We start from the raw sequence: 144,179 nt of genomic DNA on the forward strand, positions 1-144,179 counted from the left end.
GGGGAAAGAGAGAGACTGGGGATGGGGGGGGAAGAGAGAGACTGGGGATGGCGGGGGGAAGAGAGAGACTGGGGAGGGGGAAGAGAGAGACTGGGGAGGGGGGGATGAGAGAGACTGGGGAGGGGGGATGAGAGAGACTGGGGAGGGGGGATGAGAGAGACTGGGAAGTGGGGATGAGAGAGACTGGGGAGGGGGGATGAGAGAGACTGGGGAGGGGGGATGAGAGAGACTGGGGAGGGGGGATGAGAGAGACTGGGGAGGGGGGATGAGAGAGACTGGGGAGGGGGGATGAGAGAGACTGGGGAGGGGGGATGAGAGAGACTGGGGAGGGGGGAAGAGAGACTGGGGAGAGAGTGAGAGAGACGGAAGGGCGGGGCAGAGAGAGAGACGGTGGGGCAGGGCAGAGAGAGAGACTGGGGGGGCGGGAAGAGAGAGACTGGGGGGGCGGGAAGTGAGAGACTGGGGGGGCGGGAAGAGAGAAACTGGAGGAGGAGAGAGAGATTGGGGGATGAGAGAGAGAGAGAGAGACTGCGGGATGAGAGAGAGAGACTGGGGGATGCGAGAGAGAGAGACTGGGGTGTGAGAGAGAGAGAGAGATTGGGACGTGTGAGAGAGAGAGATTGGGACGTGAGAGAGAGAGATTGGGACGTGTGAGCGAGACTGGGACGTGAGAGAGAGACTGGGGTGTGAAAGAGAGAGAAAGACTGTGGTGAGAGAGAGAGGAGAGAGAGAGACTGGGGTGAGAGAGAGAGAGGGAGAGAGAGAGAGAGACTGGGGTGAGAGAGAGAAAGAGAGAGACTGGGGTGAGAGAGACAGAGACTAGGGTGTGAGAGATAGATACTGTGGAGAGAGAGCGCGAGCGAGCGAGACTGGGGAGAGCGAGCGAGCGAGACTGGAGAGAGAGAGCGCGAGCGAGCGAGACTGGGGAGAGCGAGCGAGCGAGCGAGACTGGGGAGAGCGAGCGAGCGAGCGAGACTGGGGAGAGCGAGCGAGCGAGCGAGACTGGGGAGAGCGAGCGAGCGAGACTGGGGAGAGCGAGCGAGACTGGGGAGAGCGAGCGAGACTGGGGAGAGCGAGCGAGCGAGCGAGACTGGGGAGAGCGAGCGAGACTGGGGAGAGAGCGAGCGAGACTGGGGAGAGAGCGAGCGAGACTGGGGAGAGAGCGAGCGAGACTGGGGAGAGAGCGAGCGAGACTGGGGAGAGACCGAGCGAGACTGGGGAGAGACCGAGCGAGACTGGGGAGACCGAGCGAGCGAGCGAGCGAGACTGGGGAGAGCGAGCGAGCGAGACTAGGGAGGGGGAGGGGGAGGGGGAGCACGAGCGAGGCTGGGGAGAGATTGAGAGCGAGCGAGTGAAACTGGGGAGGGGGATCGCGAGCGCGAGCATGACAGGGGAGAAAGAGCGAGAGAGGGAGAGACTGAGTGGAGAGAGAGAGACTGAGGAGAGAGAGAGAGAGAGAGACTGAGTGGGGAGAGGAGGAGGAGAGAGAGAGAGAGAGAGAGAGAGAGAGACTGAGGGAGTGGGGAAGAGAGAGACTGGGGAGGGGGGAAGAGAGGGACTGGGGAGGGGGCGAAGAGAGAGACTGGGGAGGGGGGAAGAGAGAGACTGGGGAGGGCGGAAGAGAGAGACTGGGGAGGGCGGAAGAGAGAGACTGGGGAGGGCGGAAGAGAGAGACTGGGGAGGGGGGAAGAGAGAGACTGGCGAGGGGGGAAGAGAGAGACTGGGGAGGGGGGAAGAGAGAGACTGGAGAGGGGGGAAGAGAGAGACTGGGGAGGGGGGGAAGAGAGAGACTGGGGAGGGGAGGAAGAGAGAGACTGGGGAGGGGGGGGGAAGAGAGAGACTGGGGAGGGGGGGGAAGAGAGAGACTGGGGAGGGGGGAAGAGAGAGACTGGGGAGGGGGGAAGAGAGAGACTGGGGAGGGGGGAAGAGAGAGACATGGAGGGGGGGAAGAGAGAGACTGGGGAGGGGGTAAGAGAGAGACTGGGGAGGGGGGAAGAGAGAGACTGGGGAGGGTGGAAGAGAGAGACTGGGGAGGGTGGAAGAGAGAGACTGGGGAGGGTGGAAGAGAGAGACTGGGGAGGGGGGATGAGAGAGACTGGGGAGGGGGGATGAGAGAGACTGGGGAGGGGGGATGAGAGAGACTGGGGAGGGGGGAAGAGAGAGACTGGCGAGGGGGGAAGAGAGAGACTGGCGAGGGGGGAAGAGAGAGAATGGGGAGGGGGAAGAGAGAGACTGGGGAGGGGGAAGAGAGAGACTGGGGAGGGGGGAAGAGAGGGACTGGGGAGGGGGGGAAGAGAGAGACTGAGGGGAGAGAGAGCGCGAGCGTGACTGAGGAGCGAGAGAGCGAGAGACTGAGGGGAGAGAGAGAGGGGGAGATAGAGATAGAGAGAGAGACTGAGTGGGGAGAGGGGCAGAGAGAGAGAGACTGAGGGAGTGGGGAAGAGAGAGACTAGGGAGGGGGGAAGAGAGCGACTGGGGAGGGGGGAAGAGAGCGACTGGGGAGGGGGGAAGAGAGCAACTAGGGAGGTGGGGGAAGAGAGCGACTGGGGAGGGGGGAAGAGAGCGACTGGAGAGGGGGGAAGAGAGCGACTGGAGAGGGGGAAGAGAGCGACTGGGGAGGGGGGAGGAGAGCGACTGGGGAGGGGGGAGGAGAGCGACTGGGGAGGAGGGAAGAGAGCGACTGGGGAGGAGGGAAGAGAGCGACTGGGGAGGGGGGAAGAGAGCGACTGGGGAGGGGGGAGGAGAGCGACTGGGGAGGGGGGAGGAGAGCGACTGGGGAGGAGGGAAGAGAGCGACTGGGGAGGAGGGAAGAGAGCGACTGGGGAGGGGGGAGGAGAGCGACTGGGGAGGGGGGAGGAGAGCGACTGGGGAGGGGGGAGGAGAGCGACTGGGGAGGAGGGAAGAGAGCGACTGGGGAGGGGGGAAGAGAGCGACTGGGGAGGAGGGAAGAGAGCGACTGGGGAGGGGGGAAGAGAGCGACTGGGGAGGGGGGAAGAGAGCGACTGGGGAGGGGGGAAGAGAGCGACTGGGGAGGGGGGAAGAGAGCGACTGGGGAGGGGGGAAGAGAGCGACTGGGGAGGGGGGAAGAGAGCGACTGGGGAGGGGGGAAGAGAGCGACTGGGGAGGGGGGAAGAGAGCGACTGGGGAGGGGGGAAGAGAGCGACTGGGGAGGGGGAAGAGAGCGACTGGGGAGGGGGGAAGAGAGCGACTGGGGAGGGGGGAAGAGAGCGACTGGGGAGGGGGGAAGAGAGCGACTGGGGAGGGGGGAAAAGAGCGACTGGGGAGGGGGGAAGAGAGCGACTGGGGAGGGGGGAAGAGAGAGACTGGGGAGGGGGGGAAAGAGAGAGACTGGGGAGGGGGGGAAAGAGAGAGACTGGGGAGGGGGGGAAAGAGAGAGACTGGGGAGGGGGGGAAAGAGAGAGACTGGGGAGGGGGGGAAAGAGAGAGACTGGGGAGGGGGGGAAAGAGAGAGACTGGGGAGGGGGGAAAGAGAGAGACTGGGGAGGGGGGGAAAGAGAGAGACTGGGGAGGGGGGGGACAGAGAGAGACTGGGGAGGGGGGGGGACAGAGAGAGACTGGGAAGGGGGAGAAAGAGAGAGACTGGGAAGGGGGGGAAAGAGAGAGACTGGGGAGGGGGGGAAAGAGAGAAACTGGGAAGTGGGGGGGGAAGAGAGAGACTGGGGAGGGGGGGAAGAGAGAGACTGTGGAGGGGGGGGAAAGAGAGAGACTGTGGAGGGGGGGGAAGAGAGAGATTCGGGAGGGGGGTAAGAGAGAGACTGGGGAGAGGGGGGGGGAAGAGAGAGACTGGGGAGGGGGGAGAGAGAGACTGGGGGGGGAGCGAGAGAGACTGGGGATGGGGGGGGAAAGAGAGAGACTGGGGAGGGGGGGAAGAAGAGAGAGACTGGGGAGGGGGGGATGAGAGAGACTGGGGAGGGGGGGATGAGAGAGTCTGGGGAGGGGGGTATGAGAGAGACTGGGGAGGGGGAAGAGAGACTGGGGAGAGAGTGAGAGAGACGGAAGGGCGGGGCAGAGAGAGAGACGGAGGGGCAGGGCAGAGAGAGAGACTGGGGGGGCGGGAAGAGAGTGACTGGGGGGGCGGGAAGAGAGAAACTGGAGGAGGAGAGAGAGACTGGGGGATGAGAGAGAGAGAGAGACTGGGGGATGAGAGAGAGAGAGAGAGAGAGAGAGACTGGGGTGTGAGAGAGAGAGAGACTGGGGTGTGAGAGAGAGAGAGACTGGGGTGTGAGAGAGAGAGAGACTGGGGTGTGAGAGAGAGAGAGAGATTGGGACGTGTGAGAGAGACTGGGGTGTGAGAGAGAGAGAGGGGGTGTGAGAGAGAGAAAGACTGTGGTGAGAGAGAGAGAGAGAGAGAGAGAGACTGGGGTGAGAGAGAGAGACTAGGGTGAGAGAGAGAGAGAGAGAGAGAGAGAGAGGGGGATTGGGGTGAGAGAGAGAGAGGGAGAGAGAGAGAGAGACTGGGGTGAGAGAGAGAAAGAGAGAGACTGGGGTGAGAGAGACAGAGACTGGGGTGTGAGAGAGAGAGACTGGAGAGAGACTGTGGTAAGAGAGAGAGACTGGGGTGAGAGAGAGAGAGAGAGAGAGACTGGGGTGAGAGAGAGAGAGAGAGAGAGAGACTGGGGTGAGAGAGAGAGAGACTGGGGTGAGAGAGAGAGAGACTGGGGAGAGAGAGAGAGAGATAGAGAGACAGGGGAGAGAGAGAGAGAGAGAGACTGGGGTGAGAGAGAGAGAGAGAGAGAGACGGGGGGTGAGAGAGAGACTGGGGGGTGAGAGAGAGAGAGAGAGACTGGGGAGAGAGAGAGAGAGAGACTGGGGTGTGAGGGTGAGAGAGACTGGAGGGAGAGAGAGAGACTGGAGGGAGGGAGAGAGAGAGACTGCGGGGGGGAGAGACAGAGGGAACTCAGAGAAGCCGGATCATGTTCTTCCAACCCCACCCGATTTCTGAAAAGGCTCGGTGCGTGTGTGACAAGAGACATCGGAGTGGACGAAATCCAGAAGTCATGACACTGTCCCGATTCACTTCATACCCAATAAACCTGTTAACACTCTGTGACCTGCTCACACTGCTACACTGCCCCATCTTTGGCTGGGGGAGGGTGGGGGAAGGTAGTAAGATCAGGAACTTGGGCTGGGATGAGGCAGAAACTTGGGCGGAGTGGGGGTCTTTATCTGTGAGAGTGAGCTCTCTCCTGTCTGGAGTTGGCAGTCAGAATGGCTCGATTTACACTTTGCAAAGTCACTGATTGCGTTGGCAGGGCGGTTCTAATTACACATTCCAGAGAAACTGCTGGATGTGTCTGATCCTCCAAGGTGACCAATTATCAATCAGATCATGTTATCAAGGGGACTCAATCAGAGCATTTTCTGTTGCAAATAAGCGTGTCCTTAAATCATAGCAACTTATAATGGGAAAAAGTTGACACAAACAGTATAACAAAAATGTGGCAACATAAAATCAAGTTCTGCAGATGTAAGATGTTTGGTAAGATATAAATATAGATGATAGCTGTTTAGATCAAATAGTCACAAGCAATGGTGAGCAACCCACAATTGAATTTTTTTCCCGCTCTGTTATCTGCCATGTAATGTGCAATACATTATCATGGACATTGCTTTATGGGGATTGGTTCCCAAGTTGAACTTCTAATATCTTCTCAATTACAAAAGACTAACTAATTCCATCTCTGTTACATCACTTGCTTCTCATCCACCTCAGCTCATCTACGTCTGAACTCTTATCCGTGCTTTATCACCTCTAGACTTGACTATTCCAATGCTCCCCTGGCTTGCTTCCCTTCCTCCATAAGCGTCAGCTCATTCCAAACTCTGCTGCCTGTATCCTATCTTGTACCAAGTTCTGCTCAACCAGCATTTGTATCGTCGCTGATCTAATTGGAAAATCAAAGATTGGGCTTCTCTGGAGAAATTAATGAAATACAAGAATATCCGAGAGGTCAGCCAGTAGGAACAGGGAGAAGCGGCATCGACAACCAGCTTTTCTCTCTGGTTACCATCAGGCTATTAAGGGACAATGATAGTAAGTAGCCGGGCCGCAACATCAAGGAAGGTGGGCATATGAGTGACAGAGCCACAGTACTAAGAGCAGCAAGGTAGGCAAGGAGGTCGACAATCAAGCAAGGTCAGCAAGGCAGACAGCAGCAGCATGCAGAATGGCCCAGCAACTTTTTCTAAAACATTGGGGGAAGAGAGGTGCAGCAACAGCGGCAATACTGCCATTAAACAGAAAAGGGAAGACAAGCAGAGCAGGCCACAAGCACTAAACCTATGCTACCTGGTAGTAGGAGTGGAGGGACCGAGATGATAAGATGTCCATCATTCTGGGAAATGCCCTGCCACTGCGCCGCTCTGTGGCAAATATCAAGTACCGCATGCATAATTAACAAAGGCTTGAGTTCAGTTGATTGATAGTCACACAAGGTTAGGTGCCATGACATTACGCTCATAGAATCATCGACAGGTCAAATATTTCACATTAAAAATCTGAACATGGGGATATTTGTAAATGGAAGTACTTCTTGGCATAATGATATAATTTCACAAACCTATGAGAACCTTTTATTTTAACTGTTAAAAATTACTTTTTTTGGTCTGAATTTTACAGCACTAATGTAAGTAATCATGACATTTTTTTGCAACAAAGGCATTAAAGTCTATTTAATCTGAATGATTTAAAAGGGTCCTGTGTTTGGGACAAGAGGTGAACTACAATTGGCATATTCTTTGTTTAAAACATTACGAGGAGGGAAAAAACATCATAATTTACTTCATGAACAAATTCTAACTATTTTTCAATAGTCAGCATGGCAACATCATCCAGGCTGCAATGTCAAACATGCAGTTGCATTAACAAACCCAAGAAATCATACTCTATCACCTGTTGTGGCACTGAGCAAACACAATAGGAAAACATTTTGTCACTCCAGCCGTGCAGCATTTTGGAAAATTGTGCACACACATACCCCACAATTTTCTGCTCATCAGCAGGAAAGCATTGGGAACCATACCCACCATTGCCCAATAGGTGTTCCTGGTCAGCAAGGCTATGCACTCAAAATGCACATTCCTAAAACCTTCTTGAAAGTATTCATTTGCCTAATAAACATCTTGGCAAATCAATTTTCCAACGACAGTGTCCACATAACAAGAAGGATATTTGAGAACTTTAAATGAGTCTATCAAATCCCAAAGAGTCATCAGACTATGCATTATAGTTTAAATTTCACTTGTATTGTAGTCACAGAATTGTATTCCACCACAATCTGTAAACTCATGGCCTAGCATATCCATCACTCGATCAATTAAATAACCTCACATTGCAGTACAGCTGAATCAGTTTAATATCTTCAAAACATTTTCCATGAAGAAATTGTTTAGTGTATCTGAACACATTTGCAATAAAGCTTTGGATTTAGCAAGCCCTCAACCCAGCACTGCAACAACATGTGGTGACAGAAGGGTTGCTATAAAGGTATAAAGTAGTTGCTATGGATCATAGTTGCAACCAAATCATGGGACAGTATTTATTGGGAAGCTTGTTTTACTTTGTTCCAGAAGCTGGAAAACAGATGACTGTTATGTTCATTAAATTTGTTTCTCAGCTATAATTTTTATTTGGCTTGGCTCTCATTCATGAATATATAAAATATATTTCAAATTAAATCAAGTTTGAGGAGGGGGGATTCTTACCCACTTCTGAGCACAGCCTTAAAACTCTTACATGTCTTCACACCGAGGTCATCCATCGTCATGTTTTGTGACATTACCATCGCGGTAAATGGGATGGATTAAGAACAAATCGAGCAGCTCAAAACTAGGCATCCATGAGGCGCTGTGGGTCATCAGCAACTGCAGAATTGTATTCCACCACAATCTGTAAACTCATGACCTCGCATATCCATCACTCGATCATTACCGTCAAGTCAGGTAACCAACCCTGGTTCAATGAGGAGTGAAGATGAGAATGCCTGGAGCAGCTGAAAATGAGATGCCAACCTGTTAAGCTGCAACACAGAACTACATGCACGCTAAACAGCGGAAGCATCATGTTATAGACCAACAATCAGTGATCCCACAATCAACGGATCAGATCCAAGTTCTGTAGTCCTGCTACATCCAGTTGTGAATGGTAGTGAAGAATTAAACACCTAACTGGAGCAGGAGACCCCATGATCATCCCCATCCAAAATGATGGCGGAGTCCAGCACGCGAGTGCAAAAGACAAGGCTGAAGCTTTCGCAACCATCTTCAGCCAGAATTGCCGAATCGATGATTCATATCGACTTCCTCCTGAGGTCGCAATTATCACAGATGCCAGTCTTCAGTCAATTCAATTCACACCACTTGATATCAAGAAATGGCTGAGCACACTGGATACAACAAAGGCTGTGAGCTACAGGAACTGCAACATCCCAGCTGTTATGCTGAAGAGCTGTATTCCAGAACTAGCTGCACTTCTAGCCAAGCTGTTATACTACAGCTACAATATTGACATCTGCTTGACAAAGGAGAAAATTGCCCAGGTACATCCTGTCCACAAAAAGCAGGACAAATCCAATTTGGCCAAATACCTCCCCATCAGTCTACTGTCAATCACTCGCAAAGTGATTAGAGGTGGCGTCAACAGTGCTATCAAACGGCACTTACTCACTAATAACTTGCTCTCCGATGCTCAGTTTGGGTTCCGCCAGGACCACTCAGTTCCAGGCCTCATTAAAGCCTTGGTCCAAAAATGGACAAAAGAGCGGAATCCCAGAGGTGAGCTGAGAGTGAATGCCCTTGACATCCAGGCAGCATTCGGGTGTGACACCAAGGAGCCCGAGTAAAATGGGGATCAGGAGGAAAATTCTCCACTGGCTAGAGTCATACTTAGTACTAAGGAAGATGGTTGTGGTTGTTGGAGACCAATCCCATCAGCCCCAGGACATCGCCAAAGGAATCCTCAGGGCAGTGTCCATCTTCAATTGCTTCATCAATGATCTTTCCTACATCAAAAGGTCAGAAATGGGGATGTTCACTGATGATTGCAGTTCAGTTCCAATTGCAACTCCAGAAAATGAAGCAGTCCATGCCCGCATGTAGTAAGGCCTGGACGACATTCAGGCTTGGGCTGATAAGAACATAAGAAATAGGAGGAGTAGGCCACCTGACCCCTCGAGCCTGCTCCACCATTTAATAAGATCATGGCTGATCTGATCATGGACTCAGCTCCACTTCCCAGCCCATTCCCCATAACCATTTATTCCCTTATCGCTCAAAAATCTGTATATCTCTGTCTTAAATATATTCAATGATCCAGCCTCCTCAGCTCTCTAAAGCAGAGAATTCCACAGATTTACAACCCTCAGAGAAGAAATTCCTCCTCATCTCAGTTTTAAATGGGCGGTCCCATACTCTGAAACTATCTCCCCTAGTTTTAGTTTCCCCTATGAGTGGAAATATCCTCTCTGCATCCACCTTGGCGAGTCCCCTCATGATCTTATGTGTTTCGATTAGATTACCTCTCATTCTTCTGAATTCCAATAAGTATAGGCCTAACCAAAACAACCTATCTTCATAAGTCAACCCCCTCATCTCCGGAAACAACCTAGTGAACCTTCTCTGAACAGCCTCCAATGTGAGTATATCCTTCCTTAAATACGGAGACCAAAACAGTACACAGTACTCTAGGTGTGGCCTTACTAATAGCCTATATAGTTGTAGCAAGACTTCTCTGCTTTTATACTCCATCCCCTTTGCAATAAAGGCCAACATTCCATTTGCCTTCCTGATTACTTGCTGTACCTGCATACTCACTTTTTGTGTTTCATGCACAAGGACCCACAGGACCCACAGGTCCCTCTGTACTGCAGCACGTTGCAATTTTTCTCCATTTAAATTATAATTTGCTTTTCTATTTTTTCTGCCAAAGTGAATAACCTCACATTTTCCCACATTATACTCCATCTGCCAAATTTTTGCCCATTCAATTAGCCTGTCTATATACCTTTGCAGATATTTGGTGTGTCCTCCTCACAATTTGCTTTCCCACCCATCTTTGTATCATCAGCAAACTTGGCTACATTACACCCGGTCCCTTCATCCAAGACATTGATATAGATTGTAAATAGTTGAGGTCCCAGCACCGATCCCTGTGGCACCCCACTAGTTACTATTGCCAACCGGAAAATTACCCATTTATCCCAACTCTCTGTTTCTATTAGTTAGCCAATTCTCTATCCATACTAACATATTACCTCTAACCCCGTGAACTTTTATCCTGTGCAGTGAACTTTTATGTGGCACCTTATCAAATGCCTTCTGGAAATCCAAATACACCACATCCACTGGTTTCCCCTTATCCACGCTGCTTGTTATATCCTCAAAGAACTCCAGCAAATTTGTCAAACATGATTTTCCTTTCATAAAACCATGCTAGCTCTGCTTGATTGAATTATGCTTTTCAAAATACCCCGCAACTGCTTCCTTAATAATGATGGACTCCAGCATTTTCCCAACGACAGATGTTAGGCTAATTGGTCTATCGTGTCCTGCTTTTTGTCTGCCTCCTTTTTTAAATAGGGGTGTTACATTTGCGGTTTCCCAATCCTTTGGGACCAACCCGGAATCCAGAAAATTTTGGTAGATTACAACCAATGCATCCACTATCTCTGCAGCCATTTCTTTTAACACCCCAGCATGTAAGCCATCAGCTCCCGGGGACTTGTCCACCTTTAGTCCCATTATTTTATTGAGTACTACTTCTTTAGTGATAGTGATTGTATTAAGTCCCTCCCTCCCTATAGTCCCTTGATTATCCACTATTGGGATGTTTTTAGTGTCTTCTACCGTGAAGACCGATACAAAATATTTGTTCAATGTCTCTGCCATTTCCCTGTTCTCCATTATTAATTCCCCAGTCTCATCCTCTAAGGGACCAACATTTACTTTAGTCACTCTTTTCCTTTTTATGTACCTGTAGAAACTCTTACTATCTTTTTTTATATTTTGTGCTTTCATAATCTATCTTCCCTCTCTATCATTTTTGTAGTCGTTCTGTGCTGGCTTTTAAAAGTTTCCCAATCCTCTGGCCTCCCACTAGTCTTGGCCACATTGTGTGCCCTTGTTTTCAATTTGATACCATCCCTTATTTCCTTAGTTAGATATGGATGGCTATCCCTTCTCTTACAGTCTTTCCTTCTCATTGGGATATATTTTTATTGCGAGATATGAAATATCTCCTTAAATGTCTGCCACCGTTCATCAACCATCTGATACTTTAATCTATTTTCCCCGTCCACTTTAGCCAAATCTGCCTTCATACCTTTATAGTCTCCTTTATTTAAGCTTAGGATACTAGTTTGAGATCCAACCTTCTCGCCCTCCAACTGAATTTGAAATTCAACCATGTTATGGTCACTCATTCCGAGAGGATCCTTTACTACGAGATCATTTATTAATCCTGTCTCATTACACAGTGCCAGATCTAAGATAGCCTGCTCCCTGGTTGGTTCTCAATGTACTGTTCAAGGAAACTATCCTGGATACACTTCATGAACTCTTCCTCAAGACGACCCTGGCCAATTTGCTTTTCCAATCAATATGAAGGTTAAAATCGCCCATGATTATTGCCGTTCCTTTATTACAAGCCCCAATTATTTCTTGATTTATACTCTGTCCAACAGTGTAGCTACTGTTAGGGGGCCGAGACACTACACCCACTAGCAACTTTTTCCACTTATTATTCCTTATCTCCACCCAAACTGATGCAACATCTTGATCTTCTGAGCCAATATCATTTCTCACTAACGCACTGATCTCATCCTTTATTAACAGAGCTACACCACCTCCTTTTCCTTTCTGTCTGTCCTTCCGAATTGTCAAGTACCCCAGAATATTTAGTTCCTAGTCCAGGTCACCGTGCAACCACGTCTCTGCAATGCCTATCAGATCATACCCATTTGTATCAACTTGTGCTGTCAACTCATCTATTTTTGTTACGAATGCTGTGTGCATTCAGATAAAGAGCTTTTAAATGTGTTTTTTTTTACAATTTTTTCCTGCTTTGACCACACTTTCTGATTATGTTTATACATCTGTTCCTTCATGGCACGCTCTGGTTTTCATTTCCCCCAGTGCTACCCTGTTCTATTGCCTTCTCATTATTTGACTTTTTTAATGTTTGCTCACCCGAGTCCTCCCCCACCGCCCCGCTAATTAGTTTAAAGCCCTCTCTACAGCCATAGTTATTTGATTCACCAGGACCCTAGTCCTAGCATGGTCTAAGTGGTAAGTAATATTTGTGCCACACAAGTGCCAGGCAATGACCATCTCCAACAAGAGTCCAACCACCTCCCCATGACATCATTAAAAACCCCACCTTCAGCAACCTGGGGGTCAGCATTGATCTGAAACTTAACTGGACCAGCCACATAAATACTGTAGCTACAAGAGCAGGTCAGAGGCTGGGTAATCTGTGGTGAGTGTCTCATCTCCAGACTCTCCAAAAGCCTTTCCACCACTTACAAGTTAGGAGTGTGATGGAATACGTGCCACTTGCCTAGATGAGTGCAGGTCCAACAACATTCAAAAAACTCATCATCATCCAGCACACAGCAATCCACTTGATTGGCACTCTATCCACCATCTTAAACAGTCACTTCATCCACCACTGACTCACTGTGGCTGCAGCGTGTACCATCCACAACTCGCCATGGCTTCTTCAACAGCACCTCCCAAATCCATGACCTCTACCACCTACAAGGACAAGCAGGTGCATGGGGGCAGCAGGTGCATGGGAATACCACGAGCTCCAAGTCACACAGCATCCTGACTTGGACATATATCATCGTTCCTTCATCATCGCTAGGTCAAAATCTAATAGCACTGTGGGCGTACCTTCACCACACAGACTGCAGCGATTCAAGGTGGTGGCTCACAACCAACTTCTCAAGGGCAAGTAGGGATTGGCAATAAATACTGGCCTTGCCGGCGATGCTCACAATTCATGAATGAATACATTTTTAAAACTCAGCCTCAATCACATTGACCAGATTGTACTAGAAACTTGGAGCACCATAGTGCATCTACAATCTTGCTTTTTCACATAAATGTCACATACGTGTGCCTGTAAATCCATGGCCATTCTGAGACCATGAGTGTCCAGTGTGGTTAGACACACATTGTACTATATTACTTTGAGTGTAATATGTTATTTATGCATGGAAACTAACAAATATCTTTAGAATAAAAGAATACAAAACTTAACATACGCTGGAATTCATTTCTTAAAATAAATTTGCACATTCAGAGCTTACCTACAACATTTTATGCTCATACACTAACTAAGAGAACGGCACTCAATTCTCTTGCTCGCATCATTGCTGAAGTGCATGCAGAACATCCTGCTAATAACTTTACTGATAACTATAATAGCTACAGCGAAAACAGAAAATGTTATTACATAAAAAATCTATTTGCCCAACAACCTTGACGGATTTCAACCCCACCTAACCATCATATCTTCCAATCCCTTTTACTGGAAGTCCAATCAGCTGTCTCTTTGCCTTGTTGTCAATCTTCAATATCTGTCACAAGCCACTGAACATTCATACACGGCACTTTGCCTTTACCTCAATCAACATGCCTACTCATGACTGTTCAGTTACTCTGCTATTAAACACTTGGGGCCGGATTTTTGACTATCATGGTTTTTCGGCGAAAATGGTAGCAATACGTGAAACTTACCGTTTTCACTGTGCTACCGTTTTTAGGCCGAACTTTCGGGTTTTACCGCATCGATAATTCACAGTAATGCACAAAAATTCACGGCACATAAAGGCAAGTTTCGCCAAATTTAGTCTGGGGTCGGAAGCGCTGTGAGAGAGGTCTTAGGAGGGGGAAAAAAACATTCCGAAAACATTTACGAGACATATCTATCGAATCACTGAAAAAAAAATTAATAAAAACTCTAACTTACCTTTTTTGCAGGTTTTCATACTTACCGCTGCTGGCAGGGCTGCACCGACAGGTTTGACCTGCCGGTATTCTGGACGTGGTTTACGGGTCAGGAGAGAGCCAAAAGTCCGACGGTAATGCAATCCGCGGTGTTGCACGTTGGCGCTCCTCTCCCCAGCGGTACATTGCATTGCCGCCGCAAACAATGAGCCAAGGATCATGCCGGGCTTTGCGACCAGATTTTCACCGTGGAGGGTCAAATCATGGCGAAACCCCAGTCGCAAACTTTTCGAAAATCTGGCCCTTGGTGCGGTATAATCAAGGTAACAAGACAATATACAGAAACGAACACAACATAGAAACACTGGAATAGCTCATTACTTACCATCAGCATCTTGTCCACAAGAATTCAGTTGGATGATAAGTTAAACCAAGGCCCGGCCTATCTGAATAGATGATCCCACAGCTCTATTCAGAGAAGAATAAGGAGCTCTCTCAGTGTCCTGGACAAATTCATCTGTCATCCAACATCGCTGAAAACAAACTAACTGGTCATTTATCTCATTTACTGTCTATGGGATCTTTTTGTCTGAAAATGGACTGTTGTGTTTGACAACAGGACAACAATGACTACAATTCAAAAGTAACTATGAAACACTTTGGATTCTGTAACCTGCTGGACAGAACTGTTCACGTCTTGTTTTTCCATTATATCCTCCTACTTCATTTTGATGAATCATTCTGCTGCGCACTTTTATTAAAGTACAATTTCTTCTGTGCTCTGGTGTGAACAGTTCAAGTCCTTTTGCTTTCACTTTATGAGCGCACTCATGTAGCAAGAAAATTTATTTTGCCTTTTGTTATTCATTAAAAGAAATGTGTTCAATTTTGTAAAATAAAAAAAATGCAAAGTTTACTGACCATCATTTGCCTTCCTATAATGATGTATATTTTCCAGCTGTGACCAAAAAAATGTGGTTAGAAGATCCTGGCACCACAATTAAACAAATACTTTGTGGAATGCTCACTTCAATCAGCTTCAACAAATGCTTCAACAAATGTATAAGAACCTCTGATGCTGAATTTCATAAGGCTTTCCTTGATAGATTGACATCATCAGCAACTATTTATAGCGCTCATCTAACATACAAAACATCCTATGGCACTTTACATAATAGTGTAAGAGAGGAATGGAATGATAAGCCAGGGGAGTGAGTTTAAAAGAAGGATGATTGAAGGTTCAGGAAGGGCTGGGCTTTGAGAAGGTTTTTAAAAGGAGAGAAAGAAGGTGTGTTCAGAGAGGGATTTCCAGAGTACAGGGAAAAGGTGGCTGAAAACTCTGCCATTAAACTTGGGATGAAAAAACAGAGGATGCATGGGAGGCCAGAGTTGGAAGACAAAAGGGAAGAAAATGAAGTCTGGAGAAGGTTGCAAAGATAAGAGTGGAGTGAGGCTATGAAGGGATTTGAAAACAAGGATAAAGATTTTAAATTGAATGTGCCAGGGGACAGAGCATTATATTATACATATTTTAAAGTCCTTGGAGAAATGCAATGTTCTTCGGTCACTTTAATGTGTTTACTCCACATTTAACCGTCTGAAATATAGCCCTAGCAACCCTTTGAAAATACAAATCTAGTCACTTGGAAAGCAAGTCCCTTCTGTAAATCTCAAGACACTGCTTACTTTGTTTTTATGTTGGTTAAAGTAAAAATGTCTGAAATCAGATGTGAATGAATTTTGATTCTAGCATCAATTACCAGGTGGCAAGTTAAAAATAACAAGGTGCTATAATATTTTGTCAACCATCGATTAAACTGGACTCAAGTAAACTTGAGTAGACTCTCAAACTCATAAATGGAAGTTAGGATCACAAAATGCAAATATTTGGGGTTAAAATTTTCATTTCAGATTTCAAATGGATTCCCAGATAATCTTTTTTTCAGAAAATAATATTTTGGAGAACAGCATATGAATAATTTGAAACATTACATGTGATAGATATAGCATGCTCGGGAGGGAAAAGGTGACTTTGGACCAATGGTTGCCAAAGCTCTCCACCACTGGAGCTTTCTGAGTGTCTTTGTGGGTCTGTTGTAGTCTAAATGAGAGAGATTGATTGCTCTGATTAGTCAAAAACTCCATCATCATTGTATCATGTGACTACCAGAATAGTAGAAGGCGAACTAGATGGACCTTGCTCTTTTTTTGTCTAGCAATTCCCATGTTCTTATCTGGATTTATGAAAACATTAAAACTTCACGGTTCTTATTGTTACTCAAAGAAAAATAATGCATTTCTACAGCTTTATTTGCTGACTCGTTTTTTTTGATGATACCAGTTTTACTTTCTTGCAGATTAGAATATTTTTAGATCCAAGTGTTGGAGGTCTGACTATTCTTGATTTAAAATGGGAGCTCAAGCATTATTGTGCAAAAATGCAGCAAGGTGCTACTGACTCAATTTATAATACTATATACCTTCTAACTATCAGTTTAAAAGGGAAAAATGAACCAGAACTGCAAAATATATTTAATATAAGGAAGTACATGTCTATCATCAAACAAAAGTGAATAGGAAAGATGATTAAACATTGTGTCAGAAGACAGGAACAAATTGGAAATCAAATTGGAAGCCAACTTGGTCGAATCAGAAAAAACCCAAGTCTGGTCCCATTTGCATCATTTCAGTATATCTAGCTGGAAAAAGTAGGTGTCTATATTCCTGGGTAATGAAATGTTAAGAATGCAACGGATCCCTTAACAAGAATGCAATGAATCCTCTACAATCCAGTGTAAAATTTTATCCATGCAAATATTTGAATTTTTAGCCTGCCAAGTCTGAAAAATAATCTATAGCCATTCCTAGCTGGAGGCGAAATGTATTCTTACACTATTCTCAATTGGCAGGAAAGTATTGTTCACCATTGCTGTTCAATCTCACATGAACATATTCTAAATTTCTGTCCAAATTTGAGCATGTTTTAACTTCATCAAATATTGGGTGTTTTTGATCTTCTCCATTTCTGCACTAGATCATAAAACTGTAAACACATTTTCAATCAAGCAGTCCTCAACTGAAATGCAAGGTTAAACTTCAGCTAAAAAGCACAAATCAAATGAGATGCTTTTGAATCAATAATCTGCAATAGTAGTGACAAGAGATTTCACTACTGGATTAAAATACAAAATCTATGCTATTGGCCTTCAATAAAGCAACTTATCCTTACACTCGCACAATACATGCATGTGTGTATTATAGCTTCGTTTTTATCAATTTTTATTAACACACAAGGAAAACACTTCAATATGTACAATCCATATAACTGCAGAAAAAAAAACTGAAAACAACACAATTACACTTTCTTCCAGAGAACATCTTATTTTGAATCAGAGAATATTTCAACTATTCAGCTAATTTCATCATTGGTTTATTAAAACAGTCATCCCTTGCATAGTATTTTAGAAAGTAGAATGCAGGACTGTGCACATGAGATGGGATTTATTTGACAACATCTTCATATGACAATTAGTTTTGTGCAGACAGTTAACAACCAAGCAGAAGATATATTTTGATAAGCATGACTGAAATTCTTATGAAGGATATCCAGGTTCACATTAAAATAACTAGGTACCTTGACATGATGGGCATCGGTTTGAACAAAAAATATTTCTAGACAGATGAAAGTAAATTTGCAACGTATACTTTCCACTTATTCAATCGCCATAAATCAGTGACCCAAATATAATGCAAACTACATAGCATAAAACAACCCATCACCAAACTTACCATGGAAGATCCTTAGATGGATAAACGGGAGAGAGAGAGCGCGCGCGCGAGAGAGAGAGAAAGTGTGAGTGAGGGAAAGAGTGAGTAAAGGAACAAGTGAGAGAGGGAACGAGTGAGAGAGGGAACGAGTGAGAGAAAGAGAGAGAAAAAAGTATGAGAGAGAGAAAGAGAGAAAAAGAGAGAAAGTGAGAGAGAGAGAGAAAGAGTGAGAGTGAGGGAGAGAGTAAGAGTGAGAGAAAGTGAAAGAATGAGAAAGAGTAAGGGAAAGAAAGAGTGAGAAGAGTGAGAATGAGTGAGTGATTCGCACGAACAGATCTCCCGAGGTGTTGCTCACGATGAGTTCAAGGATGTGCTGTTTTATAACAATAAAGGTGTCTTGCAAGTAATGCATAAAGTATTATCAAAGTCATTAATGGTGAATGAATATGGCAAATTCTGCTTTCGAGTAGAGTATTCTGTGATCTCTATCAGTGTATTGGAAATTTAATTCCATGCACACTATTTTTCCTGTGAAAACTGCACATCAGTGACCTTAATTATTCTTATATTCACAAATAACTGGAGAGGGGCAATCCTCTGACTGACAGCACTGGTTTCAGTAGATCTTGACAAACACGAAATTCATCATTTTGTGATGACTTTTCTTTAGATAAATATATATCACAGCTGCATAAATATACAGATTTATTCACCTTGATAAGATCAGCCTTGAACCTTCTAAACTCAATGGAATACAAACTAAGTTCATGCAGCCTGTCCTTGTAACTTAACCCTTTAAAATCTATATAAAATATATGTCAATCTGCACTGCACCACTCCAAGGCTAATATATCCTTCCCGAGGTTTCGTGCTAAACTAAACACAATACTCCAGATGTGTATCAAGGCTCCGGACAACTAAAGCATCATTACATCGCTTTTGTATTCCGCTTGAGTTAAAGGCCAACATTTCATAAGCGTTTTTAATTAGTTTTTGTACCTTTTACTGAGTTGTGTACTGGTACATCCACATCGCATTGCTTCTCCCGAGCTCTTAACCTCTCACCATGAAGAAAATATTCCAATTTGTCTTTCTCGGCTCGAAAGTGGATGATCTCACACTTCCCCATATTGAACTCCATCTGCAGTGTTTTTCCCAGTCACTTAGTCTACGCCCCTTTGTAACTTCCTGTTGCCATCTACACAACTTACTGTGCTTCCTAACCGAGTACCACCTTTAAAGGTTTGATATAAAACTCTCGAAGAGGGCTGGATTTACGGTCTTCTGCTGCCCCTATTAGCGCCCCGGAGGAGTGGCAATGGCGATGGTAAGCACTTCTAGGCAGGCGGCCAGCTTCCGCTGCCCACCTTTGGCTCGTTTACCATGAAGGAGCTCCGCGTAAGGTACGTTGCACGAGGTCGGCAAAGCCATAAAACAGCTCAAGAATAACATGGCTATTGGTGCGGATGGAATCCCTGCTGAGGCGCTAAAGTATGGCGGAGAGGCGCTGTTGGTGCGCATACATGACCTAATTTCTCTCATTTGGAGGGAGGAGAGCATGCCGGGAGATCTCAGAGATGCAGTGATTGTGACCATTTTTTTTTTAAAAGGGGACAAGTCCGACTGCGGCAACTACAGGGGGATCTCCCTGCTATCAGCCACTGGGAAAGTTGTCGCTCGAGTTCTCCTCAATCGTCTTCTCCCTGTGGCCGAGGAGCTCCTCCCGGAATCACAGTGCGGATTTCATCCCCTATGGGGCACAACGGACATGATCTTTGCAGCGCGACAGCTGCAGGAAAAATGCAGGGAGCAGCGCCAGCCCTTATACATGGCCTTTTTCGATCTTACAAAGACCTTTGACACTGTCAACCGTGAGGGCCTATGGAGCGTCCTCCTCCATTTCGGATACCCCCAAAAGTTTGTCAACATCCTTCACCTGCTTCACGACGACATGCAGGCCGTGATCCTTACCAACGGATCCATTACATATGCCTTCTATAGACACTCCTCTATTCATCATCTGTAAAAGGCCCATCTTTCTCTCAATCATAACCACTTCTAAAAAATTAACTCAAACTATTCTTTTTATTTTGAAAGCCGATCCCCTAAAGTCAGCATCTCCGTCCTCCTCAGCAGGACTTGGGAGTTGAACTGGCCTTCTATCAAACCATTGCCTGGGCTGTCCATTTCACTACTCCCTGTTCCTGCTTACTCGTCTTGGGTTCTTCATCAAGTACAGTGCCCTCTAACTCACTTTCCAACTCACCCAGGTCAATCTTTGCACTAGTAGCTTCGGAGGGATGGAGTCTGTGATGAGGCATCTTCCAAATCCACTTCAGCAGGAACCATGTGTCACTGTATCATCCCCTAATCTTTTTCTCTTCCCTGCCCCAATCTCTATTTTGTCCCCCAATTTTTTGCCTCTTCCTGCAGGAGGGCACGGGACCACGTTTCTTTTAATGCTTCTTATAGCTGGGACACAGAAGAGGAGAGAAAAAGGGCAAACATTATGTTGAATGGGTATACTTAACATTCAAACTTCAGAATAATTTGGGATAGTGGATTCCCCTCCAAAAATCCTGAAAGAGATAGTAGATCAACAAATATTTTGTTTACTGTAAACTAAAGCACATCTTTCTTTGCGAGGGATCGCCTTTCAATTGGCTGTACAAAATTAATTAGTGCAGAAAGCAATCTTCCTCTTACAGAAAAAAAATCATTTCAAACACTCAAATATTTTATGCAGTGCTTTAGAAACATCACTACATTCACATGTTCTTCAAGTTAATAAAATTCTGCTGGAAATGCAGCTACAAGCATCTTAGAAATGCCACAGACTAATAAAACACTCCCAAACTACCCTCTGCAATCTAATATATTTCACAAGAAAAAGAGAGTAAAGTAATGAAGTGAAATGACCTTTTCTAGAAATGTCTGTATGCATATTAAATGGCAATCATGTATCTTCACAGCCAAGAGCAACTGGATTTGTGCTCAAAATGTCTATGGTTGATACATAAATGACTTACCTTTGACATCAACAGAACTTTTACATTTACAGAATTGAAATGGTACTTTCAGTTTCCTCTTAATTATGTATATTGCATTGTACACAGATTTAACTGCATTAAATCACAAAAACTTCAAGAAAATAGGAGCTTGCATACAATTTGATTTTATGCAGAATATCAAAATCCATAAAGCAACAGTTAACTTCAACAATGCAGTCTGATGTATTTGGTAAACTTATACAAATCCCTCAAAGAAAGCAATTCAAAAATCTTAAACTGGTACGACACATTTTGAAAACGGAAAGCATGCTTCTGGTTACAAAGTGGTCACACGGTTAGAACAGGGGACCTTGAGCAGACTAATACACTCAACTATTGCCTTGTGATTTAAGCAGCTTGCAACACGACCAAACCTGCACACTCACACTGTACAAATGTAATAATAAGTCAGCAACTGACAGTCCATTTGTGCTCCGTGTGACTCAGAATAGATTGTGACAAGTAATAAATATAACGTACTGCCACAAACATGTGGATTTTACTTTATTTTTAGAGCGCAGATTCTGAGTATTGCTGAAAAGATCAAAAACAGTCCTTTAACATTAATTATGTACCGTGCAATACGAACAGATTTTTCACTAAATCACAAAAGCCTGGGGATAATTGAAACATTACAAGGTTTCTCATTGCAATTTTATGTTAGATTGTATTTTATGGCATTATACTGTACTTCAGTGCTTCATATTCCAATAGTATGTAATTGTAAATATGTTAGTTGTTTTAGCCTAGTAAATTAGATTAGAATTTCATGTCTGTCATTCTGAAGTGAATACCATGATTTGTGTGAAACTATGGGCTCAAGTTTCGGACGCCCGCTATAACGGCGCACATCGGAGAGGCCCGCCTAATTTATAGAACAAAAATTGCACCGAATACTTACCTCACAATTCTCCGATAGCTGTAGGCCCATTTCCACCTCGGCGCGGCGCAGCAGGAGCTGCTGGGGGCAGAGCTACAGCCCTGTGCCAAAAACAGTGCCGGCAGCTGCGCGTGTGAGCAGTGGAGGCTGCGCGTGTGTGCGCAGTAGCTCCCGGCCCTCCCAGCGCGTCCTGTCTCCGGGGCAACGACCCTATCCTAGGCCGAAGGGACGTCGCCCCTAACCCGGGCCGAGTGGCCTGACACATCTTACCTGGCGGCGGGGCCCACCCGCCCGGCCTCTTGCTGGGGGCAGCCCCACCCGAAGACCTCCTGGGAGCCCGGCGTCGGCAGCGGCGGAGCTCGCGGCCTCTCACTGGGGGGGGGGGGCGGGCCCCACCCGAAGAGTCGGCGGCGGTGGCGGCCTGGCATCTGCTACCTGCGGGCCCCGCCCGAAGTCCTCGGCGGGGCCTGGCTTCGTCATCTTCTTCTCCCCCCCATATCTTCTTCTCCTCCCCCCCCCCCACCCCATCTTCTTCTCCACCCGGTGCTGCAGTAGGTGAGTAGAAATAATTTATTTATTTATTGAGTGATTTTTTAAAATTTATTTATTTACTTATTATTTTTTTTACTTTTTTTGGATTGATTTATTGGTTTATTTATTGATTTATTTATCATTTATTATTGATAATGGCTCCTTATTTGTAAAAGTGAAGTGCTTAATGTTGGGAAGACTAAAGCCATTGTCTTCAGCCCCCAACATGAACTCCGTGTCCCAGAAACCGATTCCATCCCACTCCCCAGCCACTGTCGCAGGCTGAATCGTATTGTTCACAAACTCAATATTTCATTTGACCTCTAGCTTTCTTTCCGATCACGTATCCTCTACATCATAAAGACTTCTCTACCCCAATAATGTCACCGGCCTCTACCCTGCCTCAGCTTGTCTGCTGCTGAAACCCTCATTCATGCTTTCCAAACTCGACCATCTCAATCCTCTCTTAGCCAGTCTCCCATCATCTACGTTCTGTAAAGTTCAGCTCATCCAAACTCTGCTGATCATATCCTATCCCACACAAAGTCCTTGCTAACCCACCATCACCCCCAGTCTTCCAAAGCATCAACTTTTAAATTCTCATCCTTGGGCTGGATTTCCCACTGCATCTCCGTCTGGTTTCTCGGCGGTATTGGTCGGTTTGGGCGGAAAACCACCCGGCGGAAATTTCCAGAGAGTTCCGCCGGGGGTTTCGAAATACCGCTGGGGAGTGGACCGCCAGCGTGCTCCGTCCAAAACCCGCTACCGCCCAAGTTTGGGCTCAGCGGTGACCCGTAGGGTTTGTAGAAAAAAAAACGCCCGCGAAAAGCAGCTGGAACTGGGCAGTAGGCAAGTACCCCAGCTAAAAAAGGTAAATTAAAGGGTTTTTAATTATTTTAAAATTATTTAACAGTGATTAAGTTGAAAAGGGTCCTGAGAATGTTTTCTGATTTTTTTATTTTATGTTTTTTGAAAAAAATATTTTTTGTATTTTCCCCCTTCCCAGGCCCAACCCGCAGCTTTGGACTAAATTTTAGTAATTACTGTCCATTTTGATTAATAACCGCCCAATCGACCCAAGATCGTGTTTACCGCCGAGAATCGGGGTGTATAGTCCATTTTTTTCACCTGCCGGAATTTTTTCCTTTATTTGTGGAATTTTTCGCCTGCGGTAATTTAAAAATCTTCGTGGTATTTTGGGTGTCAATCCGGCGCTGGTGGATTTTTTTGAAATTCTAACCCATAGTGTTTAAATCACTTCAAGATCTTGCTCAACACAATCTCTGTAACCTCTTCCAGCGCAACAACCCCATCTCCTCGAACTCTCTATTCCTTTCACTGTGGCCTCACGTACATCCTTTTGCCCCATCATTGGCAGTTGTGCCTTGAGCCGCCTGGACCCAGGTTCTGGAATAACCTCTCTAAACCCAATCACTTTGAGGTCAGCCAATTTTCTATGTCAGGATTAGGCCAAAACTGACTGCAAATAATTTACTCACTTCATTTTCAAATTCCCAATTGAAATGGCTTTGCAGTTTCGATTCTGGCGCAAACAATTGCACAGCATTGGAGGACATCATTGTGGCTATGCTGTACCATGTCGGCCAAATCTGGACTTCAATCCATCCCCGCGTCCGCATCCCCTTCCCCTCCACCCCACCCCCACCCCCCCTCACTGTGACCTGAGCTCCATCTGTGCCGAAACCTTCTTCCTCCCCACCTCCCTCTCCTCCTTTAATGCTCTCCTTAAAACCCATCTCTTTGACCATGCCCTAAACTCTGGAATTCTCTCCTTAAACCTATCTGCCTCTCACTCCTCCTTGAACATACTCTTTAAAACTCACCTCCAACTGTCCCAATATCTTGTTACGAGGCTAGGAGTCAAATTTTGCTTCATAATGCTCCTGTGAAGCACCTTGGGCCACACCTAAGAGTACTGCGTACAGTTTTGGTCTCCATATTTAAGGCAGGATATACTTGCATTGGAGGCTGCTCAGAGAAGGTTCACTAGGTTTATTCCGTAGATGAGGGGGTTGACTTATGAAAATAGATTGAGTAGATTAGGCCTATACACATTGGAGTTCAGAAGAATGAGAGGTGATCTTATCGAAATATATAAGATAATGAGGGGGCTCGACAAGGTGGATGCAGAAAGGATATTTCCATTCATAGGGGAAACTAAAACTAGGGGGCATAGGGCTCAATTTTGGCCATGACTTGCATAAAATTTTTTGGAGTAAGTTGTTTTTTCTGGCGTAAGTTAAAAAATGCAATTTTCCCCCCAAAATTTGCTCCAGAGTAAGTCAGTTAGGTACGATTTTTTTTAGTTCAGTTTTTTTTTTCCCAAAAGGGGGCGTTCCCAGACACTTATGCCAGTTTTGGCCATTTATGCCACTTTGGCCAGCTAAAACTTACTCCAAATCGATTTAGGTCAGCGTATGTGGCCAGCTCTGGAAAACATTGCGGACAGTTAAGAATTCGGCACAGGTTAGTACATTTAAAGCACCAAGACTTACAAAGCACTAAACAAAGCACAATAATAAGCATTCAATAACAAATAAAAAATACAAGGAAGCTGAGGACCTGCACCAAGACTGACAAAGCACTAAACAAACCACAAAAAGTAATAAGCAATCAATCGATAACAAATAAAAAATAGAAGTCCTACTTTTATGCCAGAATCAAGTTTTTTTTTAAATGTTCCCCTCCCTCCCCCCAGCCCCCGCCACCCCCATCAAAACACTCCTTACTAAACAAAGCACAACCATCAATAAATAAAAAATAAAACTGAAGTCCTACCTTGGCCCGACCGGCCGATGCGGGAGGCCGCTTGCCAGGGATAGGGTGCGGCGAACATCGGGGTGTCCCTTCAGCTGGGGATAGGGGCTGCGAACATCGGGTCCTGTTCACAGCCCGCAAGACACGCTGGGAGGGCGAGGAGCATGTGCAAAGACTTCATTGCGCATGCGCACAGCTGCCGGCAGTGTTTTCTTGCACTGGCTTGTTGCTCCGCCCCCCCACTTCACTATCTACGCCACGCTGGGGACACCGGAGACGTGGCAGAGTGGGCAGGATGAGGCCACTTTTTTTCGGCGACGTTTCCAGTGTGCAAATTCGCCGCATTTAAGGTAAGTGCGCCAAAAAAAGGGGTTGGGGAAAATTGGGCCCATAGTCTCAGAATAAGGGGCCGTCCATTTAAAACTGAGATGAGGAGGAATTTCTTCTCTCAGAGAGTTGTAAATCTATGGAATTCTCTGCCCCAGAGAGATGTGGAGGCTGGGTCATTGAATATATTTAAGGTGGAGATAGACAGATTTTTGAGAGATAAGGGAATAAAGGGTTAGGGGGAGCGGGCAGGGAAGTGGAGCTGAGTCCATAATCAGATCAGCCATGATCTTATTGCATGGCAGAGAAGGCTCGAGGGGCCAAATGGCCCAATCCTGCTTCTATTTCTGATGTTATGTTCTTATTTTAATACATTAAAGGCACTTTCAACAGTACTTCATTGGTTGTAAAGTGCTTTGGGACATCCTGAACTCATGAAAGGCACTATATAAATACAAGTCTTTCTTTTATTCATTTTTTTCTTTATGCTCCTGTTAAGTACCTGGGACTTTTTTAATCCCAATGTTAAAGGTGCCATATAAATATAAGTTACTGATGTTGTTATAGCGGTATTGAATAAAATTGTTACTAATCAATGTTTTCATCAATTTGCATCAATTTACTCCACAAAGATACCTTGCGTACTACTCCCTCAGTCCCTGGAGCTACCACATACATATCTGGAAATATTTGGGGTCAATTTCATTGAGGCTTCTCCTGCTCTGCTGCCACATAAAACGGGGTACACCTGAACCTCCGCCTAAGTGACGTCGGGGGAACTGGCGAAACCACAGAGAAATTCATGGCACTTTTGTTCTTAAAATCTGTCACAGAAGTACATTGCAGAAATATTGACTAGAAAATGGGGGCTTTTAAAAAATGTTCTGAGTTACACAAAGTTTACACACATTGTTGAATTGTTGTACAGAAATATAATAATTATTAACCGATTGAAGTTCTCAGTTATGAATGTTTAAATCATCTCTGCATTGATAAAACAGGGTTTGTTCCTTGGCAAGTGGCTTGGGAGTAAATGGGGTCTTTAATGGAAAGACTGACAAAGGCAGAACTGACGCAGAACATGCATTGCCTTCCCCAATCCTCATATAATGAGGTAATTAGTAAAGCAAGCTGCTAAAAGCATATTCATAGCATTGTACTCCCACTGAAATAGAGAGCCTGAAATATACACCTACTGCAGTAGAACTTTTGCTTTTCCTTTCAGCAAGTGTAAGGATATTCTCTACTTAAGCAATCTCTCAAATGAGATCACCCAACTCTGCATATCATTTTTACCCAAGGGTTAATTGAAAGCAGGTTCACTCAAGACTTTGCCAATGCTTCTCTTGAATTATCTGATGTTATTGAGGGGACTTCCATGTGGGGACATGCCTTACCCCCTCTCCTCTTGGCACTCCTAACAGTGAAGTAGCTAAGGCTGACTACTCTGTGAATGCACTGTCAATGATGGGACTCCATGTCTCATCACATTATATCATCTTGCACTGGTGTTCCAATGCACTGAACCATTGTGCTAGCCCAGTGTTAGAAATTCTTAAAATATACTGTTTCTGGATTATTCTTATTCTCAGTGTATGACTACAATCCTTCAATCTAATGTCATGGAGAATATTACACCACTTTTGCTATCAGAGCCTGCCCCACTATTCAATTAGATCATGCCTGATCTGTACCTCAACTCCATTGACCCACCTTTGGTCCATTATCCCATGACACCCTTACCCAACAAAAATCCATTGATTTCAATCTTGAAAATTTAATTTGACCCAGCATCCACAGCCTTCAATCCTAAGTGGCCTAGCTCTAAATTTGAGATTAAGCCCCTCGTTCTGGATTCCCCATTAGAGGCAATAGTTTCTCTGTATCTACCCTAAATAATTCCTTTATCAGTCTAAACCTCTTGTCATTATATACTAAGTGCCACTTAAACCTCCTCAAAAATATGTCTTGCGACATAAATTAACATTCAGCAAAGCTATTCCATATACAGCTTCATTACTTGGTTTTCCCCCCCTGCTCAAGTAAAGTCACTCATGCATCAATTTCCATTAAGTACCTTCCATATATCCCTTCCAACACCTAATGTATAAAGTAATGGGTTTGAAACCATGGTAATAGTTGGCTTCACATTCTGACAATGCTGTCAACATTAACGTGCAAAAACATTGAACAACATATAAGGAATAAATGACCGCAGATTGTTTCTGAAGTCTAAATGCATTTAGTTGGAGGGAAAATTATCCCATATTTGTTCCATCTGTGAAGAGTGGTAATTATCTCTCAAATAATAAAGAATTGTAATATAGTATTAAGATTTATAAATTGTCAACTCTACTCATGTTTTTTTGCATTGCATGGTAAGTTTGTATTATAGAAACAAAAGAAAATAAGTTGGCATCGTTGTACATTACTCTGCTGTGACAGAGTGTTTTATGATACTTGTGAAGTCATGATAGGTTGGATAACCATATTAAAATAATCTAAACCAGATATTGAGATACTGCAGCATTGTGCTTAACCTACCAAAATGATTGCTTTGTTCACTAAATATAGTGCCTGAGATAACACATTTTATTGTCGAAGTAGAGCGTATGATAAGAATTTTACTGTTGGAATTGCAAATGTATTTGAGCCTATCTAAATCTCATGGACTTCTTATATAAATGATCCAACAATTGGGAATTACAGAGTTACCATTAAAAAAAACACATTTAGACAGTGTAACAGTTTTACAAGTTATGCCTTAAGCCTATTACTACTTGTTTGGAAAAAAAATCATTGGAAAAAGCTACTAATTGAAAGTATAATGGAGATTCAAAGCTATACCATAATAGTTTGCCTGTGGAAAACACATATACAGTATTTGAATTACTGCAGAAAATATTTTACAGCAACTGTATGTGCAAATTAGATGTATTAATTCTTTCATAGATCGTCCCAGTGCCATAGCAACTGGCATACCAAATGACATTAAAATCAATACCAGCTTGAATTATACATTCACCAAAGTCTGAATTAACATAGGCACTTGGGCTTCACCTGGTGATCAGTCTATTGATCAGTTTAAAACCGGTGCAACTAATGCTGAATGGTGCAACAAACAGCCTTTCAGTGAAACCTCTGTGCATAAATTCTTAAAAGCACATGTGCTGAGCCCTCCTCATCACACCAGTAATTTTATTCTTTATTTGTTTATTTTTAAGAGCAAGGAGCTCATTAAAATCAAGACCATCCATTCAGCTGCCTCTGCCCCAATCCTCTCTTCCCCTTGCCCATCAAGCCAAGTTTTCCCCGAGGTTCCTCCATGCCCTAGACCGGCACCCACATCTTTTGATAGTTTTCCCCCCCTATCTCCCTTCATTCCTACTGCAAGCTCACCTTGTCTGTGCTCCACCCCCTGCTCTCTCGACTCTATTCCCACTAAACGGCTGGCTAACCAACTTCCTTTCCTGGCCCCCATGCCAGCTGACAATATAAATGGTTCCCTCTACTCAAGTACTGTCCCGTTCCTGATCACATCTGCTGTCATCACCTCCTTCCTCAAAAAAACCACCCATGAGCTTCCTCTGTCCCTGAAAACTACCGCCCCTTCTCCAAAATCCTTGAATGTGTCGTCACCTCGCAAATCAGTGCTCACCTTTCCTGCAACTCCATGTTTCAACCTCTCTAATCAGTTTTCTGCATCTGCCACAGCACTGAAACAGCCCTGATCAAAGTTACAAATGGCATCTTATGTGACTGTGACCAAGGTGCACTATCCCTCTTCATCCTTCTCAACCCCTCTGCAGCCTTTGACACGGCTGACCATGCCATCTTCATACAACACCTCTCCTCTGCTGTCCAGCAGAGTGGGACTGCCCTCACCAGATTCCACTCTTACTTATCCACTCGTAGCCAAAGAATCACCTGCCATAGCTTCTTTTCTCGCCACGTACCATCATCGCTGGAACCTTCCAAGGATACATCCTTGTCCCCCTCCTATTTCTTATCTACATGTTGGGCCTTGGCGACATCATTCGAAGACATGACATAAGCTCTACCTTACCACCATCGCTCACAATCACTCCACTACCTCTGTATTGTCAACCTGCTTATCGATATCCAGTCCTGGATTTGTCTCAATTTCCTCTAATTAGACATTGGGAAGACCGAAGCCAATGTCTACTGTCCCTGCCATAATCTCTGGTCCCTCGCCACCAATTACCTTCCCCAGCCACGGTCTCAGACTGCACTAGACTGTTCACAACCGTGGCATTCTATTTGTCCCTGAGCTGTACTGAGCCTTCAGCTCCATATCCTCTCCATCACAAAAACCGCCTACTTCCACCTCCATAACATCTCATGTCAGCACCCCGCCTCAGTCAATCTGCTGCTGAAACCTTCATCCTGTCGGGCGTCCTGCTTTCAACTCTCCATAAACTTAATCTCATCCAAAATTCTGCTGCTTGTATCCCAACCCGCACCAAGTCTTGCTTACCCCATCACCGTGTCCACCAATTCCTCAAATTTAAAGGTGCACACCCTCGTGTTCAAATCGCTCCATGGCCTCGCCCTTCCCAATCTCTGTAACCTCCTCCAGCCCAACTGTCCCGAGATCTCTGTGTTCCTGAAAATCTGGCCTTTTAATCATCGTCATTATCTTCGCCCCACCATTGGCAGCTGTCTCAGCCCCAACTCTGGATTTCCCTCCCTAACCCTCTCCAACTTGATCTCCCCCTGTAAGACCCTCCTTAGAACCCACCTCTTTACTCAAGCTTTCAGTCACTCCTTAAATCATCTCCTTTGGCTCGGTGTCAAAGTGTGACTGATTACAGTCTTGTGAAGCACCTTTACATTAACGGTACTATATCATTGAACAAAAGCTGCAAATGCTGGAAATCGGAAATAAAAACAGAAAATGCTGGAAATACTCAGCAGGTCAGGCAGCATCTGTGGAGAGAGAAACAGAGTTAACGTTTCAGGTCGATGACCCTTCGTCAGAACTGGAAAAAGTTAGAAATGTAACAGATTTTTAAGCAAGTGTAGGGCTTGGGAAAGGGGGGGCGGAGGGACAAAAGGGAAGGTCTATGATAGGGTAGAAGGCAGGAGAGATTAAAAGACAAAAGGGATGATGGTGCAAGACAAAACAAGATGGTAATGGGACAAGTTAAGAAACAAAAGATGACTCCAGATGAGGTATAAATGGGAATGGCAGAATCATCAACAGCTGCCATGGTGAGAGAGAAAGAAAATAAGGGCAGAGGTTATGGCCTGAAATTGTTGAACTCAATGTCGAGTCCAGAATGCTGTAGAGTGTCTAATCGAAAGATGAGGTGCTGTTCCTCGAGTTTACGTTGAGCTACGTTGGAACAGTGTAAGAGGTCGAGGACAGAGAGATCAGAGCGGCGTGACAGGCAACCGGAAGCTCGGGGCCACGCTTACGGAATGAATGGTCCCCAATGTAGAGACCACCGCATTGTGAGCAGCAAATACAGTACAATAAATTGCAAGAAGTACAAGTAAATCACTATTTCACCTACATAATTGAAAGTTGTTGTCATTAAGATAAATGACAAGCAGACTCTTCTGTCCACTCTTTAACATTAAAAATGTTAAAAGGAAATCACAAAAAGAAAAAGAAAACTTTTATCTTTTACTGCCGACTTCTTAGTTTTCAAAATTACAAATGGAACACTGATGAGAACGAGATTTGTCTGCATCTTGACAATGTCTATTTCAGTCTTCCACAGCCAGTCCTGAAGCTCATAAATCCATGTAACTGCTGTACAACATGCTCATCAATGTCAGTCTTTTCTTACATTGTACAAAGGTTTTACTTTCTTCAACGATAAAAAATTTAAGCTGTTTCTTTGCAGCAGTCTCCAATTTCAATTCTCACAATCACAAAAGCGGGTGTCACTTTTCAGGATTTAAAAAAATAATTTTTCCAAGAAGGATTTGAAAATAAGAGTTGCATTTAATGTTGTTTGAAGCAAAGTGTAATCAAACCAGTTTTTAAGAAAAGGTACCTAAAAAAAAGGTAGTTAATATACTGAATGGAAGTTGTGTTTCCCCAGAAATGAAACAGTAAGCAATTTGTAGCTTGTCCAGCTGCTTGAAATAAAAAGCTAGCATCAGTAATCGTGACCATGAACCACCAGATTGTTGTTTCACTAGTGTCCTTTAGCGAAGAAAATCTGTTGTCCTTACCCAGTCTGGCCTATATATGACTCCAGACCCTGGGCAATGTAGTTGATTCTTAAGAGCCCTCTGAAAGGGCCTAGCAAGCCACTAAGTTGGATCAAAACCACTACAAACAACTGTAATAAAAATAAAACCAGATGGATCACATGGCATCGACCTAGGCACTGGATTCAGATAAGATAATGACACAACCAGCCCAGTCGACCCTGCAAAGCCCTCTTCACTACAGACTAGTCAAGCAACAGCCTGACATAGTTATACTCACAGCATTCACTCCCTCCACCACCGGCGCAACGTGGTTGCAGTGTGTACCATCTATAAGATGCACTGCAGCAATTTGCCAAAGTTTCTTCGACAGCATCACTCAAACCCGCGACCTCTACCACCTACCAGGACAAGGGCAGCAAGCACACAGGAACACCACCACCTCCAAGTTCCCCTCCAATTCACACACTGCTCAGACTTGGAAATATATCACCGTTCCTGCATCGTCACTCGGTCAAAATCCTGGAACTCCCTCCCTAACAGCACTATGGGAGTACCTTCACCACAAGGTTCAAGGGGGCGGCTCACCACCAGCATCTCATGGGCAATAAATGCTGGCCTTGCCAGTGATGGCCACATCTGTGAATGAAACAAAAACCTCACACACTCGGTATTGGAAAGTCCTTTGATCCCTGTCTGTCAAGAGAGATATAAGTAGAGAGAGAGTCTTTTTGAAACAAGCCTGACAGTCGGGCTTTTAAACAGAGAGCTACAAAAACTTTAGGCAGGCTCACAAAATCAGAAATGCAGGAGGAGGAGAGTTGGAAACCATCTTATCTAATTCGAGCAAGGTGACCTACCGATGTGGAGCAGTGTGGCGTTCATTGGTTTTTGTAGTATTATAGAAAGAGTAGATGTGCCAGTTGAATAAAGTGAATCTGATCATAACTGTTGCTCTGCCTGTCCAGCCACTTTGAAATAAAGCAGCTTAATGATTCTGACCAAGTGTCTCCTAATCTGAGGAAGGACGTTCTTGCTATTGAGGGGGTGCAGCGAAGGCTCACCAGACTGATTCTCGGGATGGCTGGACTGACATATGAGGAGAGACTGGATCTACTGGGCCTGTACTCACTGGAGTTTAGAAGGATGAGGGGATCTCATAGAAACATATAAAATTCTGATGGGACTGGACAGGTTAGATGCAGGAAGAATGTTCCCGATGTTGGGGAAGTCCAGAACCAGGGCACATAGTCTAAGGATTAGGGGTAAGCCATGAGATGAGGAGAAACTTCTTCCCTCAGAGAGTTGTTAACCTGTGGAATTCCCTATCGCAGAGAGTTGTTGATGCCAGTTCATTGGATATATTCAAGAGGGAGTTAGATATAGCCCTGATGGCTAAAGGGATCAAGGGGTATGGAGAGAAAACAGGAAAGGGGTACTGAGATGATCAGCCATGATCTTATTGAATGGTGGTGCAGGCTCGAAGGGCCGAATGGCCTACTCCTGCACCTATTTTCTATGTTTCTATATCACATCATCAGGTGTTTGCTTGGTACACTTTCAAAGATATTGAAAAAGTACATGTGCGCAGTTCACAAGAGGGTATCTTTGGTACAGCCCTGGGTCACACCAAGTAGATATAGGGTAGTCTGAGTCCACTCCCATAAAAATAAGATGCTCAGACCACTTATGGGAGTGACTGTAGCCTCTGAACTTGAGAACTTTTGAACTCTGAACTTTTGGGTAAACAAGATGGCTGCCGGGGTGGCAGCTCTCTAGAGAGCTCCTCTACCAAAACAACTTTACCTTTGTCATCTCCTGCCATCCAACAATTTTTCACCCTCAACCTCCCCCCTCCCACTGTCTAAACTTCCCCTAGCCCTAGTAGACTCTAATAGGAGGTCCATTTTCTTAATACTTCACTTTAAACCCTAACTCTACAAATCCCACAAATTCGGACCTACCTCAGACGCGAACCTCCCCTCCAAACATCCACGCCTCTCACTGGCGACGATGACGACCTGCGACTGAGCCTCCTGCAACGGCGACCTGAACCTGGACCTCTTTCTTCATCGTCCTTAATTCCCAAAATCGACGACAACGACCGGATCACCAACAACGGCGACCGAGCCTCCTATTGCAGCAGTGAACTGACCTGGGCCTCTTCCCTCCTTCAGCAACCTAGTCTTTCGACGTTGACTCAGCTGCCCCACCCGATCCTCGACGATGCCCTGCGAGCCAGATGAGCCTCCAACGACGACCGGACCTCCCTGGCGACGACCGGACCTCCTCCCCCTCCAGCGGCATCCGGTGCTTCCTCTATCGACAAGGACTGGGCCTCTCCTTCTCCCTCAATGACGACTGGACCTCAACGGCAATCGGGGCCTCTCCTCTCCAACGACGACTGGGCCTCTCCTTCCTCACCGATAAGCTGGCCTCCCCTCCCCCAGCACGTGGTGAGTACCATGGCTGTGATCACCCTGACCTCCCACATTGAACTTCAGAGGACCGCTGACCCCCTCAATGCCTGCCCCCAACCACCTACCATCAAGTGCGCTACTCAGCGCCGAGCTTGCGGCCAACATCTCGCCGTAAGCAACTAGGCTCATACAGCAGTGCCTGGTCTCCAGTCGTCTTGGACCCCCGTGCCACTGGACCAAGACCTTGCTCAGCTAAGCCCGTGTGGTGATCAGTGTGCAACGACCACCCCACGTTAAAAGAACTCACGAACAGGCATCTTCCACTCATTTAATATGTTCTGGACCTGGAACGTCAGGTCCCGAAGGACAACTCCAACAGTGACAGGCCAGAGCGCCGCACTGCCATAGTTGTCCGGGAGCTTAGACTCTTTGACATTGCCGCCCTAAGCGCGATCCGGCAGGCAGGGGAAGGCCAGCTTAAAGAACATGGTGGAGGTTATACCTTTTTCTGGAAAGGAAAACCAGAGGAAGAACGCTGCCTTCATGGAGTCGGCTTCGCCGTCAAAAATGAACTGGTCGTCCGCCTCAAAGACTCCCCTCGCGGGATTAACGAATGCCTGATGACCCTTCACCTTACTCTATCCCGGAACCAATGCGCTACAGACATCAGTGCGTACGCCCCAACACTCGATGAAACAGACGAGGCTAAAGAGGGTTTCTATTCCAACCTCGAGACATCCCTGTCATGCGTCTCCAAGGACGACAAACTGATCCTCCTAGGAGACTTTAATGCCAGGGTCGGCAAAGACACAGCCCTCTGGGGAGGCGTGATTGGCAGAGAGGGGATAGGGAAATTCAACTCCAATGGCACCCTACTCCTGACAAAATGTCTCGAACACAAACTCCTCATCACCAACACCCTGTTCCGCCAGAGAGACAAATAGAAAACATCGTGGCAACATCCTCGCTCCAAACACTGGCACCTGTTGGACTATGTCATCGTCCGAGCCAAGGATCACAAGGATGTGCGCATCACCCGTGCCATGATGGGAGCTGATGACTGCTGGACGGACCACTGCCTAATCCGATCCATCATCAATATTAACATAGCCTCAAAGCAGAGGGGACAGCAGAAGCAGTGCCGCAAAAAAATTAATGCCGGGGCACTTAAAGACCCAGCTAAGAGAGCCCTATACAGCCAGCGCCTCACAGCCAATCTGGCGTGCCTTGATGGCCCTGAGAGGCTCAATGCCCACAGCACTTGGTCTACCTTCCAGGCCTCCATAACCAGTGTCTGTGAAAAGAGACTTGGTTACTCAACCAGAAAACACCAGGACTTTTTTTTGAACTCGAAAAGGTATCAACAGCAGACTTGAATTTGTAACAGTGTGAATCAAAATAAATGACAAAATGGAGACCCATTCACAATCTAAATTCACAAGTGTTATGTCCTTGGATGCTCTGATAATAACTCCACGAGGCAATGTGTTGTACTTGAACTGTAGTGACCTTAGTCCTTTATTAATAACTCTAGAGTGAGGATCACACCTGGTAGCCTGTATTTTATACCAGGCCAGGCACACCTGTACAGGTAACCTACAAGTCTCCCACTGCTGTGCCCTCTGGTGGCACACCTTGTGATATTACAAACAGTAGCCATGTAGGATACATGACATCACTCTCCCCCAAGCCTTTAGTGCAAATCGCCTCTGCATTGACTGTGCTTAGCTCTATCTGGTTGACTCTTGGCGGGTCGTTTCAATCTTGGGTGAGTGGTTGATGTTTCGTTGGCAGTAGAGTGCTGGTGGTTGCTGTTTGTGTGTGTCCCTGACCACTCCATTCTCCGGCCCCCCACCCCCCACATATAGATTATGCCGGAGGCTCATTGCATTCATATGCATTCAAGTCCAGAAAAACAGGTTTGCATTACATTTGTGGTTCAGTTGTGAGACAAGTACATTAGACTGGTGAGATACATTATCGATGCACACTGGGGATCGGTAACCGGTGCGTAAGGACAAGCTAGTTCCAGAACTGCTGGATGGTGTCCAGACAGTCTGGTGGCGGCGCAGTGCCCAGTGCTAGCAGTGGGAACCTGGTTGGCTCAAGTTGCCTACTCTTGGGGCTATTCCGTTGCTCCTAGCATCGGGCAGGTTCACAGATCCTCCCTGTCCTTTCTTTGCGACTTGGGTCGCTGCTGCTCCCTGAGAAGCTGTCGCCTAGCAGTGCACAGGGAACTGCTGACTCGCTAGCCTGGGCGTTGTTTGGTTTGGGATCCTGGCTGGTCCCGGTCCCCTTTGGGAGGACTGTTGCAGGTGACCCTTCGTTCCCGGGTATGGCCTTGGTGGCGATGGGGTCTGTGGTCTGCGCCTTAGCACAGTTTGCTCTTTCAGGCTCGTGGCGGTTGGTGCCATCGGGTGTCTGAGATGTGGAGCCGATCAGGGGCAGGGTATCGATACCGGTGCCGTTGTCCTCCTGAGATGGCTTGCTCTGCAGCTTGTATGTATTGGCTGCTTGTGGTCACAATCCATGGTGCATAACACTGGTCCCAGGGACACAGGCTACAGCGTTGGGTAGCTCGCTGGACCTGTGTGCTCCCGATGGGCGTTTGCCTGCTGCATTGACTGTGTGCAGTTGAAATCCGACAGCGCACAACGTTTCATTACTTATTGTGAATACCCTGTAGCTCCGATCGCGATCACGTGACTTATCCTTGCTTGTTGCCTGTACACAATTCTGATCATCAGTTACACATTTTTTTTCTAACTCACAGTTGCTATTACATTGCTTGAGTGTGTGGAACTGTCCCTTTAAGTGCGGTGGGTTGTAGGCTTCCTTTAAGAGAGCCTTGCTTTTTTTACCCCAATCCTTTTCTCCGTTTGGTGCTATGTGCTGCTCCATCAGCGCTGCACCACATGGTCTGGCTGCCGGCAACTTTGTGAGGATCACACCTGGCGGCCTGCCTTTTATATTAGGCCAGGCACACCTGCACAGGTAACCTACAAGTCTCCCACTGTTGTGCCTTCTGGTAGCACACCTTGTGATAATACAAACAGTAACCATGTAGGATACATAACAAGTGAATAGTTTAAGAATGTTTTTAATTTGGAGGTGCACAAAAAGAACATATTTTAAAATAATGGAATAAATGAAGTTAAACAATTCTTAATTGCATCAAGTGTATCAAAGCAAAAAAATTTCACAAATTACAACAAATGGATTATTGCTCTTTTGTTTCCATGTTTGCAATTTTTGCCTTTTCAGTACCTGTTATTGCATTTCAAAGAGATCACATAAATAAGAGTAACAATGAGCACTGCCCTCAGATGAAATTAACAGGCAGCCTATAAGATATCCACATTGGACACTTTGGCCTGGATTTCAAATTGGATATTAACATTTGATTTTCTTTGTTACTACCATACAAAAGAAGAAGAGGACTAAGGATTCCACCAGAATGGCACAAACTAATTTCGAATAAATGATCATCTTTGGCACACACATCAGTATGTCAGAATCATGTACACTACCTGCTGACAATAATGTAATTTATGCAATGTGCACAATTGTTTTCTGGTTATTATGCATTAAATTAACAGTGAATCAATATTTACTCATTACAATCGACAGAAGAGTACACTTTTGCAAATTGTATTGACGCGGAATTTGTGGTGGGTATTGACGGCAAACTGTCAGCGTTCGCTGTCATTACCCCTCTGAAACTGACCGCAACTTCAGGATGTAGCGCATGCACATCTAAACGCAGAAATCCTGAATTTGTGGTCAGTCATTCACTGTACCGACACAGTCTGCGCTGTGCACCCCGCTCAAAAGACGATAGTAAAACTGATGAAAATGCGGGTCTTATTGGAATAGGTGTAACTGGGGGTTTAACAACCTATTGACTGCCTGAAAAACTAATTTTTATATTAGTAGAGTCTCAAATTTCTCCATGATGATAAAAATTATAATTTTTTTTAAACTTTGATTTCACATGGGACAAGGTAGAAACTGAAATATCATGAATATTTCAGCTTCTGCCTTATCCCATTTGAAAGTCCCAATCTTTATATTGCTGTCTAACATTATAAAAAGTCTGGATAAAAGCAGCTTCTCATTTCCTGCTTTGTTATCTGTGATTGGCTGCTTAGGCAGCTTGTTGACGTCACAGCGGCATCGCCATAGGAATCCCCTATTCACAGTGGTGCAATCAATTGAACGCTGAAAAAGGCAAACTTCTCACCACAGAGATTGCGAGATCTCTGTGGGCAGCATTCTTCGGGGCCAGTCGCGAGCCTCTTTACTTTGTCGCTGACCACAAATTACGGGCCATTATAGTTGAAACACACCCAAAGAGAAAAAAGGCAATGCAATTCTGCGCAGAATGACTGGAAATGCATGCACTGAATCAATAGTATGATCTTGAAAAGTCAGTTTTCCATTTCAAACTACAGATTGCTTTCATAGCTTTATCTTTGGCTTTAAAAAGAGACTATTAAACTTTAGAATCTGATGACAATTTTAGGTACCATCTTTCTTCAGGAACTAAATGAAAGATCACCAATAAAATTAGAATACTTTTTTTTAAAGTGAAAACAAGCCACATACGAGAAATCTTTTTACAGTAGGCTCGCGCATTGTTCAGTTCATGGCATTGCCAGATGCTGCCATCACAACTGTACATGATTTGATAGAAATTTTCATAGCAATACTGCATTTTCAAAATTCACATTGATATTTTTGAACTGCAAAATGTAATGAAACAATAATATCTCAGACAGCCACTGAATAGCACAACTCTATCATCGGCATACTGCAGACTAAAAAGGAACTTGGGCTTGAAACACAAGACTGTGTCCAATCATCCAGAAAATGAACTATCACTGGAGTTCATTTGTACGATCTAACATTTGAATTAAGGTACTGTTTTCACTGCTCTCTCAAACATATGTCTTTGAAAGCTACAACATATTTGAAACTATTTTAACTTCATTGAAGTGATGCTTCAACCAAATTACCTGATGAGCACATCAACAAGACAGTGAATATTTCCACTAAAAACACATCCAAGTGTCACAGTTGATAACGTGAAAGTGGTTTTATAACTGTTTCCAAAATTCTAGTTTATTTCAACAATGATGAGCTGTCCCACAGACAAACACAAGTGTACTAATGCATTGTGACAAAGACTGATAGAAGGTGGGATCATGCAATCACCGTCACGCAATGCATTCCTTTTCTCAGCCATGCTACGAAGAAGGGAGTTGCAAGATAACAAGCCAACCTGAAACATACAGCTACAGACAATCATTTTCAGATCAGCACTGGCAAAAGCTTCAAAACAGGTCCCCCAAATTGATTGAGGGAACAGTGAAAAATAGCTTCAAAGAAGGGGAAGCTCGAAAATAAAATGAAAGGAAAAGGAAACAGAAGAATGAAGGAGTTATACAAGATGATTATTTCATTTACTTTGATTTTCAAATAAACTGATTATATGCAGTACTACTTGCATCTTTCTCGTTCCAACTCTCTCTTCTTCCCCCATTCATGTCTCTCTCGTCCTCTCCCTCCCTAAACCGCTGCGAACCTCTCTGAAATTTATCTCAAACTAATCTTACACACAAAAATCCAGGCTGACATTCCAGTGGAGTACTGAGGGAGTGCTGCCCTGTCGGAGGTGCTATCTTTCGGATGAGATGTTAAACCCGTCTGCTCTCTTGGGTGGGCATATAAGATACCATGACACTATTTTGTAAAAGAGCAGGAAAGTTATCCCCAGAGTCCTGGCCAATATTTATCCCTCAATCAATATCACTCAAACAGATTATCTGGTCATTATCACATTTCTGTTTGTGGGAGCTTGCTGTGCGCAAATTGGTTGCTACATTACAACAGGGATTGCACATCAAAAGTACTTCATTGGCTGTAAAACATTTTGAGACATGCGGTGGTCGTGAAAGGCGTTATGTAAATGCAAGTCATTCTTTCTTTAATCTGATATATGAGAAACCAAATTCTGAGACAGTAGAGTTTTTCAGCTAATTTCCCATAAATATGCATTTCTTCAAGTTAACACTGTGAACCGATTTTAATTTATCATGATGACACACTTAAGTTAACACAATGGGGAAATTTTAACACCAGAAAACAGGTGGGTTGGGGTCAGGTGGGAGATTAGAGTTAAAAAACTGAATCTCAACTCCAACCTGCCCACTTTTAATGGAGGTGGGACGGGAGCTGGCAGCCTACCCACTCCCACATTTAAATATTATAATGAGACTGGCATGCCTCATGGTGATCCATCATTACAAATTTAACTCTGGCTGGTTGGGTTTCCCTTGCCTTGGGGAACCCGCCAGCTGAAGCGAGCAGTTTTCTGGTTTGGCCCTCATGGGATCAAAGGCAGGAAATGGACGAAAGAGATAAAACACGAATTTCAAAGGAAGCAATCTTCAGGAAAGTATAAATAAGACACGTGGCCAAAATCATGAAACCCGTTTGGGGGAGGGACTTGATTCAGAATCGGAAGAACTTGATACGCCATTGGGTATTAGAGGCTTTACGGGAACCTCTATAGGTCAAAAGATCTTGTCAATATCCCATGTCAGGCCCACTCCTAAAAAAATAAAAGTAAGACTCTTCAAGGCTGTCCTCCAAATGGTGTGAGGGGAGAGAGAAACAGAAGTTGGGCTGGTCGAACGCTCTTTGAGTGATCCCATGCTTTACCGAAGGAAGCTCTAGATGAAGAGAAAGCAGCTGCAAGCCAGAGAACTGCTCATGTGCGCCAGCCGTTTGGCCGATCGGATCAGTATCAACTATTTGTTATGGTTGTTTTTGCTGTATAACTAATGAGTTATATTCTGTCTAAAATTCTGATTAAACATAATATACCCACCAAATTGGTTTACAGTGAGTGGGCAAGAACATGGCAAATGGAATATAATGTGGAGAAATGTGAAGTTATCCACTTTTGTAGAAAAAGTAGAAAAGTAGAGTATTTTTTAAATGGTGAGAGATTGGGAAATTTTGATGTTCAGAGGGACCTGGATGTCCTTCTACACAAATCACTGAAAGTTAACATGCAGGTACAGCAAGCAATTAAGAAAGCAAATGGCATGTTGGCCTTTATTACAAGAGGATTTGAGTATAAGAGTAAAGGCGTCTTACTGCAATTATATAGGACCTTGGTGAAACCACACCTGGAGTACAATTTTGGTCTCCTTACCTAAGGAAGGATATACTTGCCATTGAGGGAGTGCAACGAAGGTTCACCAGACTGATTCCTGGGATGGGAGGATTGTCCTATGAGAGAGATTGAGTAGACTGGGGCTATATTCACTACTAGAGTTTAAAAGAATGAGAGGTAATCTCATTTAACAAACAAAATTCTTACAGGGCTTGACAGGGTAGATGCAGGGAGGATGTTTCTTCTGGCTGTGGTCTAGAACCTGGGATCACAGTCTCAGTAAAAGGGGTCGGCCATTTAGGACTGAGATGAGGAGAAATTTCTTCACTCAAAGGGTGGTGAATCTTTGGAATTCTCTACCCCAGAGGGCTGTGGAGGCTTAGTCGTTAAGTATATTCAAGTTAGAGACTGATAGATTTTAGAATATTAAGGGAATCAAGGGATATGGGGATAGTGCAGGGAAGTGGAGTTGAGGTAGAAGATCAGCCATGATCGTATTGAATGGCGGAACAGGCTCGAGGAGCCAAATGGCCTGCTCCTATTTCTTATGTTCTTATGTAATTGGCAAAGGAAGAATAAGTGGATAATAGACTCCATCAGAAGCTGAGAGTATTAGATGGGCAGTGCAACAATTCCACTCTCCTCGGTCCTCGGAATGGCGTCAAGTTTCAGCAGGGACCAGGTAATTCAAAAGGAGATCCACTGCCTGAGGAAATTTAAACCCCCAATACTGCTCAGCAAAAATAGAGGTAAAGTGCCTGAAGCGATAGAGAAATGGAATCACATGAGGAAAGCTAAACGGGTATCAGAGGAAAGCAACATTTATAAAGGGAGCATCAGAGTGATGTTAAATGAAAAAGGAGCACCCAAGTGAAGTAAAATATGAGAGAGAGAACGCTCAAATGAAGCAAGATTAAAAAGAGGATCCAAGAGAGATAAAATACAAAAGGGAGCACCGGATGGCAATAAATATAAAAGGAGCTACTTGAGAACACTAAATTTATAGCTTAACATTTTACACCCAAGACAATCACTCCAGTTAATATTAAGCAAGCTACATATCCCTTACACTGCAAGGAACTATACGGTGTATACGCAGAACTCAATGGCACAAGTTGAAAACTAGCTAATGGCAGCTGTGCCACATACTCCATGAGTTATCTATCTTTGAGGAGTGCATACTCATTCCAATGGAGCTGTAGCGTGGAGTACCATCTCTCACATTGGTTTTAACTGTCCCTTGCAGGCCAAAATGTAGTTCCAAGCATCGACAATAGTGTAGAAGCTATTTAAGGATATCTCAGCTGTCAGGCGACAACTGTTGAACACAAGACAGCACCACTCATCGTGTCAAGTCTACCTGATTATCCAAGACAGTGTTCGTGTTGAGTTCTGTGTATCCTTCACATCAGGAGACTACCTTAGTAATTATCAGCAATGTATCTAAATTTCCAATGTTGAAATAGTCAAATCTGCAGCAGCTCAAACTTCGATTCCACATACAAGAAGCTTTTTGAAGTACACAGAATTCCAGACTACAATGGTGGCTGCAAATACTGAGGCTGTAATATTCAAGAGGACATTCAAGAAGTGCATCCAGATTGCTCAAGTGGATAATTTATTTTGGAGGCATCAAATTTGGGCATTCTTGTGCACTCCCAATCTAGATCTCACTCTGCCACGTGAAGTACCAGCAACAAATCTGTTCTGTCGGAAAATGAGAAGCATAGTGCTTCACCGTATCAGTTCCAAGCAGAATGATAAGATTGTAAAGAAAGATTGTAATACTGAGGCAAAAATGAAGAAGTATACCGATGAAAAACATAAACCCACTCAGTGCCCATGTCCCAGTGATAAATCATAAATGGTGAAAACTAATTGTCCATATACCTCACTCATCTTGTCGTAATTCACAAACTTGCATTCACTATATTTTCTCAAAGAGATTCCTATCAAATGGGACCAATATTTCTTTCTTCAAGAAATTAATAATCATTGGAATCTCAACCTATCACACAAACCAAATACAACAATGATGTTAGTGGCTCCGAACATCCAAGACTGAGCACCTTTCAGGAATAGAAGAATCCCTTATGTACACCAATGACAGCTGCAAGTTTACAAATTGGGTCTGCGCAGTGCACTTCAGATACTGTAGTGCCACAGGAGCAGAGTGAAAAATGCAACTTGCCTGTTACATCTCACATACTTCAATATCATCCTCAGCACTCCAGTCAATCTGAACTTTCTGAACTATAGGGCCAAGCCGCAGACACAAGTAGCAGGGCTATGGAGGAGAAATTCTTGCGGGCAGATCTAACACTAAACAATTTTCTGGGTACAAAAGCAAAATACTGCAGTTGCTGGAAGTCTGAAATAAGAACAGAAAATTCTGGAAATACTCAGCAGGTCAAGCAGCATCTGTGGAGAGAGAAACAGAGTTGATGTTTCAGGTCGATGACCTTTTGTCATAACTGGAAAAGGTTAACAGGTTTTAAGCAAGTGCAGAGGTAGGGAACAGGGGTAGGGGAGGAAAGAAAAATAGGGAAGGCAGGAGAGATTAAATAATAATGGGGATGATGGTGCGAGGTGAAAGGAGATGGTAATGGCACAAGAAAAGAAACAAAAGATGGGTCTAGAGGAGGTGTAAATGGTAGTAGAGGTTGAGCGCCCAAAATCCAGAGTTCCAGAATCCGGAATGTTCCAGACTCCGGACTGATTGGTGGCAGGGTCGCCCGGAATCCGTAAAATGTTCCGGAATCCGGACCTGCCGAACTCGAGGTCCTGCCGCTGCCCGACCTCGGGCCTCGCTGCCACTGCCCTTACCTCGAGGCCTCCCCGCCGGCCCACCCGAACACCTCCTCCGCAATGGGGCCACCCGACCAGCTCTTTGGTGGGCCCCACCTGACCAGCTCCTCGGCGGCAGGGCCCCGCCCGAACACCTATATGGTGGCAGGGCCCCACCCAAACTCCTCCACGGCAGCGGGGCCTCGCCCAAACACCTCATCTCCCAGCGACCTGAACAGCTCTTCGGCGAGCACCCCCCCCCCAACCCCTTTCTACTTTCTGACATTCCGAAATCCGGAAATAGCCGAACCTGGGCTCGGGTGTTTCTGGATTCGTGACGTCAGAAAGATGTTCTAAAATCTGGCAAAACGCAAAATCCAGAACGACCTCGGTCCCGAGGGTTCCGGATTCGGGGCACTGCACCTGTATCAGAATCATCAGCAACAGTTGCCGCAGTTGCTGTTCTAAAAAATGGGGGGAGGTTATGATCTGAAATTGTGGAACTTGATGTGCAGTCCGAAGGCTGTAAAGTGCCCAATAGAAAGACGAGGTGCTGTTCCTCATTGAGTTTCATTGGAACAGTGTAGGAGATGGAGGACAGAGTGGTCACAGTGGGAGTTGGGCAGAGAATTAAAATCATAGACGACCGGAAGCTCGGGGTCATGCTTGCGGACTGAATGGGCGTTCCGCAAAGCAGTCACCCAACCTGCCTTTGGTCTCCCCAAAGTAGAGAAGACCACATCATGAGCAGCGAATACAATATACTAAATTGAAATAAGTACAAGTAAATCGCTGTTTCACCCAGAAGGAGTGTTTGGACAGTGGGAAGGAAGAGATAAAAGGACACGTTATCATTGTCCAAGCATGATAGCACAGGCCAGGCTTTTGTGGAGGAATCACCTGAAGTGAGTCATTGAATAATTTCCCCTGCACCATATGCCTTTAAAGGGATGATCCTACAGTGTGTGTGCGTTTAGTGATTTATTTTGCAAAATTGGTTACGTCTTTCTAAAATGTTATAAATAATATTTTTTATTATATATACTCACATGAGAAAAGAAGAAAAATGATGGTTGCAAACACTACAAAGAAATTAATTGAACTATTTGAGTGATATACAAATTGAGGCATTTGATTGCTGGTTACTTGTCCCTCACTGGTACTTCTGATTTATAAACATTTAATCAATTGGATATTTGATTACTATTTTTCCTATCAATGTGAGGTGCTGGAGATATGATGCCCTGAAGTTTGACATTTTTGAAGTGTGACCAGACTGAGTCCACATTTTCAAGTGTAATGCCTTTGGAAGATCTAATGCTACGAACAAATGCATGGATTTTTCAGTATATAGATATAGCAAACTGACAAAAAAATTACACGAGGTAGAAGGTACAAATTGTGCATTATTCCTCAAGTTTACATACACCTCCCTGGGCTTTAAAAGTGACCTTCAGCTTTACCAACAACCTTCCACTGAGACTGTATTCCTCTGATAGATTACCTTTATTTCAGTACCAGGCTTGCTTCTGCGGGTTCAGTTTTGTGTTTTTCCACTGGGACTCTTCACTCCATGCTGAGCTAGCTCAGACCAGTTCCTGCTGGTTCCCATTCTGCTTTGGATTTTGCTGCCGTAGTCTGAATGATCTCTGCTTTGTTGTTATCTGCTTGCTTTCCCTGGCTTTGAGTCTGTTCTGTTCCACTTATCTTTCACAACTACTCCAGCATTCTTCGCTGAACTGAGTTTGACCAGTTCCTCAAACTCCTGCTGCTGCTCCCAATATTGTGTGCTCCCCACTACCCTACAATAGTTCCTTGAACCAGCTCCCTCATCTGCACAGATCATAATGGACTTCATTCTTCTTCTTTTCAATCCCACAGTTCCTTGCTCTTCTGCTGGTATACCGGATCCACACCCGAGACCACTATGCACTTCCACTGGACCCTTGCATCAAGCTTTATTTGCTGATGGTCAATTCTCCACACCTTGGCCCTCTAGACACATTCCAGAAATTCCCACAAGGATTTTCTGCCCCTTAATCAGTTTATGGACCCAGTTGTCTCTGAACCCAGACAATGGTTTGTGGATGCTCCAAGCTGACTTCACTGTTTTACAAGTCCACTTCAAACTCCACATGCTCTCAGACTTCAACTTTGTACTCTTTCGTATGATCTCCTCTCTGTCCTCTGTTTACGATCAGGACATGTCTCTTCTAGTCTCCATCATGCCTATCTAATCTAATTTCCTTTGGTGTCTATTTGTGGGAATGTTTTGGCTGCCACTCTGAACCTGAGCTAGTTACTTCTATCTCTTTTTTTAAAAAAAAAAACCTTCCTGTCCCTTTAACCCACCCACCATTGCCTCCTTGGACAGTACCAGCGAATCAAAAATCACTGCCACTTCTATATTTCCCTCGAGAATGTCTGTTCCTTATGTAAAAGGCCCTTACCATCCAATGCAGTGGTGAGAGAATTGCAATTAATCTTAGTGTCTACAGTCAGGGAAAGGAAACAGAGAATATAGGGGGGGTGCACAATGCAGTGACCAGAGCTGGAAAGTGTGCATGTGTGACTGTCCAGTGGGGACAGGATCAGATTCGTCTATTAACAAGCAATTCTATGGCAGGATCGAAGACTGGCTTTCAGGATTGATGAGGCCTTTGAGTGAAATTGCCAATTTAGTGACAATTGGTGTTGAATTAGCAGCAGTTTTGTGCTTTCGGACCAAATCACTGTACCACATAGCCCCCATGCTCAGTTATATAAAGTGTCCTGTAAGTATAACCTCCTGCCACAACCAACCATTCAATTTCTTTGATTCCTTCATAGAGCAATTTTCTTTAGATTGACTTGGATTGAGGTGTTACTTTAGGCAAAAGCATTGTTTCAAGAGAAAGTTCTAGAAGACATGCAAAATTTAAAGCCTCGTAAATGCACGTATTGAATCACATAAATTTCAATAAAACCAATAAAATACTCAATTGAAGATAAGACCCCAAGATATTTTTGCCAAGTTAATAGGGAGGAAGCTATCAAGACTACATAGGTGGGAAACTGGCCTATTCTGGAGACGTAAACTTTTCTGAAAATCTTTCCAAAAGGGAGAGAACAGCAAACACAATCACTGGTGCAGGGAGGGAAACCCAGAAGGGTTGCCTATGGGCAGGATCATCAGGCAAATTTGGATTAAGGAAAAATCAGATTATCTGACTTCAGATACAAAGCTCCTGAAAGAATCACCCTTTCGTGTTTTTTCCAAATTGGATGAATGACTTATTCTGTAGTTATGGGGAAGAAAGTAGCTATCAAAAGCTAACTGCACAGAACAGGTATGTAACGTGCAATAAAAATAAATCACACTATCAATCAAAATTACCTTAAATTTATTTTGATATATTTTGTATTGTCAGGGACATGTAAAACATTATTGATTAAATTCTAATGCCATTTAATAATCATATGGTTTGACAACTGGAATTGCAAATTAATAGGAGGAAATTAAGAAGAGTTCCATCAATATAACAGGAAATAATTCATACTGCAGTAGTCATGCAGTTTGCATGCAATATTTCAAGTTCTTTTTACATATTGACCCATGTTGCAAATTTGGGCACAGCTTTGGTTCAGCAGTTCCAGTCACTCCTGTAAGCAGATCCCACATCTCAGGTTCCCGAGTGGACAGTTACCAAATAGGCTAGCAAATTGTTTATTGTTTTCAGAATTTGGGGTATCAAATTCACAGCCTAATTTATTATCATTTAACCACCTTTGTTTCAGAGCTTTTTTTATGCTTTAAAAGCCCAACATTTAAATGTAACTCTTTTCTAAATCCTTTCATTGAAAAATTCCAAAATTTAACAACCCAACTTTCCCCAAAAAATCCAAATAGAATTTGATCAGCCTTTTAAAATATAAGACTTCACTTATGAAGGGAAAACCACAGTACCCTTTGGATTTATAGTGTAAGCCTTCATTTGTCAAATGGAAACCATTGAAAATTTAACAATTTGTATCAGTGCAGAGTACCAAAGTAAAGTTAATGTTTTCTTTATTTTCTGGGACCCGCATGCAGAAGATATGACAACTTTTCATACTATACATTGCCTCAAACCAAATGCTCCCCTTGTCTTGCTTAGCCCTCTTGGGCTTCAGCTGCTTCTATTTAAGTTAGCAAGCCTAGTTCTAGTAGTATCCAGGGAACTGCAAAAGGCAGGAAGACTGACTTTTCCCAGACACTGTGCATTTCATAGAGAATGACAAATTTCTGTTGAAATCAACAGAAATAGAATGACAACTGAACCAAAGACTGGATCTAATTGGCAAAATGTTTCACTAAAAAGTTGAATTGGGTTGTCTGAACACTGGTAAAGGCTTTCCGATTTGAGACAATTAGCCCGCATGTGTATTTTGTATACTAATACATGATAATAAATGGATTGGACTTGCAAAAAAACGCAACTACCACCATAGTCCTGTCACTACCACCATAGTCCTTTGGATATCTGCAACCCTCAGCATTAATCTTCATGCGCCAGTGGGCTAACATCCAGTCTCTGGTGCCTCAAAACCAATACCAAACTAACTGCATTAATTAGTTACTTCAGTTGTAGCTCTATAATGAGTCTCTTTGGGAATCAAGAGATTAAGGGGAAAAAAAGTTGAGATAAGTCTAAGTGACAATGAATAATGTTACAGCAATCATCATAGGCGGTCCCTCAAACGAGGATGACTTGCTTCCACATGAGTTCACAGATGTTTCAATGAAGGACCCGATGCTCCAGACCTGAACTCCAATTGAGGGGGTGGAAGATGGCTGTGCGTGGATTTTATTAACGTGTGGTGACCGTTGCACATCAGCCACCACACGGGCTCGACAGAGCTAGGCCTTTATCCAGTGGCAAGGGTTGAACCAAGACGACTGGAGACCTGCTCTGCTGCATGGATCTAGCACGCACACATATCGCAGTGTGGGCTGGCCTGTGCTGCCCCTGGGCCCTCGGATCGTCTGGGCCCTGTACCCTCATTCGCCGCATCTTCGCCCACAATGTTCCAGGGCCTCTACTTGCCTCAACCACTCCCTGTGGTAGTGAGTTCCACATTCTCCCCATTCTTTGTGTAAAGAAAACTTTATATAGCTATTATTATTTAGCCTGGTTCTCATTTGTATGCTCAACCTGACATCAGCATCAACTTACTCTCTATCTCTTTCGGCATCCAGGGAGCTCTGGCTTTAGTTGTTCTATCTTTCCTCCTCATGAGACTGTACCCAAATCATAAAGGCAACCTATTGTTCCATTACAGTTTTGCCTGCCAATCTTTAATTCTAATTTAACCGGGCCAGATCCATTCTGAACCCACTGAAATTGGCCTTCCTCATATTAAGTATTTTTACTCTAGACTACTCCCTGTCCTTTTCCACAGCTAATCTAAACCTTGTGATACTGTGATCACTGTCCCCTAAATGTTCCCCTGGTTCTGGGGAGTTGGGTCAAGTAGAACCAGATCCAGCAATGTCTCCTTCCTCGTTGGACTGGAAATGTACTGATCAAGAAAGTTCTCCTAAACACACTTCAGAAATTCTTTCCTCACTCTGTCCTTTATATGATCCCAGTCTATATTAGGATAGTTGAAGTCCCCCATTATCACTACTCGATAGTTCTTGCACCTCTCTGTAAGTTCCCTGCAAATTTGCTCCTCCATATGTTTCCCACGAGTTCGCAACCCAAAAAATACACCTAGTAGCGTAATGGCACCTCCATTGTTTCTCAACTCTAACCAAATAGATTCTGTCCTTGGCCCCTCCAGGACATCCTCTCTCTCTAGCATTGTAATATTCTCCTTAATCAATACTGTCACCCCACACTTTTTTCCTTCCCTATCTTTCCTGAACACCTTATATCAAGGAATATTTAGTACATAATCCTGCTCTTTTTTGAGCCAGTTCTCAGTTATCACCATGACATAGTACTGAAAGCAAGCCTTTTTCCCCCCCATTCTTCAAAGCATTGTCTCGACAACCAGTTATTCAAAATGTTCTCAGTATATATATATATATATTTCGTAATGTTTAGGGACTGTTTTTCAATATTCAGCTACAACCTTACCAAGACACCAAATATTAAAGAATTTTCTATCTGCAAGAGAGCAAACATTCAGTATTGCAGAATTTTTTGGAAGCTCGTACCATCTTTGTTGTATCCACTGGCAACCTCACAGTCACAAAACAGACAAACATTTAATATTTTAATCCTCAAATTACAATCTAAATCTCAATGCAGAAGAAGAGCAAAAGACCCAGTTGCAAAACCATTCACACTCCTTAGCAAAACAGGAAGAAAGTTCATTACCAGTCCGAGGTTTTCTATAGAGGCTCCAGAGTGGCCAAGCTCTCCACTAACTTAGCAAGAGTGCAATCAGGTCAGAAGGTCAAATAAACTTTACTTACGAACGTCTTTGGAGAACGAGAGAGAGAGTGGGAAGAGTGAGAGAAGTGGGTGAGAGAGAGGGGGAAAAGAGAGAGAAATGGGGGGAGAGAGAGGAGGAGAAGTGGGGGGGGCAAGAGAGAGGGGGGGGCGGAGAGAGAGGGGGGCGGAGAGAGAGGGGGGCGGAGAGAGAGGGGGGCGGAGAGAGGGGGGCGGAGAGAGGGGGGCAGAGAGAGGGGGGCAGAGAGAGGGGGGCAGAGAGGGGGGGAGAGAGGGGGGGAGCACAAGCGAGAGGCGGGGGCGACGCGAGCGAGAGGCGGGGGGACGCGAGCGAGAGGCGGGGGCGACGCGAGCGAGAGGCGGGGGGGACGCGAGCGAGAGGCGGGGGGGACGCGAGCGAGAGGCGGGGGGGACGCGAGCGAGAGGCGGGGGGACGCGAGCGAGAGGCGGGGGGGACACGAGCGAGAGGCGGGGGGACGCGAGCGAGAGGCGGGGGGACGCGAGCGAGAGGCGGGGGGACGCGAGCGAGAGGCGGGGGGGACGCGAGCGAGAGGCGGGGGGGACGCGAGCGAGAGGCGGGGGGACGCGAGCGAGAGGGGCGAGGGGGCGCGCGAGAGGGGCGGGGGGGCGCGTGAGAGAGGGGCGGGGGGGCGCGTGAGAGGGTCATTTTCCCTCGCATTTCTCAGCATTTAGTTTGCTCCAGTTCTAGTCAGTTAGAACAGTTTCAGTTTGGAACGGATTTGTTTTTCAAAAGGGGGCGTGTCCGGCCATTTACGCCCATTTTGAAAGTTTAGGCAGTGAAAACTTACTCCAAACTAACTTAGAGTGGAGTAAGTGAAGATTTTTGTACACTCAGAAAAACCTTGTCTACACTTAGAAAATCAGGTGTAGGTTACAAATCAGGCGTAGGGAATGGGGGGGGGGGCGGGTTTAAAGGGAAGTTTACAAACATTAAACACTTCAGTTTTACATATAAAGAGCCACCATCAATAATAAATGATAAATACATCAATAAATCAGCCAATATATAAATCCAAAAAAATTAATAAAAATTAAAAAAATTAAAAAATCAAAAAATAAACCATTTTCTACTCAGCGACTGCAGCACCGGGAGTCCTCCAACAGTGTACTGGGACGCCCCCCCGCCCCCCCCCCCCCCCCACCTCAGTGTGTCTCTGTCAGTGTCTCTGCCTGTGTGTGTGTGTGTCTCTCTCTCTCTCACTCTCTGTCTGTCAGTGTCTGTGTCTCTGACAGCGAGGGGAGGGGGATGGAGGGGAGGGGGAGGAGGTGTGGAAGGAGTGGAGGGGGAGGGGAGAGGGAGAGGAGGGGAGAGGGAGGGAGGGAGAGGAGGGGAGAGGGAGAGAGGGAGAGGGAGGGAGAGAGGGGGAAGAGGGAGGGAGGAGAAGGAGAGAGAGGAGGAGAAGGAGAGGGGAGAGGGGAGGGGAGGGGAGGGGAGGGGAGGGGAGGGGGGAGGGGAGGGGGGAAGGGGAGGGGGGAAGGGGAGGGGGACGGGAGGGGGGGAGGAGAAGAGAGAGGAGGGGAGGGGAGGAGGAGAGGGGAGAGGGGAGGGGAAGGGGGGGAGGAGGAGAGGGAGAGGGGAGGGGAAGGGGGGGAGGAGGAGAAGAAGAAGGGGGGGAGGAGAGGGGAGGGGGGAGGAGAGGGGAGGGGGTGAGGAGAGGGAGGAGGGGTAGAGGAAAGGGGATGGGGTGGAGGAAAGGGGAGGGGATGGAGGAAAGGGGGGTGGAGGAGAGGGGGGGAGGAGAGGGAGGCTGGGAGGGGGAGAGGGAGAGGGGAGGGGGGGAGTGGGAGAGGGGAGGGGAGGGGAAGGGGGGAGGAGAAGGTGAGGGGTGGGGGGGTGGGGAGGGAGAGGGGAGGGAGGGGAGGAGAGGGAGAGTGGAGGGGAGGGTGGGGGAGGTGAGGGAGAGGGGAGGGGGGGAGGAGGAGAAGGCGAAAAGTGAGGGGGGAGGGAGGGAGGGAGGGAGGGAGGGAGGGAGAGAAGGGAGAAGGAGGCTGACTGGGCCGGGTCCAAGACTTCGGGCTGGGCCCGCTCCCGGCAACGGATTTACAGGTCGGTGGCATCGGGTCCCGGGTCCAGGACCGGGGGGGGGGGGGGCGGAGGTCGCAGAGGCCGGGGGGGTCACGGAGGTCGGGTCGGGGGGCGGAAGAGAGCGGAGGTCGGGTCGGGGGGTGGGGGTGGGGGGAGCGCGTGTCGGGTCGGGGTTGGGGCCGGTCTGGGGGGTACGGGGGGGAAGGAGCATGGTTCGGGAGGTCGGGTCGGCGGGGGGGAGCGCGGGTCGGGTCGGGGGGGGGCTGGGTCCGGTCCGGTCCGATGGGGGCGGGGGGGAGAGCGGGAGTCAAGTCGGATCGGGAGGAAGCAGCCTTATTCACGCAGCCCCAGTGAGGCCATTCGGCCAGGGCTAGGGGCTGCGTGCTTCGGGCCTCTCCCACAGTTTTGAGCGCCTGGAGCTACTGCACATGCGTGCATGTGCAGAGGTCCCGGCACTGTTTTCAGCGCAGGGACCTGGCTCCGCCCCCCACATAGCTCGTGCTGCGCCGCGCCCAGCTCCAGAGGACCTGCAGTGAGCCGGAGAATAGGTAAGTTTTCTTAGGCGCACTTTGTGGCGCGAAAAACGGGCGTCCAGGTCAGGGCTGTGCCGTTCTATGCGTTGCCCGAAACTTGGGCCCATTAAACTGAGGACCTCTCTCGATGCACTATTTGAAGAGCAGAAGGGGAGTTGACACAGGCTGACATTTAACCCTCGACCAACATCACAGAAACAGATGATCTGATCATTTATCCCATTGCTGTTTTGGGACCTAGTAGCTGTGTAAAAACTGGCAGCCACATTTGCCTACATTACATCAGTGACTACACTTCAACAGTACATAATTAACTGTAAAGCGCTTTGGGATATTTTGAGATCATGAAAAGCAAGTTCTTTTTTTCTAAAGATCAATAAATTACTTCTTCACATATTTTTCCTCTAGCGACAGAAAATTAAATAAAAATGACATTGATAACAAGGTGCATGTGTGTTGAGTAAGTAGTTTTATCATTCTGAATAAATGTAATGACTGAGCCTTAGATACAATTTAAGTTAAAAGCGTCACTAAGTGTTTAAAGCAGTTACTTTTAGCATTACTAGGATACAATGCAGCCTAGCCTAAAGGTACACAGTATTTTATATTACTTGAGTCAAGACTGTAGATGCATTGATAATATTTCTTCTCACACAATTACAGTATTTCTCTTAAATACGAGCTATTTCGATGGTTAATCTAATGTTTTGTTCTAATTGAATGGTAGAACAATTTGCATTTATATAGCACCTTTAACACGGTAAAACATCCCAAGGCGCTTCACAAAAGCGTTATCAAACAAAATTTGACACCAAGCCACATTAGGAGATAATAGGGCAGAAAGTTTGGTCAAAGACGTTGGTTTAAAGGAGGAAAGAGAAGTAAAGAGGGAAAGAGGTTTAAAGAGGGAATTCCAGAGCTTAGGGCCTTGGCAGCTGAAAGAATGGCCATCAATGGTTGAGCAATTAAAATTGGGGAGGCTCAAGAGGCCAAAATTAGAGAAGCACAAATAGTTCGGAGGGTTGTGGGGCTGGAGGAGATTACACAGATAGGGGAGCAGTGAGGCCATGGAGGAATTTGAAAACAAGGATGAGAATTTTTAAATTGAGGTGTTGCCACTTTGGGAGCCAGTGTAGATCAGCGAACACAGAGGTGATGGCTGAACGGACTTGGTACACGTTAGGACATGGGCAGCCAAGTTTTGGATGAGCTCAAGTTTATGCAGGGAGAAAGATGGAAGGCTATATCAAATAGTAGAATTAAGGGATTATAACTAACGAGAACATTCTATAACTGGTGCAAGTAATTAAACAAACAGGTAATTGATGTTTCAAATATATTGCACAAGGCAATTATAGCAGCATTAAATAAGTTGATTTTTGATCTTGGTCAAGAATTTTTGTTTTAAACTCAGGGGCAACCTCCAACAAGAATCTTGATCAACAAGACGGTGAAACCCCCTAAATAGATTCAATCACAGACACAGCAATACAGTTGGGCCTGTCCTTAAAGAAACTAACACAGACAACAGGAGAGACTGTGGTCAAAAATCATGGGTAGTATCTCATTTCGGCTGATTGATTGATTGATTGAGAAATAATTGGACTTTATCACTTCAAAGTTTTTTTCCGTCAAATTAATACAAAAATATAGCACAACTACATACTTGACATTTGCACATTAGAGTTAAAAAAGACATGCTATGCATTCTGGCTCTCCATAAATGGCAGTTGTGCTTGGAAAATAATACAAATTTTCCCTTGTACAGACATGCAAAGTATGCACAATTATGCACTTTGAAAAAATAAAACCTTCTTGATTGGCAGCAATTAACTGGTACTTCAGTGTCACCGTGTCGAAATGCTATTTGCCACTTCTGATTGCAACTAAATCAGACTCCATGGGTACTCCATATGCCTGGTCCCAGCATTTATGAACCGGTTACATTAATTAGTACATTACAAATTGTTATTAGCTCATCAGGGAATGGACACCATGGGGGCCAATTTGCTTTTGAATAATGCCCCATTTGCGGCAGTTTGTATTTGCAATTCACGCACATTTCCTGGGGAACCCCAGCATGGATGGGAAGCTTTTGCTAAAAAGCATGAACATTTAAACTGGATGGATGTGATGGGGTAGTGACATAATATCATTCTCATCAGCTGCTGGGTCGAATGCTGGACAGTTGCCCTAGGTAACAGAATGCCCACGATAGACACTGCGAGGCTGTCCCTTCAGGTCAGAAGAGGAGGAGACAGCAACTTCAGAGGACTTCAGCTATTTTTTAAAAATTACATATTACAGCAGGGTGCATTACTGGAAGGCTATTCGGCACTGAGGTTGACCAGAGTTCCTGCTGCGACTGCCCTTTACGGTCTGCAGCAGCACACAGAATCTCGCTCCTTCCTATGAGTCAGTGCAGACTGCCCAGTACAGTGGATAGTCAAGGGGCTATGGGGGTGGGAGGAGGAACTTAACACAATCACAATCACTAAGGAGGTGGAACTCAGTAAGATAATGGGACTAAAAGCAGATAAATCCCCTGGACCTGATGGCTTGCATTCTACGGTCTTAAGAGAAGTAGCGGCAGGGATTGTGGATGCATTGGTTGTAATTTACAAAATTTTACTGGATTCTGGGGAGGTTCCAGCGGATTGGAAAACTGCAAATGTAACGCCCCTATTTAAAAAAGGAGGCAGACAAAAAGCAGGCAACGATAGACCAGTTAGCCTAACATCTGTGGTTGGGAAAATGTTGGAGTACATTATTAAAGAAGCAGTAGCAGGACATTTGGAAAAGCAAAATTCGGTTAGGCAGAGTCAGCATAGATTTATGAAGGGGAAGTCATGTTTGACAAATTTGCTAGAATTCTTTGAGGATGTAACGAACAGGGTGGATAAAGGGGAACCAGTGGATGTGGTGTATTTGGACTTCCAGAAGGCATTTGACAAGGTGCCACACAAAAAGTTACTGCACAAGATAAAAGTTCACGGGGTTGCGGGTAATATATTAGCATAGATAAAGGGATTGGCTAACTAACAGAAAACAGAGAGTCGGGATAAATGGTTCATTCTCTGGTTGGCAATCAGTAACTAGTGGGGTGCCGCAGGGATCAGTGTTGGGACCCCAACTATTTACAATCTATATTAACGACTTGGAAGAAGGGACTGAGTGTAACGTAGCCAAGTTTGCTGATGATACAAAGATGGGAGGAAAAGCAATGTGTGAGGAGGACACAAAAAATCTGCAAAAGGACATAGATAGGATAAGTGAGTGGGCAAAAATTTGGCAGATGGAGTATAATGTTGGAAAGTGTGAGGTCATGCACTTTGGCAGCAAAAATCAAAGAGCAAGTTATTATTTAAATGGAGAAAGATTGCAAAGTGCTGCAGTACAGCGGGACCTGGGGTTACTTGTGCATGAAACACAAAAGGATAGTTTGCAGGTACAGCAAATGATCAGGAAGGCCAATGGAATCTTAGCCTTTATTGCAAAGGGGATGGAGTATAAAAGCAAGGAAGTCTTGCTACAGATATACAGGGTATTGGTGAGGCCACACCTGGAATACTGCATGGAGTTTTGGTTTCTGTTATGTGTGTAAACATTGCAACTGTGTAAGACTTGCCACCAGAGTGCGCAACTGTAAGAGACCCAAGGGTCACCTGCACACCTCGTGCAAGGGAGTATAAAAGGTTGTCTGTCATGCTGCTTAGGCACTCTGGAGTTGTATTAAAGAGGCTAAGGTCACATCAGTTTTAGCTCACAGGACACAGTCTTGTGGAGTTCTTCCATACTTAATAATTGGCAACGAGTAACAGATTACGAACTTTCACGTGGTCATGGCTGCCATTGGTATTTTAGAGAGATTTGTAGAGGATGATGATTGGGAAGCCTTCATTGAGCGTCTCGACCAGTACTTCGTGGCCAACGAGCTTGATGGGTATGATACAGTGATCAAGAGCAGGGCAATTCTCCTCATTGTGTGTCAGTCCACAACATACGGCCTCATCAAGAATCTGCTAGCACCGAAAAAACCAACGGAGAAGACATATACAGAGTTGTGTACACTGGTTCGGGAACACCTCAAGCCGAAGGAGAGCATCTTAATGGCCAGGTATCGCTTCTACACGCACAACTGCTCCGAGGACCAGGATGTGGTGAGTTATGTCGCCGACCTGAGACGTCTTGCTGGAACTTGCTGGATTTTTGGGGGAAATGCTGCGGGACATTTTTGTGCTTGGCATCGGCCACGAGGTAATTCTTCGCAAATTGCTGTCCGCCGAATCCCTAGACCTGATCAAGGCCATCACGATAGCCCAGGCATTCATATCCACGAGCGATAATACCAGACTGATATCTTCCCAGCATCGAAGCTCACCGGCAAGTACTGTGCATAAAATAACGTCGCTAGCAGGCAGAACTGCATATGGCAGGGCCTACACGTCTGCAGCTGCAAGACCTAGGATGACACGGTCGTGAATTCAAATCCATTAGCACCATGTTGGCACTGCGGGGGTAATCATCGAGCCCATCAATGTCGATTCAAGCACTACGTGTGCAAAGGCTGCAAAACAATGGGGCACTTCCAGCAAATATGCAAGTGTGCTTTGACTCACCACGTGGCAGAGTCGGCAGAGAATGATCGATCTGGCGTGGATCACGCAGAACAAACAAGAGAGGCAACTCAACCTGAGGAAGAAGTGTATGGGGTACACACCTTTACCACCAAGAGACCTCCTATTGTGCTGAAAGTCAAATTGTTCAGGATTCTGGTATCAATGGAGTTAGACATATGTGAGTCAGTCAATTATGAGCCAGAAGGCTTTTGAGAAACTGTGGGGCAACAAGGCACAAAGGCTCAAACTGAGCCTAATTCAGACAAAGCTGCGCATCTACACCAAACAGCTCATACCAGTCATTGGCAGTGCGGCAATTAAGGTATCGTACGATGGAGCTGTGGATGATTTATCACTGCAGATTGTACCAGGCAATGGCCTAACACTATTGGGAAAGATTCGATGGAACTGGGACGACATCAAAGCACTATCTTCAGTGGATGATGCCTCGTGCGCCCAAGTGCTGAGCAAGTTTCCGTCGCTATTTGAAGCAGGCATCGGCAACTTCACAGGCGCCAAGGTGCAGATCCATCTAGTCCCCAATGCAAGGCCCGTTCATCACAAGGCTCGAGCGGTTCCATATGTGATGAGGGAGAAAGTCGAGATCGAACTGGACAGACTTCAACGAGAGGGGATCATATCGGCAGTCGATCTCAACAAGTGGGCCAGTCCGATTGTTCCGGTGTTGAAAAGCAATGGCATGGTCAGAATCTGTGGAGACTACAAGGTAACGATCAACTGATTCTCGTTACAAGACCAGTACCCGCTACCCAACGTGGATGACCTGTTCGCAACGTTAACCGGGGGGGCGGATGTCGGTCACCAAGTTGGACCTAACCTTCGCCTACATGACACAGGAGCTGGCTGAATCTTCGAAAAGATTGACGTGCATCAACACACACAAATGACTGTTTATATACCACGGGTGCCCTTTTGGGATTCGCTCGGCTGCTGCCATCTTCCAGAGGAACATGGAGAGTCTGCTGAAATCGGTTCCATGCACTGTTGTGTTTCAAGACGACATCCTGATCACCGGTCGTGACACCACCGAACAGCTGCACAACCTGGAAGAGGTTCTCAGTCGACTAGACAGAGTGGGACTCAGGCTGAAATGCTCCAAGTGTGTTTTCCTGGCGCCAGAGGTCGAATTTTTGGGGAGAAAGATTGTGGCAGACGGCATCAGACCCACAGACTCAAAGACAGAGGCCATCAAGAATGCACCCAGACCACAGAATGTGATGAGCTGCGTTCGTTCCTGGGACTCAACTATCTTGGTAACTTTCTACCCGGGTTAAGCACTTTGCTGGAATCATTGCACATGTTGCTACGTAAGGGTGACAACTGGGTTTGGGGTAAATCTCAAGAGACAGCCTTTGAGAAGGCCAGCAACCTCAGTGTTAGCTTGTGATGCATCCTCGTACGGGGTCGGCTATGTGTTACAGCAAACCAACCGGTTGCATACGCGTCTAGAAGTCTGTCTAAAGCTGAAAGAGCCTACAGTGTGGTCGAGAAAGAGATGTTAGCATGTGTATATGGAGTTAAGAAAATGCACCAACACCGATTTGGACTTCGGTTTGAGCTTCAAACCGACCACAAACCGCTCATTTTGCTGTTTTCAGAAAGCAAAGATGGGCACTAACATTGTCCGCCTATGACGACGTTATCCACCACAGACCAGGCACGGAGAACTGTGCTGATGCCCTCAGATGGCTACCATTTCCCACTACCGCAGTGGAAATGATGCAGCCCGCAGACTTGCTTCTGGTCATGGAAGCTTTTGAGAGCGAGGGGTCACCCGTCACTGCTCGCTAGATCAGGGCCTGGACCAGCCAGGATCCTGTGCTATCATTTGTAAAAAGGTGCGTCCTCAATGGGAGCTGGTCGGCCGTTCCCGGGTAAATGCAAGATGAAATTAAGCCGTTTCACCGACGCAAAGATGAAATGTCCATCCATTCGGATTGTCTCTCATGGGGTAATCGCATGGTTTTACCAGAAAAAGGCAGGGAAACGTTTATATACGACCTACACAATACCCACCCAGGCATAGTCATGATGAAGGCTATAGCCAGGTCGCATGTTTGGTGGGCCGGCATTAACTCGGACTTAGAGTCATGCGTATACCAGTGCAACATGTGCTCACAACTGAGCAATGCACCAAGGGAGGCTCCATTGAGTCTGTGGTCATGGCCCTCCAAACCACGGTCCAGGATCCACGTAGATTTTGTTGGCCCCTTTCTCGGAAAGATATTTTTAGTTGTAGTGAAGACTTACTCTAAATGGATTGAATGCATAATCATGTCATCCAGCACATCCACTGCCACCATTGAAAGCCTCCGGGCTATGTCCGCCACCCATGGTTTGCCCAACGTCCTTGTCAGTGGCAATGGGCCGTGTTTCACCAGCTCGGAATTCAACAAATTTATGACCTACAATGGCATCAAGCATATCAGGTCTGCCCCATTTAAGCCTGCATCCAACGGTCAGGCGGAATGGGCAGTCCAAACTATCAAGCAGAGCTTGAAACGCGTGACGGAAGGCTCCTTGCAGACCCGGTTATCTTGGGTCCTGCTCAGCTACTGGACGCAACCCCATTCGCTCACTGGGGTTCCCCCTGCAGAACTGTTAATGAAGAGAGCACTCAAAACCAGGCTCTCCCTAGTCCATCCGCATCTAAATGATCATGTGGAAACCCAGCGTCACCGGCAAATATTTACCATGATCGCGCGGCTGTATCGCGTGACATTGATGTTAAGAATCTGTGTTTGTCCTGAATTACAGTCATAGTCCTAAATGGGTTGCTGGCACTGTCTTGGCCAAGGAGAGGAATAGAGTGTTTATAGTCAAACTACTAAATGGACAATCGTGCAGAAAGCAAACGTGTAGACCAAACTGCGGTTCACCGACAACCAGGAACAATCTGAAGAGGACATCACCATCATCGATCCACCAACACACACCCAACCAGCAATCGACCGCACTGTCAATCAAGAGGATGAACCCACCATTCTCAACAGTCCTGTCAGACAAGCCACGCCGCAGTGCAGCAATGGTCCAACCAACTCACCCATGCCAGAGTTTGAACTCAGACGGTCAACCAGGGAGCGAAGGGCCCCTGACCGCCTCAACTTGTAAATAACTTGTATCAAAGACTTGAGGGGGTGGGGGGGGGAGTGATGTTATGAATGTAAACATTGTAACTGTGTAAGACTTGCCACCAGAGGGCGCAACTGTTGGAGGCCCAAGGGCCACCTGCACACCTCGTGCAAAGGAGTATGAAAGGTTGTCTGCCATACTTCTTAGGCACTCTGGAGTTGTATTAAAGAGATTAAGATCACATCAGTTTTAGAAACATAGAAAATAGGTGCAGGAGTAGGCTATTCGGCCCTTCGAGCCTGCACCACCATTCAATAAGATCATGGCTGATCATTCACCTCAATACCCCTTTCCTGCTTTCTCTCCATACCCCTTGATCCCTTTAGCTGTAAGGGTCATATCTAACTCCCTCTTGAATATATCCAATGAACTGGCATCAACAACTCTCTGCGGTAGGGAATTCCACAGGTTAACAACTCTCTGGGTGAAGAAGTTTCTCCTCATCTCAGTCCTAAATGGCTTACCCCTTATCTTAAGACTATGTCCCCTGGTTCTGGACTTCCCCAACATCGGGAACATTCTTCCCACATCTAACCTTCCAGTCCCGTCAGAACTTTATATGTTTCTATGAGATCCCCTCTCATCCTTCTAAACTCCAGTGAATACAGGCCCAGTCGATCCAGTTTCTCCTCATATGTCAGTCCTGCCATCCCGGCAATCAGTCTGGTGAACCTTCGTTGCATTCCCTCAATAGCAAGAACATCCATTCCTCAAATTAGGAGACCAAGACTGAACACAATATTCCAGGTGAGGCCTCACCAAGGCCCTGTACAACTGCAGTAAGATCTCCCTGCTCCTCGACTCAAATCCCCTAGCTATGAAGGCCAACATACCATTTGCCTTCTTACAGTACTCAATTTTGTGGAATTCTTCCATACTTAACAGTTTCCATATTTACGAAAGGATACACATGCTTTGGAGGCAGTTCAGAGAAGGTTCACTAGGTTGATTCCGGGGGTGAGGGGGTTAACTTATGAGGAAAGGTTGAGTAGGTTGGGCCTCTCTCTACTCATTGGAATTCAGAAGAATGAGAGGTGATCTTATCGAAACGCATAAGATTATGAGGGGGCTTGATAAGGTGGATGCAGAGAGGATGTTTCCACTGATGGGGGAGACTAGAACTAGAGGGCATGATCTTAGAATAAAGGGCCGCCCATTTAAAACTGAGATGAGGAGAAATTTCTTCTCTCAGAGGGTTGTATATCTGTGGAATTCACTGCCTCAGAGAGCTGTGGAAGCTGGGCATTGAATAAATTTAAGACAGAAATAGACAGTTTCTTAAATGATAAGGGGATAAGGGATTATGGGGAGCGGGCAGGAAAGTGGAGCTGAGTCCATGATCAGATCAGCCATGATCTTATTGAATGGCGGAGCAGGCACGAGGGGCTGTATGGCCTACTCCTGCTCCTATTTCTTATGTTCTTATGTACTCACCCAACACATAAGCTAATCCCAGAAATACATAAAGGTTCACCTAAATTCGAGTTGAAGTCATGCAAAATGCACATCATCAAACTTACATTAACCCAAGCGAGTGGGGAGGAAAATTGGCCCTCTGTGTACTGCAGGTAATTTTCATACAAGCTAACCATCAGCATTTTAAGCTGATGGTCAGTGTTTCAACTTGTAGGTTGCCATTTCACAAAATAATCCTCAAATAGAAGTGTAACGTCTCTTTTATTTTTATCTAAAAATGGAACAGCTAATAAGTTAGAAAGAACTTACATTTATATTGTGTCTTTCACATCCTCAGGATCTCCCAAAGTGCTTCGCAGTCAATGAATTACTGTTGAAATGTAGTCACCGCTGTAATGTAGGCAAATATAACAGTCAATTTACGCACAGCATGGTCCCCTAAAAGCAATGAGATAAATGACAAAATAGACTGTTTTTGGTGCTATTAGTTGAGGAATAACTGTGCAGGATACCGACAAAAGACACTGCTCTTCTTTTAATAGTGCCATTGGATCCTTTGCATCCAAGAGGACAGACGGGGCTACAGTTTAATTTCTCAGCCAATAGGCTGCAGCTCCAACAGTACAGAATTCCCTCGATACTGCACTGAAGTGTCAATCTCGATAATGTGCTCAAATGTCTGGAATCCAGCTTGAATCTGTGACTTTCTGACTGTGGTGAGAGTGCTACCAATGATCCAATGGTAACAAGTTCATAGAGTCATAGAGCGGTTACACCACAGGAGGCCATTCGGCCTGTCGGGCCTGTGCCGGCTCTCTGCAAGAGCACTTCAACAAGTCCCACTCGCTCGCCCTTTCCCCATAGCCCTGCAAATATTTTTCTTCAGGTACTTAGCCATTTCCCCTTTTGAAAGCCATGATTGAGTCTGCCTCCACCACCCTTTTCAGGAAGTGCATTCCAGATCATAGCCAGTCGCTGCATAAACGTTTTTCCACATGTCGCCTTTGGTTCTGTTGCCAATTACCTTAAATCTGTGTCCTCTGGTTGTCAACCCTTCTGCCAATGGGGACAGTTTCCCTCTACTCTGTCACAGTTCACAGTTTTATGGTGAATAAAAATAACTTTTTTTTAAGTTGAATCAAAATAGGATAATCCATAAAAAATGTTGCTAAATTCCTTCAGAAAAGTCATATTGCGCCGTAATTTGTGGCCCCTATGGATGCATAGGGGCCACGCAAGTTCTGGGTTTACACATGTGCTGTGGATGAACTAAAACCCGGAACTTGCGAACTGTCAAGAATTCTCTTGACAGATCACATGCATCCCCAGGAAAAGGGCCTCCGCAGACGGTGAGTTGGGCGATTTGCCTAACATCTGCTCAGCGAATGCCCGTGAAATTCTTAGGCCTGGTAAAACCAGGCGTAAGGCCTGCTTTTACCAGCATAAGAGTTTTAAAAAAGACAATTTTATCATTTATACATTTATTTTTAGCCCCACTAAAACATGTAAATTTAATTTTCAAAGAAATTAAATTTTTGTTTTAAATATTTAATTAGATGCCATTTTAATTAATTTTAAATATGTAATGCTTTTTCAAAAATTTATTTGATGTCTAGAGGTATTTTTGGGGGTAAATATGGAATACCCATCAGCATGAATGGGGATTCCCTTCTTTGATTGGTTGGGCCAGCTCATATGATCCCAGGGGCGCTTGCGAACTGCATGCCCTCCTGGGATACATGCACCTCCAAACAGGACTACGTGTGGAGGCCCAGGAGCGCAAGTCTCCGTGGATCCCGAGGCAGAAGGTAAGTACGTAGATTTTTTGCTGGTTGGTTGGACATATGCCCAAGGGAAGCCCCCGACCGCAAATTCAGCCCCCTGATAATTCCCGACATAAAATTAGATTTTGAAAAACATCTCGTTTTACTCTCACTTTATAAAGGGCTAGGATGATTATACTGGCAAGTTGGCAAACTAGTCCACGAGTAATGCTCCCAAAGAACACTACTGACAACCAAGTCTCGTAATCCTTTCGCTCCTCCAACCAAATTGCACACAAAGTCCCACACAGCAGTGAGTAAACTGACCAAGTAATCAGTTTTTTGGTGTTGTTGGTCAAGGTATAAATGTTGACAAGGACACTGGGAGAACATCCGTGTTCTTCTTCAAATATACATCCACCTGAACAGGCAAATGGATTCTCAGTTTAACATTTCATCCGAAGGACAATGCAGCTGTAGTGCACTGATGTCAGTGTAGATTATGGGCTCAAATCCTGATGTGCGGTATGAATCCATCACCTTCTAACACAAAGTAACTGAGCCGTTTTGTATGGTCATGTGATGGTGGCAGACCTGCTATTAATGAAAAGTTATTCTTCCCATCTAAAAGCTCCCTAGTTATGAAACATTTTTATATAAGAACATAACATAAGAAATAGGAGCAGGAGTAGGCCATTTGGCCCCTCGAGCCTGCGTCACCATTCAATGAGATCATGGCTGATCTTCTACCTCAACTCCACTTGCCTGAACTATCCCCATATCCCTTGATTCCCTTAATATCCAAAAATCTATCAATCTCTGTCTTGAATATATTCAATGTCTGAGCCTCCACAGCCCTTAGGGGGTAGAGATTTCCAAAGATTCACAAACCTCTGAGTCAAGAAATTTCTCCTCATCTCAGTCCTAAATGGCCAACCCATTATTTTGAGACTGTGACCCCTGGTTCTAGACTTCCTAGCCAGGGGAAACATCCTTCCTGCATCTACCGTGTCAAAATGTTGTATGTTTCAATTAGATCACCTCTAATTCTTCTAAACTCTAGAGAATATAGGCCTAGTCTACTCAATCTCTCCTCATAGCACAATCCCCGCCACCCCCGCCCCCATCCCAGGAATCAGTCTGGTGAACCTTTGTTCACTCCTTCTATGGGAAGTATATCATTCCTGAGGTGAGGAGACCAAATCTGTACGCAATACTCCAGGTATGGTCTCACCACTGCCCTATATTATTGCAGTAAGATGACTTTACTCTAGTTTCGGATTTAACTAAATCACTTTCAAACTCAATATAAAATGTTATCATATTATGGTCACTTTTCCCTGAAGGCCCGTTTACTACAAGCTTATTAATTAACCATTTCTCATTTCACAATACTAAATCTAAAATAGTCCGTTTCCTAGTAGGTTCCTCAACATACTGATCTAGAAAAATATCTTGTATACATTCCATGAATTCATCCTCTACACTGTTACTGGAAATTTGATTTGCCCAGTCTATATGTAGATTAAAGTCCCCCATGTTTACTGTATTACCCTTATTGCATGCATTTCTAATTTCCTGATTTATACTCTGCCCGACATGACAACTACTGTTTGGGGAGCCTCTAAACAACTCCCACCAATGTTTTCTTCTCCTTGCTGTTTCTTAGCTCCACCCAAACTGATTCTACTTCTTGATTGGCGGAGCCAAGATCCTTTTTCTCTCTTGTTTTTATCCCATCCTTTATTAGGGCTACCTCTCCTACTTTTCCATTTTGCCTATCGCTTCTAAAAGTTAAGTATCCTGGAATATTTAGTTCCCAACCTTGGTCACTTTGTAGAGAAAAAGTTACCATGTTACATTTGCTGCCTGAACGTGTGTGCAGCAGGAGGCTACAGAATTGAGAGGGAGGTCCCCTGAAAAGACAAATTACAGTAACCTGTAACACATGAACCTTTGAAAGATCTCCTGCTCCTATTAACCACGTGAGGTTGTCCCCAACCAACTCATCCTCCGATTGTCAATATTTATGAATATTATACTCTTGCCTTTCTTGATGAATTTTTGTACGCCCGAGTTGTAATCACATACTAAAGTGTGAACATTTTATGAGTTAATTGTACTCCTTGAACAAGTGCCAGAGATAATTTGCAAATTTCTTTTCCAAAACACAGGTTAAAAAAAAAACACATGACAAAGTTGCCTTTTTTAACATTAAATAGGATTCTGGAATAAACTATAAAGAGACATTCACAACTCAATCACATATTTTCAACTACAGTTACAGCAATCTTGGAAAATTAAATGTTCCTCATACAGATTACTTAAAAGAATTGATAAAACATTCCCTCAAGTAAATTAAAAGTTTATTTTTTAAAAAGAGTAAGTAATCACATTTAGTTGCTCCTGATATATTGATTGCTCATTTTTGTGAATTTATCTGTAATGTTAATTTTGCAGAAACTTAATAGAATATAATTTAAACTAAAAAAATCCATATACTCCATTTGATTAAAAAACCCTCAAATGAATAAGTACTATAACTAAGATTAGAGTAAATAATTTTAATTGTAAAATATTACAGTACATGTCACCATTATGAATATTTGAATATGAAAATGCATTCATGCCTTATATTCTACAAAATCTGTTCAGTAGGAACAAATGGATTAAGTAGAGCGGATTTCCTAAAATTACATTTAGATGTCTCAACTTTTATGCTCCAGTTATACTGCAGCTACCAATCTTGCATTTGTACTTGTTAAGTGTGAAAACAGGTAGAACCGAATTATACTGCTAACTGCACCTTACTGAAGGTCGCATGAAGGTCAGTCACAAAGAAGCTTTATGGGCCTAAGTTTCAGGCCGTGCCTAGAACGGCGCAGCCCCGACCTGGACGCCTGTTTTTTCGCGCCACAAAGTGCGCCTAAAAAAAAACTTACAGATTCTCCGGCTCCCTGCTGGTCCTCTGGATCCGGGCGCGGCGCAGCACGAGCTGTAGGGGGCGGAGCCAGGTCCCTGCGCTGAAAACAGTGCCGGGACCTCTGCACATGTGCGCTACAGTAGGCGCGCATGTGTAGTAGCTCCAGGCGCCCAAAACTGCGTGGGAGGGGCCCGAAGCACGCAGCCCCTAGCCCTGGCCGAATGGCCTCACTGGGGCTGCGTGCATAAGGCTGCCTCCCACTCCCAGCTCCTGCTTCCTCCCGACCCTACTCGACTCGACTCCTGCTCCCCCCCCCCCCAGCCCTCCTGAACCGGACCCGACCCCGACACCGACCCGACTCCCGCTCCCCCCCCGTCCCCGGACCAGACCGGACCCGACCCCGGACCCAACCCAACCCAACGCCACCTACCTGTAAATCTGGTGCTGGGGACGGGCCCTGCCCGAAGTCTTGGGCCCGACCGGGCCTGGCCCGTTCAGCCTCCCTCCCCCTTCTCCTTTCCCTTTCCCCCCTCTCCTTCTCCTTTCCCCCCCTTCTCTTTTCCTTTCCCCCCTTCTCTTTCCCCTTCTCCTGCCCCCACTTTCCCCTTCTCCTCCCCCTCTCCCCCTTCTTCCCCCCCTTCTGCCCCCTTCCCCTTCCCTCCCTCCCGCTCTGCCTCCCCTCCCCCTGCCCCCCTCGCTCCCTCTACCCCCATCCTCCCCCTCCCCTCGCTGTCAGAAATACAGACACTGACAGACAGAGAGTGAGAGACACACAGACAGACAGACAGACAGACAGAGAGATAGAGAGACTGACAGAGACACACTGCGGGGGGGGGGGGGGGGCATCCCAGCACACTGTTGGAGGGCTCCCGGTGCTGCAGTAAGTAGAAAATGTTTTATTTATTGATTTTTTTAAAAAAAAATTCTTATTAATTTTTTTTGATTGATTTATTGGTTGATTTATTGATGTTTTTATCATTTATTATTGATGATGGCTCTTTATTTGTAAAACTGAAGTGTTTAATGTTTGTAAACTTCCCTTTAAAATCCCCCCCCCCATTCCCTACGCCTGATTTGAAACCTGCGCCTGATTTTCTAAAGTGTAGACAAGGTTTTTTCGAGCGTACAAAAATCTTCACTTACTCCATTCTAAGTTAGTTTGGAGTAAGTTTTCACTGATGAAACTTTGAAAACAGGCGTAAGTGGCCGGACACGCCCCCTTTTGAAAAAAAAATTATGTTCCAAAGTGAAACTGTTCTAACTGACGAGAACTGGAGCAAACTAAATGCCGAGAATTTGAATTTCTAAGGTACTCCGTTCTACACCAGCTGCTCCAAAAAATCAGGAGCAACTGAGGCCGAAACATGGGCCTTATGTATGCACAGTTCGATGCATATGCAACTGTTCCCCAACAGACTAATTATTAATATTTGAAAAGGGCAAGAGGAAGTTTCAGCCATCGCTCAGTATTAAAAGGATCCCACACAATTTGTAATCATTTGAGCAGTCCAATGTACTGACCAGGCAGTTTTAGACTGTACTGGATTATGTTGTATCGAAAAACAGAAAATGCTGGAAATTTCAGCAGGTCAGGCAACATCTGTGGAGAGAAACAGAGTTAACGTTTTGGGCCTGTGACCTTTCGTCAGAACTGGAAAAGTTTGAGATGTAACGGATTCTTAAGGAAGTGCAGGGGCAGTGAAAAAGGGAGAGGAGGAAAAAACAAATGTGAAGGTCAGTGATAGGATGGAAGGCAGAAGAGATTTAAGAGACAAAAGGGATGATGGGCAAAAATGAGATGGTAATGGAACAAGTTAAGAAACAAAAGATGAATCTAGATGCAGTGTGAATGGCAGAATCATCATCAGCTACAATGGAAAAGAGAGAAAAAAGCAGGGTCTTGTTAAAAAAAAGTGGAACAAAAGATGGGCATAGGTTTTGGAACCTCAGATTTAGATTTCAGATTCCAGCATCTGCAGTACTTTGCTTCTGGATTATAGTGTACCTAGTGCAATATAAGGTCAGTGTGAGATGGCCTTCTGGAACGAGTCTCAAAAACCACTTTAGTTCTCTCCAGAATCAGATCTGTAACCAAATATTACTTTTGTGCTGATACATCCCAAAATCATTTTACGCTGATTCAGAAATGGCAATACAAGTGCAGCATTAAACAGGCATAAAACTATTATTGCAGTCTGATAATGAAGATTATTGCCTCCGTGAATAAAAAATAGTCAGACTTTTTATCTTGTGCCATTTCCATCAATTATCATGTAATGTGCTTGCAAACGAAAACCATTTTTGCGAAAAACATTTCCACTTAAGCACAAGCTTTTTAAAAGGAGAAAATGGTCTAACCATGGTGGTCTAGAGCTGCCACCCTTTCAGGAATGTCCTGGAGCCAGCAGGAATTAAAGATTAATTTCCTGGACATTGCTGCATGCAAAATGAGGGAAACATCATAGGGCATGAAAAAAATTGTGTTTTCATTTTCTTTAATAGTTTGATAACCAATAAACAAAAGTGTTCAAAGTTAGGAAAAAAGGATATTTGACTGACAGTCAAGAATCATCCGATCGGGTAGCAAAGAGACGGTTTGCTTTCCAAATGGTGCAAGTAGGTGATGGGTCCCGAGGATGGACGTGTTAAGGTGACCAATGGTGGGAGAATGGCAGCGGGGTAGTGGGAGGTCATGTGATGAAACCTCCTTGAATATGCCCAACCAGAGTTGGCAACCCTACTGTGGCCTGAGGCGTTTTAAAGCTTTCTAAATTTGCAGACAACACCAAATTGCGGGGGCGGGGGGTGTCAATACTGAGGAGGACTGCAGCAAATTACAGGGGGGGGGGGTGGTTAATAAACTTGCAGAATGGGCATGAAATTGACAAATTAAATTCGACACAGATAAATGCGAGGTATTACATTACAAGAAAAATAGGGTCGTCCCATATTACTTGGAAAATAAGAATCTAAATGGGGTAAAGGAGCAAAAGGATCTGAGAGTGCAAATACTCAAATCATTAAAAGTGTTGACACAGGTTAACAAGGCCATAAAAAAAGGCAAATCATGCACTCGGGTTTATTTCGAAAGGGATCAAATTGAACAGTAGTGAAGTTATGGTAAACTTGTATCGAACCTTGGTTAGACCACACTTGGGAGTACTGTGTACAATTCTGGTCAACACATTATAAAAAGGATATAGAGGCACTGGAACGGGTGCAAACAAAATTTACAAGGTTGATCATAGAATCATAGACATTTACAGCACGGAAGGAGGCCATTTCGGCCCATCGTGTCCATGCCAAATACCAGATACCAGAACTGAGAGGTTGTACCTTTCAGGAAAGGATGAACAGGCTGGTTCTCTTTTCTCTTGAAAAGAGAAGGCTGAGGGATGACCTAATAGTAGAGGTCTTTAGAATCATGAAAAGTTTTGATAGAGTAGAAACAGAGTGTGTTTCCACTTGTGGGGAAGAGCAAAACTAGAGGCCATCAATATAAGATAGTCACCAAGAAATCAAAAAGGGAATTCAGAAGAAACTTCTTTACCCAGAGAGTGGTGAGAATGTGGAACTTGCTATCACAGGGAGTGGTTGAAGCGAATAGTACAGATGCATTTAAGAAGCGGATAGATAAGCATTTGAGGGAGAAGGGAATAGAGGGTTATGCTGATAGAATTAGATGAGGAAAGAAAGGAGGAGGCTCGAGTGCAGCATAAACACCAGCATGGACTGGTTGGGCCGAATGGCCTATTTCTGTACTGTATATCCTATGTAATGAATGTTTATTTTTATTGTCTTCCTGCAGTACAGTCCATTTTAAAACAATTCTTATAAATTATGATGGTTTTTAATTAAATACAAATGGCACTAATCTAAAAAAAATATGCACAATGCGATAACCCAGCGACTTAGAATTTCATTTTGAAAATGGAGGTCTTGATATCGTTAGGTAGAAATAAGAATGACAAAATGGTCACGAAACACAAGTATATATTTTTAAAAGCTGCTTTAAGTTTTTTATTTTAAAAAATTGCTTGCCAAGGAGCAAAACATTAAACCAGGGTAGTGAATTACTTTAACTGTGGTACCTCCCTCCTTTAATGAGAACTAGAAAATAAATTATTCACATTACAGGTACATGACATCAATTTCAAGGCTGGACAAATTCAGTATATGCCAAAAAAAAGTCTACCGTACAAAATTAAGTCTACAGTTCACATTTTTATAGATCAATGTTGGATTACTAAAACTCCCATCATACCCAAATTACATGTTATTACATTCATAGAAAATTCATCAGATGCCTTGAATTGTAATAATTCAATGCTGCACATTAATTGTAATATGGTTTCAGTTAGTGGATAATAAATGAGGCCACTGTCACCTTCAAGTGCAGTACTATTATCCCATTTTCACAGGAGATCAAAATCTATTCAGCGATGCAAGCTGAACATTTTGCTCAGTGTTTCGTCCCTGAAGTAGCATGTGCACTGGACAGTTGAATTACTGTCTGTACAACCAATGCACTGTTTAAGTGGCAGTGGGGATTCAAATTAGGTCATTTACTTCAATCAGGTTAAGAATAGCTGTAGGTGCCAAATATTTTTAAATGTAGAGATACAGGAAAGTGAAAGAAATGCAGACAGAATTTTTTTTGCAAACTCAGTCCTGAACAAAATTACCCAACACTAAATTTAATACAACTACAAACAGAAAAGCTTGCCACTCAGTATTTGTGAAAAGATTTTTAGTCAAATGAGCTCAGCACCAAAATTGCACCATGTGCTTCGTTAAATAAAAATTCATAAGAAAAATATTAATTGTTTATATGATTGAAAAATGGTGCATGTGTACATTTGTGACAATCTGTAGGTAGCAGGTCCTCCAGCAATTAAAACAAGATGTATCAGGTCTCAAAAGCAGTTATAGCAAGAAATAAATACCTGAATTAAACAATCAAGAAAATAATTTTGTTTTCAGGAGAAACCTAAGTAAAGGAACAAGTATCGAAGTGCAGGATTCAAATGTTGAATTAGTAGAAGGCAAAATAAATCAACAAGTAGTAATAAAATGACTGTAAGCTTTAAAAGCCTGTAAACTGGATTGAGATGCAAAGACTGATGGAGGTAAGGAGTCCCAAATCGTGAGGTTCTGGAATCAGTGAATGTGGAAGCAAGGGAGGGAGAAACAAATGAGACAGAGGGGAAAGAGAGACAAGAAAGACGAGAGAGAAGGAAGGCAAGAGAGCGAGAAGGAATGAGAAAAAGGGGTGGAGAGAGAGAGAGGGAGAGCGAGAGGAAAGACCGAAAGGAGAGACAACGAGAGAAAGGAAGGGGCGAGGGCGAGAGAAAGGAGGGGTGCCAGAGAATGGAGGGGTGCCAGAGAATGCAGGGTGCCAGAGAATGCATCAGGGGAGGGCAGCAGCAGCCAAGTTCATGGCACCGTGGTTGGCTCTGCTGCACAGGAGGGCAGGAAAAAGAGTGGAAGAGTGATAGTGATAGGGGATTCAATTGTGAGGGGAATAAATAGGCGTTTCTGCGGCCGCAACCGAGACTCCAGGATGGTATGTTGCCTCCCTGGTGCAAAGGTCAAGGATGTCTCGGAGCGGGTGCAGGACATTCTAAAAAGGGAGGGAGAACAGCCAGTTGTCGTGGTGCACATTGGTACCAACGACATAGGTTTAAAAAAAAGGGATGAGGTCCTACGAAACGAATTTAAGGAGCTAGGAGCTAAATTAAAAAGTAGGACCTCAAAAGTAGTAATCTCAGGATTGCTACCAGTGCCACGTGCTAGTCAGAGTAGGAATCGCAGGATAGCGCAGATGAATACGTGGCTTGAGCAGTGGTGCAGCAGGGAGGGATTCAAATTCCTGGGGCATTGGAACCGGTTCTGGGGGAGGTGGGACCAGTACAAACCGGACGGTCTGCACCTGGGCAGGACCGGAACCAATGTCCTAGGGGGAGTGTTTGCTAGTGCTGTTGGGGAGGAGTTAAACTAATATGGCAGGGGGATGGGAACCAATGCAGGGAGACAGAGGGAAACAAAAAGGAGACAAAAGCAAAAGACAGAAAGGAGATGAGGAAAAGTGGAGGGCAGAGAAACCCAAGAAAAAGAACAAAAAGGGCCACTGTACAGCAAAATTCTAAAAGGACAAAGGGTGTTAAAAAAACAAGCCTGAAGGCTTTGTGTCTTAATGCAAGGAGTATCAGTAATAAGGTGGATGAATTAACTGTGCAAATAGATGTTAACAAATATGATGTGATTGGGATTACAGAGACGTGGCTCCAGGATGATCAGGGCTGGGAACTCAACATCCAGGGGTATTCAACATTCAGGAAGGATAGAACAAAAGGAAAAGGAGGTGGGGTAGCATATGCTGTTTAAAGAGGAGATTAATGCAATAGTTAGGAAGGACATTAGCTTGGATGATGTGGACTCTATATGGGTAGAGCTGCAGAACACCAAAGGGCAAAAAACGTTAGTGGGAGTTGTGTACAGACCTCCAAACAGTAGTAGTGATGTTGGGGAGGGCATCAAACAGGAAATTAGGGGTGCATGCAATAAAGGTGCAGCAGTTATAATGGGTGACTTTAATATGCACATAGATTGGGCTAACCAAACTGGAAGCAATACGATGGAGGAGGATTTCCTGGAGTGCATAAGGGATGGTTTTCTAGACCAATATGTCGAGGAACCAACTCGGGGGGAGGCCATCTTAGACTGGGTGTTGTGTAATGAGAGAGGATTCATTAGCAATCTCGTTGTGCGAGGCCCCTTGGGGAAGAGTGACCATAATATGGCGGAATTCTGCATTAGGATGGAGAATGAAACAGTTAATTCAGAGACCATGGTCCAGAACTTAAAGAAGGGTAACTTTGAAGGTATGAGGCGTGAACTGGCTAAGATAGATTGGAGAATGAAACTTAAGGGGTTGACTGTGGATGGGCAATGGCAGACATTTAGAGACCGCTTGGATGAACTACAACAATTGTACATTCCTGTCTGGCGTAAAAATAAAAAAGGGAAGGTGGCTCAACCGTGGCTATCAAGGGAAATCAGGGATAGTATTAAAGCCAAGGAAGTGGCATACAAATTGGCCAGAAATCGCAGCGAACCCGGGGACTGGGAGAAATTTAGAACTCAGCAGAGGAGGTTTGATTAGGGCAGGGAAAATGGAGTACGAGAAGAAGCTTGCAGGGAACATTAAGACGGATTGCAAAAGGTTCGATAGATATGTAAAGAGAAAAAGGTTAGTAAAGACAAACGTAGGTCCCCTGCAGTCAGAATCAGGGGAAGTCATAACGGGGAACAAAGAAATGGCAGACCAACTGAACAAGTACTTTGGTTCAGTATTCACTGAGGAGGACACAAACAACCTTCCGGATATAAAGGGGGTCAGAGGGTCTGGTAAGGAGGAGGAACTGAGGGAAATCCTTATTAGTCGGGAAATTGTATTGGGGAAATTGATGGGATTGAAGGCCGATAAATCCCCAGGGCCTGATGGACTACATCCCAGAGTACTTAAGAAGGTGGCCTTGGAAATAGCGGATGCATTGACGGTCATTTTCCAACATTCCAATGACTCTGGATCAGTTCCTATCGAGTGGAGGGTAGTCAATGTAACCCCACTTTTTAAAAAAGGACGGAGAGAGAAAACAGGGAATTATGGACCGGTCAGCCTGACCTCAGTAGTGGGTAAAATGATGGAATCAATTATTAAGGATGTCATAGCAGCGCATTTGGAAAGAGGTGACATGATAGGTCCAAGTCAGCATGGATTTGTGAAAGGGAAATCATGCTTGACAAATCTTCTGGAATTTTTTGAGGATGTTTCCAGTAGAGTGGACAAGGGAGAACCAGTTGATGTGGTATATTTGGACTTTCAGAAGGCTTTCGACAAGGTCCCACACAAGAGATTAATGTGCAAAGTTAAAGCACATGGGATTGGGGGTAGTATGCTGACATGGATTGAGAACTGGTTGTCAGACAGGAAGCAAAGAGTAGGAGTAAATGGGGACTTTTCAGAATGGCAGGCAGTGACTAGTGGGGTACCACAAGGTTCTGTGCTGGGGCCCCAGCTGTTTACACTGTACATTAATGATTTAGACGAGGGGATTAAATGTAGTATCTCCAAATTTGCGGATGACACTAAGTTGGGTGGCAGTGTGAGCTCCGAGGAGGATGCTATGAGGCTGCAGAGTGACTTGGATAGGTTAGGTGAGTGGGCAAATGCATGGCAGATGAAGTATAATGTGGATAAATGTGAGGTTATCCACTTTGGTGGTAAAAACAGAGAGACAGACTATTATTTGAATGGTGACAGATTAGGAAAAGGGGAGGTGCAACGAGACCTGGGTGTCATGGTACATCAGTCATTGAAGGTTGGCATGCAGGTACGGCAGGCGGTTAAGAAAGCAAATGGCATGTTGGCCTTCATAGCGAGGGGATTTGAGTACAGGGGCAGAGAGATGTTGCTACAGTTGTACAGGGCCTTGGTGAGGCCACACCTGGAGTATTGTGTACAGTTTTGGTCTCCTAACTTGAGGAAGGACATTTTTGCTATTGAGGGAATGCAGCAAAGGTTCGCCAGACTGATTTCCGGGATGGCGGGACTGACCTATCAAGAAAGACTGGATCAACTGGGCTTGTATTCACTGGAGTTCAGAAGAATGAGAGGGGACCTCATAGAAACGTTTAAAATTCTGATGGGTTCAGACAGGTTAGATGCAGGAAGAATGTTCCCAATGTTGGGGAAGTCCAGAACCAGAGGTCACAGTCTAAGGATAAGGGGTAAGCCATTTAGGACCGAGATGAGGAGAAACTTCTTCACCCAGAGAGTGGTGAACCTGTGGAATTCTCTACCACAGAAAGTTATTGAGGCCAATTCACTAAATATATTCAAAAAGGAGTTGGATGAAGTCCTTCCTACTAGGGGGATCAAGGGGTATGGCGAGAAAGCAGGAATGGGGTACTGAAGTTGCATGTTCAGCCATGAACTCATTGAATGGCCTACTCCTGCACCTATTTTCTATGTTTCTATGTTTCTAGAATGGAGAGGTGTGAGAGAATGGAGAGCTGCCAGAGAATGGAGAGGTGTGCAGGGAGAGATTGGAGGGGGGGGGGGGGGGGGGGAGAGAGAAAAGAGGGAGAGAGAGAAAGGAACGAGGGAGAAAGGAGAGAAAGGAACATAAGAACATAAGAAATAGGAACAGGAGTCGGCCATATGGCCCCAAGAGCCTGCTCCACCATTCAATAAGATCATGGCTGATCTGATCATGGACTCAGCTCAACTTCCCCGCCCGCTCCCTATAATCCCTTATTGTTTAAGAAACTGTCTATTTCTGTCTTAACTTTATTCAATATCCCAGCTTCCAAAGCTCTCTGATGCAGTGAATTCCACAGATTTACAACCCTCAGAGAAGAAATTTCTCCTCATCTCTGTTTTAAATGGATGGCCCCTTATTCTAAGATCATGCCCTCTAGTTCTAGACTCTCCGATCAGTGGAAACATCCTCTCTGCATCCACCTTGTCAGGCCCCCTCATAATCTTATACATTTCGATAAGATCCTCTCTCATTCTTCTGAATTCCAATGAGTTCAGGCCCAACCTACTTAACCTTTCCTTATATGTCAACCCCCTCATCCCCAGAATCAACCTAGTGAATCTTCTCTGAACTGCCTCCAAAGCAAGTATATCCTTTCGTAAATATGGAAACCAAAATTGCACGCAGTATTCCAGGTGTGGCCTCAAGACTGTAGCAAGACTTCCCTGCTTTTATACTCCATCCCCTTTGCAATAAAGGCCAAGATACCATTGGCCTTCCTGGTCACTTGCTGTACCTGCATATTATCCTTTTGCATTTCATGCACAAGTACCCCCAGGTCCCGCTGTACTGCGGCAGTTTGAAATCTTTCGCCATTTAAATAATAACTTGCTCTTTGATTTTTTTTCTGCCAAAGTGCATGACCTCACATTTTCCAACATTATACGCCATCTGCCAAATTTTTGCCCACTCACTTAGCCTGTCTATGTCCTTTTGCAGATTTTGTTGTGTCCTCCTCACACAAAGATGGGAGGAAAAGCAATGTATCATCAGCAAACTTGGCTACGTTACACTCAGTCCCTTCTTCCAAGTCATTAATATAGATTGTAAATAGTTGGAGACCTAGTACTGATACCTGCGGCACCCCACCAGTTACTGGTTGCCAACCAGAGAATGAACTATTTATTCCGACTCTCTGTTTTCTGTTAATTAGCCAATCCTCCATCCATGCTAATATATTACCCCCAACCCCGTGAACTTTTATCTTGTGCAGTAACCTTTTATATGGCACCTTGTCAAATGCCTTCTGGAAGTCCAAATACACCACATCCACTGGTTCCCCTTTATCCACCCTGTTTGTTACATCCTTGAAGAACTCCAGCAAATTTGTCAAACATGATTCCCCCTTCATAAATCCATGCTGACTCTGCGTGACCGAATTTTGCTTTTCCAAATGTTCTGCTACTGCTTCTTTAATAATGGACTCCAACATTTTCCCAACCACAGATGTTAGGCTAACTGGTCTATAGTTTCCTGATTTTTGTCTGCCTCCTTTTTTAAATAGGGGTGTTACATTTGCAGTTTCCCAATCTGCTGGGACCTCCCCAAAATCCAGGGAATTTTGGTAAATTACACCAAGGCATCCACAATCCCTGCCGCTACTTCTCTTAAGACCCTAGGATGCAAGCCATCAGGTCCAGTTGATTTATCTGCCTTTAATCCCATTATCTTGCTGAGTACCACCTCCTTAGTGATTGTGATTGTGTTAAGTTCCTCCTCCCCCATAGCCCCTTGACTATCCACTGTTGGAATATTGTTAGTATCCTCTACCGTAAAGACTGATAGAAAATATTTGTTCAGAGTTTCTGCCATCTCCATGTTCCCCGGTCTCATCTTCCAAGGGACCAACATTTACTTTAACCACTCTTTTCCTTTTTATATACCTATAAAAGCTCTTGCAATCTGTTTTTATATTTTGTGCTAGTTTATTTTCATAGTCTATCATTTATTTAGTTAGTCATTTTTTTTAGTTGTTCTTTGCTGGCTTTTAAAAGCTTCCCAGTCTTCTGTCCTCCCACTAGTTTTGGCCACTTTGTATGCCCTTGTTTTTAATTGGATACCGTCCTTAATTTCCTTAGTTAGCCACAGATGGCTATCTTTTCTCTTACAGCCTTTCCTCTTCATTGGTATATATTTTTCTTGAGTTGCCAAATAACTCCTTAAATTTACACCACGGTTCATCAACTGTCCTACACTTTAATCTATTTTCCCAGTCCACTTTATCCAACTCTGCCCTCATATCTTCATAGTCTCCTTTACTTAAGCTTAGTACACTTAAAGATCCAACTTTCTCACCCTCCATCTGGATTTAAAATTCCAATCATGCTATGATCACTCATTCCAAGGAGATCCTTTACTTAAAGACTGTTTATTAATCCTGTCTCATTACACAGGATCAGATCTGAGATAGCTTGCCCCCTGGTTGGTTCTGTTACATATTGCTCAAGGAACCTGTCTCGTATGCACTCTATGAACTCCTCCTCATGGCTACCCTGACCAATTTGATTTGTCCAATCAATATGGAGGTTAAAATCACCCATGATTATTGCTGTTCCCTTTTTACAAGCCTCCACTATTTCCTGGTTTATGCTCCGACCAACTGTTAGGGGGCCTAAAGACTACGCCCACCAGTGACTTTTTCCTTTTATTGTTCCTTATCTCCACCTAAACTGTTTCAACACCCTTATCATTTGAGCCAATATCGTCTCTTACTATAGCAGTTATTCTATCCTTTATCAATAGAGCGACCCCACCTCCTTTTCCTTTCTGTCTGTCCTTCCGGATTGTCAAGTACTCCTGAATATTTAATTCCCAGTCCTGGTCACCTTGCACCCACGTCTCTGTAATGGCTATCAGATCATAGCCATTTGTCTCAATTTGTGCCGTCAACTCATCTATTTTGTTACAAATGCCAAGTGCATTTAAACAAAGTGCCTTTAAGTTTTTTTTTTACCCTTTTTCCTGCTTGTTTCCTCTCTCCTTCAAACTCACTTCCTTTATTTTTGCTTTCTAATTCCAGCTTAACTCCCTTCCCTACTGAATCTATTTTCAGATTCCCATCCCCCTGCCAAGCTAGTTTAAACCCTCCCCAACAGCACGAGCAAAACCCCCCGCGAGGATATTGGTCCCGGCTCTGTTGAGGTGCAACGAGAGAGAACGGAGGGAGAGAGAGAGAGAGAGAATGGAGGGAGGGAGAGAGAGAACGGAGGGAGAGAGAGAGAGAGAGAGAGTGAGAGAGAGAACAGAGAGAGAGAGAGAGAGAGAGAGAACAGAGAGAGAGAGAGAGAGAGAGAGAGAGAGAGAGAGAAAACGGAGGGAGAGAGAGAGAACAGAGGGAGAGAGAGAGAGAACAGAGGGAGAGAGAGAGAAAGAGAGAACGGAGGGAGAGAGAGAGAGAATGGAGGGAGAGAGAGAGAACAGAGAGAGAGAGAGAGAGAGAAAGAGAACGGAGGGAGAGAGAGAGAACAGAGGGAGAGAGAGAGAAAGAGAGAACGGAGGGAGAGAGAGAGAAAGAGAGAACGGAGGGAGAGAGACAGAGAATGGAGGGAGAGAGAGAGAACGGAGAGAGAGAGAGAGAAAGAGAACGGAGGGAGAGAGAGAGAAAGAGAACGGAGGGAGAGAGAGAGCGAGAGAGAGAGAGAGAGAGAGAACGGAGGGAGAGAGAGAGAGAACGGAGGGAGAGAGAGAGAACGGAGAGAGAGAGAGAGAGAGAACGGAGAGAGAGAGAGAGAAAGAGAACGGAGGGAGAGAGAGAGAACAGAGGGAGAGAGAGAGAAAGAGAGAACGGAGGGAGAGAGAGAGAGAATGGAGGGAGAGAGAGAGAACGGAGAGAGAGAGAGAGAAAGAGAACGGAGGGAGAGAGAGAGAGAGAGAGAGAGAGAGAGAACGGAGGGAGAGAGAGAGAGAACGGAGGGAGAAAGAGAGAGAACGGAGGGAGAGAGAGAGAGAACGGAGGGAGAGAGAGAGAGAACGGAGGGAGAGAGAGAGAGAACGGAGGGAGAGAGAGAGAGAACGGAGGGAGAGAGAGAGAGAACGGAGGGGGAGAGAGAGAGAACGGAGGGAGAGAGAGAGAACGGAGGGAGAGAGAGAGAGAACGGAGGGAGAGAGAGAGAACGGAGGGGGAGAGAGAGAACGGAGGGGGAGAGAGAGAACGGAGGGGGAGAGAGAGAACGGAGGGGGAGAGAGAGAACGGAGGGGGAGAGAGAGAACGGAGGGGGAGAGAGAGAACGGAGGGGGAGAGAGAGAACGGAGGGGGAGAGAGAGAACGGAGGGGGAGAGAGAGAACGGAGGGGGAGAGAGAGAACGGAGGGGGAGAGAGAGAACGGAGGGGGAGAGAGAGAACGGAGGGGGAGAGAGAGAACGGAGGGGGAGAGAGAGAGAACGGAGGGGGAGAGAGAGAGAACGGAGGGGGAGAGAGAGAACGGAGGGGGAGAGAGAGAACGGAGGGGGAGAGAGAGAACGGAGGGGGAGAGAGAGAACGGAGGGGGAGAGAGAGAGAACGGAGGGGGAGAGAGAGAGAACGGAGGGGGAGAGAGAGAGAACGGAGGGGGAGAGAGAGAGAACGGAGGGGGAGAGAGAGAACGGAGGGGGAGAGAGAGAACGGAGGGGGAGAGAGAGAACGGAGGGGGAGAGAGAGAACGGAGGGGGAGAGAGAGAACGGAAGGGGGGAGAGAGAGAACGGAGGGGGAGAGAGAGAACGGAGGGGGAGAGAGAGAACGGAGGGGCAGAGAGAGAACGGAAGGGGAGAGAGAGAACACGGGGGGAGAGAGAGAGAACGGGGGGGGGAGAGAGAGAACGGGGGGGGAGAGAGAGAACGGAGGGAGAGAGAGAGAACGGAGGGAGGGAGAGAGAACGGAGGGAGGGAGAGAGAACGGAGGGAGGGTGGGAGAGAGAACGGAGGGAGGGAGGGAGAGAGAACGGAGGGAGGGAGGGAGAGAGAACGGAGGGAGGGAGGGAGAGAGAACGGAGGGAGGGAGGGAGAGAGAACGGAGGGAGGGAGGGAGAGAGAACGGAGGGAGGGAGCGAGAACGGAGGGAGGGAGCGAGAACGGAGGGAGGGAGCGAGAACGGAGGGAGGGAGAGAGAACGGAGGGAGGGAGAGAGAGAACGGAGGGAGGGAGGGAGGGAGAGAGAGAACGGAGGGAGGGAGAGGGAGAACGGAGGGAGGGAGAGGGAGAACGGAGGGAGAGAATGGAGGGAGAGAAAGAACGGAGGGTGAGAGAGAGAACAGAGGGAGAGAGAGAGAAAGAGAGAATGGAGGGAGAGAGAGAGAATGGAGGGAGGGAGAGAGAGAACGGAGGGAGGGAGGGAGAGAGAGAACGGAGGGAGGGAGGGAGAGAGAGAACGGAGGGAGGGAGAGAGAGAGAACGGAGGGAGGGAGAGAGAGAACGGAGGGAGGGAGAGAGAGAACGGAGGGAGGGAGAGAGAGAACGGAGGGAGGGAGAGAGAGAACGGTGGGAGGGAGAGAGAGAACGGAGGGAGGGAGAGAGAGAACGGAGGGAGGGAGAGAACGGAGGGAGAGAAAGTACGGAGGGAGAGAGAGAGAGAGAACGGAGGGAGAGAGAGAACGGAGGGAGAGAGAGAACGGAGGGAGAGAGAGAACGGAGGGAGAAAGGAAGGAGAGCGTGAAAGAGAAAGGATGGAGGGAGAGAGAAAGGAGAAAGAATGGAGGGAGAGAGAAAGGAGGGAGAGAGAGAGGAGGGAGAGAGAGTGAGAGGAAGGAGAAAGGGAGAGGAGGGAGATAGAGGAAGAAGGAAAGCAAAAGCGACTGCAGGAAAAAAAAGAGAATATGGAGAGATAATTACTGACCATCCACATAACCAAGTACAGACAAGTTCAACACTGGGGAAGGTCATAGTCATCAAATTATATTATAAATCGAGCCTGCAGGTTTGACTTTGATGCTCTGAAATCTGGCCTGCAATATAAATCGTCTGTTGCGCAGTGCATCATTTCTTTGTATATCTGTTCCATCTGCAAAGATCGGCAATAACCACTGATCATGGATCAAGACTTACAGAGATGGTAATGATCTGAACTATTTCAGGTTAATATTCTGATCGATTATGATATAATTTATTTCAGGTGGGAGTTCCTCTTTTCTCCTGAAGGTGTTGGTCGGGTTTTCCACTTTTGGGATCACCAGCCCATGATTTTTCACCCATTCATTTTAATGGGCAGAAAAGTCACAGGCTGGTGGGTGCAGAGATAGTTATGCCGCCTCCTGTCACCCTCTCACCTGTGGCGCCATTTTACAACTTCCGATCATGTGTGAGCTTAGATAAGAAGGGTCAGGAAGCTGTTTACAGGGGCGTCACAGCCAACAGAAATTCTGTCCTTTTCCAGCAAGAGTTTACTGAATTAGAAGCAGGAATTCCTCCTTAACCCAAGGGGGCTGAATCAAATGGTTGCGCTCTTGCTGCTACCAAGATGGGAAAAACGTTAATTAAAAATTACTTGGCAAACTCACATGCTTATTTTCACTTCAAAGACAACATGAAATCAACAGTGGTTTGTCAATCCTTTGCGCTATCCAGAGGCGACAACTTGTAAATTATACCAAACACTATTAACTGTGATGATGTGACTGTGATTCTGACTAACATTCTCATTCGACACAAACTTGTGTAAAAAAAACTCTTCTGTAGAGTTGATGCAAACAAATAATTAAAATATGCACAAGATTTAAAACTGTTTTAAGTTGACACTAAGTCAACTGAAATATTTGCTAAATACTTTGGTCTTGATCTCCAAATGCAAATGTTTTCAAGAGTATGTCTGATCTCCCTGTCCCTCCGACAAAACAAAACTTCTTAATCCGCAGCTATACTCTTGAGACAATATTGCTGTAGGTCTACAAAGCTTCTACCTTTATCTGTGACCAAAAGAATGGATACAATAAAAATATTTAAGCCAAAGTTACAAAGTTTGCTTGCATTCTTTTCCATAAAAATAACTTTCGCTTGCCTCTTATTTTGCCCCTGTCGAGGTCTATTCTGAGGCGTTTTTAAATACAGGGTATATGCAACTGGAGAAGAAAAGTTGATCTGGTCTCAGCATATTTTCTTTTATACACACACCCCTTCATTCCCTTCTCACCCGCACATTCCTTTCAAATACACACCTTCCCCATCCAATGTCACTCACTGCAGTAGGGTAGAAGTACAGAACAAGATTTTAAGAAATATTCTGGGGAAGTTTTTTTTAAAAGTGTGACTGAATAACAGTGCTTTGTGATCATTACCTAAAGATTAACTAAAGTAAAGATTTTGAACATAAATGTTGCCAGCCTTGTAATGTGACACTGTAGACAGAAGGAAGGCAAAAGAGCAGATTATCCTGTTCCTGCACCTGAGGCTGTTGGATCACCGGGGCTAATACAGAAATATCAGGGGTGATAAGTGCACGCATGGTAGCACACCCAATTTTCCATTCATTTAAATGAATGAAAAAAATACATTCACTAGAATGTTACATGGGGGGTGGGGGTTACAATTATGGAGAGAGAGATTTGCAAAATTAAAGCTTTTTCCACTACAGTTGAGAAGATTATGGGGTAACCCAAGAGATGTTTTCAAGATTCTGAATGATTACCATAAGGCTAATAATGGCAGATTAGTAGAGGAGTTAATAACGAAAGAGAACATTTTTCAGATCATCAAAGTTTAATGGGAGGTCAGAATCAAAGTGGGAGAAATTTAGTCGGGGGCACTAACTTTTAACATTTTGTAAAAATTGGCGCCGGGCGCAAACGAATCCCAACTGCTAAATTGGGCTTTAACACCCCAGGAAGAAAGGCGGGCAGTAAATGAGGTGCTAATGACCTCAGTGGAGTCCGACAGGAGCACAAATAGCAGTGCACTACCAAATTTCTGATGACTTGTATTCAGCAATTATCCTTCAATCCTTCACTCATTCCAGCTCTTAAAGAGGCGGGTATATCAAGCTGCAGCTGCTCATTTTTACTAGTGCTGCATTTGAGGGAGTGCTGAGAGCAAGTAGAAGTTGTTTCTGGTATGGCTGCTGCAAATTCAGCTGGATGGAAGAGGGCACGGTGTTTTAAATGACATGGCATTGGAGGGGGCAGTTGAGAGGAGGAGGGGGAAGCGCTCTTCCTGGCAACTGGAAGGAGGCCATTGCCACAGGTCTTCAGGGCTATGTGGAGAGAAGTGGCACAGGAGATGTTAGCCAGCACCGGATCGAACACTCACACAGTGTCGGAAGAAGTTCAATGACCTCAGTCGGGTGGTCAAAGTAAGTACATGCTTCCACACCTCCGACATACCAGCCTCTGAACCTCTGTCTGTGCACATTGAGCAAACCACCACTTCCCCACCAAACACGTGCAGCTGCTCAAACTCACATCCTCATCTTATGCCTTGCCTACAATTTACTGTTATTCAACAACAGCAGGCATATTCCCACATATATAACTGGACTCTTACTCACAAAATACCTTTCTTTTGCAGGCCAAGATGGCACATAATCAGAGGGAGCAACAGAGGACTGGCGGGGGTGAACCTCAGCTGCAGGAGCTGCTTGACCTGGAGGAGTGAGTGCTGCGGCTCATTGGCCCACAGGTGGTTGGTGCCATGGCCATCAGCAACATCGACCCCACTGGGGGCAGCAATGATATCTTTATCCCCTCTCCTTCTCTCATCCCACATCCCCCTCACACCAGAAGGCTTTATCACTTTTCAGCTCCTGATACTGTCTGCCTTCCTTGCTCCACTCCTGGCCCCTGCTCTCACCTTGATGTGAGTCTTGTGCCATTTATGCTTTCAGATCATCAGCAAGCTGATGGCCAACCTGAACCTGAGCCTCCCCCATGATAGTGACGAGGGAGAAGAGGAGTAGGACCTAAGCATCGCGTCATTGCATCTCTCACCCTCAGGCACCAGCTCAGAGTCTGGCACTACACGGTCCTTGGAGGTTAGTGATGCACCAGGGCCTAGCGGGCTGCAGCAAGTTCAAGGGGAAAGGATAGCTCGGAAGCCAGCTCCCAGGAGGGAGAATTCGCGTGCGAGTTCTGCTGTACAGGACTCAGATGAGGACCTTGATGGACAAGAAGGGTGATAGCAGGGTGATGGCCATGCACTCTGACATGGTAGGTGCAATGGCAAAGGGCCCGAGAGCCTCTCGGCAATGGTAAGGAGCGTGGAGGAGTCCACCTCCAACAGTGCAGAGAGCTTTGCGCACACCATGGAGCCCATCATTTCAAAGTCTGCAAATGATAGTGGACTCTCAGAGAGACCATGCGGTTCCAGGTCTCATGGTGCATGTCATCGGCGATGTGGCAGCTTCCATTGCAGCACAGGCAGACTTAGCTGGATGCCAATGCAATGACTTAGTGCCGTCATGCAGTCAATGGTTGGTGGCAGAGAGTCTCAGACTGCTCTCATGCAGTCTCAGCTAGATGCCACGCAAGCTTTGACTGTTGGCATCGCCGCTGGGTCCACCACAGTTGACCGGGAATCTCACGGTGTCTCAGCAGGCCATCAATCTGTGCTCCAGCAGATTGGTGGGAATGCTGAGGTGCTGCCCCGGGCGAGTGGCAGTGGGTCAGTGGAGCAGGAACCTGCTGTCCTCTCTCAGGATGACAGCATTCCTGAGCCCACCACTGCCATTCCGCCATTGCACTTGTCACTGCCTGTCATCCAGCCAGGTCAGACTGCCACTGCCCAACCTGAGGTGGTGCAGTCTGCAGCCGGACCTTCAGGGCCCAGAGCTGGTCAAGGGTGTCCTGCAAGGCCATCTGTAGTTTCTGCCTTTGACACTCAGCAGCCTTCCACCAGCCGTGCTGCAGTCACAGGGGACAAACTACAAAGGAGCTCAAGAATAGGTAAACTGAGCATTAAGAGGAGATACAAGGTATTGCACAAGGGCAATTCTTGAATATAACTGTTGTTTATGATAGTGTAAAATGATACGAGATAAAGTTTTATTGGACTGTTTCATATTTGGTGGTGTCTCTCATTTCAGTTTTGGAGCTGTGGTATGGAAGGGGAAATTGATGTGCTGGTGAGGACATGCGGAGCAACCAGGAGGTGGGCTGGACTTCACTGGAGCCGAAGTCTGATGAAGCGTTCGCGGACCGCCCTCGCAGAATGGCGATTGAGTGGCTGCCTCCTCCATCTCTGCTCCAGCTCTTCCTCGTCCTTCCTGAGGTGGTGCGGCTATACCTGGTGGCAATGGCTGCTCCCTCATGATGTCCAAGTTGTGCGGCATGCAGCAGACAATGATGAAAAGGGAAACCCGGGAGGACTCCTCCCGAGCCGTCAAGGCAATGGAACCGATGTTCTGCACAGTAATGTTTCTGGTGGCGGCATGGCTCTCAATATATAATTTCTGGGCAGAAGTGTTGGGGTTGCGGAGGGGAGTCATGAGCCAGGTGGAGAGTGGATAACCATTGTCTCCGAGCAGCCAGCCGCGAGCTTGATGTGGTGGCTGGAACAGAGCTGGCACACCAGTCTGGCGCAGGATGAATGCATCGTGGCTGCTGCCAGAATAGCGGGCATTGACAGTGAAGATTTGGCGTGTGTAGTCGCACACCAAACGTGGACCATTTTCCATACCTCGGGAGCTGACTGTCAACAGGGCAGACATCGATGGCGAGGTCTATCACCGCCTTCAGTGTGCCAACACAGCCTTCGGTCGCCTGAGGAAGAGAGTGTTTGAAGACCAGGGCCTCAAACCCGGTACCAAGCTCATGGTCTACAGAGCAGTGGTGATACCCGCCCTCCTATATGGCTCAGAGAAATGGACTATGTACAGCAGGCACCTCAAACTCTGGAGAAGTACCACCAGCGCTGCCTTCACAAGATCCTGCAAATCCACTGACAGAATAGGCGCACCAACGTCAGTGTTCCCGCTCAGGCCAACATCCCCAGCATCGAAGCACTGACCACGCTCAATCAGCTCTGCTGGATGGGCCACATCGTCCGCATGCTTGACACAAGATTCCCAAAACAAGCACTCTACTCGGAATTCCGACACAGCAAGCGAGCCCCAGGTGGGCAGAGGAAATGCTTCAAGGACACCCTCAAAGCCTCCTTGAAAAAATGTAACATCCCCACCGGCACCTGGGAATCCCTGGCCCAAGACCGCCCAAAGTGGAAGAAGAGCATTTGGTAAGGCGCTGAATACCTCGAGTTTCTTTGCTGAGAGCAAGCTGAAGCCAAGCGTAGGAAGGAGCGCGTGGCAACCCAGGCATCCCAACCTCCCATTCCTTCAACCACCATCTGCCCCACCAGTGACAGAGACTGTAGGTCCCGCATTGGACTCTTCAGTCCCCTGAGAACTCATTTTTAGTGTGAAGCAAGTCATCCTTGACTCCGAGGGACTGCCTATGAGCGGGCATTGACGCTGAGAATTCGGCGTGTGTGCCCGCACACCAACTGCACATGAAGTGGCTGGTAGCCTTTGAGATTACGGAATACCTCAGGATTGTGATGTGGTGCCCGCAAAGTGACATGGGTGCAATCAATGGTGCCCTGCACCATGGGGAATCCCGCTATCCTGGCAAAGTCACATGCACACTCCAACTGCTTCTCTGGTCATGGGGAAGGAAGTGTATTCCCTTCTCCTTCTGTAAAATGCATCTGTGAACTCACGAATGCAGCAATGGACAGCAAACTGGGAGATGTTTAAGATGTCTCCTGTTGCACACTGGAAAGATCCGCTGGCATAGAAATTGTGTGCGATGGTGACCTTGACTGCCAGAGAGAGAGCCGTCCTCACCCTGGTCTGAGGCTCGAGGTCTGGTTGCAGGAGGTGGCAGAGCTCTGTGACTTTGTCCTTGTTGAAGCGCAGCCTTCAAACACACTGTTCCTCTGTGAAATGGATGTCAGAGAATGACTGCTGGAATACCCTGGGAGGATAAGTGTCCTATTGACAGCCCTGTTGGCCCTCCTCCCTCTGGCCCCATTTTGCTGCCTTTCACTCTGCCTAAGTTGCCTCCGACGGTGACATCAGAGCAGGAGTTCGAGGGCCAAAACAGCCCCCATGAAACGATATAAATGTTGGACTTTCAAATTTGCCGTCAATGAAAGTCAAGAATATTTAACAGCCAGAACACTCCTTCAACTGCAAATCGCTGAAATCTGTCAAAATACCTATGTGGAAGTAAGCACGAACCATTATTAGGTGACTAAAATAGCATTCCTCCAGTCAACTCCTGACCAAAATATGACAACTGAAGATGTCGCTGTCAGCGCCAGGTGGGAACACGGGGGTGAGAGCGAAATCAGCTTCCGGGGCGGTAATGGGGTGCCGCACATGGCGATGATGACATCATCGTCAGGCGCAGCCAAGCAGGGCGCTATGTCTTAGTGCCGCCACAAAGCCCCCGCCCAATTTAGTGGGAGGCACTGTCTTCGCCACGCCTGGGCAAAAACGCCCCTGGAGTGCTAACAGGAAGCGCAAACTACCCCAATTTCTCCTCCAGAATTCTTTGCAGAGATGGTGGTTGGAATTTGGAATTCACTGATGAAACATGGTCCAAATAGCCTGTTTCTGTGTTGTAACATTCCATTATTCTATCAATTGCAGTTAAGAAGCAAACAGAAAATACACAATCTACCTTCTACATATTAGCACATGCTGGATTGTATGACTCCAACACCCTGCACCAACATTTCAGGTCCTGGAGTGATGTATTCCAGAAACCTCATACTCAACAAAGTCCTACTAAATATGAAATTTATCTAATAAGAATTGATCCGAACAGTATGTTTCAAAGCCGACTTGTTCAGCATTTGAATCAACAAAATCCTAACATGTTTTTGGCTTACCATAGTTAGGAGGAGAAGGGATTATAATAAAATTGTTTCTTTTAATATAAATTTATATTGTTTTGGTTACTGTTTACACTCATCAGGAGAGAAGTTAGCATTGTGAATGAAACATATACCACAGCCAAAAACAGAATAAGTCCAAACTACTGCACCCAAGAACTGCATTAACTTAACCCACCAATTTGCTAGGGTGAATGTTTCTCATTGGAACATTGATTCCCTGAAACAAATGCCAAAGACCCAAAGCAAAAAGAATGGGTGTGTTTGAATTCAGTCAGACTGAAAGCCTTTTCTGCAAGCACACCATCTATCCTCGTGACCGATCTGCGAAATTGCAAAATTTAGTGCCAATGTTGTTTGCCAATGACCATTAGAATCCAGTTCAGAACTACCAAAACTCATTTCAATTAGGACCATTTCAGCCATCAGAAAAGGCTTTCAGTCTGACTGAATTCAAACACACCCATTCTTTTTGCATTGGATCTTTGGCATTTGTTTCAGGGACTCGATGTTCCAATGGGTGCAAAAACAGCTTAGTGTAGATATCATTTGTAGCTGGAGCCGCCAGAAGGCAATCTCAAATAGCAGACTCGAATGGGAAGAGCATAAAAAAAGCAGAACAGCAAGACTGAATGTCTCTGAATTGCAAATCATGAGATATGAACTGAAAGGAGAGACACCATTCTTCAGGCTTCATTGGGCTGAAAACTCAGCAATGTACAGCATGATTTCTTTTCTAATCACAGCATCATTTTATACAGCAGTTTTTAAAGCAACAATGCAGCAAAGGTTAGTAGAGTGTCGAGCTCGAGTTATGCAATATATGAGACAGCTAACATTGTGCCTGAGGAAAGCATTAGCAATGTAGGGGACGTGTCTGGGCTGGGTAAGGATACAGTAGTGGAAGATTTGAGGTATGTTTAGTCCAAGTTTTACAATGCCATGAAAATCTTATCGAGCAACAGCTCTGGAAATTCAAACCGTTATGAAAACGTTTTACTTTCTGGAGTACATTTTATGTTATCATTGTTGATCATAATCTACAATTTTTATTTATATAGCACCGTTAATGCAGAAAAACATTCCAAGGTGCTTGGTCAAAGAGGTGGGTATTAACATAGAAACATAGAAACATAGAAAATAGGTGCAGGAGTAGGCCATTCGGCCCTTCTAGCCTGCACCGCCATTCAATAAGTTCATGGCTGAACATTCAACTTCAGTACCCCATTCCTGCTTTCTCGCCATACCCCTTGATCCCCCTAGTAGTAAGGACCTCATCTAACTCCTTTTTGAATATATTTAGTGAATTGGCCTCAACAACTTTCTGTGGTAGAGAATTCCACAGGTTCACCACTCTCTGGGTGAAGAAGTTCCTCCGCATCTCGGTCCTAAATGGCTTACCCCTTATCCTTAGACTGTGACCTCTGGTTCTGGACTTCCCCAACATTGGTAACATTCTTCCTGCATCTAACCTGTCTAACCCCGTCAGAATATTAAATGTTTCTATGAGGTCCCCTTTCATTCTTCTGAACTCCAGTGAATACAAGCCCAGTTGATCCAGTCTTTCTTGATAGGTCAGTCCCGCCATCCCGGGAATCAGTCTGGTGAACCTTCGCTGCACTCCCTCAATAGCAAGAATGTCCTTCCTCAGGTTAGGAGACCAAAACTGTACACAATACTCCAGGTGTGGCCTCACCAATGCCCTGTACAACTGTAGCAACACCTCCCTGCCCCTGTACTCAAATCCCCTTGCTATGAAGGCCAACATGCCATTTGCTTTCTTAACCGCCTGCTGCACCTGCATGCCAACCTTCAATGACTGATGTACCATGACACCCAGGTCTCTTTGCACCTCCCCTTTTCCTAATCTGTCACCATTCAGATAATAGTCTGTCTCTCTGTTTTTACCACCAAAGTGGATAACCTCACATTTATCCACATTATACTTCATCTGCCATGCATTTGCCCACTCACCTAACCTATCCAAGTCGCTCTGCAGCCTCACAGCATCCTCCTCGCAGCTCACACTGCCACCCAACTTAGTGTCATTCGCAAATTTGGAGATACTACATTTAATCCCCTCATCTAAATCATTAATGTACAGTGTAAACAGCTGGGGCCCCAGCACAGAACCTTGCGGTACCCCACTAGTCACTGCCTGCCATTCTGAAAAGTACCCATTTACTCCTACTCTTTGCTTCCTGTCTGACAACCAGTTCTCAATCCATGTCAGTACACTACCCCCAATCCCATGTGCTCTAACTTTGCACATCAATCTCTTGTGTGGGACCTTGTCGAACGCCTTCTGAAAGTCCAAATATACCACATCAACTGGTTCTCCCTTATCCACTCTACTGGAAACATCCTCAAAAAATTCCAGAAGATTTGTCAAGCATGATTTCCCTTTCACAAATCCATGCTGACTTGGACCTATCATGTTACCTCTTTCCAAATGCACTGCTATGACATCCTTAATAATTGATTCCATCATTTTACCCACTACCGATGTCAGGCTGACCGGTCTATAATTCCCTGTTTTCTCTCTCCCTCCTTTTTTAAAAAGTGGGGTTACATTGGCTACCCTCCACTCCATGGGAACTGATCCAGAGTCAATGGAATGTTGGAAAATGACTGTCAACGCATCCACTATTTCCAAGGCCACCTCCTTAAGTGCTCTGGGATGCAGTCCATCAGGCCCTGGGGATTTATCGGCCTTCAATCCCATCAATTTCCCCAACACAATTTCCCGGCTAATAAGGATTTCCCTCAGTTCCTCCTCCTTACTAGACCCCCCGACCCCTTTTATAACCGGAAGGTTGTTCGTGTCCTCCTTCGTGAATACCGAACCAAAGTACTTGGTCAATTGGTCCGCCATTTCTTTGTTCCCCGTTATGACTTCCCCTGATTCTGACTGCAGCGGACCTACGTTTGTCTTTACTAACCTTTTTCTCTTTACATATCTATAGAAACTTTTGCAATCCGTCTTAATGTTCCCTGCAAGCTTCTTCTCATACTCCATTTTCCCTGCCCTAATCAAACCCTTTGTCCTCCTCTGCTGAGTTCTAAATTTCTCCCAGTCCCCAGGTTCGCTGCTATTTCTGGCCAATTTGTATGCCACTTCCTTGGCTTTAATACTATCCCTGATTTCCCTTGATAGCCACGGTTGAGCCACCTTCCCTTTTTTATTTTTATGCCAGACAGGAATGTACAATTGTTGTAGTTCATCCATGCGGTCTCTAAATGTCTGCCATTGCCCATCCACAGTCAACCCCTTAAGTATCATTCGCCAATCCATCCCAGCCAATTCACGCCTCATACCTTCAAAGTTAGCCTTCTTTAAGTTCTGGACCATGGTCTCTGAATTAACTGTTTCATTCTCCATCCCAATGCAGAATTCCACCATATTATGGTCACTCTTCCCCAAGGGGCCTCGCACAACGAGATTGCTAATTAATCCTCTCTCATTACATAACACCCAGTCTAAGATGGCCTCCCCCCTAGTTGGTTCCTCGACATATTGGTCTAAGGAGGGTTTTTAAATTAATAGGAAGTGGGGAGGCGAGTGGAGTGGTTTAGGAAGGTGATTCTAGGGTGAAAGGACTGGCAGCTGAAGGCACAACCATGAATGGTGGAGCAAGTAAAGATGGGATGCACAAGAGGCAGGAGTCAGAGGAATGGAGAGATCAGAGAGTGGGGTTCATTAGTATCCTATGTAGCAGTTAAAAGCAGTTCATTTCATTTTAAGAATAAGGTATTAGGAGGCATGAGCAGAAGCTTGGTTAAAGAGATGGGTTTTAGGGAGAGTCTTAAAGGAGGAGAGTGAGTGAAGATGCAGAGGGGTTTAGGGAGGAAATTCCAAAGTGGGAGGCATCTAGGCGGCTGAAGTCACATCCACCAATGGTGGAGCAAAAAGGGGGAAATGTACAAGAGGCCAGAGTCAGTAGAACAGATCGCTCCCAGGGTACGGGGGAGGGGGGGGGGGGGTGGCCAAGCTGTAGGGTTAGAGGTGGTTAGGTTAGGAGATAGGGAGGGGCGAACAGATCAGAGAGTTAACTGAGTTTCTCAAATGGGTGTGGGAGGAAGGGGTTTCAATTCATGGGGCACTGGCACTGATACTGGGGAAAGAGGGAGCTATTCAGTCAGGATGGGCTCCACTTAAACGGGCTGGGATCAGCGTCCTGGCAAATTGAATAACTAGGGCTGTAGATAGCTCCACTCCCCCCATAAAGCCCTGAGTCCATGATCAGAACTGACTCCAAAGAGAGAAGATTCACCAGGTTGATTCCGGGGATGAGGGGGTTAGTTTGCAGGTGCAGCAGGTAATCAAGAAGGCGAATGGAATGTTGGCCTTCATTGCGAGAGGGATGGAGTACAAAAGCAGGGAGGTCCTTCTGCAACTGTATAGGGTATTGGTGAGGCCGCACCTGGAGTACTGCGTGCAGTTTTGGTCACCTTACTTAAGGAAGGATATACTAGCTTTGGAGGGGGTACAGAGATGATTCACTAGGCTGATTCCCGAGATGAGGGGGTTACCTTATGATGATAGATTGAGTAGACTGGGTCTTTACTCATTGGAGTTCAGAAGAAGGAGGGATGATCTTATAGAAACATTTAAAATAATGAAAGGGATAGACAAGATAGAGGCAGAGAGGTTGTTTCCACTGGTCGGGGAGACTAGAACTAGGGGGCACAGCCTCAAAATACGGGGGAGCCAATTTAAAACCGAGTTGAGAAGGAATTTCTTCTCCCAGATGGTTGTGAATCTGTGGAATTCTCTGCCCAAGGAAGCAGTTGAGGCTAGCTCATTGAATGTATTCAAATCACAGATGGATAGATTTTTAATCAATAAGGGAATTAAGGGTTATGGGGAGCGGGCGGGTAAGTGGAGCTGAGTCTACGGCCAGATCAGCCATGATCTTGTTGAATGGCGGATCAGGCTCGAGGGGCTAGATGGCCTACTCCTGTTCCTAATTCTTATATTCTATTATGTTGACATGAGGAAAGGTTGAGTAGGTTGACCTCGACGCATTGGAATTCAGAAGAATGAAGGTGATCTTATCGAAACGTATAAGATTATGAGGGGGCTTGACAAGGTGGATGCAAAGAGGATGTTTCCACTAATGGGGGAGACTAGAACTAGAGGGCATGTGTAAGATTGCAAAATTTGTGGGGAAAAAAAACTCCCAGTGTTTGGACTCATTGGAAAGGAAATTCGATTTGGAACTATCAGCCGGAAAGTTTGGGATCCTAAAATGCACATGGAAGAAACTACGAATTTTAGCCAAATTTGGGATTTTACAAGGCAGATTGGATCCGTGTGAAAAGGACTGAAAAACTAAGGGACAACTAGCCTCCAAAGAAGCTAGTCTTTGGGTATTGAAACCATCTGGGGTATTGAAGCTCAACAAATTGTCTGGAGAATTGTGTAAATTCGAAAACCCCTCTCCCCGGGAGACATTAACATAGCAACAATCAACCCAGAGGTAGCCAGCCATCCAGCGCATACATAATGTTAATGGCCCATCCAGCCCGCATGGAAAACCCAGGCCTAGGGAGACATCGCAAATACCAAAACTAATTTTCCCGATCAAGAAACAAATTCGACAGATCGACACATCCGAGACAGGTTACCATTAATGAGCCCGCCAAAATATGACAAAGAAATATCAAGCCGCTACAATTAAGACAATGAATCAGGGCTGATTTGGCGTGCAGATTAGAACGGCTCCCAAAGTATAACCGGAGCCCTGTTTTTAACGAGTTTGGAGAGGAAAAGGAGACCACCGCGGCAGTTTTAATGAGCCTTCCAGAGAGCTTGCTACACAGCCTTCTATGCAGCTCTTCTAAGCATCAACATCTTCAGCCTCGATGACACTCCTGGGCTACACTGCTCTGCTACTGAAGAAAAAGGAAGAACACCATCAAGGCAGAGGAAAAGCAGTTCCAGTAACTTCAGACATCGCCATCGCGGCAGCAACTGACCACAGCCAACGTAGTAACATCGAAACCACCACGATCAATAAATTCTAAGAACAAAACTCCTCAAGAAGAGACCGAAAATTCGAAAGTTTCCACTCTACAATCTGTTCCGAGCTACCAACAGATGAAACATTACCTAAAAGAACTTTAAAACCTATTTCTGACGGAGGAAAAGTGGGTATTCCTCCATAAGTCCAATATGCGCCCTACTGCATCAGTGGACACCACCCAACGAAAGACTACGCAGTAAGAAGTCTTCCACGACGTTCGGGGTACGGCAAGCAGAACCTACAGAGTCCAGCGAATCCCGAAATTGAGAACCACCGCCAACTGACAATAAAAGGATTGGTGAGCAAAATCCCTGTTTGACCTGGAGTCCAACCTAGTCAGAGTTAGGTGGGGGTTGGGAGGTGGGAGGTGTATTATTTTCTGTAACCCCTTTTGAACGTGTGATAAAGTGTTCTTTATTCGAGTGATTGCAAGCTTTGACATTGTACTTCCTTGACCTTAATAAAATCGAAGTTCTTTGCACCAAAACCAGTTGTCTCTTGCACTTTGTCACATCCCCAAATAAATCCAAAGTTTAGAACCCAGGGAGTGGGAGCAATTCGAACCGTTCAGGTGGTCAGAAGTGAACCTGACCCCCGAGACCACCCCCTACACATGATCTTAGAATAAGGGGCCGCCCATTTAAAACAGAGATGAGGAGAAATTTCTTCTCTCAGAGGGTTGTTAATCTGTGGAATTCGCTGCCTCAGAGAGCTGTGGAAGCTGTGACATTGAATAAATTTAAGACAGAAATAGAGTTTCTTAAACGTTAGGGGTTATGGGAAGTGGATGGGGAAGTGGGGCTGAGTCCATGATCAGATGTTCACTTTCATAGGAAAAATAGAAAAACAGAATATTTTTAAATGATGAGAAACTTTTAAATGTTGGTGTTCAAAGAGATTTGGGTGTCCTTGTGCAAGAAACACAGAAAGCTAGCATGCAGGAACAGCAAGCAATAAGGAAGGCAATTGGAATGTTGTCCTTTATTGCAATAAGGAAGTCTTGCTACAATTGTATAGGGCCTTGGTGAGACCGCATCAACTGTGCAGTTTTGGTCTCCTTATCTAAGGAAGGATATACTTGCCTTGGAGGCAGTACAACGGAGGTTCACTAGATTGATTCCTGGGATGAGAGGGCTGTCTTATGATGAGAGATTGTGTAGAATGGGCCTATACTCGCTGGAGTTTAGAGGTGATCTCATTGAAACATACAAGATTCCAAAGGGGATTGACAGGGTAGATGCTGAGAGGTTGTTTCCCCTGGCTGGAGTGTCTAGAACTAGGGGGCCATTTAAGACAGAGATGAGGATGAATTTCTTCAATCAGAGGGTTGTGAATCTTTGGAATTGTCTGCCCTAGAGGGCTGTGGATGCTGAATATATTCAAGGCTGAGAGAGATAGATTTTTGGAGTCTAGAGGAATCAAGGGATATGGAGATCGGGCGGGAAAGTGGAGTTGAGGTCAATGGTCAGCCATGATCTTATTGAATGGTGGAACAGGCTCGACGGGCCCTAGGGCCTACTCCTGCTCCTATTTATGTTCTTATGTTCTTCCAACTGCCAATTCGTAGACACAATGATTTTTCCCAGTGAAAATTAAGGTGACCGTTCAACTCTTCAGAAATCCAATTCCAAAACAACAGTTTGCGCAATAAAGTAACTACCATTAGTATTTTTTGTACAACAGACTGCTTGAGCAACATCTGTAAAGCAAATAACTAAGGGTTCAGTGAGTATTAAAATACAGCTTCTTCAAAAATTACTTGCAAAATTGTCGTCTTTAACCTGTTAATCAACCAGTCCCGAGTCTGCTGAAGTTCCAGGTTGAGAACTAACACTATTGTATTTGCATCGTCTTTCAATATTTGCTGTCTGCTATCTGGACACTCTCAGCTTGGAGACTGGAGTTCAAATCCCAATCCTGATCGATTTTCTTATTCAAGATATTATTTTAATTTATGGAGAGTGCAGAATGATATCTGTACCTCTCAGATTTGTTACCATATGTAACACACACCCACCCATCACTTAATTCATGCACGAGTGTTTAAAAAAAATGATTTTTTTAGTTTTAACGTGTTAACTAAAAACAGCTGTTTTGAAAGTCTACGTAATAGACATTTTCAGCAATTACAAAAGGTCGTGTGTTAATGTTTTTTAAACATGGGCAGGAAAGGAAAAATGCTAAGTCTCATTAATATTGCAGGCTTGATTTGCCTGATCTCATTCGGCAAATTTCACCAGTGTTTGGCCAGGCAACATAATGCTCCAACTCAGCAGAAACAGAAGGAACTGAAAGGCCAAGTGCAGCTCCAAAGAACCAAATGTCCTAGAGACTAATCATTGGACTGCCTTTCCGGTGTCCATGAAGACAAGAACCCGTCTGCCCTTTCTGTGTCAATTTCCAATTGCCTTTCACATTGGGGGGGTGAAATTCTATTTTGGTGGGGGCACAAAATGGGCAATTGCAGATCAGCCGCCTGTTATACACCCTGCCAGAATTTCCTTTCCATTTAAGTTGAATTTTACCCTTATTATGTGCCTTGCTGTAAAGGAAGTATTTGAGAGATTAGTTTGCAGCAAAGCAGCTTGAAAACTGGCTGCAACTGGAAACTGGATAAATTAAACTTAACCACATTTCTCAATCATAAAAAGTATACGATGCACGCAAACACCATTTGTAACAATCACTGAAATAGTTAAACATCCAACAACACAACCAAGTTTGAATTGCAGCATTACATTAGCTAGACAGACACAAAATTATATTTCCACTTTTTATTCTGCATTAAAAATAATTGGTGACTTTTACAAGCATATTATTGACATATGCTGTACCATAGATTCCAGACAGAAAGGGGGAAATTTTAACCTAACCCACCCGTCAGGAAATTGACCGGATCGTTAACACTGGTTTTACACCCTGTCCGATTATCAATGGAGAGTAATATTGGGTGAGGTGTAAAACCTGTGTTCCATCTGATCCCATGGATTTCGCGCTTGGCAAGTTAGGTTAAAATTACTCCCAAAGCTCTTGATTTTAACTGTTGACTGGACCAAGCACTCGCAGTCAGCAATGGTGTCTGGCATGATAAGTGAAGGAGAGGAATTATATGTAAAATTTACAAAAATATGCATTTGGTTGCAACTTGAATGTCAAGCATTTTTAGCTTATAGCTTGTGAATTGAAAATACCGAACCGTCTTAAACCCGCTGCAGACAATGTGATATGGTGAGGTGTTGCCTCGATTTTAAAATTCTCATCCTTGCTTTCAAATCCCTCCATGGCTTTGCCCCCATCTTATCTCTAACCTCCTCCAGCCTTATAACCATCTGAGATCTCTGCGCTTCTCCAATTCTGGCCTCTTGAGCATCCCCAATTTGAATTGCTCCCTCATTGGCAGCCTTCAACTGCCTGGGCCCTAAGATCTGAAATTCCCTCTCTAAGCCTATCTACCTCTCTCTCCTCCTTTTAATATGCTCCTTAAAACCTACCACTTTGACCAAGTTTTTGGACACCTGTCCTAATATCTCCTTATGTGGCATGGTGTCAAATTTTATTTGATAATTCTCCTGTGAAGTGTCTTGGGACATTTTACTACGTCAAAGACACTATATAAATATAAGTTGTTTTGTAGATTACTGTATTAACTTCTGGAATTGAAACTATATCGAGTTAGAGTGCTGATTATACTGTAGAACTGAATTGCTGGTTCATGCAAGTATACAACGAACTCTACAAACTATAAGCTAAAAATGCTTGACATTCAAGTTGTAGTTTTGTGCTAATTGAGTGAGGAATGTGTTTATCAACATGCCTTATGTTCACAAATTCAAAGATTAATAGTCAGGTTATAAAACTCCCATTCCTGGACATGCTGACTGAAAGCCACAGCAATAACAAGAGACAGTCACAAGACTTTAAAAAAATGCATTGTAATTTTCTTTCTATTCTGCTACGTTTTGAATTCATACACAAGCACATAATCTTCAGGACATCTTCACCTTCCCACTGTGAATCAGGACACAATGAGCACTACTTGTAACTTTAAAATCTATCTGGGTGACTATTTAGTTACTCACTGAGGCCCAAACATTGCTGTCAAAATAAAGGCAAGGCTAACAGCACTCACCGTTATTTACATGCAAATACCACAGCAGATAAACAATTAAACGTGAAAATCGAAAAGTTGCTGTCGGAGATGCGATGCTCTGCTGTTATCTTCACGAAAACAGCATCTCGCTGTCTAGCTCCCCATTCAAGTGCATTGAGTGGCGTGAAGTTCCTGCACTTGCACGGTAGATACAAAGTAAACTCGCCCACAGAAAATTAAATCAAGTCATTTCAAGTCTAAGTACCCTTTTAACAACATGATAATTGTTGATGACTGTCAAGCAACCTCTCTTGCCCACAAAGTGATCAATTATAAGTGTGGAGTCTCATGCCTTCAGGTTGTGAATTGTTTTCGGAGATTTTTAAAATGTCAGATTTTTTAAAATTCTTACTTTTCCTTTTTATCTCTTTTTTCCAGCGTTGTTAATCCAATCTTTCTTTCCCTCTCTTTATTTTTCTTACTTTCCCTCTCTTTATTTTTCTTTCTGTACCCGGTTTGACAATGAATTCACCCATTCTAATTCACTCTCCTTCGCAGCCCTTCCTCTGTTTGTTTATTTCTCAAATCCTTAAATCTCAATGAGTAAGGAGATGCAGTTTGTTCCGTTGTTCTCCAAGGTCCCAGGATGCCCTGTTGCCCTCGCCGTGCCGTTATCAGCTCACACTTCTTCCAGCAACTTTGTGGGCAAAAATGTTTAAAACCTAAACGCGCACGAGCAAGTCTGATCAATGGGGCACACTCCAGCAAAATCTGGACCAATAGCTTTCATACACTTGGCAATAGCAGTTTTTATTTACCTTTCTGAATGGATCTTTTTTTCAAAGTTATATACAAACACTTTTCATACTACATTACAAAAACAATGTCGTGTAAATTTCTAACCATTTTGAAAAAGGATTGGAGAAATGTACAAGCTCCAAAGTTTTCTGAATTCGCAACAAATTTTTGTTGAAATGTGGCTGAAGTCCTTAAAGGGTTAAATGCATCAATGACATCTCGCCCAACTCTCTTTGAATATATATATGGTTTGGAGAAAGACTGTGTAACCATCAGGGTTACTTGTGGTGATGTGAAATTATATGAAGAGTTGTTAGGTATATACTGTGGAATTCGACTTTAGAGAGTAACATTTGTCGTGAGCATTCAGCTTTACAGATCAAATCTCAGATTCTAAATCAGTTTCCCATTTGTGTCAGTACATTTGCCCTCGTTTACAATGATCAGCAGGCTTTTGGTTGTAAGGATCAGATTAAAAATGATTTTCAAGTTTCAAAGGCAGGAAAGATTTCTGCACCTCATTGAGAACTCGGCTACGGGTAAAGAATTTTACAGCTTATGGGAATGCTAATTAGAGCCCATTAGTTCCAGACTGACCTCCATTGGTGATATAAAAAAATTAGTCTTGCAGATTTGTGCAGAGCATTTCTTGCCAATTTAAAATATGAAGCAAGATGGAGATTTTGTAGGGCATTGAGATATTGAGCACTGAGCTAACTAATATGAAATAAACAAATGGAAGTCTCCTTGGAGCGGGAATCTTCGTAAAGAGTGTCCGAGACCAGGGCCGAGAGCGGTAAAAAGAGCTGGCTGGGAATAGCACGAACAGAACCGTGAGGGAGGGGGGGGGGGGGGAATCAAAGTGTGACAACACAGGAAAGCAGGTAGGTAAGTGATTGGTTGGTAAGTATTTCTTTTTTTCTAAACTTGGGTATTGATTTAAATTAAGAGCTGTGGTTAAAGATTAAAAGCTATACATAGATGATTGATATTTTAAAACTTGAAAACCTAATTAGTTAAATAAAATACAATAGAGATGGCAAGGCAGGCGATGTGTTGAAGCTGCAGCATATGGGAGCTGGTGGACACCAGTGTGATCCATGGCGACCACATCTGCAGTAAGTGTGAGCGGCTCGAGGAACTTCGGCTCAGAGTTGATGAGCTGGAGTCCGAGCTTTAGACACTGCGATAGGTCAGGAAGGGGGATAGTTACCTGGACATTCCGTTCCAGGAGGCAGTCACAGCCCTCAGGTTAAATACTTCAAAGTTGGTACGTGGTCAGGGACAGGAGGTTGTGACTACGAGTGAGGCAGGTATGGGGATCCAGAAGGTAGCATTGGAGGAACCTCAGCCCTTGTACATGTCCAACAGGTACGAGGTTCTTACTCCCTGTTTGGACGAGAGCAGGGACTGCAGAAAAGATGAGCAAACTGACGACAATACCATGGGACAGGGGGCCATTCAAGTTGGGGGAGTAAAAAGAAATATAGTAGTGGTAGGGGACAGAATAATTAGGGGGATCGACACTGTTCTCTGCAGCCGTGTGCGTGACTCCCAAAGGCTGTGTTGCCTGCCCGGTGCCAGGGTTAAGGACATCTCCTCTGGGCTGGAGAGGGGAACGATCCAGTTGTCGTGTCCACGTAGGTACCAACTACATAGGCAAGACAAGGTTCTGCTGAGGGAGTATTAGCAGCTAGGGACTAAATTAAACCGCAGAACCACAAAGGTAATAACCTCTGGATTACTACCTGAGCCACAAGCAAATTATCATAGGGTCAATAAGATCAGAGAGATGAATGCGTGGCTCAAAGATTGGTGTGGGAGAAATGGGGTTCGACTCATGGGCACTGGCACCAGTACTGGGAAAAGAGTGAGCTGTTCCGTTGGGACGGGCTTCACTTAAACCATGCTGGGACCAGTGTCCCGGTGAATCGAATAATTAGGGCTGTAGATAGGGCTTTAAACTAAATAGTGGGGTGGGGTGGGGGGAAGGTTCAGGTGAGGTGAAATTTTAAAAGTCGAAGAGAAAGGAGATGGGCAATAGTGCAGGGTAGCGATAGAGGTAATGATAACCAGAGTGTGTCAGGAAGGGACAGAGCATCAGAGTGCACCAGAAAGTAGAGCCAGATTAGGGAAAAATGGTAAAAAGACAAAATTAAAAGCTCTTCATCTGAATGCAAGCAGCATTCATATTAAGATAGATGAGATGACAGCATAAATAGAAATAAATGGGTATGATCTGATAGTCATTACAGAGTCATGGTTGCAAGATGACCAAGGCTGGGAACTGAATATTCAAAGGTATTTGACATTTCAGAAGGATAGGCAGAAAGGAAAAGGAGGTCGGGTACCTCTGTTAATAAAGGATGAGATCAGTGCAGTAGTGAGAAATGATATTGGTTCAGAAAGTCAAGATGTAGAATAGTTTGGGTGGAGATAAGAAATAGTAAGGGAAAGAAGTCACTGGTGGGAGTAGTTTATAGGCCCCCTAACAGTAGCTATGCTGTAGGACAGAGTATAAATCAAGAAATAATGGAGGCTTGTAAGAAAGGTACTGCAATAATCATGGGCAATTTTATATTTCATATAGATTGGACAAATCAAATTGGCAAAGATAGCCTTGAGGACGAGTTCATAGAGTGTATTCAGCATGGGTTCTTACAACAATACCCTATGGAACCAACCAGGGAGCAGGCTATTTTAGATCTGGTAATGAGATAGGATTAATTAATGATCTCATAGTAAAGGATCCTCTAGGGAAGAATAATCATAGGTTAGAATTTCAAATTCAGTTTGAGGGTAAGAAACTTGAGTCTCAAACTAGTGTCCTGAACTTAAATAAAGGCAATTACAAAGGAATGAAGACAGAATTGACTGAAGTGGACTGGGAAAATAGATTAAAAGTTAAGATGGTAGATAAGTAGTGGTAGACATTTAAAGAGATATTTCATAACTCTCAGCAAAGATTTATTCCAGTGAGCAAGAAAGGATGAACCATCCGTGGCTAACTAAAGAAGTAAAGGATGATATAAAATTGAAAACAAAGGCATACAATGTTGCATAGATTAGTGGTTGGCCAGGAGATTGGGAATTTCTTAAAAACCAGCAAAGGATGACTAAAAAAATAATAAAGAGGGAGAAGATAGATTGAGAGTAAACTATCAAGAAATATAAAAACAGACAGTAAGAGCTTCTACAGGTATATAAAAAGGAAGAAAATAGCTAAAGTAAACTTGGTCCCTTAGAGGATGAGACTGGGGAATTAATAATGGGAAACAGGAAACTTTGAACAAATATTTTGTATCGGTCTTCACAGAAGACACTAAAAACGCCCCAATAATAATAAATAATCAAGGGGCTATAGGGAGGAACTTCAAACAATTACTATCACTGGAGAAAAAGTACTAGGCAAACTAATGGGACTAAAGGTGGACAAGTCCCCTGGGTCTGATGGCCTGCATCCTAGGGACTTAAAAGAAGTAGCTGCAGAAATAGTGGATGCATTGGTTGTAATCAACGAAAATTCCCTGGATTCTGGAGAGGTCCCAGCGGATTGGAAAACCGCAAATGTAATGCCCCTATTCAAGAAGGGAGAGAGACAGAAAGCAGGAAACTATAGACCAGTTATAAGAACATAAGAAATAGGAACAGGAGTAGGCCATACGGCCCCTCGAGCCTTCTCCGCCATTTAATAAGATCATGACTGATCTGATCATGGACTCAGCACCACTTTCCCGCCCGATCCCCATAACCACTTATCCCCTTATCATTTAAGAAACTGTCTATTTCTGTCTTAAATTTAATCAATGTCCCAGCTTCCACAGCTCTCTGAGGCAGCGAATTCCACAGATTTACAACCCTCAGAGAAGAAATTTCTCATCTCTGTTTTAAATGGGCGGCCCCTTATTCTAAGATCGTGCCCTCTAGTTCTAGTCTCCCCCATCAATATTCTCTCTGCATCCACCTTGTCAAGCCCTCTCATAATCTTAGACGTTTTGATAAGATCACCTCTCATTCTTCTGAATTCCAATGAGTAGAGGCCCAACCTTTCCTCATAAGTCAACCCCCTCATCCCCGGAATCAACCTCGTGAATCTTCTCTGAACTGTCTCCAAAGCAAGTATATCCTTTCATAAATATGGAAAACAAAACTGCATGCAGTATTTCAGGTGTGGTCTCACCAATACCTTATATAGCTGTAGCAAGACTTCCCTGCTTTTATACTCCATCCGCTTTCCAATAAAGGCCAACATACCATTGGCCTTCCTGATCACATGCTGTACCTGCATACTATCCTTTTGTGTTTCATGCACAAGTAACCCCAGGTCACGTTGTACTGCGGCACTTTGCAATCTTTCTCCATTTAAATAATAACTTGCTCTTGGATTTTTTTTCTGCCAAAGTGCATGACCTCACACTTTCCAACATTATACTCCATCTGCCAAATTTTTGCCCACTCACTTAGCTGTCTATGTCCTTTTGCAATTTGTTGTGTCCTCCTCACACATTGCTTTTCCTTCCAACTTTGTATCATCAGCAAACTTGGCTACGTTACACTCAGTTAGTTAGCCAATCCTCTATCCATGCTAATATATTACCCCCAACCCCGTGAACATTTATTTGGTGCAGTAACCTTTTATGTGGCACCTTGTTAAATGCCTTCTGGAAGTCCAAATACACCACATCCATTGGTTCCCCATTATCCACCCTGTTTGTTACATCATTGAAGAACTCCAGCAAATTTGTCAAACATGATTTCCCCTTCATAAATCTATGCTGACTCTGCCTGACCGAATTTTGCTTTTCCAAATGTCCTGCTACTGCTTCTTTAATAATGTTAGCCTAACATCTGCCATTGAGAAAATGGAAGAGTCCATTATTAAGGAAGTAATAGCAGGACATTTAGAAAATCATAATAAAACTTGGTTCTATGAAAGGGAAATCATGTTTGACAAATTTGCTATAGTTCTTTGATGATGTAACAGGCAGGGTGGATAAAGGGGAACCATTAGATGCAGTGTATTTGGATTTCCAGAAGGCATTCGATAAGGTTACTGTACAAGACAAGAGCTCACGTGGTTGGGGGTAATATATTAGCATGGATAAAGGATTGGCTAACTAACAGAAAACAGAGAGTCGGGATAATTGGGTCATTTTCCAGTTGGCAAGCTGTAACTAGTGGGGTGCCACAGGGATCCGTACTGGGGCCTCAACTATTTACAATCTGTATTAATGACTTGGATGAAGGGACCGAGTGCACTGTAGCCAAATTTGATAATGAAACAAAGATAGGTGGGAAAGCAAGCTGTGAGGAGGACACATAGAAGCTGCAAAGGGATATAGATAGGTTAAGTGAGTGGGCAAAAATTTGACAGATGGATATAATATGGGAAAATGTGAGGTTATCCACTTTAGTAGGAAGACTAAAAAGCAAATTGTTAATTAAATGGAAAGAGACTACAAAATGCTATGGTGCAGAGGGATTTAGGGGTACTTGTACATGAATCAAAAAACATCAGCATGCAGGTACAGCAAGTTAAGAAGGCAAATTGAATTTGGCCTTTATTGCAAGGGGGATGGAGTAGAAAAGTAGGGAAGCCCTGCTACGACTGTACAGGGTATTGGTGACACCACATGTGGAGTAATGCATACAGTTTTGGTCTCCTTATTTAAGGAGGGATATATTTGCATTGGAGGCTGTTCAGAGAAGGTTCACTAGGTTGATTCCGGAGATGAATGGTTTGACTTCTGAAAAGGTTGAGTAGGTTGGGACTATACTCATTGGAGGTTAGAATAATGACAGGTAATCTTATTGAGACATATCAGATTCTGAGGAGGCTTGACAGGGTAGATACAAAGAGTATGTTTCCCCTCGTGCGGGAATCTAGAACTAGGGGGCAGTTTCAGAATAAGGGGTGGCCCATTTAAAATGGAGATGAGGAGGAATTTCTTCTTTCGGAGGATCGTGAATCTTTGAATTCTCTACCCCAAAGAGCTGTGGAGGCAGGGTCATTGAATATATTTAAGGTGGAGGTAGACAGATTTTTGAACTATAGGGGAGTCAAGGGTTATGGGGAGCGGGCAGGAAAGTGGAGCTGAGGCCAAGGTCAGATCAGCCATGATCTTATTGAATGGCAGAGCATGCTTGGGGGGGGGGGGGGGGGGGGAGGGGTAATCATCTACACCTGCTCCTATTTCGTATGTTCTTATGTAAATAGAAACATAGAAAATAGGTGCAGGAGTAGGCCATTTGGCCCTTCGAGCCTGCACCACCATTCAATATGATCATGGCTGATCATGCAACTTCAGTACCCCTTTCCTACTTTCTCTCCATACCCCTAGATCCCTTTAGCCGTAAGGACCACATCTAACTCCCTGTTGAATATATCTAACGAACTGGCTTCAACAACTCTCTGCAGTAGAGAATTCCACAGGTTAACCACACTCTGAGTGAAGAAGTTTCTCCTCATCTCAGTCCTAAATGGCTTACCCCTTATCCTTAGACTGTGACCCCTGGTTCTGGACTTCCACAACATCGGGAACATTCTTCCCGCATCTAACCTGTCCAATCCCGTCAGAATTTTATATGTTTCTATGAGATCCCCTCTCATTCTTCTAAATTCCAGTGAATATAAGCCTAGTCAATCCAGTCTTTCTTCAAATGTCAGTCCTGAATCCCGGGAATCAGTCTGGTGAACCTTCACTGCACTCCCTCAATAGCAAGAATGTCCTTTCTCACATTACGAGACCAAAACTATACACAATATTCAAGGTGTGGCCTCACCAAGGCCCTGTACAACTGCAGTAAGACCTCCCTGCTCCTATACTCAAATCCTGTCGCTATGAAGGCCAACATGCCATTTGCCTTTTTCACCGCCTGCCAATTTTCAATGACTGATGTACCATGACACCCAGGTCTCGTTGCACCTCCCCTTTTCCTAATCTGTCACCATTCAAATAATATTCTGCCTTCCTGTATTTGCCACCAAAGTGGATAACCTCACATTTATCTACATTATACTGCATCTGCCATGCATTTGCCCACTCATCTAACCCGTCCAAGTCACCCTGCAGCCTCTTAGCATCCTCCTCACAGCTCACACTGCCACCCAGCTTAGTGTCATCTGCAAACTTGGAGATATTACATTCAATTCCTTTGTCTAAATCATTAATGTATATTGTAAATAGCAGGAGTCCCAGCACTGAACCTTGCGGTACCCCACTAGTCACTGCCTGCCATTCTGAAAAGGACCCGTTTATTCCTACCCTTTGCTTCCCATCTGCCAACCAGTTCTCTATCCACGTCAATACATTACCCCCAATACCATGTGCTTTAATTTTGCATACTAATCTCTTGTGTGGGACCTTGTCAAAAGCCTTTTGAAAGTCCAAATACACTACATCCACTGGTTCTCCCTTGTCCACTCTACCTGGTAGAAGATGCTTCTATTTTAATTTATCTTCCCCTTTCATCTGGAAACCCTTCTTTTTGAGCCCCTCACCAAGTTGGAAAACACTTCACTTGGGTCAGCAAGTCCCCATCAGCGAGCAGTTCAACTGGAAATCCTGCATGTCTGCAACAATGCTAGTGTAGGATGCCAACTCAGAGCAAACCTAGCCAGAAAACTCAGTCCACTCCCAGCCCAACACACAGGTTTACGTAACTTTCTTCATACAAACATCTCCTGAGTCTGCATCCAGGAGATTGTAACAACTATTTCCAGAGGTATGTGAAGAAACTAAGTGCTTCTATCAGGAGGAAAAGGCAATAAAATAAAACACAAGCATCCAAGAGGTACAGGATCATTTTAAAAAAACCTTAAGAGCAGTCACACAACATCAGGATAAAGTAAACTCCAAGCAAATCAAGAGCCATGGATCTCCAACCACCGAACTCAAGGAAAAGGAAAGTGAGCAAACTCAAGGGAAAAGCACCCCACCTGGAATGCCTTGCATAAAATATTTCTCTCAAAGCTCCAACAGAACAGTCAGCATTGCAAAGCTGGTTCAACTAAGGTGGAATAATCCAAATCTTTCACTTGGAAGAAGCACTGAGGGTAGCAAGGGCACAGAATGTATTCTGGGTGGGGGGCTTCAATGCCCATCACCAAGAATGGCTCGGTAGCACCACTACTGACTGAGTTGGCTGAGTTCTGAAGGACATAGTTGCCAGACTGGGCCTGCAGCAGATGGTGAGAGAACCAACATGAGGGAAAATCCTCTTTGGCCTCGTCTTCACCAATCTACCTGTCGCAGATGTAAGAATAAAAGTGTCTCAATGATAAAATTGATTCTGTATATATATATATATAAAAAACAAATTTTTAAAGTGTAGAATATATGGAAAGGCTGCAGTGTTAAAAGAAACAAAATGGATGATGTCCCCAAGTTCATGTCAGCATGGCTTTGAAACTCACCAAACTAGAAAAGGTGTGTATTGGAAAGCCATTAACCTAATCAAGGAATGGCACCGGCCCTCCAGACAGACACATGTATGAGGAGAAGCCAATCAGGATCAGCCCTGGAAATAATACACAATCCTGAGGCTTTCTGAGAAACAATGGACGTAAGGAGTATACTAATCCAAGCAAAGATTACTGGGTCTCTCTTCTCCTTAGCACACGGCAAAAGCAGGAACCTCCCTCCACAGCAGAAGCAAGGACGAATGCCATGTGCTTGTGCTTTGCCAGAGGGAAGTAAAGTATACCATTTTATAAATCATTATTGTAACATCATTGTATCTGTTGTAACTAAGTAGATCCATAGAATAGCTGACGACTGCTGATAGATGTGCATGTGCGTGTGTTGAATAAACTATTCAAAATTGTTTTAAAACAATCGTTCTTGCTGTCAAATTAATGGCAGAGATTTAGAAATCTTACGCAGATGTCCATGATAGTATTGGTAGCAGTGATCACCGCACAGTCATTGAGGAGAAGTTCGCCTTCACACTAAGGACACCATACTAAATGGGATACATTCAGAATAGATCGAGCAGCTCAAAACTGGGCATTCATGAGGCACTGTGGGCCAACAGCAGAATTGTACTGTAACTTCATGGCTTGGCATATCCCTCATTCTACCATTAACATAAAGCCAGGCAACCCACCATGGCTCAATGAGGCATATAGAAGAGCATATCAGGAGCAGCATTAGGCATACGTAAAAATGAGGTGCCAACCTGGGGAAGCTGTAACACAGGACTACATGCATGATAAACAACGGAGACAGAGCTAAGCAATCATACAACCAAGATATCAGATCAAAGCTCTGCAGTCCTGCCACATCCTGTCGTGAATGATGGTAGACCATTAAACAACTAACGGGAGGAGGAGGCTCCATGAACATCCCCATCCTCAATGATGATGGAGCCCAGCACACAAGTGCAAAAGACAACGCTGAAGTGTTTGCAACCATCTTCAGCCAGAAGTGCACAGTGGATGATCCATATTGGCCTTCCTCCTGATGTCCGCACCAGAGGTCAATCTTCAGCCAATTCAATTCACTCCACGTGATATCAAGAAATGGCTGAGTGCACTGGATACAGCAAAGGCTATGGCTCCAACAATATTCCAGCCACCGTGCTGAAGACTTGTGCTCCAGAACTAGTCGCACCTCTAGTCAAGCTGTTCCTGTATGTAATATATGCACTTGTAAGTATGCTCACAGGTTTGCAGAGCTGTTGCATGGTGAGTGGCTTAGCCAGTCACGCGATGTTCACAAGACTCAATAAAACACCAGTCAGTTGAGTCTCAGTCATCCATGATGAGGTACGCAGTTGTGAGCCTATTGGATGAACTGGTAATGTGTAGTGTAATTGTTAAACCTTTGTTAATATACCAACTAGTTCTTAATAGCAATGTGTTGCTATGAATTCTTAAGCAAAGAACCCATGAAGCAAATACATTACACTCTACAGCTACAACACTAGCATCTACCCGACAATGTGGAAAATTGCCTCGGCTAAATACCGCCACATCAGTCTGCTCTCAATCATCAGCAAAGTGATGGAAGGTGTCGATGACAGTGCTATCCAGCAGCATTTATTCACCAGCAATCTGTTCACTGATGCCCAGTTTTGATTCCACCAGAATCACTCAGCTCCAGACCTCATTACAGCCTTGGACCAAACACGGACAAAAGAGCTGAATTCCAGAGATGAGGTGAGAGCGATTGCCCTGAATATCAAAGCAGCATTTGATTTGAATGTGGTATGAAGGAGCCCTAGTAAAATTAAAGTCAATGGGAATCATGGGAAAGAGTATCCACTGGCTGGAGTCATACCTCGCACAAAGAAAGATGGTTGTGGTGTTGGACACCAATCATCCCAACCCCAGGACATCGCTGCAGGAGTTCCTCAGGGCAGTGTCCCAAGGCCGAACCATCTTCAGCTGCTTCATCAATGACCTTCCCTCCATCATAAGGTCAGAAGTGGGGATGTTTGCTGATGATTGCACAGTGTTCAGTTCCATTTGCAACTCCTCAGATAATGAAACAGTTTATGCCCGCATGTAGCAAGACCTGAACGACATTCAGGCTTGGGCTGATAAGTGGCAAGTAATACTCGCGCCACATAAGTGCCAGTCAATGACTATCTCCAACAAGAGAGAGTCTAACCACCACCCCTTGACATTCAACGGCATGACCATTGCCGAATCCCCCACCCTCAACATCCTGGGGGGTCACCATTGACCAGAAACTTAACATAAATATTGTGGCTAAAGAGCAGGTCAGAGGCTGGTTATTCTGCAGCGAGTGTGTCACCTCCTGACTCCCCAAAACCTTTCCACCATCTGCAAGACACAAGTCGGGAGTGTGATGGAATACTCGCCACTTGCCTGGATGAGTGCCACTCCAATAACACTCCAGAAGCTCAATGTAATGTATTTACTTAATGAGTTCTTCGCTTAAGAACACATAGCAACACATTGCTATTAAGAACTAGTTGGTTTATTAGCAAAGGTTTAACAATCACGCTACACATTATCAGTTCTTCCACTAGGCTCATAACTGCATACCCCATCACAGATGACCTAGACCCAATTGACTGGGGTTTTTATTGAGCCTTGTGAACATCATGTGACTGGTTAAGCCACTCAAAATGCAACAGCTCGACAACTCTTTTGGTGTGAACATCCTCACAGATGCATACATTACTCTCAACACCATACAGGACAAAGCAACCCGCTTGGTTGGCACGCCATCCACTGTTAGAAATAAGGGTTGTCCAAACTGTATATAGTTATGCAAACAAAACTGTGACGCGAAGAATGGTGTGTGTTTACATGATTGTGTTAAAACTGGAGATGAAAAGTCTCCTCAGACTGGTATTAGAAGTGCTAATGTTTTGGTTCCCTGTTAATCAAAAGGGAGATAAGATACAAATTCCAAAGGAAGAAACCCGGAGAAAGTATAGACAGATAAGACATGTAAACAAGATCATGAGACATCTTTAGGGAGGGCTTTAACACAAGAATTGAGACACAGAACCCGAAGTCCCATTGGGTATTGAGTTTTATGGAGAACCTCTATCGGTTAAAAGGTGTTGTCAATATCTCATTCCAGGCCTACCCCTAAAAAGAGAATAAAAGTAACCTCCTCAGGGCCTGTCCCTTCAGATGGTGGTGGGGGCAGGGAAGGGGGGGGGGGGTGGAAGGACCAGAAGTTGGGCTGTTCAAACGCTCTTCGAAAGTCATCCCATGCTCACCGAAGGAGGATCTAGACGAGAAGAGAGGCCGTAAGCCAGCGAACTACTCACGTGCATCAGCCACCTGTCAGATCGGATCGGTACCAGCTACTTGTCACAGTCGTATGTTTTTGCTGTATAACTAGTGTGTCATGTTCCGTCCTAAACTCTGATTAAACACAATATACCCACCATATTGGTTTATAGTCGATCCTGATTATTAAAGTGACCAGAGACAGCCATATATTGGTTATTTCTAACAACACCAGCTTAAACATTCAATCCCTCCACCGTGCACCGTAGCTGCAGTGTGTACCATCTACAAGATACACTGCAACAACTCGCCAAAGCTTCTTTGACAGCACCTCCCAAACCCACAGACTACCAAAAACAAGGGCAGCAGGCACACAGGATCACCATCACCTCCAAGTTCCCTTCAAAATCACACACTATGCTGACTTGGAAATACATCGCCGTTATTTCATAGTCACTGGGTCAAAATCCTAGAACTCCCTCCCTAACAGCACTATGAGAATACCTTCACCACTTGGACTGCAGCAATCCAAGGTGGCAGTCCAGCACCACCTTCTCAAAAGGCAATTAGGGATGGGCAATAAATGCTGGCCTTGCCAGTGATGCCCACAATCCAGGAACGAACAATACATTTTAAAAATCCCCATCCCATAAATAAATGCCAGTGTGCAGTGCACCAAAATCACATTAGAGTTCATTCTGGGAAATAAGGACACTGCAGAAATAATGCTGTGCTGCAGTAATCACCAATCAGCCATGTAAAGCAGTTATATAGATCAAATGCAAAGTGAGTATTGTTTCTTATATGCAATTTGATGACTAAATTTTGGGCTATCAAGGAATTAGGGTTCCTCTCACCTTTGCTGCAGGGGTACCATTTTTTTTAAACCATTGCCAATTTATAATTTCACCTGTCCCAATATCTCCTTATGTGGCTCGGTGTCAAATTCTGTTTCATGCTCCTTTGAAAGTTTTACTACGTTACAGATGCTATACGAATGCAAGTTGATATTATTATTGAAGAAACAGTGTTGTAAAAGCAATTTACAATAACAATGCTATCATTTCTTGGGGACTTTCAGTACAAAACTTTAGAAACATTTTCCTGAAACTTTAGGATTTCTGTTCCAGTGCTTCCTTATTGGCAATAGCTTAGATCTTAAAAATGCCAGCAGTACTGTGTTTTGGAGAAAATGTACAGGAATCGGAACAGAGGTTTACAGATTGCCAAATGCATTGGAAACTAGCAAAATCACCGATTTGGCTGCAACATGCACATGAAGTGCACATCTAGGGACAACACAAAAACATATCTGCACCAATCTCTCATTTACACATTCAGTGCTATGAACATGTTGATAGGAAAGACTCCAGGAAGTGAAAAAATATATATTTTTAAATAGGCTAACAGCAGCATTAAGAAATACCATTGGAAAGTGTATACTAAAGACCTCAAAGGAAAATTATGAAAAAGGTACAAGAAGAACACTGCACACATGTCTAACCTTGGCTCAAAATATTAGCATTTTTGATGTGTGTGCACAGATTAGAAAATATGTAAGGGATCCCTTAGATTATATAGAAAACTACCTGGAAAAATACAGCTAGAAAAACTACATGAAAACTGTAGTAGCACCATTGGGATCACTCTCCATTGTTCATTTTCATTTCATTTTCAATGCAAACAAAATATTTTCAGTTACTATAGTTTTTACAAATGCTAGTTGTCATTATAATAATACATTTATTCAGTAGTACTCATTATATATGGCAGTGTACAGAGTAACAAAGTCACAGAGAGGGTTGATGAGGGTGGTGTGGTTGGTGTTGCGTATATGGACTTTCAAAAGGTGTGCGATAAAGTACCACATAATAGACATGTTAGCAAAACTGAAGACCATGGGATTAAGGGGGCAGTGGCTGTGTAGATAACATATTGGCTATGGAAAAGAAAGTAGAGAGTAGTGGTGAATGGTTGTTTTTCAGACTGGAGGGAAGTGTGCAGTAGTGTCTCCAGGGGATCAATGTTGGGACTACTGCTCTTTTTGATATAGATATGTAGCTAGAGATATACTTCAACGACCCAGACTTGGGTATTCAGGACATAATTTGAAAGTGTGCAGATGACACAAAACTCGGAAATATAGTACACAGTGAGGAGCATAGCAACAGGCTTCAGGAGGACATAGACAGATTAATGAAATGGGAAGACACATGGCAGATAGAATTTAACACAGCATGAAGTGATTCATTTTGGTAAGAAGAATGAGGAAAGGTAATAGAAACTAAATGACACAATCTTAAAGCGGGTGCAGGAAGAGAGAGATCTGGGAGTGTACATACACAAGTCTTTGAAGATGGCAGGACAAGTTGAGAAAGCTACTAAAAAGGTATACGGGATTCTTGGTTTTATAAAGAGAGGCAAAGATTACAAAAACAAGGAAGTTATGGTAAACATTTATAAAACACTGGTTAGGCCCCAGCTAGAATATTGTGGGAATGCTGGATACCACAATTTAGGAAGAATGTCAAGGCTTTAGAGAGGGTGCAAGACATTTACTAGAATGGTTCCAGGGATGAAGGGCTTCAGAAGGGAGAGACTAGATAAACTGTGGTGGTTCTCCTTAGAGCAGAGAAGGTTAAGGGGAGATTTGATAGATGTGTTCAATATCAAGAAGGGCTTTGAGAGAGTAAATTAGGAGAAACTGTTTCTGCTGCTGTAAGGGTTGATAACCAGAGCACACAGAGTTAATGTAACTGGCAAAGAACCAGAGCTACATGAGGAAAAACATGTTTACACAATGTGTTTTTATGATCTGGTATGCAGTGCCTGAAAACACATTCAATAACAACTTTCAAACGGGATTGAATAAATACTTGAAAGGAAAAAATTTACATGGCTACAGGGAAAGAGTAGGGGAGTAGGACTAACTGGATAGCTCTGTCAAAGGAGCTGGCACAGGCATGATGGGCCAAATGGCCGCCTTCTGTCCTGTATCATTCGATGATTCTACTGACATATCTATATTGTTCCGTGTTAATGAAATGCCAAATTACTCTGGAAATGCTGTATTTCTTCCACATGGTTCCTAAGCAGAGATGTCAGTCGCACATTAGTTCCCCAATCATTGATTAGACAATGTACAGTTACCCAATCATTGATTAAATGATATATAGTTACCAATCATTGATTAAACGATATATAATCAAGCATATTCAACTCAGATTCAACCTCTAGTAATTTCTTTAATCTTGTAACAAATGGTCTAAGTATTATTTTTGTTTGACTTTTTTTCCCAAAAGGTAACTCTAGTTTGCCCTAAATCATAACTCCAGTCTGAAAATCCTCTGAGCATCTTGTAATCGTTTTTACAAAATGTAATCATTTTCACATAATAAAGTCCGCTTGGAAATCAGTTGGTTGTATCAATTTCTCCTAACCTTAAAAGGCATTACTGTAGAAAGTGAGGGGTAAGTCTTTACCAAGATATACAAAAATGTTAGTGTGTCGAAAGTACAATACCCAGATGCTGAAAGCTCAGTGCCAAACAGTTTCATTCAACAATGATGAAAAGAAGCTTCAACTTTCTCAATGCATCTGACATTTGAAAGAGAAGAACAGTAACTAAGGGGCATAACAATTAATTCAAATCCAATGATGATACACCAATCATTGAATGATCGGCAAATTGCTTAATGGAAAACTGTTGGATGATATCAAAAGATGATGGATATATGGGGCTAGAAATTCGCTGACTTTGCGACCGTTTTTTTGGTGATATTTCACCATATTTGGCGAAAAACCAGTTGGCGGGAATTTCAGTGACATTTTGCGGCGACGGTTTTCAAGTACCGCTGGGGAGAGGAGCGCCGCCGTGACCCAAAATAGCATTTTTGCCAAAAATCTGGTGCACCCATATCTTGTGCGAAAAATACTGATGTGGAAAAAGCTGCATTGCAGCCATTGGAGCAGCAATAAGTATGAAGACCTGCAAAAAAGGTAAGTTAAAGTTTCTATTTTTTAATTCTTTTTCAACGATTCGATAGATAAGTGTCTTGTAAATGTTTTGTGAGGTTTGTTTTGTTTTTTTCCATTTATTGTTTGGTGTTTTGCCGCCCTCCCAAGGCCCAACTAACAGCGGTATCAGCCACGGACTAAAGTTGGCGAGGATCATGGTTTACGCCGCGAATCCTCGTGCGATGCCAATTTTTACCACTGCGCAAATGAAAGGTTGAATTTCCGGCCTGATAGTGACAGCAAAGCGAAAACGGTAATTTTGGCGAAAAAATACCGTTTTCACTGAGAACCAAATTTCTGGCCCATGATAGCTAATGGCGGTGGGTATATAAAAGGACAAAGGAATATGCAAATAGTATGGAATGAAAACACATGGGAGAGGGCCACACAAAAAAGGCGAAGAAAATGCAGATCTAAAATTAAAGCAGAAAATACTAGCAAAACACAGTGGGTATGCCAGTCTTAAGAGGGGAAAGAATGGCTCAACACCACAGGCACAGACCCCTTCCTAGCGCTGTTCTGATGAAGGACCTCCACCCTAAATATCAACCCACCATCCCTCCTCTGGAGACCAACAGACCCAGCCCGTCACAAGCACCTCCAACTGCAAAGCAAATGGAGAATATAGCTAAGGTCAGAAGTTATAAACAGATTGGAGGTTACTAAAGTCAGTGTTTAAATTAGAAAGCTGTAAAGTTCCCAAAAGAAAAATAAGGCACCATTCCTGAAGCTTGTATTAAACTTAACTGGAATTGTGTAGGTGAGAAAAGATGGAAAGGTAAGAGTGGGAGTGGGATTGGAAGTAGCGAGCCATACGAAGGTCAGGGTGATACTTGCGAACAGAATGGAGAAGTTCGGCAAAACAGCCATCAAATCTGTGTTGGGTATCCCTAGTATAGTGGAGACCACATAATTAACAGAAAATACAGTATACTAAATTAGAGGAAGTACACATAAATTGCTGTCTCAAATGGAAGGTGTATTTGGGACTTGGACAATGGTGTAAAAGCAGATAAACAGACAGGTGTTGCATTTCCTGTGGTTACATGGGAAGGTGCCAAGGGAAGGGCAGTGGGAAGCAACGGTCATGGAGGGGCCGATCCCCCCAGAAAGCAGCAAGGGGAGGGGAAAATAAGCTTGGTGGTGAGATAATGTTGGAGGTTGCAGACATGGCAGATGTTTGGTGAATGTGAAAAATAGTGATAACTGGGATGGCGTTGTTGCTTTGCAGAATGGGGAGTAGGGAGGGGCAAAAGCAGAGGCCTATGAAATGGCACGGATCCGATTCACCACTTTGGAATGGCAATCTCGCTGGAGGAAGTTGCAGAAGCTCTGGTGTGGAAAGTGGAGTCATCAGAACAAATGTTGACAGAGACAGAGAAACTTGGGAGAAAGTAATGGAGTCCTTATAGGAAGCTGGGCGGAAAGAAACATAATTCAGGTACTTGTGAGAATTGTTCTAATTGTCTGTGGAAAGCCCATCACCAGAGATGGAGAGAGAGAAGTCCAGAAAGGGAAGAGAGTAAGAGAAGATCAAGGGATGGGTGAAAATCGGAAGTATAGTTAAGAATTTAAGTTAATGAAAAGGAAAATTGGGCGGGATGTATAACAGGCAGCCGACCTGTTGCTGCCCATTTTGCGCTGCCGAAGTTAAATGTTATACCCAGAATGTTCATTTTGAAGTTGTCTATTTTTAGAAAATGTTGAAAAGTTAATAATTTTGCACAGATGGTTAATTGTTTCCAAGTTCTGGTCTTCTGTTCCAAATTGTTTCTGGCTGCCTCTAATAGTCTTTCTTGCTTTGCTGTCTTTATACATTACCCATCCCTTTTTTCCCTTTTACTCTGCCTTGCTGACAAATCACTGCAGTTATAGAGATGTAGCCAAGAAATGGCTTGTGCAGCATACATGTGTTTTTTAATCTCATGAATGTAAATACAGTAAATACTCTTTGTTTAAACTAGCTAAATATTTTTTAACTATTCTTTCTTCAACATATTGATTCATTTCATTTTAATCTGGGGCTTCAGTCACTTATGTTAATGATGTGAAAATAAAATGGAAAAAGGGGCGATGTCCCTATCAAAAGATCATAGGGAGCCTAATGTCTCTTGGCAATTCTAAAGACTTTTTTAATGATTGCCTCATGATTTTTACTCTCTGGAGTTTGACAGTCTTGATATTGTTTAATTTGAAAAAGATCAGCATCTATGTGGTTTATTACAACATGATTCAAAGAGCAGAAGGGTTCTCAATAAATCATCTGAGCTGTACTGGGATTATAACATTTAGAGATAGCAGGCCTGATTTTCAGGTACGATTAATTAGGACTCTCAAACCTTGTGTAGACATGGATAATTTAAATCAGCAAGGGGGAAAACGGAGATTGAAATGCATTTTTCTGCTGATTTTGAATCTTCCTCGTCATATGAATAGAGTCCAACAGAGAGGAAGGTGCACCCGATCATTTTTACATAACAGACGTGTTACTAATACAATTGTAATGAAACAAGTTGAAAGACACCAGTATGCTGAATAACCATAAATGGATAAAATTTGAATTTTTTTCCCCTCCAAATGTTTTATTTGACTTCAGTACAGGAATTGAAAAGATTTGTACATTGATCTGGTTGCCATTTTTCCTACATAATTTCCTTCTAAATAGTCATATTTCGCCACCATTCCTTAACTCCAGTAGAATAATCAAGCAGAAGAAATTTGCCACAACTCTTGTTTCATGACTATTCATGAGCAAACAAAATATTATTTTTTTTAAAAGTTCCCCCACTAATTTGTAAGATATTTCTATCATTAATAATGCTGATATAAACCAAGCAGGGGAGGCCTTAGAAACATCCCTTTCTGAAAGGAGCATAGCAACATGAAATGGGTGAAGTTGCATTTTAAATAGTTGAAATTGAAAGTTGTTAATTTTCGTGAAGCCAACACAATTACATTATATTCAAGTTCAAGCTCCAAGTCTGAGACCTCGCCACATAAAAAGTACAAATTCTGGTTAATTTTAAGCTTTTATAATTCAGTGATTTTAATATAAGAAAAGGAAAAGCAAAATTACATTTTAATTTTCAACAGACAATCACTTCCTCAAAGGTTAACTCAACAATGCAACAGTCACTTTACAACATCAAAAACTCCTGCTCCAGTATGCAGATGTGTTCCACCACTGCAGACCCAGTTTAGCAAGACACCGTGCCCCATCCAAAGTTCCCACTCTTTCAGAGATTCACACCAACCTTCCCAGGTCACACTGGTAATTTGTATTGATACTTTTCTCCCTCTAATTACTTTTCTCTGTTCAATCCACCCCCCCCCCCCCCCTCCCACCAGTTCATGCTGGCCCTCTTTTCTCCCAACCCAAATTAATACTGGCACTCTCATTTCTCCCCCGCCCCAAAGCACCATTCTCAGATTCACCCTCGACACCCCCAAACATCAATCCCAATCTTGGCCCTTTTCCTCACCCCTTCAGTGCCATCCATTTCCCCCTTCTCTGTCCCACTGAGCTGCTCCTACCCAGTTCCTGCTGCAAATTGTTTCTGCTGCTGCATACTGTTGATGGGAAATCATGATAATTCCCACCTAAAGTATGAAATGGTGGGAATTACTCCACAGCAAGACACAGTGAGAGCAATGCTGTGGGGAGAAGAAGCCAGTCAGAAAACACTGGCGTGCTGACCAGTGACCTCAAAATGTTGGCGATTGATGATAGGTCTGTCTTTGAAGGGGAAATTAGTGGTGGGCGAGCTAAGTAGTAGCAGTGGCATTGGAAAGGAGCATAAAAGGCACTAGTGCAAGTCAAACAATGAAGCAGAGACAAGTGCTTCTGAAATTTTTATTTATAAAAAATGTGAGTGGGCTAAGATGGCCAGTGTGGCAGCGAGGGGTTCAGAAGAGATGGCACTGGGAAGCGAAAATGGGATGAGAGCATCAAGTCAAGGAGCGGGGCCAGAGGCTGAGGAGGTCAAAGAGCAGGGAAGCTGAGATGGAAATGGAGAGGTGTCAGTACTTCACCAGTGATGGAATGTATGCAAAAACAGAGTAAGCTTTTATATTGAATTTTTGATTATAAATGTTTACACAAAATGTATTACTCAAAAATTATGACAACAGAAAGCAAGGTTTGCAGATAGCAAGTATGCCCCATATGCATGACTTAACAGATGTAAAACATTTACACCAATTTCAATCCATTTAACATTTACATCAATTTAAATCAATTTCAGGATAAGTCATGTATCAAGTGTTCAATTATCATTGTGAAAAGATTTATTATAACCTGGAATCTCCAAACAAAACTTAAAAAAAAATCAATCCTTCAAGTCTGACTCCAATGCACCAATCTAAATCAATTTACTATATTGAAGTTTTCATCCAACCATAATCTTTAATCATGCACAATATTTCTTGGCAACTTTTTAATACATTTATCAGTATTCGACTGTACAAGAAACAAACTGCCCTAATGACAGGACAGCCTGTCATCAATAATGATGTAGGGCAGAAAAGTTTAATTTATCCAGAAAGTCTTGGACAGTTAATTGCTGCATCTTGACAGCTTAATTGCAAATGTAGCTGTCTAAAGACAACTAATACTAGAATTTTACAAAGACTCTATTGGAGGTTGTCAACATGTTGCACAATCCATCATTTGCTAACAAATACTGTGCAAGCTGCAGTAATCAGACTACCTTTTCAAAAAATAACAAATCTTTCGATCTGTGAAACTCGATCATCGATGTCAGAGTCAAGATTAATCACCTTGACCTTAGTCTTTCCATAAAGAAACAAGATTAACCTAAATTGCATCGTGGTGACTTGCCTTAAAGAACAGCTAAAATGATATCATTGTTTCTGTGGTTTAGAAAGACTACACACATTTTTTTTAATGTAAAAGGCAAGTAATAAGCAGAAATAAGTACTATATTGCTTAACCCACATTTCCTATAGCAGTTACCCGACCAATGCTGTCATGCATTCAACTGTCATTGTAACCTATGTATAAGCTGACCTAAGTTGTACACCTTGAGAACACTGACCACAGGAGGCGAACTTGTGGGAGACACTCCGAACGTGGACTTTCCGGTATAAAAGGGGAAGCTCCACCCACCGTCTGTCTCTTAAGGTCTTGGTAATAAAGGTAACTGGTCACAGAGTGATCTTCTCTCAAGTATGGGCCTCGTGTGCATTCATACTGTATAGTAAGGACATATAATTGGCGACATGAAACTGGGATTTAAAGCACGCGCGCATGGCCACGAGCAGCACAGAAGAGAGGTACTGTGTTGGTGATGATTGGGACGACTTTACTGAGAGACTACAGCTAAGTTTTGTCACTAAGGAATGGTTCGGACAAGATTCGGCCGACAAACGCAGGGCTCATCTCCTGACGGTTTGTGGATCCAGAACGTACCCCCTGATGAAGGACCTTCTAGCGCTAGAGAAGCCAGCGGACAAGACGTTCGAAGAGCTCAGTAAGTTGATCGGGGAACACCTTAAACCGGCGAGCAACATGCACATGGCGAGACACCGGTTTTACACGCACCGGCAGCGAGAAGGGCAAAGCGTTCCAGATTTTGTGGCAGATCTCCGGCGACTGGCGAGCCTATGTAAGTTCCCAGATGCATGCAGAGCGGCGATGCTGCGAGACTTTTTTATTGAGGACATCGGGCACGCTGGGGTTTTCAGGAAACTGATTGAGACAAAAGACTTGACCTTGGAAGCGGCGGCTCTGACAGCCCAGACCTTTATCTCAGGGGAGGAAGAGACCAGAATGATTTATGGCAAAAATCTTGGCTCAAATGCGGCAAACGACCAGGGAGTCAACATTGTTAACGCGGGACACAGTTCTCTAGGCAGACAAGGGCAATCGCACATGCCCCAGCATGTAGTCGAACCCAAAGGGGGAATTCAACAGAGACAATGGCTAGCTGAACGGCGATTCATGCCATCGCAGTGGACAATGCGGCCAGTAATGGGGCCATCAACACCTGTTAATGGTGCGCTTAAGGACAGTTACAGAGACAGTCAGAGACGATCGACTGGTAATGGACCTTTTGTTTCCAACAATGTGGCCTCTAGCTCATGCTGGAGGTGTGGAGGCAAACACCCAGCCAGAGCTTGCAGGTATCAGCAATATGCCTGCAGGAACTGCAACGTCGGTGCTCATTTGGCGCGTATGTGCAGGAAGCCTGCAGCCAGGTTGATGTATGAGGAGGACGGGCCCGATGTAAGCCCTACGAGGCCAAATAAAAACTGGGGGAAATCGCTGGAAGCTGAAGTTCAGCGAGTTCATGTGGAGCACATATACAGTTCATATACCAGGACGCCACCGATAATGATGAAAGTGCTCCTCAATGGCATCCCAGTATTAATGGAGCTAGACACGGGGGTCAGTCAGTCCCTGATGAGTATCAAACAGTTCGAAAGGTTGTGGGTGTCCAAGGCCAGGAGGCCAAAATTATTGCCGATTATCGCACTGCTACGGACATATACAAAGGAGATCATTCCGGTGCTAGGCAGCGCCATGGTAGTTGTGACCCACAAAGATGCGGCGAACAGGTTGCCACTCTGGATTGTCCCGGGGACGGTCCCGCACTACTGGGGAGGAGTTGGCTTGCTGTCATGAACTGGAAATGGGGCGATGTCAATGCAATTTCTTCTGTGGAGGGCTGCAACTGAAAAAGGCGAAGTGCGTCTTCTTAGCTTCAGAAGTCGAATTCCTGGGGAGGAGGGGATCAGACTTACTGCGTCCAAAACGCAAGCAATCCAGAGAGCACGGAGACCCTGTAACACGACGGAGCTGCATTCGTTCCTGGGGCTCCTGAACTATTTTGGTAACTTTCTTCCCAAATTGAGCACGCTGTTAGAGCCGCTACACATGCTCCTACGCAAAGGTCACGATTGGGTCTGGGGGTCAGCCAGGAAAGGGCTTTTGATGGAGCATAACAAATTGCGTGCTCTAACAAACTGTTAACATTGTATGATTCATGTAAGAAACTAGTTTCAACGTGTGATGCGTCGTCCTATGGGGTCGGGTGTGTGTTGCAGCATGTGAATGCCAATGATAAGACCGGTAGCTTATGCCTCCAGAAGTTTGTCCCGGGCAGAAAGGGGCTATGGGATGGTAGAAAAGGAAGCGCTTGCATGTGTATATGCAGTAAAAAAAAATGCACCAGTACCTGTTGGCAGGAAATTTGAGCTGGAGACAGATCACAAACCCCTAACATCCATTTTGGCCAACAAGGCCATAAATGCGAATGCATCGGCCCGCATACAGAGGTGGGCACTTACGTTAGCCGTCTATGACTACACAATTCGGCACAGACCGGGCAGTGAAAACTGTGCCGATGCACTCAGCAGGCTACCACTAGCCACCACTGAGGGGGCAGCTGAGCATGATGCTGAGATAGTCATGGCTGTTGAAGCTTTCGAAAGCAAAGGCTCACCTGTGACAGCCCGTCAGATTAAAGTCTGGACAAATAAAGACCCGCTACTGTCTTTAGGTAAGAAATGTGTCCTGAATGGGGACTGGGCAGCCAAGTACGGGGCATGCCCTCAGGAGTTTAAACCGTTTCTTAGACGCAAGGATGAACTCTCGATTCAGGCCGATTGCCGACTATGGGGAAACCGAGTAGTCATGCCCCACAAGGGGAGAGAGGTGTTTATCAGAGAACTTCACAATGAGCACCCGGGCATTGTCATGATGAAGGCAATTGCCAGGTCACACGTTTGGTGGCCAGGGATAGATGCAGACCTGGAACTTTGTGTTCGCAGGTGCAACACGTGTGCTCAGCTGGGTAACGCACCCAGGGAAGCCCCCCTTAGCACCTGGTCTTGGCCCGCCAAGCCATGGTCACGCATCCATGTGGACTACGCAGGTCCTTTCATGGGAAAAATGTTTTTGGTTGTAGTAGACGCTTACTCCAAATGGATCGAGTGTGCCATTTTAAATTCAAGCACATCCTCTGCCACGGTAGAAAGTCTACGGGCAATGTTCGCCGCCCATGGTCTACCGGACGTCTTGGTCAGCGACAATGGCCCGTGCTTCACAAGCACTGAATTCCAGGACTTCATGACAGGCAATGGAATCAACCATGTCAGAACGGCACCGTTCAAGCCGGCCTCAAACGGCCAGGCGAAACGAGCAGTGCAGATAATCAAACAGGGGATGCTCAGAATCCAAGGGGGTTCCCTACAAAGCCGCTTATCACGCCTCCTGTTGGCCAATAGATCCTGACCACACTCGCTCATAGGGGTTCCACCCGCAGATCTGCTAATGAAAAGGACGCTCAAAACCAGGTCATCCCTTATACACCCTATTATGAAAGAAATTGTTGAGAGCAGGCGTCAGTCACAATGTGACTACCATGACAGGAATGCGAGGGCGCGATGTATTGATGTCAATGACCCTGTTTTTGTCCTTAATTACGCTGCAGGGCCCAAATGGCTTGCAGGCACTGTGATTGCCAAAGAGGGGAATAGGGTTTTGGTAGTTAAACTTACCAATGGACAAATCTGCCGCAAACACGTGGATCAAACTAAAAGGAGGTTCAGCAACCCCATAGAAGAAGCAGAGGAAGAACACTATGTAGAGTTTACTCCACCACAGGTGACCGAACACCGGAACCAAGTGGAGGAGAGCCCAGTCACTGTGGGCAGTCCGGACATGCCTGAGGCACCGCAAACAACAGATACTCAGGCCAGCGCCCAACAACCGGAGCCCCAACTCAGGCGCTCTACAAGGGAGCGTAAACCACCAGAGAGACTTAACCTGTGATCCCAATAAGACTTTTGGGGGGGCAGGTGATGTCATGTATTCAACTGCCATTGTAACCCATGTATAAGCTGACCTTGAGAACACTGACCACAGGGGGCGAACTTGTGGGAGACACTCCTAACCTGGACTTTCCGGTATAAAAGGGGAAGCTCCACCCACCGTCTGTCTCTTGAGGTCTTGGTAATAAAGGTAACTGGTCACAGAGTGATCTTCTCTCAAGTATTGGCCTCGTGTGCATTTATACTGTATAGTAAGGACATATTAAATGTTAGTTCAGTGATAGAATGTTTTTACAGACAAACATTTTCCATCAGTAGTAACGGGAGAAGAGTCATTCAAAAGACTGAAGTAACTTATTCATAGCAAAAAAATATATGCTTATTAGTGGGAAAAATATAACTGAACTTCAGAATGTTTTCAACCTCATCTAAACTTAAAACATTTTGGTTGTTTTTTTCAGAAATGGACAATGGCATTGGAATCAAAAGGAACGAGGAGTGTCTTGCACATAAATGGTTGAGTTATACCAACCTAGTTTCAGCCTTGGCTCAGTGGTGGCACTCTCTGAGTTAGAAAGTCGTGAGTTCAAGACTCACTTCATAGTCTTGAGCACACAATCCAGGCTTTTTTAAACTTCAGGCCAGTACTGAGGGAATACTACACTGTCAGAGGTGTCATATTTCAGACGTGAAGTTAAACCGAATATAGGAATAGCAGGTTATGAGCAATACTGTATTACTTTCTCAGGTGGCAGTAAAATATCCCACTGCACTATTCAATGAAGAGCGAGGGTGTTCCCCACAGTGTCCTGAGCAATATTTATCCCTGAAACAACATCACTAAAACAGATTATCTGGTCATTTATCACATTGCTGTTTGTTGAGCTATTTATATAGTGCCTTTAACATAGTAAAACATTCCAAGGCGCTTCACAAGAGAATTATGAGACAAAAAATAAATTTGGCACTGAGCCAGATGAGAAGAAAATATAGCAGATGCTTGGTCAAAGAGGTAAGTTTTAAGGAGCATCTTGAAGGAGGATAGAGAGGCGGAGCAGTTTAGAGAGGGAATTAGGGCCCAGGCAACTAACGGCACGGCATTGAGCAGTTATAATCAGGGATTCTCAAGGAGGCAGAATTTGAGGAGCGCAGATATCTTGGGGTGTTGTGAGGCTGAAGGAGATTACAGAGATAGGGAGGGGCAAGGCCATGGAGGGATTTGTAATCAAGGATGATAATTTTGAAATGGAGGCGTTGCTTAACTGGGAGCCAATGTAGGTCGTGAACACAGAGGTGATGAGTGAGCAGGACTTGGTGCGGGTTAGGATATGGGCTGCCGAGTTGTAGATGACCTCAAGTTTACACAGGGTCGAATGTGGGAGGCCATCCAGGAGTACCTGAGAGTAGTCAAGTCTTGAAGTGACAAAGGCATGGATGAGGGTTTCAGCAGTAGATGAGCTGAGGCAGGGGCAGAGACGGGCAATGTTACAGAGATGGAAGTAGGCGGTTTTAGTTATGCTGTGGATATGTAGTCGGAAGCTCACTTCAGGGTCAAATATGACACCAAGGTTGCGAACAGTCTGGTTCAGCCTCAGACAGATGCTAGTGAGAGGGATGGAGTCGGTGGATAGGGAACGGAGTTTGTGGCAGGGACCAAAGACAATGGCTTCGGTCTTTCCAATAGTTAATTGGAGAAAATTTCTGCTCATCCAGTACTGGATGTCAGATAAGCAGTCTGACAATTTAGAGACAGTGGAAGGATCAAGAGAAGTGGTGGCGAGGTAGAGCTGGGTGTCATCAGCGTACATATGGAAACTGACGCTGTGTTTTCGGATGATGTTGCCAAGGGGCAACATATGGATGAGAAAGAAGAGGATATGTGACTTTAGCTTTGTGAAGAAAATGCTAATTTTCTAGGACAATTGCCCATTTGATATTCTAACTGGCACTGGTGAAACCATCTTTGTGGTTGAATAAGAAGTTGAATTTAGACACACCTGGTTGACTCCCACTCCTAACTGTGCATGCAAGAACTAGAGCAAGAGTACTGTTAAAAATAGATAATAAAGAAGCTGCATAAATGGAATACTGAGTAGTGTCTGGAAGACCAAATCCCAGTTTTAATTTCAATCTGTCACCCACCTATGACGGACATAGATTTATTTTATGTATCTGTGAGATGTGGGCGACATAAAGTTTGTTTATTTTCTAGGAGCCAATGAAAGACCAGCTTATTATTGTCCAAGCAACATTCTACACTTTTTTTCTCGAATCCTTTCAATGTCCAGGTGTACCCCACCCCTTTGCCAGCACTCACCCCTTGCAACAGCACGGTTTCCAACACACTGTAAGCAATGCCACAGAAAATCTCTAGTACCTTTTTTTAAAAAACAATTTCAGTTTAAAATCAAAGAGTATGAAATTGTTAACTGAATTAAAAACGACTACAATTTATACCACAGCTGGATAAAATTGATTGCACGACCTCAAAATTCAACATTTATATCATATCTATTTCTTCAGAATTGGGAGGATTTATGGATATAAATTGTATAGGTCCAAAGCACAGATATCATAAATGATTGCTTTCCACAGGTATTGTTCTCTGTACTTCTCAGCTCCTTCTTTAAAAAGACCATCTTTGACATTCTCACCACTCTCTGGGTAAAGTAGTTTCTTCTGAATTCCCTTTTTGATTTCTTGGTGACTATCTTATATTGATGGCCTCTAGTTTTGCTCTTCCCCACAAGTGGAAACACTCTGTATCTACATCAAAACCTTTCATGATTTTAAAGACCTCTATGAGGTCATCCCTCAGGCTTCTCTTTTCAAGAGAAAAGAGAACTAGCCCGTTCATCCTTTCCTGATAGGTACAACCTCTCAGTTCTGGTATCTGGCACAGACACGATGGGCCGAAATGGCCTCCTTTCATGCTGTAAATTTCTATGATTCTATGATCCATCATTCCACTTCATCTATAATAAAAACAACGAATGCTGGAAATCTTAGCGGGTCAGGCAACATGAAGAGAAAAACAAAATTAACGTTTTGGGTCGACGACCCTTCGTCAGAACTGCCAAATGTTCAAAAAGAACACATTCTTAAGCACTGATAGGGGGAGGGGAAGAAAGAACAAAGGGGAAGGTCTGTGATGGGGTGGATGGCAGGACAGATTAGAGACACAAAAGGGATGATGGGCCGTATTGAAAAGGTAATGACAGAAGTTAGAAAAAGGTTACTGTGGATAGGGTGTAAATGGCGGAGTAGTGACCATCTGCCATTAGAGACAAAGAGAAAAAAAACATAAGATGGGGAGGGGGAAGGGAGCCAAAGATGGGCAGAAGTTATGCTCTGAAATTGTCGAACTTGATGTTGAGTCCAGAAGGCTGTAAAGTGCCGAATTAAAAGATGAGGTGCTGTTCTTCGAGCTTGCGTTGAGCTTCATTGGAACAGTGCAGGAGTCCGAGGACGGAGATATCAGGGTGGGAGTGGAATGGAGAATTAAAGTGACAGGTGACCGGAAGCTCAGGGTCACACTTACGGACTGAATGGATGTGTTCGGCAAAGCGGTCACTCAATCTACGCTTGGTCAACCCAATACAGAGGAGACCACATCATGAGCAGCGAATACAATATAATAAATTGAAAGTACAAGTAAATCGCTGTTTCACCTGGAAGGAGTATTTGGTGGCCCTGGATAGTGTGAAGGGAGGAGGTAAAAGGGCAGTTGTTGCACCTCCTGCGCTTGCATGAGAAGGTGCCGTGGGAAGGGGAGGGGTTGCTGGGGGTGACTGCAGAATGGACCAGGGTGTCGCGGAGGGAGCGGCCCCTTCGGAACGCTGAGAATGGGAGGGGGGGGGGCGGGGGAGATGTGATTGGTGGTGGGATCATTCTGGCGGTGGTGGAATGGCTGCCACTTCATCTACTGCCCTATTTCTATCCTCCATTTTCTTTCTACGGGTCCTTAAACACATTGGCCTAGAAATTGCGGTTGGAGGCATATCTCCGGAGCACGCCTCCAACCCACGAAAGATTTACAAAATTACCTCCTGCGCCCAGGCTGCAGAGAATTGTGGTCTCAGGCTCTGAGGCAGAGGATCCCAGGGACACATGCAGTTTGGAAGCATACCTAGGATCACATGGGCCCGATACTCCAATAACAAAGGAGAATTCCATTGCAATCATTTATGAATTTTAATGGAGTCCATTATTAACGAAGCAGTAGTGGGACTTTTGGAAAAGCATAATTCAATCAAGCAGAGTCAGCATGGTTTAATGAAAGGGAAATCATGTTTAACAAATTTGCTGGAGTTCTTTGAGGATGTAACAAGCAGGGTGGATAAGGGGGGGAACCAGTGGATATGGTGTATTTGGATTTGCAGAAGGCATTCGAGAAGGTGCCACATAAAAGGTTACTGCACAAGATAAAAGTTCACGGGGTTGGGGGTAATAAATTAGCATGGATAGAGGATTGACTAACTAACAGAAAACAGAGATTCGGGATAAATGGGTCAGATTCCGGTTGGCAAACAGTGACTTATGGGGTGCCGCAGGGATTGGTGCTGAGTCCTCAACTATTTACAATCTATATTAATGACTTGGATGAAGGGACCGAGTGTAATGAGGCCAAGTTTGCTGATGATACAAAGATGGGTGGGAAAGCAAATTGTGAGGACACAAAAAATCTGCAAAGTGAGTGGGCAAAAATTTGGCAGATGGAGTATAATTTGGGAAAATGTGAGGTTATCCACTTTGGCAGAAAAAATAGAAAAGCAAATTACAATTTAAATGGAGAAAAATTGCAAAGTGTTGCTGTACAGAGGGACCTGGGGGTCTTTGTGCATGAAACACAAAAAGTTAGTATGCAGGTACAGCAAGTAATCAGGAAGGCAAATGGAATGTTGGCCTTTATTGCAAGGGGGATGGAATATAAAAGCAGAGAAGTCCTGCTATAACTGTACAGGGTATTGGTAAGGCCACACCGAGAGTACTGCGTACAGTTTTGGTCTCCGTATTTAAGGACGGACATACTTGCATTGGAGGCTGTTCAGGGAAGGTTCACTAGGTTGATTCCGGAGGGGGTTGACTTATGAAGATAGATTGAGTAGGTTGGGCCTATAAAACATTGGAGTTCAGAAGAATGAGAGGTGATCTTATCGAAACACATAAGATAATGAGTGGACTCGACAAGGTAGATGCAGAAAGGATATTTCCACATCGGGGAAACTAAAATTAGGGGACATAGTCTCAGAATAAGGGGCCACCCATTTAAAATGGAGATGAGGAGGAATTTCTTCTCTCAGGGGGTTGTAAATCTATGGAATTCTCTGCCCCAGAGAGTTGTGGAGGCTGGGTCATTGAATATATTTAAGGCGGAGATAGAAAGATTTTTGAGCGATAAGGGAGTAAAGGGTTATGGGGAGCGGGCAGGGAAATGGAGCTGAGTCCGTGATCAGATCAGCCATGATCTTAGTGAATGGCGGAGCAAATTCAATGGACCAAATGACCTACTCCTGCTCCTATTTCTTATATTCTTATGTTCTTATGTACGAAGGGAATCCCCTAATGATATGCTATGGAATCCCCAAATATTTATACTATGTACAAAATTCTAATAATTATACAATATACAGAATTGCAATTTTATTCATAAGTTCCTTCACTGCACCAACCTCAATAAAAATGTAATTTTTTTGATAATTTTAAACATCATTAAGACTGTAATGAAGGTGCAGGAAGGGCTAATATTTGCATAAACTCATTTAATAATGTGTATGTGCATAATTTGGGGTTTTAAAATGTTTTATTTAAGCCTTATATATACCCTTACGCTGATGCAACCAGTCCAGAACTCTGCGCCATGACTGCTTTCTCAGAGCTCCCGCGGATGGCCTATCAACGCGTACGTCGGAGCATTTCAAAGGAATTATGACTGCGTACTCAGAGTACATCATCACAGATACCGCAATTTCAGGGCCATTGCTTCCATCCAGCTCAACATTTGAATCCATGCAGTTTGGTTTTGGAACCACTCATAGCACCAAAACACTTTGTAAATGGCAACAGCATCCTCTGTAACTGCAATCATGGCACACATTTCTCTTGGCTTTCTGATCCTTTCTACAGTCTTCACTATGGTCAACCACTCCAACCTTCTCCATTACCTTTCCTCTGTTGTAACATCCTCAGGTTTCTACTCCAAACTCTCTCAATGTAGCGAGCACACCTCTGCAATGACTTCCCTTCCTGCACCTTCATATTCATCTCAGGTATGCTCCAAGTTTTTATTCTTCATCCCCTCTTTTTTGTCTGCATGCTGCCCCTCAGTGATATCTATTTGCACATCTACCCAAAATTCAGGCTTAACTAGTGAAGTCAAAATTCGAAAGCAAAAAATGAATTTAATGGCCATATTTGTACAAATGTGGATAACTGATACACTGATACCTGTATAAGGATGACAGTTTTTTTTAAGTTTACAATCTCATAACCTGTAAACCTATTTCCTTCAATCATTCAGGACAGGCAAAGCTGGCGCCTAGTTTAACTACATAAATATAGCCAATGTTGAAGATCATTAAAAAAGTAGCGATGACTGGAGTTAAAAGTGATACATTAACTCAAGCTTTATATTGAAATGGTTCCAGGAATAAAAACTAAGCTTCATTTTTCCAACAACTGAAGTTTGACCAAAGAAGCTCATCTTCCCAAAAATATTCTGCACCTGTCTGGTGAGTGCCATACACAGAGGAGTCTTATGTTTTGAAATTAACTGGCAACTGCTTCTAGTATCAGTGAGGCAGCAAGTGGCAGGCAGTTCATTTTAGAAAGGTTTAATGGAGCGCAATGCTCTAGCTATTTAATACAGACAACGTCAAGGTACCTAAGCAAAAGCCTCAGCTGTCACCTTTGACAGTCTTTGCTGAATTATTTGTCATGCTAGGCTAGATAAGGATATGCTGCAGTGCCATACAGCACGACTACTAGCAGTCTTCGTGTTGCTCAATCACACTGCAGGAAACAGAGAAGAACTGGCTTGGCAGATTAAAATCACAAGTCGTCTGCACCACAACTTAACAAATTACTTTATATCTGTTGAGACCTAAAACTGCAAACTAAACTAATTTCATAAACAAGAAACAAGAAACTTACAGCTTGAAATGTAATACCTAGTCTTAAATAAAGATACCAAGTGTAACACTACTCCACATTTTTAAGAACTGAAGAGATACTGTAGATGATGGTACATCACATCACACCAACTCACAATAAGATGAGAAACCGAGTCTGGTCTGCTTGAGCATTTACATTTCAACCTATACAATTTTTGTGGAATACCTATTAAAATATGTAGATTCTGCTCTAAGAATGTTTTAGGAGTTCTGACAAAGCTTGTAAATAGGAAGTCACTCCTACAATTTTAAGTTCTGAAAATCTGAATTGACAGGGGAAAACTGGCTTTTTAAAACCATAGCTGAACTCTCATAAGTCTATTTTTGATGAAATTAATATATTAGAAAACAAATGAAGCAGGAATTCAATAAATTTCCCCGTTGAAATTCAAAAATATTTACCATTAATAAATTCAAGTTAAAGCTGTGGCATGCAGTGCCAACAATTTGTGCCTCATAGCTCACCAAAATTAATCCCAATAAGGGAAGTTCCAAATACCCTGGGAAGGGCATTTTTTTTTAAGTTGAAATCATAGAATCATTGAATAGCACAGCACAGGAGGAGGCCATTCAGCCCATTGAGCCTTCACCGGCTCTTTCAAAGAACAATCCAGTTAGTCCCACTCCTCACTCCTTCCCCATATCCCTGCAATTTTTTCTCCTTCAAGTATTTATCCAATTCCATTTTGAAGGCTACTATTGAATCTGTATCCACCACCTTATCAGGCAGTGTATTCCAAATCCTAGCCACTCGCCGCGTAAAATAGTTTTTCCTCATGTCGCCTCTGGTTCTTTTGCCAAATACCTTAAATCTGTGCCCTCTCGTTATCAACCCTTCAGCCATTATTTATCCTGTTTAAACCCTTCATGATTTTAAACACCTCTATCAAATCTCCTCTTAGTCTTCTCTGCTCCAAGGAGAACTTCTTTCTGAATTTAAAGCCCCCCAGCTGGTGTGATGGGATTTGAACTTTAGTCTCCGGAGCATTAGTCCAGGCTTCTGAATTACTAGTCCAATAACATATGATGCTACCGTACGTATCTCCTGAACAAGTCACCCAAGTCTACTCCCAATTATTCATTTAAAAAACTGACATTTTTATGAGTTACTTTAATGCAGAAAGAAATCCCAATGCATTTCACAAAAACAGGTATAGAATGTTATTGACAGATAATTGGGAACAGGTTATAGTGCCTGTCTTTTCACCAGAAAATGATACATTTTGGGGGATTAACCTAAAGAGGGGTGGGGAATTAAAGAAATTTCCAAAACAAATTGTAAGCTATTATCACAATTTTGCAGCACTTGGTTTTCCCCCGCAAAACTAGAATTTCATGTTGAACAAAGGTGAAAGCCACATAATTACTATTGGGTGTGTCTAGGTGTGCTTATGCAGAGAGGAGAAACAGCTAAGCACACAAATTTCTGGTTACTAACCCAGTTACGAAGGTTTTTTCCCACACAGTGCTTTGCATAAGAACTTAAGAAATAGGAGCAGGAGTAGGCCCATCGAGTCCGCTCCGCCATTCAATAAGATCATGGCTGATCTGATCATGGACTCAGCTCCACTTCCCTGCCTGTTCCCCATAACCCTTTACTCCCTTATCGCTCAAAAATCTGTCTATCTCCGTCTTAAATATATTCAATGACCCAGCCTCCACAGTTCTCTGGGGCAGAGAATTTCATAGATTTACAACCCTCAGAGAAGAAATTTCTTTTCATCTCAATTTTAAATGGGCAGCCCCTTATTCTGAGACTGTGTTGCCTACTTTTAGTTTCCCCTCTGAGTGGAAATATCCTCTCTGCATCCACCTTGTTGAGCCCCCTCATTATCTTATAAGTTTCAATAAAATCACCTCTCATTCTTCTGAACTCCAATGTGTATAGGCCCAACCTACTCAACCTACCTTCATAAGTCAACCCCCTCATCTCTGGAATCAACCTTGTGAACTTTCTCTGCAAGTATATCCTTCCTTAAATATGGAGACCAAAACTGTACACGGTACTCTCGGTGTGGCCTCACCAATACCCTGTACAGTTGTAGCAGGACTTATCTGCTTTTATACTTTATCCCCCTTGCAATAAAGGCCAACATTCCATTTGCCTTCCTGATTACTTGCTGTACCTGTTTCATGCACAAGGACCCCCAGGTCCCTCTGTACTTCAGCAATTCGTAATTTTTCTCCACTTAAATAATAATTAGCTTTTTTATTTTTTCTGCCAAAGTGGAAACCTTTTATTTTCCTACTATATTCCATCTGCCAAATTTTTGCCCATTCACTTAGCCTGTCTATATTCCTTTGCATATTTTTCGTGTCCTCCTCACAACTTGCTTTCCCACCCATCTTTGTATCATCAGCAAACTTGGCTACATTACACTCGGTCCCTTCATCCAAATCATTAATATCACTTGCCCCATAATAAATGTAGGCCATCTCAGCTTTGAAGAACAGAACATACAAAAGCACAAAGAACAATATTGACAATGTTCTCAGTGAGCTTGACAAAGTCTACCTTAAAACACCCAGCATTCTTCAAAAGCTCTAAGCAAATGTAAATATAATGCTCTTTGGTGAATATATTCTGGAATGACAAGCACATTTTTTTGAATTGCAGACTTGAATTTAAAAGTTTATAACCAATCATTGTTGTGTTAATAGGGATAAATCTTATAAATTTTACCAATTTATATCACAAAAGGAACCAGAATCAAGGAAAGGCACTTAAAAGGTTGATTTCAAACATTGAATGTACTTTCTTTGGTTCCTGATTATTGCTTTGTAAAAATCACATCCAACAACCTCCCTGCCGACTGACATTGTCAGCCCTCACAACTAACATTAGCACATCCTTAACCCCTCGACTCTCCAACCTGACTCTCTACTTCCCACAGCATTGGTCAAAATCATGGATGACATCATACATGAACGCAACTGTGGTTTTCTGTCTCTCACCCTCCTCGAGTTCTCTGCTGCCTTCAATACTACTGATCATTCCATCCTCTTCCAGCATCTCCCCTTTACCATCTATCTCATGGTACTGCTCTTTCTTGGTTCTTTTCATACCCATCACAATGCATGCACTAGGTTACCTCCAATGGCTTCTCCTCTTGTGCCCACATGGTCACCTCAAGTAGTCGATCATTCGTTGTCTCGTCTTCACCAGTTCTATGCTACCCCTTGATGACATCACCAGGAAGAATGGGAAAATTCCACATTTTTAAATTCATTCCAGTGATGTGGGCGCCACTGGCAAGGCCAGCATTTATAGCCCATCCCCAATTGCCCTCGAGAATGTGGTGTATTCTGACAACACGCAGCTCTGCCTCCTCCATCGATTCACAAATCATTGTAATGCTCTCTAACTGCCTACGAACGTAAAAAAAAAAGTCTTGGATAAACCAAAATTACCCCCACTTAAATTTTGGCAAAACTGAAGTCAGTCTTACAAGCTCCTGCCAGTACCTACATACTTCTGATCTGGAGCGCAACCTATTGCCACCTCATGCTAAGTTAAGAAGTTGGCACCTTGGCATGCTGTTAATCCCCAAGCTACCTCCTAACTGGCCTCCCTGCCTTGACCCTCCACAAACTTCAACTGATTCAAAACACGCCCCTATCCTCACTTGCATAAAATCCTGCACACACATCACCCCCTTCTCTCAAGTTCCACTGCTTCAGCAAGTTAACTTCAAATTCTCATCCTTGTTTTCAATCTCTACATGCCTTTGTTCCATGCTAAGTTTGTTATTTCCCTGTTTCTTCCTGCCTTGCATCCCAACATTCATCCTTTGCTTCATAACACTGGGTTTCTCCTGAACCTGCCCACTCCACCACTGGTGGCCACTTGTTTAGCCATTAAACTCATTGCCCAGATCCCTCCATATTTTGAGAAACCTCCACAAAACCCTTCTCTTCCACTGGGCCTTTAGGCCCCTCCGAAATATCTAAATTAAAAAAGGAGGGAGAGAGAAAACAGGGAATTATAGACCGGTCAGCCTGACATCAGTAGTGGGTAAAATGATGGAATTAATTATTAAGGATGTCATAGCAGTGCATTTGGAAAGAGGTGACATGATAGGTCCAAGTCAGCATGGATTTGTGAAAGGGAAATCAAGCTTGACAAATCTTCTGGAATTTTTTGAGGATGTTTCCAGTAGAGTGGACAAGGGAGAACCAGTTAATGTGGTGTATTTGGACTTTCAGAAGGCTTTCGACAAGGTCCCACACAAGAGATTAATGTTCAAAGTTAAAGCACATGGGATTGGGGGTAGTGTGCTGACATGGATTGAGAACTGGTTGGCAGACAGGAAGCAAAGAGTAGGAGTAAATGGGTACTTTTCAGAATGGCAGGCAGTGACTAGTGGGGTACCGCAAGGTTCTGTGCTGGGGCCCCAGCTGTTTACATTGTACATTAATGATTTAGACGAGGTGATTAAATGTAGTATCTCCAAATTTGCGGATGACACTAAGTTGGGTGGCAGTGTGAGCTGCGAGGAGGATGCTATGAGGCTGCAGAGTGACTTGGATAGTTTAGGTGAGTGGGCAAATGCATGGCAGATGAATGTGAGGTTATCCACTTTGGTTGTAAAAACAGAGAGACAGACTATTATCTGAATGGTGACAGATTAGGAAAAGGGGAGGTGCAACGAGATTTGGGTGTCATGGTACATCAGTCATTGAAGGTTGGCATGCAGGTACAGCAGGCGGTTCAGAAAGCAAATGGCATGTTGGCCTTCATAGCGAGGGGATTTGAGTACAGGGGCAGGGAGGTGTTACTACAGTTGTACAGGGCCTTGGTGAGGCCACACCTGGAGTATGATGCACAGTTTTGGTCTCCTAACTTGAGGAAGGATATTCTTGCTATTGAGGGAGTGCAGCGGAGGTTCACCAGACTGATTCCCGGGATGGCGGGACTGACATATCAAGAAAGACTGGACCAACTAGGCTTGTATTCACTGGAGTTCAGAAGAATGAGAGGGAATCTCATTGAAACGTTTAAAATTCTGACGGATTTAGACAGGTTAAATGCAGGAAGAATGTTCCCAATGTTGGGGAAGTCCAGAACCAGGGGTCACAGTCTAAGGATAAGGGGTAAGCCATTTAGGACCGAGATGAGGAGAAACTTCTTCACCCAGAGAGTGGTGAACCTGTGGAATTCTCTACCACAGACAGTTGTTGAGGCCAATTCACTAAATATATTCAAAAAGGAGTTAGATGTAGTCCTTACTACTAGGTGGATCAAGGGGTACAGCGAGAAAGCAGAAATGGGGTACTGAAGTTGCATGTTCAGCCATGAACTCATTGAATGGCCGAATGGCCTACTCCTGCACCTATTTTCTACGGTTCTCAATGTTTTCCTTTTTTCTTCCTGCTCGATGTCCGCTATTTTGTACTCCGAATGTTAAGTACTTTGATATATTCTTCTAGACATGTCGAGCAGTATGGAAATGCAAAATGCTGCTTTAAAATGATGTTTATCTAGTTCTGTTAAACTAATGTAAGGAATAGAATAAAATACTTTAACATATTTGTATGAAAGCAGTTGATATATATAAAACTCTTTCTTTGCATTACATCTCTGTTGTCAGGGCTCAAAGGATGCTGCATGGCTTATCAGGATTTCAGAATGTTTCCGTTCTGTGCCGAGATTTTTGCTGGTTGAGTCATTGTACATACGTTTGTAATATTTTGGCATTTTTATCTTTATGGCTTCCAAGGAATTTAATGTTAATTTATATTATGGTATTGCTATAATGTCAGATTCAGCTTATACAAGGTTAATTTCCAGGGAAATGCATTATTCCTGACTTAACATTAAAGCCAGCAGACTTGCAATCTAGACTGTTACCACAGCATTGGGAATGTTAATTGCAAAACAATGGAAAGTTGAGTTTATTCCTGTGCAGTTGAAGCCAGTGTGATAGAATGGTTCCTGACAGGACACCAAGCAGACCGCCCTTGAGGCAGATTCATTTATGCATGTTGCTGTGGCTTTGAGACAATGGGGATCCCTGGCTGCAAGTCAAAGCATTTTTCACCACTACGATGGAATGGAGCTTCTCCAACAGTTCATTATCAAAGAATGATTTGCATTAAATACAGGGGATTAGCTAAACATTCAGGGTCCAGAAGTTCCCACATCAAAATGGGTTGCATTTTGGTCAGTGCCAACTTTGATTGACAACACATCTGACCAAACCATTGCAGAGTTAAGAGAGGGGTCTCTCTTCCAGAGGACAGACACAGACAAGAGGGTGCCTACAAGGCCACTACTGCACAAATGCTTTCTGCCATTAGAACTGATGGAAAATGATGGACGGGTTCAAGACTGCCGACAGTTTATACAGAATCAACATGGGCATGGAGCAAATCCCAAAGGCAAGTTTATTTAAAATCAGCACTAATTCAGCAAGGAAATGTCATGCAATCTGTATGTAAAACAAACGCTGCATATCAGGTTCATTCCAAATGCCAATATAAATGGGATAGCATTTGGCTATGGTAGTGGATAAATATTACCTGCAGCTCATAGACTTCAGCCAATTTTGCTCAAGAGCAGTAATGTTTGCTTTTCAATCTTATAATAGCCCTTTTTCCTTTCCTTCCCATCTTCTGAAAGTATCAACTCATGCTAGAGTACAGCTTCAGATATGCCAGCAGCCCTCCGTTACCTTGCATGGTCAATTTTTGCGTGCAAACCAAAGTAGGATGGAGCTGTTCCATCCTAAGGGATCAACACAGCCGAGCCCAATCACATCCTCACTTTGACCGTCTAACCAAGGCAATAACCTGAAGTAGGAATGCTCCCTGAATCTGCCCCTCCCTTGCTTTTGGCAATTGCAGCACATGTACCACGATCTCAGTTAAAATCAGTTAATGTAGCACAGACCAACGATTGAATTGGGGACTTCCCTGGCCACTTTGAACAAACCTCTCATAGAACAATTTTATTGAATAATAAATGATAGTAAGGCTGAGGGTCACAGTGATAAAAAAAAACAATTTCCTCAGAAATATTCTGCAATTCATGATTGCTGTTTTGAAAAATGACTCAACATGCAATAGCAACAGTAGTCAAAATTGAACCTCTAACTATTGGCCATGACTCAGTGGTAGCAGTCTCGCCGGAGTCAGATTGTTGTGGGTTCAAGTCCCACTCCAGAGACCCGAGCACAAAAATTTAAGCTGATGCTTCAGTCAGCATCATCATAGGCAGTCCCTCTGAGTCGAGGATGACTTGCTTTCACACTAAAAATGAGTTCTCAGGTGAGTGAAGAGTCCAATGCGGGACCTACAGTCTCTGTCACAGGTGGGGCAAACGGTGGTTGGATGAGGGCCTGGGTTGCCGCGCGCTCCTTCCGCTCCTTCAGCTTGCTCTCGGCAAAGAGACTCAAAGTGTTCAACAGCTTCTTGGATGCTTTTCCTCCACTTTGGCCGGTCTTGGGCCAAGGATTCCAAGGTGTCGGTGGGGATGTTACATTTTTTCAAGGAGGCCTTGAGGGTGTCTTTGAAGCATTTCCTCTGCCACCCTGGGGCTCGCTTGCCGTGTCGGAGCTCCGAGTAGAGAGCTTGTTTTGGGAGTCTCATGTCAGCCATGCGGACGATGTAGCCAGTCCAGCGGAGCTGATTGAGCGTGGTCAGTGCTGGGGATGTTGGCCACTCCACGACGAGGCCTTGGCAAATGTGGACCATTTTCCATACCTCGGGAGCCTACTGTCAACAAGGGCAGACGCTTCAGTGCAATACTGAGGGAGTGCTGCATTGTCAGAGGTACTGTCTGTCGGAGGGGACTCTATCTGCCCACTCAGGTGAGCATAAAAGATCCCGTCATCGACCAGAGAATTGCAGCATGAGGGCTACCTCTACTGCTGGAAATAGTAGCCCATCAGTATCAATCACATTATTTCTGATTTGGTTGAGCTTTTTCCTCAATTCAGCCGTGAAGCTGTATTGCTTGGCTTGTCAATACTGTAGCTATAATTAACAACCAAATTATGCTACACAAGTGTCTAGAGTACTTGCTTCAAGATACTCTACTCACCTCTGACCCTGCCTAATGAAGAGACTGTCTAGTCACATGTTACCTTCTTTATTAAAGCATATTATGAATATTTTCCTCTAATATTTGCCTCCATAAATTACTTGACACTACATGATTTGCTGGTGTTACTATTCATTGTCTGAGCATGAAACTGAAGATACATCTTCATTAAATTAAAACACAATTAGGTTTTGACAAGAAAAATCAACTAATTCTGTATAACGCAACTCACATTGGTTTAGAAAGAATGGAGCTTCAATATAATTGTATTGTGCTTAATCTCATTAATTATGTTTAATGTCTGAAGTTAATGATGATTCATATCTGCACATTTTAGATGCACTACTCAATTACTGTACAAACTATAGAACACCAGAAATAAATATTCAGCCTTCTGTACTCAATTGAATTATATTAAACGGTATAATCTGTTTACCATGAATGCAGATGCAACAAAAGCTCATTATCTCTATTTGGTGTTACAATTCCAAGCACCAAAATCCTAAATTATAAAAGGTAATGTTGTCCTCATCTTTTATGTCTCTTATTTTGCAATTTCACCCGTGTTACTCCTTCTGTTAGGCAAATAGAATGAATCGAAATTGGTGCACAACAACAATATTATTTTGTGCTCGTCAGACAGGTAGTACACATAAAAATAAAATGTGACCAAAGTTAGCTTTTCTTCACCTACAAGTTCTCAAATTTATAGGAAATAAGCAGCTCTAGAACTGTGACCAACAAGCTACACACTCTTCCCCTTTTTCAGAGACTCACTTATCACATCACAAACTGAGGCTAATAAAAGGTTCACAAAAAGCAAGGGACTGAGCCATGCAAAATCCTACTGGAAAAGCCTTCCAGTCACAAAAACACCCATCGACCATTACCAACACAAAAACAGAAAATGCTGGTAACACTCAGCGGGCCAGGCAGCATTTGTGGTGAGAGAAACAGTTATCGTTTCAGGTCTGAGACCCTTCGTCAGAACTGGAAAAGTTAGAGATGTAACAGATTTTAAGCAGGTGCAGAGGCAGGGAAAGGGAGGAGGGGGTGGTGGGGGCGGGGAGAGGAAAGAACAAAAGGGATGGTCTGTGATAGGGTGATTAAATGTTGCAAATGGGCATGGCAGAATCATAAAAATAAGGGCAGATGTTACGGTCTGAAATTGTTGAACTCGATGTTGAGTCCAGAAGGCTGGAAAGTGCCTAATCGAAAGATGAGGTGCTGTTCCTCAAGCTTACGTTGAGCTTTGTTGGAAAAGTGAAGGAGGCCGCAGACGGAGGTCAGAGTGGGAGTGGAGCGGAGAATTAAAGTGACAGGCGACCGGAAGCTCAGGGTCACGCTTACGGACTGAACGGAGATGTTCCGCAAAGCGGTCACCCAATCTGCTCTTGGTCTTCCCAATATAGAGGAGACCACATCGTGAGCAGCAAATACAGTATACTAAATTGCAAGAAATACAAGTAAATCGTTGTTTCACCTAGAAGGAGTGTTTGGGGCCCTGGATGGTGGGAAGGGTGGAGGTAAAATGTGCCGTGGGGAAGGTAGAGGGCTGTTGGGGGTGATTGAGAGTGGGCCAGGGTGTCGCGGAGGGAGCGGTCCCTTCGGAATGCTGAAAGGGGAGGGAAGGGGAAGATGTATTTGCTGGTGGGATCACACTGCCACCCAGAAGCATGATAGGGTTTCCCTTGTCCTTATCTTTCAACCCACCAACCTCCACATTCAACGGATCATCCCCCGCCACTTCCAGCGTGGTCCCTTAAAATCTGTTACATCTCTAACTATTCCAGTTCTGACAAAGGGTCTCAGACCTGAAACTATAACTGTTTCTCTCACCACGGATGCTGCCTGGCCTGCTGAATGTTTCCAGCATTTTCTGTTTTTGTTTCGGATTCCAGCATCCGCAGTATTTTGCCATCGACCATTACTCTTTGCTTCCTGCCTCTGAGTGAATTTTGGATGCAACTTGTCACTTTCCCTTGGGCTTTTACTTTTCTGGCCAGTCAGCCAAAAGCCTTGCTAAAATTCATGTAGATTAAATCAAATGCACTACCCTCATCGACCTTCCTTGTTACCTCCTCAAAATATTCAATCAAGTTAGTCAGATACAACCTACCCTAAACAAATCCATGCTGACTGTCCTTGATTAACTTGTGCCTTTATAAATGACAACTGAAACTGTCCCTCAGAATTTCTTTCAATAATTTGCCCACCACCAAGGTTAGGCCTGTAATTGCTCGATCCATCCCTTTCTCTCTTTTTAAACGTTTTGTTTTTGCTTTGGATTACCACCCTGGCACAAATAGATTATATATCTTTCGATGTAATAATTCTTATTCTCTGAATTGAGGTACATGACATACAGCATTCAGCATGTGTTTAAGCATCGCAGACATGTATTCCTCAATCTGAGCCATTGAAAGAAATGCAACTAGCAACTAAGTATATGCATAAGCTACAAATACTAACCCAAATGAACAAGTGTCACGTATGACACTCTTAAATAACAAAATTAATTTCTGAATTTTAAATATCTGTTTTATTTACATGTATTTTCTTTCATTTATTTAAGGAATCAAGGGAAAATACAGGTCAATAATAGATATTTAAAATTCAGAAATTAACTTGTAATTAATTTTGATTTTTAATTCATTAATTCTTTTGTTTAAGGAAATAAAGGAAAATAGCTGTAAAAAAATGATCAGAAATTTAAAATTCAGAAATTTTATTCAGAACATTTTTATAATTTTATTATAAATTTATATATTATACTTGTATTCATATTATAATATATTATTTCTTGGTACATAAATAATTTCTAATTTACGAAATGTAAAAATATATGGACAGTCCAATTATGTCAACAAAATTAGAATGGTCCCCAACATGTCAACATAAGCGACAGTCATGGGTCATTTGGCAGTACTTTTGCCTCGGAGTCAAAAGGTTATGGGTTCAAGCCCCACTGCAGAGGTTCGAACAGATAATCTAGGTGGACACTCCAGTGCAGTGCGTCGGAGGTGCTGTCTTTCGGATGAGATGTTAAGCCGATGCCCCGTCTGCCCTCCAAAGTGGACATAAAAGATCTCATGACACTATTTGACAAACAGCAGGAGAATTTCTCCCCGATGTTCTGGCCAATATTTATCCCTCGACCAATATTTCTTAAAAAAAATGATTATCTGATCATTTATCTCACTGCTGTTTATGGGACCTTGTAGTGCACAAGTTGGCTGTTGCGTTTCTTACATTACAACAATGGCCACACGACATTGTCTATACAACATTTTGGGACATTCTGAGATCACGAAAGGTGCTATATATATGCAAGTAATTCTGTATAAAATGGTTAGCACTGTATTTAGTGAACAACTAACTACTTAAATAATAACCAATCAACAAAAATAAAATCACAGAGAAAAATCTTGATATAATAGATCCAGAGAGGTAGAATGTACATGGAATATAGCTTCATTTCTAGAAATAAAATGTGGCCTGCAGTGTTTGATGGCTCGTTTCCTATCTTTCACCTCTCCCTTGCTTCCCTGTATTATGTCATTCTAATAATCCCCATACTTCCTATCCTTCCCAATACATAGTACTATTGCCAGATATATGTTAGTTGCATAATTTCCCATAACATTTTCTGTTCCCAGTACCCATTCATTGATCATAAGGTAATTTGATCTGATTCTTCCATTAGCAATACCTCAGAACTTTGGGTATTTAAATGGATAGTTTCCTGGTGACCTGAGATAAACCATTAGTCGTGCCTTCACTGTGTGATGGTATATAGATACAATAGTGTTTCATCTCGAACAATGAGCAAGTCGCAACCAAGGCAAAATAATGGTTAAGCCTGCACAAGAGAAATATACATTATGAATGCAACTAAAGAAATACAAATGTGGATGCATTAATGTTTGCTTTAATGACAATATTTAGCATTACTGACTTCAGTGGCCTTTTTATTACAGAAAAATGAGGTGCAATTTACAACAATTTTATTTTTAGATTCCATTTAATCCCAAGTTCATAAATCCCAATTTTTAAAAAATATGTTTAAGCTGCTTAACTCTCCGCAAAAGTGCATTGTACTCATATGTTTCAGAGTATACAATCAAGCTCACTGCATGCATAGAAACATTAAAAAAAAACATAGAAAATAGGTGCAGGTGTAGGCCATTCGGCCCTTCGGCACCATTCAATAGATCATGGCTGATCATCACCTCAGTACTCCTTTCCTGCTTTCTCTCCAATACCCCTTGATCCCTTCAGCCGTAAGGGCCACATTTAACTCCCTCTTGAATATATCCAATGAACTGGCATCAACAGCTCTCTCTGCGATAGGGAATTCCACAGGTTAACAACTCTCTGAGTGATGAAGTTTCTCCTCATCTCAGTCCTAAATGGCTTACCCCTTATCCTTAGACTATGTCCCCTGGTTCTGAACTTCCCTAACATCGGGAACATTCTTCATACATCTAACCTGTCCAGTCCTGTCAGAATTTTATATGTTTCTATGAGATCCCTTCTCATCCTTCTAAACTCCAGAGAATAAAGGCCCAGTCGATGCAGTCTGTCCTCATATGTCAGTCCTGCCATCCCAGGAATCAGTCTGGTGAACCTTCGCTACACTCCCTGAATACCAAGAACGTCCTTCTTCAGATTAGGAGACCAAAACTGAACACGATATTTCAGGTGAGGCCTCACTAAGGCCCTGTACAACTGCAGTAAGACCTCCCTGCTCCTATACTCAAATCCCCTTGCTATGAAGGCCAACATACCATTTGCCTTCTTCACCGCCTGCTGTACCTGCATGTCAACTTTCAATGACTGATGTACCTT

Source organism: Pristiophorus japonicus, chromosome 6, assembly GCF_044704955.1.
Source record: "Pristiophorus japonicus isolate sPriJap1 chromosome 6, sPriJap1.hap1, whole genome shotgun sequence".
In the NCBI taxonomy this organism is placed as follows: Eukaryota; Metazoa; Chordata; class Chondrichthyes; family Pristiophoridae; genus Pristiophorus; species Pristiophorus japonicus.